The sequence below is a fragment of the Neofelis nebulosa genome, chromosome 5, assembly GCF_028018385.1.
Source record: "Neofelis nebulosa isolate mNeoNeb1 chromosome 5, mNeoNeb1.pri, whole genome shotgun sequence".
Classification (NCBI taxonomy): Eukaryota; Metazoa; Chordata; class Mammalia; order Carnivora; family Felidae; genus Neofelis; species Neofelis nebulosa.
This window is the reverse complement of record NC_080786.1, coordinates 93,045,713-93,151,804: the sequence shown is the minus strand read 5'-3', so window position 1 is coordinate 93,151,804 and position 106,092 is coordinate 93,045,713. Positions and strand designations below refer to the sequence as shown.

At 41.9% G+C, this 106,092-nt stretch overlaps 1 protein-coding gene and 1 long non-coding RNA gene across 5 annotated transcripts; one reads left to right on the top strand and one right to left on the bottom strand.

The window, feature by feature from the left end:
• Nucleotides 1-11,844: 11,844 nt before the first annotated feature.
• Nucleotides 11,845-88,631, bottom strand: FSTL1 (follistatin like 1). 4 transcript variants are annotated; one of them, XR_009262151.1, is made up of 14 exons: nt 88,499-88,631; nt 88,281-88,337; nt 54,192-54,296; nt 51,808-51,937; nt 50,931-50,963; nt 49,482-49,612; nt 44,796-44,914; nt 43,333-43,445; nt 42,885-42,995; nt 40,427-40,503; nt 29,626-29,780; nt 23,932-29,114; nt 13,265-13,499; nt 11,845-12,108 (listed from the first exon to the last, which is right to left on the bottom strand). XR_009262151.1 is itself a non-coding variant. In XM_058731268.1 (11 exons), exons 1-11 carry the CDS (start codon nt 88,499-88,501, stop codon nt 37,248-37,250), a joined length of 924 nt encoding a protein of 307 aa, XP_058587251.1. In that variant the 5' UTR covers nt 88,502-88,631; the 3' UTR covers nt 34,606-37,247. The 4 variants fall into 4 exon arrangements, 1 of the variants encoding a protein (XP_058587251.1); XR_009262150.1 differs by having other exon boundaries at nt 23,932-28,047; XR_009262152.1 differs by having other exon boundaries at nt 29,684-29,780.
• Nucleotides 88,632-88,837: 206 nt separating this feature from the next.
• Nucleotides 88,838-90,306, top strand: LOC131512489 (uncharacterized). The gene is made up of 2 exons (XR_009262153.1): nt 88,838-89,167; nt 90,145-90,306. It is a non-coding gene; the product is annotated as an uncharacterized LOC131512489 (long non-coding RNA).
• The last annotated feature ends 15,786 nt before the right edge of the window (nt 90,307-106,092 follow it).

Sequence of the window (106,092 nt, the reverse complement as noted above, 5' to 3'; positions counted from 1 at the left end):
CTAAAGTGCTTACCATAGTAACTAGTTCAAGGTAAATATTCCATGAGTAGTGGCAATTATTAATACTATTAGCATTAATAGTAATAGTATTTATTGTTACAACCATTACTTTCTCACACTTATTTTATCATGATCGAGGTAAAGAGAAAGTTGAGAACAATCTTTACTCGTGATGGCATAATTTACTGCATAAACTGTGGTTTTCTGCCAGGGCCATGCCATGTTTTAGGGATTAAAATTGAGAGGTTGGTCTAAACTCTCCTCATCCCTGAGTTTTGACTCCCAAAATTTATGCTTATTGTCCTGTCCCCTAGTTATATCAAGACATCATGCCTTGTAAACTGATTTCTACCTTCATTGCAGCTACCTCTGGATTCAGATAGGCGTTCTGAAGCACTGCTTTCATTATTTCAATCCATCCCTCTCCCTCCTCCTCTGACCCCATGTCTCCTCTTTAGTTACCAGATGAAGGTCATTTGCTTAGCCTGGCATGCAAGGTTTCGAATTATCTCCATTGCTGAATCCCTCTCAGTTAGGCTTATCTACTTTGGCCTGGGATGGTTTAAAGTTCTGCCAAATTCCTACCAACTGTAGTCCAAATCTCAAAAAGCCAGTTAAAGGCAGCATTGAAGGCAGAGGGAGATCCATCGTGAAGAGACAATGGCCTCTATATTTACAGGGGCCCAGAGTGAGTCTGCAGCCAGTTTGGTCATTTAGGGTCTACAGTTCAGTTATTATTAGCAGTTTATTTCTTTTCCTTAGTATATTCTCACTGTAGAATTGATAGATTAAGAGGTTTTCCTGAATATCTTTCCCCAAACCAGTCTTCTTTATTGAAATTTTTTGAAGATTCAAATAACGACGTGACATTTTTTTGGATCTGGAAGTCTTTGGCTAAGCATTTATTAGAGCTATAAAAGCATCCTGATGACTATTCCCATTGAAATCACTCCATTTAGGGGGTTTTCTCTTACTTAGTGAGATATTTACCTTGGCAACTGTTTTGGGAATCTAGGTGGCTATATATCTTTTTAATTTTATGCACTTGCTTAGCCTATGTTTCATAATTGGGTTGTTTTACCTTTTCATGGATAGCTAGCCATAGCAACAACTATAAACAAGTTAAAATACTTCTAGTCCCCAATTTATTCATTCTCAAATACTCATGGAGCACCTTTTTTGTGTAAAAAAGTGAACGATACATTGGAAATGTATAGAGATAACTAAAAATAATGGCTAACATTTATTGGTTGTTTTCAAGTGCCAGGCACTGTCCTAGGGACTTTGTAGTCACTATTTTATTTAATCCCCATACTCATTCTATAAGGTAGATATTATTATCCCTATTTACAAACAAGAAAACTGAGATGTGGTAAAATTAAGTAACTTGCCAACTCACACAGTTATGATGGGGCTGGATAAACAAATAGTGGAATATGACTCCAAAGTTTATGATTTTATCCAAATACAATCACTGCCTTCAAGATACTTATAGTAACAGAGATTAAACATGAACCTATAATAAAACAAATAATTCAGTTTAAAAATGGGCAAAGGATCCGATAGACATTTCTTCAAAGAAGATATACAAATAACTAATAAATATATGAAAAGATGCTCAATATCATTAACAAAAGCAAATCAAAACTACAAAGAGATACTATTCATACCCACGAGGATGGCTAAAACCAAAAAATAATGAGTGTTGGTGAGGATGTAGAGAAATTGGAACCCTCCTACCCTGCTGGTGGAGATCTAATATGGTACAGTTACTTTGGAAACCAGTCTGGTAGTTAGTTCCTCAAAAGTTAAAAAAAAAAAAAAAAAAAAAGAATTACCATATACAACCCAGCAATTCCACTCTTAGGTATAGATCCAAGAGAACTAAAAACATGTTCACATAAAAATTTGTACACAACTGGTCATAGCAGAATTATTCATCAGAGCTAAAAAGTGGAAACAACTCAAAGTTCTATCAACTGATAAATTGACAAATAAAATGTGGTTATCCATACAATGGAATTTTATTTGGCAATACAAATAAATGAAGTACTGATACATGTTACAACATGGATAAATTTTGAAAACATGAGAACACATAAGTGAAAGAAACCAGTCACAAAAGACCTTATAACAGGTTATCCCATTTACATGAAATGTCCAAAATAGGCAAATCTATAGAAACAGAAAATAGATTAGTGGTTGTCAGGGACTGAGGATGGAAGGAATGAGGAGTGGCTGCTTGGCACAGAGTTTCTTTTTGGGGTGATGAAAATGTTCTAAAATTGAGTAAGACGATGGTTGCACAACTTGTGAATGTACTAAAAACCATTAAATTATATATACTTTAAAGTAAATGAATTGTATGGTGAATGGACTTTATCTCAATAAAACTATTATAAACCTAAAGTTACTAAAATAGGAAGGATCAGTTGGTAGCTGACATACAGAAGCATAACCAAATACTGTGAAAATTCAGAGTAAAGACACCTTTCCAGGCTGCTGTAATTAAGAAAGCTTTCATTGGATGATGGCATTTTGGTAGAGATGGGATGAGGCATATGGAATTGGATGAAAGGGAAAGAAGAAGGTATTTCTTGAGAAAGAATGATGAAAACAAGAAGCGAATTACAGCCTATGTCTGGGAAATGGTGGAGAGTCTGGTTTGGCTGATGTGCTTTGTGCTGATGGTTACAACAGCCAAGTATTGCCACACTTTGGAGAATAATGGGAGAAGATATTTAAAATTGTGACTTTGCCCCACAAATCTAAGATGTGCTGTTATGATACAGTATAAAGGAAGAATAAAACTTGAAATGATTAATTGGTCTAGATCATGGTGGGAGAGGTATGAATACCAGGTGAGGAGACCATCTCTGATTCTTTTCTTTCTGGAAGCTCTATATCCCATTTCCTTACTGGCTCACGGAAAGACTTCCAGGCTTGGGGCAGTCTGTGGGAAGTAGCACCTGCAGAAAGAACCTTATATCTGAGTACAAAGTATTCTTCATGGTTTCTCAGTACTGTGGTAGCATCAGGGTGTTCTCCCACTGCATCGCAGTGGAAGTCAAGTGTATGTCAAGCCTCAATCCCTGTAGCATGAGTTAGAGAAGGGATATGAACTGATCACAATTATTTCACTCCATTATGTTCCATTTCACAGTTATTTTATTGAGCATAATATGTAAATAAAAGTCTATGCTAGGTGTTATAAGAACTTAAACAAACAAAAAAAGACATCACTCAACAGTTCATGTTAATGGATGTAGTTGTAAGTTTATTTTGAAACTTCATAAGTGTTTCCTTCACTCAGCCACTAAAAGTGATTGGAAGAACTGAGAGGTACTGGAGATTCAAAGCAAGAAACTAAGTGCTTCATTCATAGTCAGGTGGGGTGATAGATCTAGGGCGAAGCTGCTTCCGGCACCCATCCCCAGCAGGCGGCCTCCTGCTCCTGTCTTTACCTTCTTGGCCTTGTTCTAACAAGTCTGCTTACAACGAAGTGTTCCTTCAAACTCTGGATTATAGTCTATCTGGGCTGTGTAATGGGTGTAAGGACTAGGGCAACCCAGTTCAGACCCAGACCCAGGAATTCATGTGCTATGGGAGAAAGGCACCCTAATAAAGAGCTGACCCTATAGAACTTGGGATTAATGGGAAAGGCTTTGAACAGGGGACCCAAATCATACTTACCCCTAAGAGAAAAGGGATACCTCCTGAACCTTCTCTCTCTGTACCACATTATGTGTGTAAGTTCTGTCTGTCCATTTCCTTATTTTTTGAGTTATAATGTATTTGTCATAATGTAAATATAAAATATCACTATAGAAAACTCAGAAATATATAATGTAAACAACTAAAGTCACACATAGTCTCACCACCCAGAAGTAACCACTGCTAACATTCTGGCATATTTCCTTCCTTTTCTATATGCACATATTTTTTTTCCACAAGGTTGAAATCATGCATATGTGTAAACATTGATTTGTATTTTTATTTTTCATTAAAAATTGTACAATGAGCACTTTCTGTGCCATTTAATTATTTTTCAAAAATATGATTAAAAAATAGCCCAGTATGATTCCCCGATATTGGACATTATGGTATTCTTTTGGTTTTACTCTTCAACCATAATGCCTTCCAAACACTTCCTTTTTTAGCCAACAAATGAAGCTATTAGAAATATTAAGTCTCATGGAGTTCTTTACTGAGCTTTTGCTGCAACAGCTTGGTAATAACAGTATCACCGAGCCTTCTCGCTGGGGACTGCCACACAACTGTCCCTTCAAAGACATGCTACCTCCTCACTTTTCTTCTCACCTGGTTGATAAGAGGCACCAGCTGCCACACAGGTAAGCTCTTTCAATAAAGAGACTGTTTAGAGGGGCGCCTGGGTGGCTCAGTTGGTTGAGCTTCCGACTCCGGCTCAGGTCATGATCTCACGGTCTGTGAGTTCACGCCCCGTGTTGGGCTCTGTGCTGACAGCTCAGAGCTTGGAGCCTGCTTCAGATTCTGTGTCTCCCTCTCTGACCCTCCCCCGTTCATGCTCTGCCTCTCTCTGTCTCAGAAATAAATAAACATTAAAAAAATTTAAAAAAAAAGAGACTGTTTAGAGAAATTGCTGGCTGTGATGGTGAACTGGAGAGCCAAATGAAAGGTAATGTGACTGAAACATTTAGGTATCCACCTCAACTGTATCTGGTCCCCTTACACTTAGTGTCTGCATAGAGCTTGCTCATAGACTTCTCATAGTTTTTCTATAAATGTGAGGTGAAAATGGTACAAGCCCTATAGGCAATACCTGGGTACATTGCTGGAGTTGTCTGTTTTGGTTTAGTTAATACTCATCTTTAGTAGTGTATAAATTTTTTTTCCCTTTTTTTCTCTTTCCTGTTATATAGTAAAACTTTGTAACACTGCATCCGATTTAATTTTGTTAACTTGTTAAAAAGACTTATGGATGCCTACAACATATGGAACACCATGATGGACATACGGAAGACAAAGAGGACTTAGGCTTGCCCCTAGGGAGCTTATAGTCCAGTGGAGGTGATAAGATATGCATACAAATAACTATAAAACAAAGTAGACCAGGTTGTAAGAATATTTTTAGTGATGTAGAAATGCTCACAAAACAATGCCATGAGAAAATTAAACTGGGCACTAAACTCTATATGCAAACTGAGTTCTCCTTAAAAAGTACACACATAAGGGGCGCCTGGGTGGCGCAGTCGGTTAAGCGTCCGACTTCAGCCAGGTCACGATCTCGCGGTCCGTGAGTTCGAGCCCCGCGTCAGGCTCTGGGCTGATGGCTCGGAGCCTGGAGCCTGTTTCGGATTCTGTGTCTCCCTCTCTCTCTGCCCCTTCCCCGTTCATGCTTTGTCTCTCTCTGTCCCAAAAATAAATAAAAAACGTTGAAAAAAAATTTTTAAAGAAATAGATAATGAAATTTTATCCAGTTGAAAAGGCATATTGCATTCTTACAACTTTTTTTTCTCTATGACATTTGACTACAGTCTCTCTTTCTCTCGTTTCTACACACCCCACACACACCTCTCTTTTGCCTATAGCTCTAGTAGCCGCTAGCTGGCATATTGCCTTTTAAATTTTATATTATTTGAGATATATCTTTCAAATTCTTTATTACACTTACCACAGGGAGATATTTTCTGAGTCAATAGTTATTGTCATTCACTAATCATATTCCTAGTTAGAATATACAAGCTTGGCAAAGAATCTTTCCACTTGTCCCACTGACCATAGAAATGTTTTACTTGGTTATTGGCTGGCAGAGTCTGCTCTTTTATGCTCTTGTTCTTCTGTAGGCCTCTGTATCTGTAAATAGTCAACCCATAGAGTGCGTACTCTTCAGGGTCTAATAGACCTCTAGGAAAGAGACTTCTTGTAATATTCCACAGGTCACCTGTGCTGCTTCATCAGCAATGAGCTTCCTGTTCTGTTGCCAAATGCCCTGGGTGATGGGACTTCCCACAGCGTGTGGTGAAGTTGTAGAGGTTTGTCAGGACAGAATTTAGGTGACATGTATAGGCTTCAGCTAACTTGAAAGGTGAGTCTTGATTCTGGATGGCCTTGGGTGAATTATTTACTCTCTGTATGCTTTAGTTTCCTCACTTGTAAAATGGACACAATATCAGGGTACTTGGGTGGCTCAGTCAGTTAAGCTTCTGACTTAGGCTCAGGTCATGGTCTCACGGTCCGTGAGTTCAAGCCCCACATCGGGCTCTGTGCTGACGGCTCAGAGCCTGGAGCCTGCTTCGGATTCTGTGTCTCCCTCTCTCTCTGCCCTTCCGCCACACACACCCTGTCTTTCTCTCTCTCAAAAATAAATAAACATTAAAAAGAATTTTTTTTTTAACGTTTATTTATTTTTGAGACAGAGAGAGAGAGCATGACCAGGGGAGGGTCAGAGAAAGAGGGAGACACAGAATCTGAAACAGGCTCCAGGCTCTGAGCTGTCAGCACAGCTGACAGCTGTCGTGGCTCCGTGGGTCCGTGGCTCGAACCCACGGACCGCGAGATCATGACCTGAGCCAAAGTCGGACGCTTAACCGACTGAGCCACCCAGGCGCCCCTAAAAAGAATTTTTTAATGGAAACAATATTTACTTCGTAGGCTTATTTTTAAGATTAAGATTGTCGGGGCGCCTGGGTGACTCGGTCGGTTAAGCGTCCGACTTCGGCTCAGGTCATGATCTCACGGTCCATGGGTTCGAGCCCCGCGTCGGGCTCTATGCTGACAGCTCAGAGCCTGGAGCCTGTTTCAGATTCTGTGTCTCCCTCTCTCTGTGACCCTCCCCCGTTCATGCTCTGTCTCTCTCTGTCTCAAAAATAAATGTTAAAAAAAAATTAAAAAGAAAAAAGATTAAGATTGTCATTCATAGGCATTTGATATATAGTTGCTATTCGTATGGTGTATCATAGCCTGGAGGATTGTGGCAGATTTTTTTTCTCCTGAATAGATTACAGGAAGAAGAGGAAGCAAGAAAATATGCTGAGAAGATATCATAACCTTACCTTTCTTTCCTTCTCTGAAATAGTAAGGAACAAAAGAACATGTAAAGAAATAATTGTTATACAATGTTATCTAATGCAATGACAAAAGTATATTCAAAATACAAAAGGGGAAATGTTGAACTGGACTGGAATCTGGGAGGGCTTTGAGAAGAAGTGCTTCTAGGGCAGAGTTTTGAATGATAAGTGAGTAGAGGGGGGCAGGTGAGGGTGGTGGTGAGGGGGGACATGCCAGGTGAGGAGGGTCTGGACAGCACCATAACTTTGGCATGGTACTCCTGGTAGACCTTGGAGTGTGGGGAAGTCTTGAGAGATGAGACCAGAGAGAGAGAGAGTGGATCCAGACAATAAGATTGACTTCACCTGTATGTGTAAGGGCTTCTCAAAGGGACTGAGCATGCCCTGAGCCCGCCTTTCTCCTACCTGTTTCAGAGGTGTCCCAGGCTTGTTAATTCCATAAAGTGCAGCCCTGGCTAGACAGTACTATCTCTTGGTTATTTTTCTCTGTTTGGGAAGCATTGCTTCATAACTTCCCAGACATGCCTGCATATCTACTGTTATACCTCCTCTACTGCTAACTCTCTCCCAGCCACATCCAGAAGCTCAGCAGCAGTTGTTTTGGAAGCTGTCACTGACCCTCAACTATCATCCAGGACTGACTTTGATCCAAATGTATTCAAATGTGACTCATCTAGAGAGACAGATTTGCACATTATAGAAATAGAGTTCCAGGTTCATATAGCAAATCCAACAAATAGGTACTGGGTCAGCCTGAGTGAACTTAATTCAATGGGCATCCCACACAGAATGCTGAGGTGTTGGAAACCTGTCTGCTCAAAGTACATGTAGTGGGGGTGCAGCCTGGAGCGGGTATTTATGAGGCCTTCTTCAGACCCAGGAGGTGTGGCTAGACTATGCTGGCCCACACTCTTTCTTGGCTGAGACAAAATTTCTGCCTTTCTTTTTGTTCCTTACAGAATGTCTTGCTTTTTGGTGATCGTGAACATATTGCTGCTCGTTCATGATGCAGGTGAGTCACTTTTCAAAAAACCTTTGTGGGTATTTCTGAAACAGCGTTGGGAACAGTGAGGAAAATAGTGATTTGGAGATTTGAGGAAAAACAAGCAAATAATTTAATCTCCCTGAACCTCAGTCTTTTCATTTGTTGGATGGGAATAACAATGTTGTATTTGTTTCACAGGTAATGTTGAAGAACAGATGGGAAAATCTAACAGACACATATTGTAAAGCATTGTTTACTTTTTAAATGAGAACCCCTACACCCACCCCCAATTTGGCTTGTCCATTCGAGTCTATATTAGATAATTAAACTTATTCACACCTATGCTTTGAACTTCTCTAACTTAAACAAAAATATCTAGACATTCTTCCCCACTTCAAATAACTCTGACAAGTGTTGATTTCGGGTATAGTATCACAGAATATTTGAGACCAGACCTGTCCTGAAAAATCTGGATAGGTGGTCAGTGCAGGGTTTTTATAATTCTTTTTTCTCAATTCTTCAAAAATGTTGGGATGAACAGTATACATATGTTGAAAATGTTAATGTAACTCAACTAACCAAAAGTATATATGCAAAAAGACTTTATAGAAACACACGTGTCCAAAACCTCCAATATAATTACTGCACAAAATGATCAGACATTTTTATAGTTGTCAGACACAGGCCATCTCTCAGGGACCTCCAGCCGTTTTGCCAGTCTCAAAGATGGCAGCAGCTTGAAGGCATCCTTAGGTTCCAGAGATCCACTCAGGAGTTAGTGTAAGGCCTGGTTCATCCAGATTGCATTTACTACCTCTTTTCTTTTGATGCTTGGTTACTGTGTGTGTGTGTATGTGTGTGTGTGTGTGTGTGTGTAGGGAGGCAGTCCACTCACAGTCAAGAATAACCCAACCAGATAAAGGAAAGAATATGTATATAGGTGAGAAAGAAAAAGGTGTGTTAGTTCTAATAATATAGCAATATTGATAGCCTCATACTGTGTGCTAGGTATATAGTAAGTGCTTCAGACATAGTATCTTTCTACAGCTTTCAAAGTGTTTTCTCACATTATTAGCTGTTTGCTGAGCTTTTGCTCAGTTTCTTAAGCCTTGGGAAGCTAAAGACACAATGCGCTAGAAATATAGCACAGATTGAAATAGACAAAAGAGTTATTCAGATTCAAGTAGGATCATCTGTAGACATATCAGACACATCACCAATTACCTCATCAGTAGATTGTGTTTTTGTCATTCTTTGGCTAGAGGCTTTGGATTCCTGAGTCTGAGACCTTTTCCCTTGGGACCAGAAGGGGTACAACGGTAGCAAGACTTCCTGGGTGTAACCTGAGAAGCTAGAATTAAGGCCCTCTCATGAGTAAGCTATATATTTTTATAAGAAATTAGGAAGAAGGGCAGCTTACTAAGGCATCCACCCATCTGGTCCACTCTTTCTGTCTCTCTGAAAAATGACTGAGCCATGCCATATAAAAACAGCCCTAAGATCCCGAGGTATTTTGTAACAAGCCCAGGGCAGTTATTTTTATCATAATTATACATTAGAAAACTATAAGCCAGAGAGAATAAGTGACTTGCCCATTGCCAAATGACTAGTAAGGGGGGCTTAGAACTAGAACTTAGATTTACACCTCTTCAGATTAGGATTTTTCTTATAACCACAATCCACTGCTTCTTGATTGTGACCACATTAGACAAATAACAATTTGAAGAAGAAAACATTTCAGTTTTTATATGTGTATCTATCCTTCTAAAGGTTATACAGATTATTTCTCCTTGCCTCCTTCTTTCCATCCTCATCTGTCTTCCTTTATATTCATTCATTTATTTAATTAGTTGTTGATTCATTCATCAGTTTTAAGATGAGTGTTTACTGGTAGACGGAAGAACACAGTTCAGATGGAGGTCTGTGGAGCCAGACTACCTGGGTTTGAGTCATAGTTCTACTACTTACTAGCTATGTGTCCCTGAGCAACTTCACCTCACTTGTGCCTTGGTTTCCTCGGTAGTAAATTGGGGATAATAACAGTAACTACCTCCACGTTAGTGTACAGATTAAATGAATTAAATTTATGAAAATCTATTAGAATATGTCTAACACAATATAAACACTTGATACATGTCACCAGATGCATTAATCAGAACTCTCCAGAGAAACAGAACAAACAAAATCTATATAAACAGATCATGTGATAATGGAGGTAAGAAGTCCCAAGAACTGTAGTGGGCAAGCTGGAAACCCAGCAAAGTGATTGCCAAGTCTGAAGGCTTAAGACCCAAAAAGAGCCTTTTTTTTTTCGGTTTGAAGTCTCAGCTCAAACAGTCAAACAGAAGTTCCCTGTTACTCAAGACAGGGTCAGCCTTTTTGTTCTATTCAGGCCTTCAACTGATTGGAGGAGGGCCACCCACATTATAGAGGGCAGTCAGCTTAGTTTACCAACTCAAATGTTGATATCATCCAAAACACCTTCCAAGACGTGCCAAAAATAATGTTTGACCAAATACCTAGGCACCCTGTGACCCAGTCAAGTTGACACATAAAATCACACTGGATAGTTTTTGACTGCATCAAGTCCTGTGCTAGGCACTGGTGAAACAGGATGGTTAAGATATGGTCTCTGTACTCTGTGGACAGTTTATGCCCAACCCCACCAATAGCCACATGATTGCCACTGATGAATGAGCAGATTGCAACTATTGTTTAGCTGGAATGTACCCTACTGGATATCTCTCTGGCTGCTCTTTGCTGGGCTGATGGCTCAGAAGCTTCCTTGCCTATGAACATTTAAAATTTGGATTTCCCCTTGGTGTTTCACCTATGTTTTTCTTCTTTCTTTTTTTAAGTTTATTTCTTCATTTTGATAGAGTGAACGGAGGAGGGGCAGAGAGAGAGGGACAGAGAGAATTCCAAGCAGGCTTCACACTGTCAGCACAGAGCCCAATGTGGGGCTCAATCTCATAAGCGGTGAGATCATGACCTGAGCCAAAACTGAGTCGGATGCTCAACCGACTAAGTCACCCAGGTGACCCTATGTTTCCCTTCTATTTAGTCTCACTTTATTATATCACACTGACTGGTTCTTCCTCCTTTCTGATGCCTGTTACCTACACAGTATCCCTAGGAGAAAAAAAGATTGCCTTCTTAGTAGAGTCCCTACTTTCATAATGCTTAAGTTTCATTATTCTGTCTTACTCAAATTGGGAGCTTAGTTTTATAGGCTCAAAAGTGTGGTAACTGTGACCTGAAACTTTCTTTTTAAACTCTGAAATGTCTTGTTTCTTTCTGCATTGCTACCAGTATCTTACTTTGTGACCCCAAGCAACTCTGCTTCCCGAGTTTCAATTTTGTCTTTCAGCCAAAATAATTGACAGAAGAATTCTGACTTGGAAGCCCAATTTATAAAGTAAATTAGAGAGGGATTGTTTTGATTGAGTTGGTAAAAGAAAGGAAGTCTCACTGATTTGATCTTCTCTTGGCTGTCAGTGACAACTTCTGGGATGGGCTCTGGAAAAAATGGTTTCAAAGATTGAATCAGATGATCTCTAAGCCTTCTTCCAGCTCTAACAGATCAGGAACCAATTCCATGTCATGATTCAATGAATAGTACAGAGTGCATGGCTGTATTCTTCCCAGCCCTCAGCTCCTTCTGTTGTTAATTCTGCCCAGACCAGTAGGTATTTGTGACAAGTAGAATAGACTGACTTACTAAAAATCTGTTTCTGCCTTTCTAATTTGCCTTCCTACCTTGCTGAGACTAGAGAGTAAAACAAACAAACAAACAAACAAACAAAAAACTACATTTCTAAGATTGCTTTACAGTTTGGGTTCTGGGAATGACATAAACTCTGCTAATCAGATACATTTGCTCACAGATTGAATCACTAATTGATTTGAATGGGGAGAGAGGTGATATTGCACGAGGCATCCTTTCTTTTGCCTGTGTGAATCTAGCAGGTGTGGTTTGGCTCTGGAGTCAGTGATGACTTCCTGATTTACCAGCTTCCTGATATGGCAGAGGCAGCAGTTCTGGCAGACCAGCTCTGAAGTGTTGTTCTGAGCCTAGCATAATGTGAGGAAGGACAGAACACACACACTGCAGGTCTTACCTTCTATGCCCTACTTTGGGCTTATTCCTCCAACCTTCCAGTAATTCTGTAAACATCTAATTGTCTATACTAAATTCCTTTCTGCTTGAAAAAGCTAGAATTATTCATTTTATATGTTATTAAACCCGACCTGATGCAGCATTCACTAGCCTTTATAAATACTTTACTAACTTCATTTCTTCTTTGACATTCTCAGTGTCTATAGAAGAGTTACGGGTCCACCCGTTCACTGACTTTCCTCTCTCCTGCCACTTCTCCTTTGTGGAGGGCACAGAAAATATTGAGTTTTCTTGGGAAAGAGAAGACATCAAAGGGGGAATATGAAGTAGAGGATGATAAAGAATATTACCACTTTCTCAGGTATTATGATTTTTTTTGAAGTTTTCTCAAAGTTGGTCTATAAGTTTCACAATAACACAGAGCAACTAGAGGATCAAAACTTCTTGTATGAGGGAAGAGTCTCTGTGGATTGGGCTGAAATTTCTGCGGGGACCCTATCACTTTTACTAAGATATGTGTATTTCATGGATAAGCTACAAGTGCTCAGCCATCACACCAAATGGAAGAGGTGAAAGTACAATTAAGCTAATAGTAGAAGGTAAGGGCGTTTATTGAATGAACTTGGTATTAAGTTCTATCTCTGTTTATAGGGATAAATTGTAAGCTTCCTCTTCTGGTGTTGTCAGTTTTCCTCTTCTACTCAAATTTTTATAGGCTCCTCTCATACCCATCATGTAATTCATCTTAGCTGAAAATACTGCTCTGAACCAAAATTGCTGTATCTGCACCTGTCTATATTACCCATTCTTTTCAAACAAGCAAACAAAATATATATACAAAACCAAAAACCACAGACATTATCCCAGACTCACCAAACAAATTGTAACACTGAAAGCCCAAAATGTTATATAATATAATTCTCCTACATGAAAACCCTGACCTATGTCCTGTGGTTTAGTGAGACCAGTCCTGCACTGGGTATTAGGAGGCCTAAGTTCTAATTCTGGATGACTCTGGATAACTTGTTTAGCTTTTCTAGGCTTCATTTTCTCACTGTTAAAATATGGGATTGGACCAGTTGATCTTTGTAATGCCCCAGGGATGCTCACCCTTCTCAGGATTATAGGAGAGTGGTCTTCTTCTCACCAGAGATCTCCTGTGGGTGGAGGGAGGCACAGTAGAATCCCTCCAGGGCAAGTGCTGGTAGAGATAAGAAGGTGGTGGTGAAAATCATTTGTTATCTTCTGTGACTCCAGCAGGGTGTCTGAGGTCAGCAGAGGGTCTGCAATGAACCCCTGGAGAGGGGAAGATTCCAAAAGTAAATACAGCAGTGGTAGGTGAGACCTGCAGGGTAGGAGCATATATATAGCGTGATTTTCTCTCAATGCCTACATCAAAAGTTTAACCACAGTGAATCTTAAGATATGTTACCTCCATAAGGCTTAATGTAAACACTAAGGGCAAGATTTCTGCTAGCTTGAGCTTCCTGACGCCAAAATAAAAAAGAAACTAATTGTTTTGTTATTTTTTCCAGCCAGACTTTGAAATGCCCCAGGTGCAGTTTGATAGGATTGATGATGAGGACGTGACAATGTGCATCTCTAAGGGCTGGTACCTCATGCCCAACGTGACCTGGCTTGACCCAGCAGAGAGGGACCTGAGCAATCACAGTACCATAGGTCCCGGAGGAGCAGATGAATGGCTTCTACAGGGTGTTCCCTGTCCTGAAATACACTGTCAAGTTAAATGAGAAATATGTCTGCTGCGTAACAGAGACAGATGTGAAAAACCAGCCCTTCAGAATCATCCACAAGTACCCAAGTGAGTGAGTGAAAGCAGGGTGTATTTCATCACAAAAAAAGGAAGCATGATTATGATTATTATTAACAATTATTTCTGGATGATGGGATTATAGACATATAAAAATACATATTTTTTCTTCTTTGTACCTGTCTTATGCAACATTCTATAATGAACATATATTATGTTTTTACTCCAAAAAAACTATACTTTAAAAAATATTTTTAAGCATCTTTATGAAATATAATTTACATGCCATAAAATTTACCCATTTGAAATGCACAATTCATTGTTTTAGTATATTCAGAGAAATGTTCATCCATCACCATTATCTAATTTTAGAACATTTTCATACCCTAAAAAGAAACCCCATATCCATTACCAGCCACTCTCCATTCCTACCACCATGTCCCTTAGTCCTAGGCAAACACTAATCTACTTTCTGATTGTGCAGTTTTGCCTATTTGGACCTTTCATATAAATGGAATCATACGATATGTGGTAACTGGTATCTTTCACTTAGCATAAGGTTTTCAGGGTTCATCATTTTGTAGCATGTACTGGCACTTCATTTATTTTTATTGCTGAATAGTATTCCATTGTATGGATATACCATATTTTATTTATCCATTAATCAGTTAATGGAAATTTGTGTTGTTTCCATCTATTGGCTACAATGAATGATGCTGCTATGAACATTGGTGTGCAAATTTTTGTGCTAATATATGTTTTAATTTATCTTGGTATATACCTAGGAGTGGAAGTGCTGGATCACTTGGTGGCTATTTTTAACCTTTTGAGGAATTTCCAGGCTGCTTTCCAAAGTGGGTGCACCATATTACACTCCCACCAGCAGGCTATGAAGGTTCTGATTTCTCAATATCCTTGTCAGCACTCATTATTATCTGTTTTTAAAATTTTAGTCATTCTAGTGAATATGATAGTATCTCATTGTCATTTTGATTTGCATTTCCCTGATGGCTAATGATGTTGAGGATCTTTCCATGTGCTTATTGGTGATTTGTATATCTTATTTTTTTTAATTTTTAATTAAAAAAAATTTAACATTTATTCATTTTTTTTTTTGAGAAACAGAAAGAGACAGTGTGAGCAGGGGAAGAATAGAGAAAGAGGGAGACACAGAATCCAAAGCAGGATCCAGGCTCTGAGCTGTCAGCACAGAGCCCAACATGGGGCTCGAACCCACAGACCATCAGATTATGACCTGAGCCGAAGTCGGGAGCTCAACCAACTGAACCACCCAGGCGCCCCTTGTATATCTTCTTTGAAGAAATATCCATTCAAGTCCTTTGCCCATTAAAAAATGAGTTATTTTCCATTATTATGAGTTATTTCAATAACTCAAAAGTGAATTAGTTTTTAATTATTAAGTTGTAAAACTATATATTTTGGATACCAGTCCCTTATCCAATGTATATTTGCAAATACTTCCTCCCCTTCTGTGGTTCTCTTTTTACTTCTTGATGATGTCTTTTGTAGCAGTAAGGTTTCTAATTTTTATGAAGTACAATTTATCTATTTTTTTTTTAGAGAGAGCAAGCAGAGGAGAAGGGTAGAATATGAGAGAGAGAGAGAGAGAGAGAGAGAGAGAGAGAACTCTAAGCAGGTTCCATGCTCAGCACAGAGCCCAGTGTGGGGCTTTATCTCACAACTCTGAGATCATGACCTGAGCTTAAATCAGGAGTCAGATGCTCAACTTACTGAGCCCCCCCAGGCACCCCAATCTATCTATTTTTTTTTGTCACTTGTGCTTTTGGTGTCATATTTAAGAAGTAATTGCCTATTCCAAGATCACAAAAATTTACTCCTATGTTTTCTTCTAAGGATCTTATGATTTTTTTTTAAGTTTATTTATTTTGAGAGAGAGACAGCAAGCATGCGTGTGCGAGCAGTGGAGGGGCAGAGAGAGAGAGAAGGGGAGAGAGATCCCAAGCAGGCTTGGTGCTGCCACTACAGAGCCCAGCGTGGGGCTCAATCCCATGAACTGCAAGATCATGACTTGAGCTGAAATCAGGAGTCTGATGCTCAACTGATAAGCCACCCAGGCACCCTAAAGGTCTTATGATTTTTTAACTCTTACATTCAGGTATATGATCTATTTTAAGTTAATTTTTGTGTATGATATGAGATAGGGGTCCAACATCACTTTTTATGTTGAGATATTCAGTCTTCCCGGGACCACTTCTTGAAAAGGCTATTCTTTCTCCATTGAATTGCCTTGACTTCCTTGTCAAAAATCACATGTCCATAAATATAGGGTGTATTTCTGGTCTCTCAATTCTGTTCCATTGAACTATGTATCTGTCCATATCCTAGAGCCACATAGGATGAAAAGCTTGGTATAGCTTTTTAGTGAGTTTTAACACAGGAAAGTGTCAGTCTCCAACTTCTTTTTCAAGATTGTTTTGGCTATCCTTGTTTTGACATTTCCATATGAACTTTAGGACTATTTCTTAATTTCTGCAAAAAAAAGGGCATCTGGGATTTTGACAGGGAATGTGTTGAATCTATATATCAGTTTTTGGAGTACTGCCATCTAACAATATTGTCTTCTAATCTATGAACATGAATGTCTTTCCATTTATTTAGGTCTTCCTTAATTTCTTTCAATGATGTTTTATAGTTTTCAATTTATAAATTCCATACTTATTTTGTTAAATTTAGTCATAAGTATTTTATTCTTTTTGATGCTTTGCAAATGCAGTTGTTTTCCTAATTTTTTTTTTGGAATGTTCTTTACTAATAAAAAAATACAGTTGGGGGCACGTAGGTGGCTCAGTCGGTTAGCGTCTGACTTCAGATCAGGCCATGATCTCACGGTTCACAAGTTCAAGCCCCGTGTTGGGCTCTGTGCTGACAGCTCAGAGCCTGGAGCCTGTTTCAGATTCTGCATCTCCTTCTCGCTCTCTGCCCCTTCCCCACTTGTGCTCTGTCTCTCTCTCTTTCTCTCTCTCTCAAAAATAAATAAAAACATTAAAAAATACAGTTGATTTTTGCATATTGATTTTGATTCTTGCAACCTTGTTAAATTCATTTACTAATTGTAATAGTATTTTCTGTGGATTCCTTAGTATTTTCTGTGTACAAATCATGTTATCTGTGAATATAATTTTTATTTTTTCCTTTCCAATCTTGATTACTTATATTTCATTTTCTTATTTAAGTGGCCTGACTAGAACCTCCAGTGCAATGCTAAACAGAAGTGAGAGTAAACATTCTTATTTTGTTCCTGATCTCAATGACAAAGCATTCATTCTTTAATTATTAAGTATGGCGGTAGATGTGGACTTAGTGTAGAGGGAATTTATCAGATTGAGAATCTTGTCTTCTATTACCAGTTTATTAAGTGTTTTTATCATGAATGAATTTATGATTTTGCCAAATGCTTTTCTTGTATGTATTCAGATGATCATGTTATCTTTGTCCTTTATTCTGTTGATACAGTATATTACACTGATTTTTGTATATTGAACTAACCTTGTATTCCTGGAATATATCACATTTGACCATAGTACATAATCCTTTTAATGTGTTATTGGGTTGTGTTTGTAGGTATTTTGCTGAAAATTTTTGCATCCATATTTATAAGAGATATTGATCTATAGTTTTCTTGTGATGTCTTTGTCTGGTTTTGGTTATCAGGATAATACTGGCCACAGGGAATAAGTTGAAATGTATTCCCTTTTCTTCTGTGTTGAGAAGGAAAGGGAACTTTTCTCTCTGTGGAGAGTTGGAGAAAGATTGGTGTTAATTCTTTAATTCTTCAGCTTTTAGGTTTCTTTATTTTCTCTTTTGCTTTCCTGTTCTCTGTTCATTTATTTCGCTCTGGTCTTTATTATTTCCTTCCTTCTGTTGGCTTTGGGTTAATTTGGTTTTCTTTTCCTAGTAACTTAAGGTTGATCTAGGATCTTTCATCTTTTTTTTTTTTTAATCAATATAAAAACAGGGAGGGGGACAAAACAAAATTGACTTTAAGGTAAAAAGCATTTTAGAAATCAGAATGGTCACTACATAATAATAAAACTTCAATTCAGCAGGAACATATAACAATGTTAAACTCTTAGGTATATGTTATAGCTTCAAAATATATGAATACAAAATTGAGATATATTTAAGAAAAATGTGTATGTTCAAAAACTTTAACATACTTTTTTCTGTAATTGATAGATCAGGCAAACTAAGAACAACAAGGATATAGATTTGAACACAAATAACAAGTCTAATCTAAAGGACATATTATAGAACACTGCATCCAACTACTTGCTGAACACACAGGGCTATTTACAAAAATTGACCATGGATTAAGCTATAGAACAAATCTAATAAATTTCAAAGACTCTCTATAGACCACCTCAGCAAGTAACAAGTAATAAATACAACTTTTTCAAAAATAACAAAATAAAAATCTATCCATTATAAATTTAAAAATACATTTTAAAAAGTTCATAACCAGAAGGAAATCATAATGGAAATCAGATTATTATATAATATTTCAGAAAAACTACATATCAAAACTTGAGGGATACAGCTAAAGCATTTTTAGAAGGAAACATAGGTTTAAATACTTACAGTAGAAAAAAGATTCAAAATTAATGAGTAAAACATAATACAAAATTAGAAAATATTTATTTACAATTTTTTAATTTGTATCCAAATTTGTTAGCATATAGTTCTATAAGGATTTCAGGAGTAGATTCCAGTGATTCATCCCCTATGTATAACACCTAGTGCCCATCCCAACAAGTTTCCTCCCTAATGCCCCATACCCATTTAACCCATCCCCCCACCCACAACCCCTCCAGCAACCCTCAGTTTGTTCTCTGTAGTAAGAGTCTCTTATGTTTTGTCCCCCTCTTTGTTTTTATATTATTTTTGCTCCCCTTTCCTTATGTTCATCTGTTTTGTATCTTAAATTCCTGATATGAGTGAAGTCTTACAATATTTGTCTTTCTCTGACTAATTTCGCTTAGCATAATACCCTAGTTCCATCCATGTAGCTGCAAATAGCAAGATTTCATTCTTTTTGATTGCTGAGTAATACTCTATTGTGTATATATACCACATCTTCTTTATCCATTCATCTGTTGATGGACATTTGGGCTCTTTCCATACTTTGGCTATTGTTGATGGCGCTGCTAAAAACATTGGGGTGCATGTGCCCCTTTGGAACAGCACACCTCTATCCCTTGGTAAATACCTAGTAGTGCAACTGCTGGGTTGTAGGGTAGTTCTATTTTTAATTTTTTGAGGAACCTCCATACTGTTTTCCAGAGTGGCTGCACCAGTTTGCATTCCCAGCAACAGTGCAAAAGAGATCCTCTTTCTCTGCATCCTTGCCAACATCTGTTGTTGCCTGTGTTGTTAATGTTAGCTATTCTGAGAGGTGTGAGGTGGTATCTCATTGTGGTTTTGATTTGTATTTCCCTGATGATAAGTGATGTTGAGAATTTTTTCATGTGCCTATTGGCCATCTGGATGTCTTCTTTGGAGAAGTTCTATTCATGTCTTTTGCCCATTTCTTCATGTCTTTTGCCCATTTCTTCAGTGGATTTGTTTTTTGGGTGTTGAGTTTGATAAGTTCTTTATAGATTTTGGATACTACCCCTTTATCTGATATGTCATGTGCAAATATCTTCTCCCATTCTGTTGGTTGGCTTTTAGTTTTGTTGATTGTTTCTTTCACTATGCAGAAACTTTTTATTTTGATGAGACCCCAATAGTTCATTTTTGCTTTTGTTTCCCTTGCCTCCAGAGATGTGTTGAGTAAGAAGTTGCTGCGGCTGAGGTCAAAGAGGTTTTTGCCTGCTTTTTCCTCTAGGATTTTGATGGCTTCCTGTCTTATGTTTAGGTCTTTCATCCCTCTTGAGTTTATTTTTGTGTCTGGCATAAGAAAGTGTCCCAGGTTCATTTTTCTGCATGGTGCTGTCCAGTTTTCCCAGCACTGTCTTTTTCCATTGGATAGTTTTTCCTGCTTTGTCAAAGATTAGTGGATTTGTGGGTCCATTTCTGGGTTCTCTATTCTGTTCCATTGATCTGAGTGTGTGTTTTTGTGCCAGAAAATATTTAGAATTGAGAAAGATCTTTCTTCTTTTTTTAATATGCGCATTTAGAGTAGTAAATGCACTGATTTAGCTGCATCTCAGATATTTTGGTATGTTATGCTTTCATTTTCATTCATCTCAGAGTATTTTCTAATTTCCCTTGAGATGTCTTCTTTGACCTTGGTTATTTAGGATTGTGTTGTTTAATTTCCACATTCTTTTTATTTCCTAAATTTCATTGTTATTGAGTTCTAATTTCATCATATTTTAATAAGCTTTGAAATATGAAGTGTGAGTTCTCCAACTTTGTTCTTTCTTTTTTCTTTCTTTCTTTCTTTCTTTTCTTTTTTTTTTTTTTTTTTTACCCATTTTCTGACTTACCTCTCCTCTGGAAATCACCAGTTTGTTCTCCATATTTTTGTCTCTTTTTTTCCTTTGTTTGTTTGTAACTTTGTTCTTTGTTTTCAAAATTGTTTTGGCTATTCTGTACCCCTTGGATTTCCATATGAATGTTATGATCAGCTTGTCAACTTCTGATCAAAAGCAAGGTGGGATTTTGATAGGGATAGCTATGAATCTGTAGGTCAATTTGGATAGCATTGCCATATTAAGATTTTGACCCATGAACATTGATACCTTTTCATTTGTTTAAAGATATGATTTTTTTTTTTTAATGTAAAAGGGGCACCTGAGTGGCTCAGTCAGTTAAGTACCCAACTTTTGGTTTTGGCATAGGTCATGATCCCATCATTTTTGGGTTCGAGCCCTGCATCAGGTTCTGTGCTGACAGCATGGAGCCTGCTTGGGATTCTTTCTCTTTCCTTCTCTCTCTGTCCCTTCCCTGCCCGCTCACTCTCTTTCTCAAAACATAAACAAAAATTAAAAAAATAAAAAATGTAAAATAAATTGTAGAGGCCCTGAGGTTAAATGAATTTGGAGGGAAAAAAGACCAGTACATGACACACTAGAGAAATGAAGCCCACTTTAGAATAATTTTGCTGCTGTTTTCTTGTTGAAGGGTGTAATGGCTCAAACCCTACTGCAAGGAAGAAAGAGAAGGGGGAAAATGAGGACGAGAAAGAGAGGAAAGAAGGGGAAGACAAGAGAGAGGGACAGAGGCATGGAGGTAGAGCGTGCAATATGTATTGGCAGGTTACATAAAGACAGAAAATGTTTATCCCATTTAGTGTCTGGCAGATCATCTTTTCATGACCTTACCAAGAAATGTTCAGTGGAGCAATTGTCCAGCAACCAGAGCAGAAAAGACTGAGAATTGATAATTGTATCTTTTTCGTGACACTACTTATGAGAATTAAAAGATTTAATAAAGTTAAAATTTCCTAGCATAGTTCCTGGACATAGTACACTAACAATAAATGTTAGGTGGTATTGTCATTAAATATGTTCTTGTTTTTATTTTTATTACTTCAACATCTTAAGAATGTTTGTTTTTAAGAGGGTAGGCTCTAGAGTCATAAAATCACTAATAATGGGCAAAATTTAAAATAAAAATCATAAAAATCTGCTTAAATAAGCTGAAAGGCATAATTGTCTAAGCATAAAAAGACAAAAACAAGAAAATAAAACTCCCGCCAAAAAGCATATGCTTATTTTATTTTACATATGTACTGATTATGGAAAATTCAGGCAATAATGCAAGAAGAAAGAATAATTTTTTCCTTCCTGTGAGTTTATAATAATAAATGTATATTTTCCTAACCAAAGAAAAAATATAATGTGGAGGAACTGGACAGACTTCAGAGAAGAAGAACAGATTCTTATAGTAATTTTTTTTTTCTTCAACGTTTTTTATTTATTTTTGGGACAGAGAGAGACAGAGCATGAACGGGGGAGGGGCAGAGAGAGAGAGGGAGACACAGAATCGGAAACAGGCTCCAGGCTCCGAGCCATCAGCCCAGAGCCTGACGCGGGGCTCGAACTCACGGACCGCAAGATCGTGACCTGGCTGAAGTCGGACGCTTAACCGACTGCGCCACCCAGGCGCCCCCAGATTCTTATAGTAAAAGATCAGATAATTAGAACCTTATCCTAAGAAGAAAAGATTAGGAGATTACTTTATTTTGGCCTTAACTATTTAAAGCACCTTTATAAAAATAGATACTGATTTGTTGTTCATGAGATTTGTGAAGAAGATAATAAAATAGGATAGTCATAAATTAAAACCTCAAGATTTTAAAATATCCCTTAAAATTTTTTCAAAACTGGAGTAGGTTATGACCTAGCAATTACACTACTAGATATTTACCGAAAGGATACAAAAACGCTGATTTGAAGGGACACATGCACCCCAATGTTTACCAGCGTTATCAACAATAGCCAAATTATGGAAAGAGCCTAAATGTCCATCAACTGATGAATGGATAAAGAAGATGTGGCATGCATATATACATATACATATATATATATATATATATATATATATATATATACATATATACATAGATGGAACTAGAGTATATTATGCTAAGTGAAATAAGTCAGTTCACCAAAGACAAATACATGATTTCACTCATATGTGGAATTTAAGAAATAATACAGATGAACTTAAGAGAAGAGAAGGAAAAAATGAAATAAGATAAAAACAGAGAGGGAGGTAAATCTTTAGAAACTCTTAAATATAGAGAATGAACTGAGGATTGCTGGAGGGGAGGTGGTTGGGGGGATGGGCTAAATGGGTGATGAGCATTAAAGAGGGCACTTGTTGGGATAAGCACTGGGTGTTTTATGTAAGTGATGAGTCACTAAATTCTACTCCTAAAACCAGCACTACACTATATGCTAGCTAACTTGAATTTAAACTAAAAAACAAAACAAAACAAAACAAAAAACTGGAGTAGGTTAATAGAAAAAAGGTGTTGAATCTCTAGCCAGGTGTGTGTGTGTGTGTGTGTGTGTGTGTGTGTCTGTGTGTGTTCTATGGGTACGATAAAAATAATAGTAAATACTTAAATAGAACTCTTACTTGGCTTCTGTTGCTGTTCTAGGGCTTTATGTATAGGTACTTATTTAATCATTGTGGGAATCAGATGAGAAAAATAATATCCACATATAAGTATGTTTATCAGATTTAGTAAATAAAAACAGAGAGTGCTCAGTTAAATTTGAATTTCAGATAAACAACAAACATTACCACATATGTATGCCAAAAAATTATTTGTTATTTATGTAAAATTCTAATTTAATGGAGTGTCCTATATTTTATTTGGAAAACCTCTATCTAATAGATGGGGAAACTAAAGCTCAGAGACAATTGGGAGGGAGCAAACTTCACTGGAAGAACAGAAAGAAGAAGCTAAAGAACAATTACTCTTTCATGCTTTCTGTGCTTATCTGTAGAGGAGAGGGGGCTGGAACCATGTTCTTTGGAGGCCTCTTTTTCTTCTATTTTTCTGTGTTTTTGGTAAGCCAGTTAGGGTCATTCATCTATTAATTCAACAAACATTGGAAGAATGTTTAGTTGGTGCCAGATGTTGGCACTGCACCATGAAAGATAACCAAGATTGAAGTAGTTCCTGTCCTCATGCAGTGGACAGGTTAGTGGGGAAGACACTGATTAAATGAGGGAACTCTGCAGGGTGAGGGGAGTTATGATGGAGAGAAATCGGGTCCAGCAGGAGCATGCAGAGGGCCGCCTCACTTGGTTTAGGAGGATAGCATTGGGTAGGGTGGTTGTTCTCAAGCCGCACTCTCAGATGAGCAACATTGGCACCACCTGGGAGCTTGTTGGAAATGAAGATTTTCAGGCCCCACCCAAGACCTACTAAATCAAGAATTCTGGGGGTAGGCCTAACAATTTGTGTTTTAACAAGGCCTTCAGGTGATTCTGACCCACTCTCAAGTTCAAGAACCACTGATGTAGGGCATCAGCCCTCAGGGGTAATGAAGACACTCACAGCATCTCTGGCTTATCCCTCCCCATGAGATGGGGTGCCATCTCCTCAAAGTCATGGGCAGCAGGTGAGGAAAGCAGAGCTCCTGGCTCCTTGGCCCGTTCCGGTAAAACAAGGATAATTAGACAGACTCAGAGATTTATTTTGCGTTGTCCATTCCTTTAAAGGAAAGAAAAATGGAGGTTACTTATTCCTCAGATTATTCTCACATATTCAGAAGCCTTTCTCACATATTCAGAAGTAGTTAGAGGTCTCTGACCATTACCATGGGGGCCACAGACTCTTTTCTGAGACACTACAAAAAGTTATTAATAAGTTGACTTCAAGGAAATTCCTGTTTCATGTCCTCTGAAATGCTCCAAAAGGTCAACACCTAAAAATGCCTGGTGTCCTGGAAGTGCCTAGAGTCCCCTATATTTTACTTTTCTTCCTTTCTAACTCTGTGCGTGGACTTATTTATATAAAGCCCTTTGAGATCGGGCATCTGCCTATTTTTCCACCCTCATAACTCACTGTTTTTCAACACATGGCTATTGCCGTTACTTTCAGCTAACTGACTTCTCATGGTTCTAGACTGTGCTTATTTTTTCATTCTGCCAAACCACCACAGAGGCCCTGCCTATGCTTAGGTTGCCTTTCTTTTTTGGGACTGCTTCATGGACTCCTAATCATCCTGAAGGATTTGGCTCAGACGTTAAGCCTTTCCTAAATCTCCTACTCTCATTTCTATTTGTTCAATATTTCATTCATTCATCAAATATTTGTTGGGCTACAACTCTGTGCCAGATACTCTTTTAGGCATTGGGTATACAGAAATAAACAAAAAGAATTCCTTCTGTCTTGGAACTTACATGCTAGCAGTTGGGTAAAATAGGCAGTAAATAAACAGATCATTAAAATATGTAGTATGTCACTGTATGGGTCCATTTATGTGAAATACAAAAACAAGCAAAATTATGCTGTCAGAAGTTAGAGTCGTGCTTACCCTTAGAGTGTGAAGAGGGCACAGTGGCTAGGAGGGAGCATGAGGAAAATCTGCAGGTGCTGGTAATATTCTGTTTCTTGGTCTGGGTGCTAGTTACATGATTGCATTCAGTTTGTGAAAATTAATTGAGCTGAACACTTACATGTACTTTTCTGTGTGTATATTATATTTCAATGTAAACTAAATGTTTATAGGTAGTGTATCAAATGGTCAAGAGTTGTATAGAGAAAAATAAAGCAGGGAAGGCAGATTGGAAAAAGAGTGGAGGGGGAGGGAAGGAAGGTTGTGATTTTAAATAGGTTGTCCAGAGAAAAACCTTACTGAGAAACTAAATTTTAAGAAGAATTTGTAGGAGGTGAGGATGCCAGGCCCTGGGATGGACAAGGGCTGGTGGATTTGAGTAACAGCAAGGAGACCACTGGTTGGAATGAAGAGAATATGAGGAGAGTGTAAGAGATGGTATCAGAAAGATAACAAGAGACTGGAATGCATTGTGCTTTATAGGCCATTGTAAGGGTTTTGGCTTTTGCTCATACTCTGAGAAAAGATGGGAAACTATTAGAAGGTTTTCAACAGAGGAGTAAAATTACCTCACTTATATTTTAAAAGTATCTTTCTGGTGACTTTTGAGAAAAGAGCCAAGAGAGATGAGGATGAGAGCAGGGTGGCCAGTTGGGAGGTTGTAATAATAATCCAGGTAAGAAAAGATGATGACTTGTCCAAGATGGTAGTAGTGGAAATGGTGAGAGGAGAGTGGGTTATGGAGGCAGAGCAGATAGGATTTACTGACAGATTAGATGACGGGTGTGCAGAAAAGAGAGAGTGGAGTCACCTGAGAGAGTGGAGTCACCATTTATTCTGATCCAAAAGTCTGAAATTTGGTTTGGATGTGTTAAGTCAGAGAGGCCCATTTCAGACATTTGAGGGGCCATGTTGAATTGATGGTTGGATCTGAAATTGGAGTTGAGAAGTCCAGGCTTGAAACATGCAACTGAGAGTTGTCAGTCTATAGATGGTATTTCAAATTGTAAGACTAAGTGTGCTTACAAGGGAGCAGTCATAGATGGAAAAGATTAGAGGTCCAGGAACGGAACCCTGGGACCCTCCAACATTTATAGGTCAGAGAGATTAAGAGAAACCAGCAAAGGGAAATGAGAAGGAAAGGACAGTAAAGTAGAGTGGAAAAGAGGAATGTGTTGTGACCTGGAAGCCAAACGAAGGAAATGTTTCAGGGAGGAAGGAGTGATCACTTGTGCCAAAAGCTGCACACAAGTCAATAAGAGGAGGACTGAGATGAGATCATTTGAGAGAAAGAACACAGGCAGTTTTGGGGGACTAAGAATAGATCACTGGAGAGGTAACACAGAAGACAGTTTGTTTCAAAGGGGAGCAGCAGAGAAATGTATGTTAGCTGAGAAAGTTAGGGTTTCACTTTTCTTTTTCTTTGTTTAGATGAGAGGAATAACAGCTTGTTTGTATGTTGATAATGAACAAGTGGAGAGGGTAAAGTTGAAGTAGAATGGGGGAAGAATTGCTGAGTAATGTCTCTTGGTAGGCAAAAGGATGGGGTCCAATGCACAGGTAGAAGGGTTTGCCTAGGTAAGATTATGCAAAAGATTATGCATAAGTCAGAGTATGTAGGCACTGATGACAAAAGTGAATAGTGTGGTTTGGGGAGCTTGTAGAAATTCTCTTCTGCTTGCTTCTAATTTTCTTAGTGAAATAGGAGGTTTATCAGCTGAATGTGAGGCTGGGTATGATGGTATTGGAGGTTTGAGGAGAAAGGATGAAACGGTCATCTAGGAGAGGAGAGGAGAATAACTAAATAAACATGACAGTCTTCCTGGGTAGCACAGAAGGCATATTTGAGGTTTATGGTTGTAAATCTAAAGTGAGAATACTTAGTATGGTTGTGTGTTTTTCTCCAGCCACATTCAATTGCTTGTGTATAGGCACAGAATGGGAGGAGGGTAGGGTTAGCCAGATGTTGGGGTTTGGCCATACAGGTGTGACAAAGGAAGACAGATATGTGCTAGAAAGTGATGATGTAACCACCCATGGGATCTAAGCTGTGTTAGAAAGGGTAAGGGATGTAAAGCAGGGGAAAGGACAGTGAGGAAGCAGTAGGATCATTGGTATCCAGGTCCTAATGGCAGCCAAAGAGTTCTTAGAGTCAGGTACTAGAGATAGTGAGCTGGAGGGGTAGAAGGTAGTGGTTGGAGAGTTTCATTGCTTGGAATTGAGATAATGGAGTGGTTGTGGTTAATGCTAATGACAAAATCTAAGTTCTAACCATGGAGCGGGTGACTAAGGGAAAATGGGAAACAAGATCCTTAAAGGAAAGAAGGTCCAGGTCCAAAGAAGGTCAATGGGTGGATCATACACCAAGAATTATGACAGAAGTAACGTTGAATGGCTTGGCAGGACCAGCACCTAAAATCAAGGAATGGTGGTGGGGAGCAATAGAAGAATGTAACATGGAAGGTAGTGAATGGAAAAGTCTAATGGGATGAGATTTTAAGCTCGAAGTGTGCAGAGAGGAGGGAGAGAGAATTATCTGGAAGCCATAATGAGAAGTAAGGAATTCACTTATGTCAAATGTATGGAGGATGTTAGAAAGAAAACTTGAAAGGGCTATAGGGGAAGAAGTGTCCTCAGAGGAAAGTCAAATTTCAGTTAGAGCAAGAAGGTAAGGGAAATGTTAACAGAAGTTGAGAATAGAAGGGGTTTGCTGATGATTGATAGCAGGTTCCAGAGGGCACAGTAGAAGGGTTTCAGAATTTGGGAATGGGTTGTAAATAGGATCCAAAAAGGAAGGGTAAGAGCCATAGGGAGATCAGAGTCCACGGGATTAAGGATATACTGGGGGTCTTGTGCTTCTTGTCATGTTAAGCTTGAAAAGGGAAAAAGACACGGTGAGATTAGATATGGTTATCTCAAGACAGACCATAATGGCAAAGCTGTGAATGTTGTTGAGGGGAAAGAGGGTGAGGGTTTTGTCAGGAGCACACAGAATTTTCAGGTCCTCTCTTTACTCTCTGATGAAGGAGTGGAAGCCAGGATGGAGCAGACTTATCTGGATCATGTGGAACTCTGGGACTCCCTTTTGATTCTTGTGGGTGACAGCATGGAAGCTGGAGAAAGAAAAGCAAGACAGCCACATACAGTAGCTCAGGTTGTGCATATTACAAGTCAAGGGTGTTTCATTTACATACACTCTAATGTAACCACCCTGGAAAAACACACTCTCCACAACACCTGAAATATATTATATTCGTAAACTTTTAACATTGCTGAGATTCATTATTATTCATCTTGTCACAAGGCTGTGTGAATCCCTTATAAAGAGAAACCACATTGCCCTATCTCTCTTTTCTGGCCTCTGAAACATAGTAGACTTTTGGAATAGGCGTCGTTAGCTCTTAATTCCTGAGTCTTATCATCATGGCTCCAGAGGTGCAAAATAACTTGGAACCTTGATATGGAAATGCATGACCTCTCTATTCCTTTTCTCAGGTCACACCAGGAGCACCCTCCTCCTTTCTCCCTCTGTGGACTCACAAGCTAATAAACAGACTCTGCAGTTGTTCCTTGGCCTGGGATTACTTCCTTTCAGAGAATACTGAAATGTGGTGGGATTTGCTGACTGGTGACATCAATTCCTCTTGCATGTGTCTCAGCCCTACAAACCTAATAGACGCAGTAGTGCAATTTCAAGGCCATGGACCTGTTTGGCTTCTGTTTCCCTTCTGTCTCTGAAAGTTGGTAGGAAATATCCATTCACTTCCTTTTTCTCTTTTTGCTTCTCTAATTGTTCCCTCAACAATATTGTTGAATTGATGAGTGAGTAAATCAGAATTTTGCCTCACAGATGGAGAACTGCTAGTGCCGAGTGAGGGTTATTTGAGTGTTACTGCTCTTAGGGAACAGAGAACAGAGATGATTCATTTTTCTCAACTGTTCTTTCCTGTGGGACTTTCAGAGATGCATTGTAGCTGATTGCAGGGTTTGCCTCTGGTACAGAACCCTAGCCTACCATGTTTTCATTCTTTTTTTACAGGGATAAAGTATCCCCACATGTATGTCTACTATTAAGAGATTTGAATAACATCTACGCAAAGAGCAAACTGTCTTGCCTTTAGCCAGTGGAGCTCCTGTTTTTCTCCTGTGGATGATATTCGTTTTTGTTCTCAGCACTTATCTGTCATAAACCAAGAAAAAGTAATGAGGTAATAAGTCCAGTGTGTTGGATGCTGCCTGAAACTATAGAGCTCCCCTATCTTGTGTCTCTCAGGCCTGCATGTTTAAGTCTTATTTCTTCATCTTTAATTCTGTTTCATTTATAAGATTTACTTTCATTTGACCTTATGCCTCTCTCATGTTAAATGCTCTGAGTAGAATTTAACAACCTTAACTGCAAAATAAAAGATGATTGAAAGCCTGATGTACTATCTACATTGTGTATGTTTCATTGATGTGGTGCTTCAGTGATGATTTGTTGGAGAGTCAGGGCAGATCAGGTTTCCTCTAAGCCACTTTTTTGCTCTTGGTATTGAGATTACATGGGCACTTTGCCAACACAAAAGGAGACCTAAGGGACATCTTCCTAAAACTGATTATAGATGGGATCATTATATTTCTAAAAGCCTTCTCTGGGCATTATTGGACAAAGGCTACAGAAATCTTGGAAAGTCAAAGAAAGTGAGACTAACTCTTAAACTCTTCTGATTTGTCCAGTTGATTTCAGTCTTTATTATTCCTAAACGTCACCTTCCAAATCTCTCCTTTCAATGCTCTTTGTGCAGATTCTCCTCCTTTGTTCCCTTTGGAAATGGTGGGGGTTGGAGGATGACATCTGTCCTGGGCCCTGTAGGAATCAAGATTAGGTTATGGGAGAGACAAGGAAAAGTCATGTAAGACAAAAGCCAACACAGAAAATTGTCAAAGAACCAGAGATGTTAATTGGTTGACAACCTGAATTTTTTGAATCAGTGGATTCGGGTGATGAAATAATTTCTGTGGAGATAAGATGTATATCTGCTTCTGAAACCTCCATGTAGAATGTCACAGGAAGAAGGCACACCAGGGAGATTGATAGCTGCATTCTGAAGGTAAGTTTTCACCAGGACAGAACTTTGAGATGTGTGCTAGAAGTTGTGGGGGACCCACAATGGCTGGCATGATTCTTGGATGTATCCTCTATGGGGAGACCAAGTTGGACCAGGGATCATATTTCAGGGAAATTTAGAGGCCTGGCCTGAACTGTACTCACATATCTACTTAAAATAAAAAAGTGAAAGGATTTACATAGCTATTAGAACTAAATGAAGGAACTTATGAATTACTTATATGTGCTCAGCAACTACATAATGGAGAACATTAATTAGGAATTAGTGATTCACATTGATGTGATGATTTTTAAAATAAAGGGAAACACATTATGTATGATTTCTGTGATACAATTTAAATTATAAATTAAAATCTTGAAGGTTAAAAAAAATAAAATAAAATAAAGGGAAACATTGCAGCAAGATAGAATGAGTATGAGAGGGACCCACCCAGTGAATCCTGACTCTATTCCTCACTAGTTGTATGGTCTTAGACAAGTTCCCGAAATTTTATGAACTGTATGTTCCTTATCTATAAAATATCTTTTTCATAGGCTCATTGTGAGACTTATAAGAAAATATAATAGGTTAAAATAATTGATAATAATAAATGATACTTGACACATAGGACTCTTTTTGTGCCACAGACTATTCAAAAAAATTTGTGTACATTAGCTCACTGAATCCTCAAAAAAAGAAAAGAAAAATGATGAGTTAAGTACTGTTATTATGCCTCTTTAAAGAGGAACCAGACACAGAAGGTTAAATAACTTCCAGGAGTATAAAGGGCAGGGTCAGGCAGAGCCAGGATTTAAACCTAGGAAGCCTGGTTGTTAAACCAGAACAACATTCACAAGAATGTTGTTACGATACAGGTCAATTAGAAAGAAGTTGAAACATGAGACTAGGGATGACTGGCATTTACAAAACACAAAGAATATGTGAGAATATAAATGTGACTGGCTACCAGCTTTACTGTGGAGTCTGGTGGAACAATTTTGGATCATTTTGTTTTGAGCTGTCCCTGCTCCTTGGAAAATGACAAATTCTGCTAACTTTGTATAATTTAAAACTAGGCTAGGAATTAGAAGGATAAAGTCCCTTTTCTTTCAAAGGCAAAAATTTCCTTTCAAACATGTTTCATCCTTTTGACAATTTTATACAAGTTTCCCAGTTAAATATTGCATTCTTATCCGTTAACAATCTTGTCTCTTATTTTCCTGGCAATACATTCTTTTTATAGGCCCTCATTTTATCCAGTTTCTGGGTGTTTCATATCTGACCACAGTAGGTCAGATAAGACCTCTGTATTCCAGTGGTAACATCAGGGTGCATTTCCTGTTTTCTCCCACGTTCATTTAGCCTGTTTTCCAGCAAGTTGTATTACTCCATTCCATACGTGCTCTAAGTTTTGACCTCTCTATAGAATCCACAGTATCATTTCCCATGTGAATTCTCTACGTGCTGTGTATATGAATCTCATATATGAACTCAACCCATTATACCTTTTTTCTGTGTGCACTTTTTGTTAATGATGCCATGAGGAAGCAGGAGAAATATACAAGCCCAGAGTTTTTCCAAAGAGTTTTCTTTCTTTATGATGGACCTTCTCAACTCAACATTTTTTTTCTTTTTTTCCTCACTTGATACATTTTCCATAGCCATCTTGTCTACACAAAGGAATACTATCTCTACACTGTGTATTCCCAGATCTGTACCTCCAGAGCTGAGAGCTCTTCCAGAAACTCTTCCAGAAATCTATCCAACTGCTCACAAGGTATCTCCATTTGGATGTCTTAAAGTAACTCATATTCAATTTGTGGAAAATGTAATTCATTTTTTCCTCCCTTCCTTCTTTCCTTCCTTCCTTCCTTCCTTCCTTCCTTCCTTCCTTCCTTCCTTCCTTCCTTCCTTCCTTCCTTCCTTCATTACTCCCTCCCGCCATCCCTCCCTTCCTTCCTCCCCGAGCCAAGCAGTATCTTCTGTTCTCTTACCAATCACAGGAAATGGCATGACTATCTACCAAGTTATCCAAGCTGGAAGCTTGGAGTCATTCTGGACTGTTACCTCCTCCTTAACTCCCATAGACAGTCAATAGCCAACTCCTGTCCCTGCTACCTCCTAAACCTTCCGTGAATCCTCACTGCCATTATCTTAATTCAGATCACCATATTTCTCACCTCATTCCTGAAATCACCTCCTAACCGAGCTTCTACTGCTAGGTCTAGCCACCGTCATAACAGACAAAGGGCTAATAACAATATATGAAGAACCATTACAAACCAATTAGAAAAAGACTAAGAACCAATAGAAAAAGAAAGAAAAGGGCAAGAACCAATAATTTATAGAAAGATGCTCAATCTCACAAAGGGAGTAATAAAATAAATTTGAAATAAAGAAAAATGAATTACCATTTTTTCTCTATCAGAGGCCCAAAAGTTTAAGGACACAGTGCTTGCAAAAATGTAGGAAATAGACGCTAAGTTGTATATTTTTGGTGTGAATGTAAATAGGTATAATTTCTTTGAAGGACAATCAGTAATTATAAGCAACTTTGTCAATATACACCCTCTAAGAGGATGGATTTAAAAAACATTTTTTTAATGTTTATTTATTTTTGAGCAAGAGAGAGCACGTGCCAGCAGCGGATGGGGAGAGAGAGGGAGACACAGAATTCGGGTTAGGGTCTGAGCGGTCAGCACAGAACCCAATGCGGGGCTCAAACCCACAAACTGAACCTTGAGATCATGACCTGAGCCAAAGTTGGACACTTCACTAACCAAGCCACCCAGGTGCCCCAAAAGGATGGATTTTTTAGTTGCATTTTGACAGTTTTTTTTACCATGTTTTTTTACCATATTACTTTTCAATAATAAATGTGTTAAATAATTTTTAAAAATGAACTCAGTTACCTCCTGTTGACAGCAAGACTGTCTCATTAGGGCAGCAGCATGATGCCTCCTGTGGTCCAGCATGGAATAGCCTTCTCCAGCAGTGGTCCTGATTTCCTCTTCACATCACACATCCATGCTACACTTACTCCAGGGTTCTGATGGCATCTGCTTGGAGCTATCCACCCATTCATTCTTTTTCCTTCCTCCCTCCTCCCCCTTATTTCAGAGATAATTCAAGAGGACTGATGAGAATTTGACACAGGGACTCTAAAACTAAAGCTAATCAAAGTAATTTGTATTAATTTGCACAATTCATAATAATACATTTGATTATAGGAACCATACCATCTGAATTAAGCTTCTTTCAGGCTATTTTTAATTCATTTTCACTTCTTAACACATAAATATTGTAAAAGCAGTGTTCCCAGAGCATGGAAGATTGGGGGAGGCTAGCCAGAATTTAAAAGTGACTGTGGACAAGGTACTCTTCAAATTTGGTTTAAAATTCCTTCTGAGAATAAAGATTTGAAGAATCAAACTGATTAATGAGACCAGTAGTCTATTGCAATAACATAACCAGAGTTTGCCTTTTAATATTTGATTAACATTTGAGTAATACCCCAAATCCAATCAAGGGATTTGGCTGTAATTTTAGAGAAGCAAGACTTCTCCACAGAAGATTAAAATTAAGAAAGTGTAAACCTCAACCAACTGGAATGAGCACTTTTGGAAGACATAATTATTGGGGGTGTGGAGTGCATGGTATCTGTAAGACTCAGGTAGGGAGGCAGAAAGCAAGTAATGGTCATGTGTCTCCAAGGTGGAGCAGAATAGGTTTTAACCAGCCAACATTCACTTCACTTGGAAATGTTTGTCCTTATGGGGTATGTATCAGGTGAAAGCCATTAAGGCTGTCCAGTTAGACCTTGGCACCCTGTGCCACATCTCCAGGTTGACTTGGCTTCTCATGCAGGTTCACCTGCAGCCAGCCTTACCTGGTTTCATTCCAGTCTCATAGGACCTTCAGGGGCTTTAGGAGCCATTTAGTTTAACCTCTGCCCAATATAAGAATGTTATCTGGGAGCATCTGGGTGGCTCAGTCGGTTGAGTGTCTGACTTCGGCTCAGGTCATGATCTTGGGGTTCGTGACTTCAAGCCCCACATTGGGCTCTATGCTAACAGCTCAGAGCCTGGAGCCTGTTTTGGATTCTGTATCTCCCCCTCTCTCTCCCCTTCCCCATTCATGCTGTCTCTCTCTCTCAAAAATAAACATTAAAAAAAAAAAAAAAGGGAATGCTCTCTGACTTCTCATCATTTCCTACTCCAGACCCACCGTCCAGGATCCTTTTATTTTTTAATATTAAATTTTTAATGTTTATTTTTGAGAGAGACAGAATTGGAGCTCCAATGTGGGGCTTGAACCCACGAACCTGGATTCATGACCTGAATCCAAAGTTGGATGCTCAACTGACTGAGCCACCCAGGTGCCTCCAGGATCCTTTTAAATAAACTTGTTCTGTCAGTCCCTAAGTAAATTTGCCCTCCCAGCTGCAGTCCCACGGTTTTATTAGGAGAAACTCTTCAGACCTCTTTTAAGGCTCCTGAAAGCCAAATCGACTTTTATGAGGTAAATGGTTAATGTTCTCACAACTTTATTTAGTCTTAATTCAGGGGAAGGAAAACAACACAATTACTATTTTAATTTCTTTATTTATCAATAGTATCCAAAAAAAAAAAAAAAAAAGGGAAGAAAAAAAGAATCAGGAGTTACAAAAACAAGTTAAATGCAATATGGAAGCCTACTAAATACAAATACATTTCACAAACACATAGGCAACAGAAACCTGTTCAAATTGCTGCTTGACATTTGATTAAAAACTTAAGTGTAAAGGAAAGACATTCAGACTTGTTCACATGGGCTTATTAGCAGGTGGAGAAGCCCTGCTTTCCCAAAACAGTGATGGAGTCCAGAGTCATGGCATGTGAGAAGGTTTCCATGAACACTGAATCTTAACAGACACTGCAATATATTAATAAAATCATATACACATTGAGAAAGCCCAAGGAAGCTTGCAGTCTAAGCTCTGTGCTTGTAGAGAGCTGGAGGAACTGAACCCGATTTAATCCTATTTGCTCCATACAAAGCTCCATGCAAGACTCCCCAAACTAGGCTATTTAGCAGCTTTCCATGAATGGTCATCAGATCGTGTGATTCTGTGGTGCAGACAATAGCGTCCATATTTACAGGAGGAATGCAGATTTGCTCTTGGGAATTCCGTGGTGCAGGGTAGGGTAATCTTAAATGGCAGCCACTGTCCTAAATGTAACTGGTGAGGAGACACTCTGGATTCTAGCTTTAAACAAACTGGCATGCCTGCCCTCTGTCTCAATGTCCAAGAGCTGGCAAAACTTGATCAAGGTGTGCTGTGGGAGCTCTCCAAGACAACTGGACAGGGAGGTGCATTTCAGAGTGCACAAGTAGGGCTCAAAGAGAGCTTTCAAATGGGATGTATCTAAAAGGTCAGAAATCTAAACAAAACAGAATGCTCTCCTTTCAAAGGAGAACAAGGAAACTTGTTTAGAGGCAATTCCACATTCAGCACAACGTTCTCAGTATTGCCCATGCAATGCAATCTATATAATTCCCCATCTGCTTTCTGAAGATGAGCGCTTTTGTCAAGTTTTTAATCTTCGTTATTCCAAATGCATCTTATACATGGTAAATAGTGGGGTTAATCATCACAGAGTCCATAACACAGGAACAATGGTCTTTTCCCCAATCACAGTTTTAAGACTCAATTTCCATTCCCTCCCTCCTCTTAAAAGGTGAAACCACCTTTTGTCCTCATCTTGAAAGGGAAAGCTATTTCTGTTTCCAAGAAGGTTAAAGATGGAATGCAAAAGTTTCAACAAAGTGGAGTAGTTCTCCTTCCCATTCTCTTCCTGGGCAGACATTACCGGAGAGGGTACTACATCACCGCACAACCAGTGCAGCCGTGCAGACTGAGGTCAGATTTGGTCATCTGGATTTTGGCCACCTGACTCTTTTGTTGTAACAGTAAGGTTTCATTTATCCTAAGGAGAAGGAAAGTCATAGGAACCTGTATCCTTCTGGACCAATGATCAGAACCAGAGAATTTGTAATTTATCAAATTGAGATTAATGCATTCCTACTTGCTCACTGAGGAGACTGAGGCCCAGAAATAGGAAGAGATAGGGCTAAATCACTCTCCTAGTGGTGAACCAACAAACATATTGACATCTAAGCACAGATATCTAAGCCTTGCTTGGCTGCACTTGTCTCCATTCTTTGGAATACTGATTTGCATGAACTTATAATAAATGGAAACAAATTAGCTTTTTAGATCTTAAAAGCTTTGTATGGAGATGCTTTGTATTCCCTGGCTTCTGTTTGAGGCACCTGCTGGCAGACTGCTGATCCACTGGAAGCCAGGGGACACAACTCTGGGCTGCATCTAGTATGTGGCAGGGTGGGAGGAGTCTTGGTTATAGTGGTCCCTGCACCAGAAAAGAACCCCAAACTCTCCCTCCTTTGAAATGGCAGGACTACTGAAAAATAATTACAAAAGCTCAGTTTCTAGTCAAGAAAATAAAATATTAAAACGCAACAATAATATAATGATAATAATTGAAGAATGAAGTCAACTTGCCAAAAAAAGTTTTACAGAAAAATAGCACCTTTGGTAAAAAGTATCTTAAAAATTTGGTTAGGTCTCTAAGGGGCTCAAAGTTATACAAGTATCTGCATCATTTGTGTGCACCCTCCCAGAAACTCCAAGCCTAAGGACAACTGGGTAACGAGAAGGGTGGCTGTGTATCTAGAGGCAGTGGTTGGGACCATGAGAAGCACGGATGCTGGACGTCTATTATGCTGATGGCGACAGGAAGGGCTGGACGCAGAATGTGTTCCTCTCCACTGGGCTTCTGCCAGACCCCTCCTCTGGGGCAGCCTGCAAAGTTCTCTCTGGCATCATTCGCACTCCCTGCAGGACGTTTATAGCCGTGGCCAACCGTGGTTCAGATCTGTTCCTCTCCCAACCCTGATGCAGTTTCCTTACTTGTCTCCAGCCCCTGAGCACCACTTATAGTTTCTCTCAAAGCACTCCTAGAAATGAAGGCTATGGCCCTTCCCCTCCTCGCCAGCCACCCCCATTTCCTTTACTGCAAAACAAATAGACAAAATAAAACTCGTTGCTATACAAGCAAATACTGGTGAATCGGCAATTGTAGCAGACACTTGGATATACTGAACTCAGCGCTGAAGTGAAAGAAGGTGCCAGGCTCTGGACGCCCTTCCCAGATGCCTCCTCTTTAGATCTCTTTGGTGCTCACTTTTTTGGTCTTTTCAGCTGTTTCCTTTGAGATGCAGGAGAAAATAAGCATTGTGAATTAAAAAAAAAAAAAAAAGAATCATTGGTATCTATCTAGTCCTCAAGACTTTATATAGCATTGACAGATTCATGCTTGTGCTAAATTTTCATTCTGTTTACTTGTCTGTCTCCTCTGTGGATGAGAAGAAACTGAGGGCAAAGATCAGGTCTTATTTTTGACATGGTCACATAGGGGCTGTCACTGCATTAGTAGCTGAGCCCACTTGAACGCCTGTGACACAACAGGTCAAACATGATTATCCTCATTTTAAAAATGAAGAAAAGGATACTAGATGCAAGTGCTACAAGATATTCTGGATCCCAGTCCAGAGAGGTGTTAAGAACAAAGGTTCTAGAGGCAGACTATCTGAACTTGAGTCACGGACATGCTATTTTCTGGGGGACTTTGGCCATGTTATAAAAACTTCTGTGCCTCAATGTCCTCAACTACAAAGTGAGGGTAATAAAGTGCCACCTCTTACAACAGTGTCACATTTCTCCAAAGAAGCCTTTCTTACTTACGGCCAGTAAACACATGAGAAAATGTTCAACGTCATTAGTCATTAGGGAAATACAAGTCAAAACTACAATGAGATGCCACTTCACACCCAGTACAATGGCTAAAATAAAACATAATGGACAAGGACAAATGTGGTGAGTTTGTGAAAAAAGAGCAACACTGCTGGCAAGGATGTGAAATGGTACAGCCACTTTGCAAAACAGTCTGGCAGCCCTCAAAAGATTAATCACAGAGTTACCATAGGATCCAGCAAGTGCACTCTTAGGTATATACCCAAGAGACCTGAAAACATAAGTCCACACAAAGACTGGAACAAGAATGTTCCTAGCAGCATCATTCATCATAGCAAAAAAGGGGAAACAACCTAAATATCAGCTGACGACTGGATACACAAAATGTGGTATATCCATACAATGGAATGTTATGTAGCCATAAAAAGGAATGAAGTGCCAACCTATGCTATAACAAGGATAGACTTGAAAACATAATGCTAGATGAAAGCAGTCAAACAGAAAATGCCAAATACTGTATGATTCCATTTGTGTATGTCCAGAATAGGCAAATCGAAATAGAGTTAGAAAGTAGATGAGTGGCCGCCAGGGGCTGGGAGAAGACAGAATGGGGAATGACTTCTAATGGGCCTAGGGTGTCTTTGTGGGATAATGAAAATGTTCTGGAATTAGGTAGTAGTGATGGTTGATGATCTTGTGAATATATAAAAACCACTGGATTGTATATTTAAAAGGGTGAATTTTATGGTATATAAATTAGATCTCAATAAAAAAACTAATTAGGAAATAAAAAACAACAGTGCCTGGCATCTAGCAGACACGGTTGGTTCTCCATCCATAGCCCCTTGCCTTTAGCAGTTCAGTACACGGGTACGGCTTCTTACTGCCAGCACCTGCACCTCTCTGCCTGAGGCTTTCTCTGGCTGTTGGAGCTTGCTTTGCCCACACATGTTGGCAGGTCAGAAATGCCAGGGAATTCATGTCGCTGGTGGCAGCCCTTGCCAATGGCTGATGAGAGTTTGTGTAGGAACGTGCCTTCTCCCTTCCCCCTCAGGAATGGGAACTCTGTTCCCAGAGATCCACAATAGGACTAAGCTCCACACGCCCACAGTGGTAACATGCCTTGGTAGACGCTCTTTATTGCTTCCTTCCCTTCCTGGGCTGGCTTCCCAGCTCCCTGTCTAGTGTCTCCTAGGATTGCTTCCCAAATAAACTATTTGTATTCAAGTCCTTGCCTTAGCGTCTTCTTTCTGAGGGAACTCACATAAAACAGACATGTAAAAATGTTAGCTATTATAATCCACTCCTCACTGTCTACTCTGATCATTTCCCCACCCCAGAGGAAAGGAATTCCTATTAAGTTTTTTTTTTCTTCTTTTATGTGGTTGCACTCATCTGGAGACTCAAGACTGATGAAATATGGAAAAACAAAAGGCTGGGAGCTTCTGCTTAAAAAACTGACATGAGGGGGGTGCCTGGGTGGCTCAGTCAGTTAAGCATCCGACTTCAACTCAGGTCATGATCTTGTGGCTTGTGGGTTCGAGCCCCACACTGGGCTCTGTGCTAACAGCTCAGAGCCTGGAGCCTGCTCTGGATTCTGTGTCTCTGCCCCTCCTCTACTCACGCTCTCTGCCTCTCTCTCAAAAGAAATAAATTAAAAAACAAAACAAAACTGACATGAGGTTTCTATATTATGAGTGACAATAATGACAAAATGCATATAAAAACCATCAGTAAATATGAGCAATTTTATTTTTGAGCATTATTAATATTAATAATTATTTTGAAATCAAGTATTTCATCTCAATAGTTTAGCAGCTCTTGTGACTGTTAGATTCTCTCAAAACTTAAGTCAGAGAGAAGGCTTGTATAACAGACCCAGTGTAGAGACAGGTGATCTGAGGCACAATGTCCTTTGTTAACTACATGGTAAATCAGGGGCAAGACAGGCCCAAGAGTCCAGCACATCCATGTTTTCTCTCCAGGCCTTTACCATCTATGTCAGTGAATCGCTATTCTGCCAAAAGCCTTTTCCCCAAGAAGATCTTCAACTTGATGATACAGAACCTGAACAGAATTCTTATTTATTATCTTCTCAAGTCTCCAGGAAACAGAACCCCTAAGTTCTCTCGGTTTTGAAAATCCCAGGCTGTTTTCTAACCAGCTTGGCATTTAACTGAAATATCTTTTATTGTGGTCCACATTCACTTATTTCCTGCTTGTTGCCCTCAAGGAGCTCACAGTCTTCAGGTCCGGGCACTGGTCATGACAGGAAGCAGCAACACTTCCATAGACCATGCTCATTTGCAAACCACTTCCAACATATTTGCAAATCACCACCTGGCTAATTCTTGCTTATAAAGCAATTTACCAAGTTGTAACCTACATCTGTTGGGACCTGCTGGACCACACAGGACTCCATTAGGGAACTGTCTGTATCATGGTTTGATAGCATAGGTTTATCATTCAGGACCTATTGTATGGAACAGAGTGGCTCCTTGGACATCTGGAGCATTAGGCGATATCTGAATGGCAGAAGGGCTTAGTGGCAGCAGGAATACCTGAGCCAGCATGGAGTCTGCAACTCACCTGGTGCTTCTGGAGCTCCTGGACATATCTGGTCATCTCCTCCTCTGTCTGGGCCTGGGCCCCCTTCTGATTCTTTCCTGGAAGAAGAACCAAAGCTCAGGGCAGTGCTCACTGATAGAAGCCAGTTAGGGATCCTACCAATATCTCCCTTTTAGGCTCTCAATTTCATCTCCCATTTAACCTATGGAAGGAGAGGTGAACCGCCTGCATATCTCTGAATATGAAGTGTCCCAGTTCAACTGACACCTCCAAAGTAACACACTGTGAACCAAGCAATCTCTTCCACCCCCCCACCCCGGCCTCTGTTCCTAGTGTCTCCGACTGCTCCAGCACGTATATCCATGCCAGGCACTGGCCCTGCTGTAAAATCTATGGGGAATATCTGGGTCTTGACTCAGGACGTTCCTCTGGGCTAGGGATTCTCAACCATTCACATGGAGAACTTTTCAAAATACACGTGTTTAAATTCCACTTTTAGACTCTGATTTAATTATTGTTGGGCACCAGGATTTTGTAAAGTTTCTAGGTGATTGCAATGTGCGGGCAGGGTTGATAGCCACTATATTTAGCAGTATTTCCCAAACTTACATGGTGATTAAAAAAAAACCCCATAGAATATATCTTAAAAGTGGAGGTTCCCAAGCTGCTCTTTTATGGGTTTGATTCAGTAGGTTTGGGATAGACTCTGTACATTTACCAAGTATAGTGTTTGCCGTCAGGAAACACTGCTCCACCATGCCTTCCTGAGTTTGGCATTAATCACAGCAGTTTCCCTCAGCTGTGGCTCTACCTGGCTTTATATCTTGATGTCACTTTTTCTTTGCCCCATTGAGATTTCTGATCTAAGACCAGACTAACGTTCAGGTACTGACTCTGGAGTGCTGCCTCTACAATGTCCTCTCAGCAACATGGCCCACACACCAAGACATGCTCACCTTGGGGCACCACCATCTGTGGTGCTCTTTATACCCACAGTGCTCTAAACCTGGCCATCCAGAGAGGGAGGACGAGCTGTCCAGTGTGGCTGTGGAAGTGGGCATTGTCCCATGGAGGTGATCATTTGGGTTTTGTCTGATGCAGGTGATGGGGCTTATTATCCAGGTGATCAGGCTTATTCCATAAGGCGGATGTTTAACAACTGCCTATCTTAGAAATGGATGGCTACCTTTACAAAGCCAGGCCAGGAGCAGTTAGATGTGGGGAGCTACTGCAGGGGGTTTGGGGAAGATGAATGTAAGATGCTTCCTGATGGAGGCAGGCTGGGGTAGTATTTTGAAATGTTCTCTCTTGGCTTCAGTAGCTGCTGTGTACTTGGTCTGGATACCCTTAGTTTTGACTTCCAGAAATTTCTAGGATTTCTGTCTCTAAACAGCTTCTTCCTACTCTTCCATTTGTCTCTGGAATTGTGTTGGCTTCCTGCCTTCCCACTTTGAGAAGAGACTTGGTCCTGGGCAGTAAAAGACTAGGGATCCCCTGGTACAATTGAGTTCCATTTGTACTGTTGCTGCTGCCTAGGCTTCTTATCTAGAAAAACATCTTCTGGGTCCTTGACCTCTGTCTCCCAATTTCCTGACCTTCTTACCTGACCTTCCTGAACATGATCCTAAGACCATCCCGTTCTTTCTTGTCTCAGTTTCTTTAAGGTATAATTTTAAGTTCACCCCATCTGGTGGTTCCAGATTGGGGCTTGGTTCCTACTGACTTTTCTTCTCAAACCCAATGTGACTCTCTATTCTAGACCTGATCTCACCCTTTTCTGTCTTTCCTCTACTCCGAATTACGCCTGTTTTTCCCCTATAACCTGGCTTTGATTCAAGAGTTTCTTTTGATCTTTGGCATCATTCCAACATGCCATTTGGTTTCTGCACTGGTCCCCCAAACTCTCTGACACCTCTATCTCTCTAATCCACCCTAACCATGTCTCAACTTTCTTTTTTTAGGCGTTATCCCATTCTGTTAATTCAAAGAGGGTCTATGAACATTTTTCCTTTCTCTGCTGGATATAGGTGGCAAGCAGGAGTCATTTTGTTTTCCAACCACCTAAGTCTTTTACATATAAGATTTCCCAAGCTGTCACAAGGATCAAGTGGGTTAATATGTAGAGTGCTTAGTGGAGTGCCTGGCACATAGTTCTCACTAAGTATTTGCTTTCATTATTATTATGATGATTCCAATCTCACATCAACATTTGATCTTGCCCTGCGTCTTAAACCTCTCTTATGCCAAGCCTCTGGAGTGATTTTCAAACGTAATGCATCTGGCCTAAGTGCTTTGTCCCAGTGCTGCCCACTGGGTGCTCCAACATTATAGGTTGTAGTCTGTCACTTGCTCCCCAGTTTCCTTGCTCCTGGCCACTGCCCTCTTCTCCATCATCCCCACCCTGACTTCTCTCATGGTGAAGTTCACAAAGGAAGCCCTCTCCCTGCCGTCCCTTCTTTCTGCCTGGGGCACAGCTCACCATCACAGGTCATGGCTGTGCAGACCCAGTTTCCACAGGCACAGACACAACGGTTACAGTCCACCTCGGTCTCTGCTCCATCTGCATATGTCTCATCCTCCAGGGCACACTCTGTTGGGACCAGAAATAAGGGGCAACAGTTTAGGGTGACAGTGGAACAGGACATCTTGGCCATCGTCTGTGCACCTTACCCTTTTCCCAGACAAGACCTGCTTCTGCTTAACCTTCAGAGGCACCATATCTGAGTAAATGATGCGATTGATCCAAAGATTGTTGGATCCTAACCTCAGCATAGAGTTGATGGGCTGGGGCCCAGTCTGGAATTGTGAAAGGGAATTTTCTTAGCAAGCTCTGGAAAGTTCCATCAATTCTATCTTGCCCCTCCCCCCGCCTCCTGCCAAATGCCCTCATTCCCTTCAACTCCACATATTTCTTAGGTTAAGCATACTCCTCTCTGGAGGATTGAAGGTCGGGTTGAGGCACTTGAGGAACTCTTGGAAGCTGAGTTTCCAGTCAGCATTTTCGTCAGACAGTTCAATGAGAGCATCAACACAGAGTCCTCTGAAACAAAACACAGGAGAAATGTGTCAGTAAGACCCTGAATTCACTCCCGCAGAAAGGACCTAAGCATTGGGATCACATACATGTGGGGCCTCCAGAGGAGGCCAAGGAGACAACTGCTAACTGAGGAACTTTCTACACGCCTTCCCACAACTATCATCCAACCTGACTCCTGTGAGCATCCAGACTTTACTTGGTTATACTTGATGTCAGATCATTTACATTGTTCAAATGTTCTTCCAAGAAGACTAAAGTTTCCTGAATGGTTGTGTTCACTTTGATTGGCATATGTTTTCACTACCTGTGCACCTTCTGTGAGCAATTCCCTTTCCCCATGGTACTGGTCAAGTCAACCAAACTAGGAAAATCAAAACAGAAGGGAGACAAATAGATGATAGGAATGGAATATGGGATCTGAAAGACTATGGAGTTCAAGCAGGCATTATCACTATCACTATCTAGAAAGAGAAATGTTTAGAAAAGTTTTATGGAATCCTAGTTCCCTCACTCTCCCCTTGGCTTGGATGTGAGCCTTGGTTCAATCAGTTATTACCCAAATGGCCTTGAGCTAGTTCTTCAACTTTTCTGAGCCTGTTTTCTCATCTGTAAAATGAGGACAGGGAGCCCTCCTTAACTGGAATGTTATGAAGATCAAACATTGATCTTTAAAATAAAATATTATTTAATTTCAAGTTATCAAAATATGAAGGATTTTCAGATACTATATTCTAAGGCCATGGCATATTGCTAAGGGAGAATCATTCTAGAATCTGGGCTTCATGCTTTATATTTCTTCTGAACAAAAGAGGTGCTATTCCTATTTTTAATTCTTGCTGATGTACTGGAGCAGAAGTTTCTTAGGGGTTAATTGTTATTAATATTTGCTCTGGAATAATATCAGAAAAGGACAGGGACATGCTTACATTTGTGACAGTTAGGGTTCTCTATATGAAATGACACCAATTATCTTAAAAGTCAGAACTAAAGCTATTTTAGACTTATAGTTGAATAATACGGTGATATAATTCCTTCCAAAAATTAACCATTAAAACATTATCATGACACTCAGAAACACATTTGCTCTGATGTGACCTTGATAATTTACTTTAAAATTACATTCTTCTATTCCTTGTAAGTTCTGGCAAAACAACAACTATTTGATCAGATACCAGTGGTGCTCAATATATTAGTTCATAATGTTCACAAAATAGACCAGGACAGAATTCCTGTTTTGCTTTTTACTTCTCACTGGCACTGATGGCCCCTCTGCAGGTAGGAAGGGGTTCAAATCCCCTTTCCTATCCAGCCTTCCCCTCATGGGCCCCTCCCTGACCCCTCAACTGCACTCACCTAAGCAGCTTGTTGTTCTCCTGGTCGGCATAGGTAGTGATGTTGATGGCAGTTTCATTCTGCTCCACAAATTTCAGTAACTCACTGGAGTCTAAGCGAGAGTCACCATTATCAACGTTCTGGAAAGGGGATAAAGAGCACTTTCAGGAACATTTTGTAATGTGTCTCCCTCTCAGCTTGACCCATCTTTGGCTCTTGACCCATTCCAACCCTGCCTTGGCCTCACACCTAATGCAAAAAAGGCTTGAAGACTTGGGGCCCCCAGAGAAGGTACCAGCACCCCAAGATGAGAGACTGAAAGTGTGTGGGCAGAGGCCACTGGGGGCCTTTCAAACCCACACCCTGCTCAGAAGGCAGTGGGAACACAGACCTGTGTTACCCAGGCACCTGGGGTGCTGGAGAACCTCCTGCAGCCTCATCCCTGACACCGTCCCACAGACATTCTCCTCTTTAACATCTGGGTTCAAGCCAGCCACCATACCCTGTTCTCAAACCTTGATGAACATTATGAATCAGATTCTGTGGCAGAGCCCAGGATGTCTATTTCTTTCTTTTTTTTTTTTTTAAGCTTATTTATTTATTTTGAGAGACAGGGAGAGAGTGTGCGCACATGCACACATGAGCGGGGAAGGGGCAGAGAGGCAGGGAGAGAATCCCAAGCAGGCTCTATGCTGTCAACACAGAGCCCAACTTGGGGCTTGATCTCATGAACCATGAGATCATGACCTGAGACAAAATCAAGAATCGGATGCTTAACTGACTGAGCCACGCAGGTGCCCCTGGATATGTATTTCTAACAAGCTACTTGGGAACAACAATGCAGGCAACCCTCAGAGCTCACTCTGGGAGTCACATGACCACTTCTTGCTGCTTATTTCCCTGGCTTGCTGTCATGCTTCACATTCACACTGGTGCCCCTAACCAAGCACAGCAGTGAGAAGTCGCAAGCAAAGGCCCCGAGTTGATAACCTGCAGGCAGAGGTGGTACAAAGCCTTCCACCCCTCTGCTCTGGGCCCCACCACAGACATGTGTAGGGGTCCTTGGCTTACCGAGCACAGGCTGTCCTCATGACCTACCTGACATCCCACGAGCACAAGGTGAGGGTATAGTGAGCTCAGGCATTATCCCCTCCTTGGCAAGGTGCTAAACCCAGACCATAGCCATTTGGGACCATTCAAAATGCCCAGGCCCTAGCTGCTGGAAGAGGGTGTCGATTTCAAGTTTCCATCAAATTCTAAGTTGGATGTTGCTGCCCTCCTAGATAGTTCCAATGGAGGAAAAATGTTTTTAGGAAAAATTCTTTCCATAGGCTGCCTCAGACTGCTGCCCTGGGAAATTATCAGCATTTCCATGTTACGTTGAAGGTGGCTCACCAGATGATATAAGGGATTCTGAAGAAAAGTCTGTCCAGGCTTCCCGGTAGAAGGGACTCTCCTTCCATGCCTGTCATGTGTCACATGTACTCTGCTATAAGGTTGTAAATCTTTCCATGATATACATAATGACAGGCATGTACAAAACAACTATGTCAGCCCTTGCTTAGTACCTTTTTATCATTCTTGACAAATTTTCTAGGAACAGGTCTCAGATGTTCCCCCTGAGGAAACTGCCTTTCACCTTGTGAAGTCTTGATTAATTAATGGAGAGAAATGAAATAAGCTTGGGCAGGAGTCATTCTTAGCAGTACAGGACTTTCTGGAATACAAACGTTGCAAGTGCTGGACAGACAGAAGCAGCCCTCACACACCCCAACACCATCACAGCTTGTTGAGAGTGAGAGTCTGAAGAGGAGCCATGCAGCCATGGCTGCAGACCCAGTGCCAGGCAGTGCCTGGGGGCACCAGGAACCTGGTGGCTACAGCCCAGCCAGCTCCCAAAAGGCAGTGCTGAGTGCACACAGTTCACTCAGGCCACGATCCAGGCCTGAAGCTGAGGGGAGGGCCAGTCTGTGTGCATGCTTATCTCACAAGGGCCCAGCCAGGTCTCCCCAGGCCAGCGCTGTATGTGGAATCCATAGGAAAAGAGGTCTGGTACCCACCCCAGAAACAGCCTGGACTGCCTGGGTGGGGGGGCATACTTAGGGGGTTTTGATCTTGGACAACGAACCAACCTAATTCACTCAGCCTCTATTCAGCTAACCACTTACAAAAGGCATAGTACCTCTGTATGCCTGCAATTCCCAGCTCTGTATGTGATGTAGCACCCTTTTCTTCTATGTAACTGTAGGGTTGTAGAAAGGCGGGAAGATGTGTGATACGAAACCCATGCTTGGGGCTTACTGCAAGTTTGGAGACTGTTCAGAGGATGAGCTAGGCCAGACACTCACTCACACACAGCATCTGTGGTGATATGGGGAACATGATACCAGAGTCAAGGAGATAAGAAGTCTGGCTCCAATTTCTGGCTCTGGCCACCAGGAGTCCACCACCGAGAGGGGGTGTGTGTATGACATGGCCATGAAAGGCTCTCTCCACCTGCCTGCCCTCTTCATTCTGCTACACTTTCACTTAAGAAATCATTAATGAATTACTAGGTGAAGTGAGAGTCTGGTTTTCATCTTATCCAAATTCTGATTAGATTTTCTTTTCAACTAATTTTGACGTAAGGAATGCCGGCTGGGTTAGAGGGCAGTTCACTGGTTCAGAAACAGTTTCTGTGAGATATCAGATCTCTCACCAAGAGACAGCTGTTTGCCTAGAGGGAAGGAATCTCTCTTTGACGACTGCACCACACAGGACTCCAATAATCATCAAAAAATAGTAAAATCCCTGTTTTCTTCGAAGACACTCCCAGAGTGTCTGGGAGAAGCGAGCGTTGTGTCAGTCATGATGAAGCTTTATTGGTCGGGAGTGAGAATGCCCTACAGGAAAGCCACTTTCTCAAGGGGTCTCACATAGGGGCCTGTTAGAGAAGTTACTGCCAGGACAGGTGGACAGGTGTCAAGGGGGGTGTGGGGCCCAAGCACTTGAGAATCAAATTAATAGCAGGTGTCACTGATGCCTGAGGCAGGGTGCCACCAAGAGGCCACTAAGAATGATTACAAGGTCCCAAGAGGCCCCTTGGAACCAGTGGCCTCCTGGGCCTTCATGGCCATGGCAAAGTCACTGTATACAATGACCTGGCAGGTGCTGCTCACTCAGCTTCTGAAAAATCAATTTCTTCAAGTTTCTTTCTGCTCCTGTGTGACTCTCCTGGCTCAGTACTATAATGCTTTTCTGTGTAGATGAGGAACCACCCTTGCCCCAAGGGCCCTGTAATGTTGCGGGGTTGACATAGAGGATAGACTGAGAAGGGCTGTGCTTTCTTGTCCACATGAACAAGAGCCAAGGGAGCTTGTTTCTTCAAACACTTGGAACCCAGAGAGACATACCTTCTGCCACAGGAGAGAGAGCTCTCTAAAGACAGGAACACAAGCAAAGTCTGAAATGACCAAACATTCAGTATTTCTCTATCTGTAGGGTCCATTAATGTCAGTGAGAAAGAGGAATCCACAGACTAGGCTGGTGTTGACACAGAGCTGCCAAGAAATCCTTCATGTGCCTGGGGTTGCTCCTGAATGCAGGCAGGTTAGGGCTTGAGATGGCAGGCCCTGGAGGCACCTGGGAACATGTACATCTGCAGATGAGCATCTGAGGGCATCCACCCAGAGATGCGTGTCTGTAAGTAAAGGGAGCTTTTTGCTTATGTGGGAATGTGGGTATCTGAATGTGTGTCTGTGAGTAGCTGTGTCTCTGTCTGGGGTGTGCATCTCTCTATGTGGGATGTGTGTGTGCATGCTTCTGCTTGTGGTATTTTTATCTCTGGGTATGATGTATGTATGTGTGTATCTGTGTTCTTGTCAATCAGCTGGAAGAGCACCCTTCACTGCTTCTTCCAACAACTGTCTCAAGCTCTCTGAGAAATATCCATGCCATGGGAGCTCCACTCATTGCTAAATACTATTTCCAATCTTTTTCAAAGCAGAATCTCTCCTATCTCCAATTGGAACAACCTGTCTCTTAAACTAAATAATGGGACAAGCAATATCTAGGTTAATGAAAAATCCTGGAACCATGAAATGCCAGTCCACTGACTCTTCCTAGATGATGAAGCACTCTACAGGCCAGGGACAGTCAAGTTAATGATTTAGAGAAATGTCAGACCAGGTGGGAAAGATGCTGAAGTGGCTTAGGTATAGGTGAGATCAAAAGGTATACTGTATCAACAGCCAGCTCTATAAGGTAAAGGGTAGGGGGATACATACAGGGTAGGGGGATAGAACCTGGCCACATACATGTACATTAGATCCCAAGGGCTCTACTGCTGGAATCCCACTGATCAAGCAGGCCAGAAAGCAACTGTCACAGCTTCATGGAACAATGGGGAGATGTGATCTGGTGATGGGAGAGGAAGTATCTCTTTGGGGCTGAAGAGTCTTTTTATTTTTATTTTATTTTATTTTATTTTATTTTATTTTATTTTATTTTATTATTTATTTTTGAGACAGAGAGAGTGCGAGCAGGGGAGGGGCAGAGAGAGAGGGAGAATCTCAAGCAGGCTCTGCTTTGTCAGCGCAGAGCCGAGGCTCAAACTCATAAAACCACAAGGTCATGACCTGAGCTGAAATCAAGAGTCAGATGCTTAACCAACTGAGCCACCCAGGTGCCCCTGGAGCTGAAGAGTCTTTGACCCCAATTCTGGATTACCTTAAAGTACTTGTCTAGGATTTCACTGTAGTTGCTGCCTTTAGAGAACCAGCCATCTGGAATGATCTCTGCTTCCAGCCACTGGATGATGCGACGCCGGAGCTCATCCCGGTTGGACTGATAGCAAACGACTGCAGGAAAAGGGAGTGAGGTCAGCTGAGCAGTGAGACCCCAATGTCACCCAGCATCCACTGCATGGGAGGTTCAGTGCCTGGGGCTCTGCATGTGACATCTCATTGAATTTTTACAGTACTCCAGGGACACGAGATTATCACACACATTTTACAGGAGTCAACCCAGGGTACACAATTAGAAAGTATGTAAGCAAGGATTCAAGCTTATGTTTCTAAAAAAATTATAAGAATTGAGAATATTGAAACAGAGAAACTATGTTGCTTAGGTGAGAAAAACGCAGAGCGGAAAAATAAAGGACTATTTTCATTAACTAAGGAAGCTGAGGGGGAAAAAAAATCAATCAATCAATAAATAGCTCTCTTGGCTCAAAGATGAGCTGAAATAATAAGTGAATGAAGGAGCACATGACAATTTTTTATGCCACAAGATTTTAAATTCTCCATAGCTTTTTCCTTTTACCAACCGGGTCTATCAAATCTTCTCCCACTTAAAATTTTACACTGTCTGCATTATCCTTTGTTCTAAACCACAGAACACAAGGTCAAGAAAGGGCCACGCTGAAACCCTGCTCTGGACAGCTGTTCTAAGACACATGGCAATAACAGGTGGGACTGAGAGTTGGGTAGATGAGGTAAAAGAGAAAGGAAAGCCTTGACAAAAGGAAATTTCTGGAAGACAACACATGTTGGGATGTGAAAAGGGCCCTGAGCCAGAGGAATGTAAATCTGGGCAATTTTCCCCACTCTGCCACTTCTAAGCTGTGTAATTCAGGAAACTCACTTAACCTCTCTGAGCATCAATTTCCTCACCTATGAGGTCATTACAATAAGGTCTACCTCACAAGATTATTGCAAAGATCTGAAGAAAAGTATATGCTAAATCTTCTGTAACTGTAACAATGAAATTTTAATTTTTATTCATAGAAAATCATGGAAAAAGTCCTACTTGCATTTCCAATGATCCCCTTTCAAACAAGATGTGCCTTCTGATTCTGTTAGTCCTGTGACAACAGCATGTCTTACAGATCATTGAAAGAAAGACTCAGTGGCTTTCCTGTCCTTTTAATGCAATCACTACTTAGCAAAAATGGACAACACAGCCAACATTCCAACCTAACCAGCTGCTTCAAATGTCAAGCACAAAAAAATGCAGTTCTGCAGCTTTTCTGAGCTGTGTTGAGGAATGACCAGTTCTGGCTCACAAGTTCTAACACACAGATCTTATGGGCTTCAGCAGGGAATGTGAAACACAAAATTCCTTCATGAAAAGAATTTCCTCCCTAAAATGCACACTGTAGGAAAAATAGACACTCACCTGGGCTGGCAGATGGACTTACAGATTTCTTCTCTGCAAGACAAAAGGAGAAAATGCATAATGCAGAATGAAGACAAAAGAACATGTCTGTGTTTTGCTAGGTTTAAAATCATCCCACACTACAGGGGCCACTTGCAACATTTTCATCATTTGGTCCTGGGTTCCTGTCTCCTTTCCTTCTTCCAGGGCCTATGAATGGGGATCTTTTCTTCCCTGCTTTGTTTCACATTTTTAGGCCACTGAGTTGCCCTGTAGTCTCAAACCTCCTCCTATTAGGTTTGCGGGGTAGGGTTGCGTTGCTGGGACTTGGAGAATTCATATGGAATTATTATAGAGAGGGAAATGGAGTGGAGACCCACACACAGGAAACAGCTTGTTTCTCCAGGGCAGTTCAAGGCTGAGAGGGGCTGAGTAGGGCTGCTGTTTGGTAAGGAACTGGTGTCTAATTAGCAAGGAGGTTGAGACCCCCTCCAATCTTATCTGAATGGCAGTGGTTTGAGTGCAAAATAGAGGAAATATATATAGCAGGGCTGAGAGGTGCCCAAATTTAAAAAGTGAAATTCACCTACTTTTTAAAAAGGTATAGAATTCATGTAAACACTTCCTTATTATTATTGACTATTGACATGGTCCCCTATCTACTGCAGAAAGTACTGGAACCCCCCTTGGGATTCTGACGCAGGAAACCCTGGGCAGAGGCCTGGGCTATCCAGTGCAAACCCAGTAGGTTCATGGGTGCCAAGAGGCTGCCTCTCTAAGTAGCTGGGTGGTCTCTGTGGCATCGGGTACTGTGGTCAAGTGGAGAGGACTCTGGGCAACCAGGCCACACTGCTCTGTCCTCTGGCTCCTCTGGCTGGAGTTGGGAGGCACTTCTTACCTTTGCAGTGTCCGTCATAATCAACCTGGATTTTGGATCCAGTGAGGCAGGCGTCTCGATGTAACTCACAGTGGTTGAGGTAGGTCTTGCCATTGCTGCCGCACACAGGCCTCTTGTGAGGTTTGCATTGCTGAAACAGACCCGAGGAGGAGGTCTGTGCAGTCGGGGCACCAGCACACACATGCATCCACACGTGCATCCTGTGGGGAGCCTCCCTACTAGGGTCTAGGGTCTTTGTAGCCCTGCATGGCCCCGTGTTGATCCTGGCTTCGGGTCATCTCTTCTATTCAGTGAAGAAATAGACTGTCCTGACCCTATCAAGTTAGCACGGAGGGCATTTTATTGGAAGTCAGAAATTTGGATTCTCTGTCACTTTGGAGAAAGTCACTCAATGTCTCTGGACGCTCTAAGATCCCTTAAAATGCCAACATTCTATGACACAAAAGAGCCAGAGCTGAGAGTGGGGAATGTGCAAATCAAAAGGCAGGCAAACACACACACACACACACACACACACACACACACACACACACACACACACATGAATTCTTCAGTTCTTCTGGGGTTTAACTAGAAAGATCTTTGCTTTCTTGCTTTGTATAGTATTTCAGAGCCATTTTGTTTTTCTCCCGATCTCACAATGCCTCTTATGAGGCTGGGGTGGGGATGCCTGGGTCTTTGTGAAGCACCACAGAGAATCATTATGGACAAGGAAATGGAGTAAAGTTCACCTGGCAACCCAGTTTTACTTTGGCTATTTAAAGGGCCATGGTCACAGGCAAGTTCAGTGTCTTTAGTTTTTTTTGTGGTTTTTGAAAGGGGGGAAGGAGGAAGCCAGTTCAGCTCAGCCCTAATAAAGGCACGGAATCAAGAAAGAGTAGATGTAGTGAGAAGAAACACAGAACACTGGAGCTAGAAGGTAGCCCCACCTCTCCAACTTTAGAGGAGAATACCAAAGCCCAGGAAGACAAACATCATTTAACTAGTATTTATTACTGAGTTCTTACTAAGTATCCTACATGCTGGACAAACATGGTCCCTTGCCTTCACAGCATCCAGTGGCAACTAATTTGCTCAAAATCACAGAAATACATGTGGACAAAGCAAGACTAGATACTAGGTCTCCTAACTCTAAGTACAGGCTCGTGCTACCACACAGTGGCCAGGCACTCCTCTAGTGAGGTCCACCTAGGGTTCCCAATGGATCTGTTTTTCAGGTGTCTGAGCTGGGGAGACTTCCTTTCCGGGACAATGAATCAGGATTCTTCACCTGGGGTCTAAAGCGGGTGTATTTATTTGCAGAAAGACAGATATATTCCTAGGCTTGTGTTGGCATGGTAGAAAGGAGAAGGAAGGACACATATCCAGGGTATTTATGTTTGCCTGAAGAGGGAGAACTTGTCAGAATCCTGGTTACAAAAGAAGTATTTCTCGAAAGCTCACACTGCTTTTTAAACTTCATTAAAAAAAAACAACCCACAACCTTGTAAAGTCTTCATTTCATCTAGTATTTTTCTAAAAACTTGCATATCCTTTGACTTGGCAAGCCCTAGTGGGAATCAATCTTCTAGAAATAAAGGCAGCAGTACATAAGGATATTTTCACAAGGATGTTATTTTTTGCAGTGGTAAATGATCTATGAAACAACCTAAATGTCCATCTATGGGAAAATTATTACATGAATATGATTTTATTACAAAATATTTATTATGACTCCATTTTTGTATAAAATAGGGGGCAACCCTGTATGTGTATAGTAGCACAGAAAAAAAAAGTGGAGAAACTTATACCAAACCACTAACACTGGTCATCTCAGACTAATTGGATTTGAGGGTTATGGGGAAGATTATTAATTTTATGTTTATACAAATACCTGTATTATTTGACATCTATAAAGCAATTGTTAAATTTGTAACTTAAAAATCTTATAAAACTAAACATTTTTTAAAAAAAGAAAAAATATTCCTGCATTTACAGATTGTTTTTAATGTCTGGGATGAAAATCCCTTGTCTTTCATATAGACAAGGTAGGCTTTTTTTTTTTTTTTAAATTTTTTTTTTAACGTTTTATTTATTTTTGAGACAGAGAGAGACAGAGCATGAACAGGGGAGGGGCAGAGAGAGAGGGAGACACAGAATCCGAAGCAGGCTCCAGGCTCTGAGCTGTCAGCCCAGAGCCCGATGCGGGGCTCGAACCCACGGACCACAAGATCGTGACCTGAGCCGAAGTCAGACGCTCAACTGACTGAGCCACCCAGGCGCCCCAAGGTAGGCTTTTATAAAGATGATGACATGGTTGGCACTGCTCTGCTGACTAGCAGCTCCAGCAAGGTAGCTATATTGGCCTTGGCTATTGTCCTCTGGCTCCTGGCCTCAGAACTTACCTCAATGCAGAGGCAGGTGGGCTCTCCCTTCTCTGTGACTGCACATTCCCGGCCAGCTCCACAAAACACATTGGCACAGATCTTGGATTTGCTTCTTAGTTCTTCCTAAAACACAAAATCATAATGGAAACCAGGTCACTGAGATGAGGGCTTCATGGCATAAGCCACTGGTGGCGATTATCTTTCAGTCTCAGGTCTTGGTCTGGAGTTGCAGCTCATGGTTACTGAAGAGTTCTGAAATTGCTAGAAACTGTCCCCAACAGCCAGCACCAGACTTGCTGGCACTGCTCTAGCTCAGGCCCAGCTACCTCTGAGTCCCTCAGATTGTTTCTTAAAGAGCAAGAGACTCTTTCTTATGTGTTTCCTTTCTTTTAAAAATGGTCATCGAACAGTCCTTAAATGTCAACACTACAGTATATAGCTATACAGGCACAGACTCTGTCCTCAAGAAGCTCCATGACTCTCTGAGGAAACTCACAAATCAAGAGACATTTAGAAGCAACAGAGAAGTGCAGCAACAGGAACACCAGCAGCCAGAGAAGGAAAGGAGGGCAAGACCCAAATGAGACTTTCTGAAGATAGGCTGCCTTGACTAATTCCTAAAGAATGAGAAGAGTAAGCCAGGGAGAAATAGAAACATGGAGAGAAATATGGATATCTGAAGGACCAAAATCTCACTGAGTAGTGAATGATATTAAAGGTAATATCATTTCAAAAGGCAAAAGGATAACTAAAGCGTCAGAAACATGCCTTTGCTATTATTCAGTATGGTCTTGTTCAGACCCTGTCCACATCTGCCTCTGGCTTCAAGACCAAGAGGGCCAAACCATTGGAGAGCCAGTAGAATTATCCTCAAACCACTTAAGGTCAGTCATTCCTGTTCAGCAGAACCTACAGGCAGGGAATGGTCCGTCTATGCCACTGAAAAGGAGAGCGTATGTAGACACTAATCTGTCACTGACACATTCCTTCCCTCACGTTAATTAGCGGCTAAAAGGCAGCCCCACCTCATTTGTCACACAGGCCAGCAGCAGTGGTGGTTGAACAAAGGAGAATGTGATTCTTCCAGCCTCTGTCTGACTGCTGAGCAGGCAGTCACGAAAGGCCTCCGGGCTCCCACCCACTGGGGTAGCACTAGCTGTGACAAAACCAACAAAAATGACAAGAGCTGTGGTGGGGTCAGTAAAGGCTGAGATGGAACCTCAGATCCCACCCCTCAGACCATGTCTACTATGTCATGCAGAAAACTCACACACACAAAGCTTGTAATACTAAAATTCTTGTAGTCCGTAAATGTTTCATATCTAAGAATAGGTCAAAGAAAACAAAAACCAAAGTAGATGCTGAAAGCTGAGGACTGCACCCAATACAGCTAGTCTGCTGCCACCTGGAGGCTGCTTTGCAAACTCCAGGGTATTATTTTCTCTCCTGAGCCATCTTGCCTGTCATGCAGGGATCCCATTGGTGGAGAAACTCTTGCCATGCTCACATTTCATTGGTTCATATGCTGTTGCTAAACCCATTCTTTTTTGGGGGTGTTGCTAAGGAAAATTCAATAAAGCTGGCAGGCAGGGGGGGAAAAAAAAAAAAGAGGAAGTAATCCCCAAAAGGCTGGGATGACTGGATAGCTGTTGTTTCCTAAACTGGGCGTGGAGATAAAATCAAGCATATATTCTCTGATCAGGGCGCTCATAACTGTGCCTGGGAAGGGAAAGCAGCTCTAAAAAGGAAGAGGAAAATGCTATTGCTGACCAGTGTAACAAAATCTCAGATAAGACTACCTTGTCCTCTCCCCCTCGTGAAACAACACTCGAACCAAGAGATACAACAAACACATTCCTAAAAAGGCATGCTCAGACATACATCTACACTCAAACAACACACCAGTATACAGCTCCACCAGCAGACCTTTACCACTTAGCTATATGTCTGTACATAGCCCCTTTAATTCTTTGAACCTCAGTTTCCTCATCTGTAAAATAGGGGTAAATACCAGCCCTGCCTCGTGAAGATGAAATAGTATATTTGTAAGGGCATCATAAACTGAAAAGCAAGCAGAGAGCTTCCTGCACAGTAGCCCGTGGCAGGTAGAGAGTTCCTTTTATCTTATGTTGTTGTTTTTAGTGAGTATTAAAGAGTAAAGCTTTGACTTCCAGGTTGAATTCAAACCAAGTCAATAGTTCTCAAAAATCACTTGAAGAAACACTCTTATTTAAAACGTAAAATCTAATATTTGAATAGTACAATTAAAATTTGCAAAATGTTTCACACTTATGATTTCATCTTACTGTACGAACAACATTGCAAGGAAATGTATATTATTAACCTCATTTTATAGATGAGGAAACTGAAGATCAGGAAGGTCAAGTAACTTGCCCAAAGGTCCTAATGCTAAAAATGAGAGGAGCCAGGATTCCAACCTGGATCTAGACAACAGGTGATTAAGTTCCCATTTATAAATACCTGGCATTCTAAGTGATTTTGATTCTATGTTATCTTATGTAAGCCCTATGATAATACCACAAGTTAGACATCATAACTCTCCCCATTTTACCAATGATGGAACTTAAGTCTTTGAGGTTAAATAACTGGAAAATGATAGTGCTAGGATTCTACCCAACCAAAGGGAAAGCAGCCCCTTTATATTTGATTTACTTTCATATCCAGAAAATTTAAGGTTTAAAGAGATTAGGACAGGAAGGTGATTTACATAATTAGCAAATATGAGAAAGTGCTTAAGAGTAGCTAGAGAGCTGGATTTGAGCTCCCACATCCCGCCTCTGCTCCTTATTTACCATGGCCGTGGGCAACGTACTTTCTTTAAACCTCAGTTTCCTCACGTGTGAAATGGGAACACTAATCCCTGCGAGGGGTGTGTGAGCATTAAAGGAGATGAACTGCCTGCTGTACAGCTGAAAGCTGCCATTGTCACTGATTCTCAATTTCCTCATGGAGCGCCCGATACCACCTTGGTGGTCAGGTCCCCACCCAGCCTCTGTTACCCAGAAACGATACTACTGAGAGCACAAGGACTGAGTGAATGGAAAAAACCCAGATTCCTTCCCGTTTGAGACCAAAGAGAAAGGGGCAGTGCCAGTCACACAAGCATTCATCTTTGCAGGTGGCACATCTGTCAATAGGTGGCAATCTCTCTCTTTGTCTTGGAGAACTCAAAGCCGCAATGCAGAGATGCAGCCTTGGCTCCTGCAGTTCTACCCTCCCAGCCCAGGAGATGTGGAGCAGGAGGTGGGACAGCGGGGTGAGGCAAGCACCCCACAGGCACAGGCAGCGGTACAGAAAACCAAATTTTTGCCGACTTGGGAAAGAGTGTCCTACCCAAAGCTCCCAATCCTCCCCAGTTCTTACCATTCACAGGTGTGCTATAATGCAGAAAAAAACAATGAAAATTTTCTACCTAGAGGTGGCCTCTGTGTGGCATTGAAAGCCCTTATCCAAGCCCTTTCTCGGGGAATGGGAGGTCAGGAGCAACCCTGGGGCTCCCAGAAAGTTCCTGAGCATGGTAGATGGTCTTACCCCTCTGCTGAGTGGAGAACATCTTGCGAGAACATGCACATGGCATAAACACGCTCATGGAACAGGGCAATCAATGGCTGTCTGGTGGGCAGGGGTGTGGTGAGTAAGGCAGAAAAGAGGCAGGGCAGCAGGTGACATGGTGAAGGTGGTGCTTTGGAATATTAATTTGTGTCTGGTCCCTTCCAACTCAGATATTTTAACTAAAGTGCAGGGCAGCCTGGATGGAGGCTGGAGGCAAGGGAACCCGCCAGGTGAAAGACAGTGAACTAGTGGGGGTGACAAGGACCTAGGGTCCAATGCTAATATTAATTAGAGCACCTACAACTGAGTGAGGCTCTTCACAGAGATCTCTGTCCTCACAACATCAGTACAAGTTTCCATAGTTTTACTCCTATCTAACAGATTCAGAAAAGCTCGGTGACATACAGAGGCCACATGATGAGGGAGAGACTGAGTCAGGACTGGAAGACAGGTCAGCCTGAATCAGAAGCCTCGATATTCCCTCGCAGGGAGGGAACAGTCAAGGGAATAAGGTATGGGCAGAGGGGACAGCTACAAGGGCTAGCATAGATAGAGGCTGCACAGCACAATGCAGTTCTTTTAAGAATGAGGTCCCAAGCCTGTATTAGAATTTCATCTATGTATAGACAACCAACCACACTGTCATATGGATATGCTCTAGGAGTGTGAGGTCACAGTGTATGAATCTCTAAGTCTGAGTGTACTTATGAAAATGTGATTGACTGAATGGGGCCAGGGGGCATGTTCTGAGGGTGTGAACACTGACATGTTGATAAAAGTCAACTGTATACTTGCTTCCAATGGAGAAACATTGGGTTTCTACCTTTGACTTTCTGCATCATCTTCCTGACCTGCTGCTGTGCTATTTTCATTATGCGTCGCCATTATGCTTTGTCCATAATGCAAACTCCCCTTGGTAAAAGACGGCCTGGGAACATTGCTAACTTTTACTGGGGAAAAACTTCCTCCCTGAGCAACTGTCAGTCATTGCATGGTAATAATGATACTTGATACTTGCACAGCAAGTTTGATTCATCTGTAATTTTTACTATCATTTTTGATTCTCAAAACTCTTTAGGATAGCCAGGCAGGGGTTAGCTCTTAAGACACTGCCAGACTTAACATCCAACGATGAAGAAGAAACTGAGGCTCAGGGCTACATGTGACTGGTCCAAGACCTCACAGTTGCAGAGCTGGGTCCTGGCCTAGGTGTCCAGGCCCTAATTCCAGCCCTCTTTCCACAAACCACTTTGCCTCATTACAAATCAAAGCTAGAAAAGATATTGTCATGGATCCAAGGTCTAAAAAAATCAATTAGTTTTGCAATTTAAAAAGATCCTTTGCAAACAAAGAGCAAAGCAAGTTATTTGCAAAACCACCAGTAGAGGTGATGGTGTGCCTGAGTCTCTGGGCCGACTAGCATTAAGGCTGAACATAAACTACACTTTGAATGTTTAAAGAAAAAAAGTCTTCTAAAGTAAAAATCATTTTCTGGAAGAACACTGTGCTTTGGCAAGGGAGGAAGCTTGTAAGCAAACCATAAAACTGTCAGCTTAATATATCATTATTTCACTAAAGTGAACTGGGTCAGCTGTGTACCCCCAAATCCTTTTCTTCCTTCCCAACTTTCTTTAAAAAAAACAACAAAAACAAAACAGTCCTACTTATGCCAAGGTGGAATTTTGGCTCCACTTGCCACTATTTTGTGACAGAGCGGCTTTGTTGACGTGAGAAAGGCTCTCCTTGCTTTGCCAGAATTAGTCATGGAAACTTCACAGGAACACCAGGGCCCCTCAGATACGCTGAGCACCATGGAGCTTGGGACAAAGGAATTCACAGAACTGGGGAGAGCAGGAGGCCTGGGTGGGGCACAGGGTGGGACGTTGGCTGCTCCTAGCCGGTGTTCTGGAATGGAACCCAGTAGTACAGGCTGGAGAGCTTGAGAAAGCCAAACCTCTTCAGGACCTTGAAATCTAGCTGGAGCACCACGTGACCCTGTTCAAGTCTCTCTAATTCTTTTTCTCTGAAAAGGAACATGTTGCTGCATCCCACATATTCTAAGGAAAGAGCTGAAAGGAGTAGCAATTTCTAGCAGCTGTTCTGATGCACGTGGCCGAGGCCTCTGCATCTGCAGGAACGGTGTGCCTTGTGTATTTGTGCTCACAACCAGGCCCTCACCTCAAGGTTAATGCAACACGGCCAGATCCAGGTTCTGAGGAGCCTGGTAAGCTCAAACAATTTGAGACAGCCCCCATGAGAAAAAGAACACACGATTATGACTGTAAAATTGGGCACAGGGCCTTGGGAAGGGGCCTTGAGTGTAATGTCTGAAACTAAAGCTTGATTAGCTCATGGTAAATCTGACTCTCCATCAACCCTACTATGTTCTTCATAAACAAGAAGGCTTTGGGGCTTTTAGCCTACTGGAGCCCTCTTTAATATTTTATACATGTATAGCTTATCTCAAGTGAACTCCAAGTGTCTGCACATTTTGGCTTCTGACACACTCACCACGGTGCCCTGCCTGAGAAAATCCACAGTAAATGTTTTTTACATTAAATTTTACTGGTGATTTGCTCAAGTTAGTGTCAATGTCGGTGGCCAGGATGTCAGGATGTCTGGGGGAAGGAGTGGCTGGTCTTTATGACATCAAAATAAGGGATGCATCTCCCCAAGAGTATTAGCTTTAAGATAAAAAAAATCTATTATGGACCTGTCATTTAAGAATTACCTAATTCTGGGGCACTTGGGTGGCTCAGTCAGTTGTCTGATTTCAGCTCAGGTCATGGTCTCACAGTTGGTGAGTTTGAGCCCCACATGGGGCTCACTGGTGTCAACACAGAGCCTGCTTTAGATCCTCTGTCTCCCCCTCTCTCTGCCCCTCCCCCATTCTCTCTCTGTCTCTCAAAAATAAATATTAAAAAAAAAATTACCTAATTCTCCCTTGTATTAATTCCTATGTTTAGCTTCTATCACAGCTTATGGGATAACATGTTCCTGACATTTTCTTCTCATTATGTGATAATGTATTTTGTGTCTGGAAATTACTACTTTCAAATTTCAAATGGGACAAGGCTGTTTACCTTAACCACTGTCTTTATTATCTTACAGATGCTGTCACACTCTCTACGTGTTTGCCTTGTCAAAGGGAAGGATCTAGACTGCCATCTTCCTAGGGGAGCCCTGTCACTTTCCCAGCTGCATATTCACTATCTCTGGAATGCCACCCACTCCTATACATAGACCTTTCTTGAGGCAGCCCAGCCCCAGCATGGCAAACAAGGTGATGGTTTCTACATAAGGGTGAGTTAAGTCTGCTATAATGGCCTTGTCTAGTCATAGTAGAATAGCAGCATTTAATAAACATGAGTTAGAAATATGTTAAGCTTCTTCACACAGGACTGAGAAAAATCTCACATGGGTCTACCAGATCTGAGGATTCATCCCCGATGGCAGTGAGGAGCCTCTGACTCCAGCACCCCAGGAAGGCACTTCTGGTCTCATGCATTCAGAGCATGGGCCACAATGATGCGCTGGAGTGTCCCAGGGGAGCGCCATGCTGTCTCTCCAAATTAGGCACACCCAGGGACACCACTCTGACGGACAGGGTATACCAGGCTCCCCAGCATCTGTCTACAGTTCTGAGTGATCCCTGGGAGCTCCCAAGATATCCTGTCTTTTTGTAAGGCCCCTAGTTCTACAATTGAACACTTCAGTGTCTTTAGAATTCCTTGGTGAGACCTTTCAGGCCAAACCACTTTTTGCCCTGAATTAGTCTGATAGGTTTGATCATGGTATTCATTTTCCATCCTCCAACCATCTGCCTTTAAGATTTGTCCACTTTATTTTTTTTTAGTTTTAACATTTATTTATTTTTGAGAGATGGAAGTATGAGCAGGGGAGGGGCAGAGAGAGAGAGAGGGAGACACAGAATCCGAAGCAGGCTCCAGGCTCTGAGCTGTCAGCACGGAGCACAACATGGGGCTCCAACCCATGAATGTTGAGTTAAGCATGGATGCTTAACTGACTGAGCCACCCAGGTTCCCCTATTTATTTATTTTAAAAAAGTTGTTTTAATGTTATTTTTGAGAGGGAGAGAGACGGAGAGAGCACGTGTGCATGTGTGCACATGCACGGGGGAGGGGCAGAGACCTGGGGGTGGGGGCGGGGACAGAGAATCTGAAGCAGACTCTGCACTGTCAGCACAGAGGCCGATGTGGGACTCCAATTCACAAACTGTGAGATCACAACCTGAGCGGAAATCACAGTTGGACACTTAACCAACTGAGCCACCCAGGCGCCCCAAGACTTGACCACTTTAAAGGATAATGTAGGTGGTAGGATAGTCCTTCAGTCTGCTTCAGTAAAGGCCAGGGCAAGTAACTAAAATCTATTAGAAAGCCTATTTGATAAATGCCTGTGAAAACACAAGAAGGATAACAGCCTGTGACCAGGGTGATGCAAGCTCCATGTAATAAACCCTGAAGGAGGACAGGACATGGCCTCTACCTTCACAGGAGTTTCTAACCTCATCAGGGCGATGAAACTCAGAAATGCAGATCAGCACAGCCCTGAGTAAAGGAGGTTGAATCTAGGAGATGGAGCTTCATGGATGAGAGGGGGACTCAAGTGAGCCCTAAAAAGTAGTAGGATCTGGATAGGAAAACTGTAGGTTTTTGAGCAGGAGGGTCTTAAGACCAGTTCAGCAGTGGTACATGGGGAGAAGTGGGTGAGGAAGAATTTGGGGGCACAAGGAAACAAGGTAGCAAGTGCCGGGGATGATGAAAGTCTCGTGTATGGTGGTGGCATAGATACAGAGAAAGGAGGGAATTCAGGAGAAAGTCCTAAAGAACAGTGAGGTCTGGCCACATACCAGATAAGAGAGAGGAAGGTGAGAAACCAGGGAACCAAGATCATTGGCTTTGAGGGTCTGGAAGTTTGCTAGTGTGTCTGCCAGAGATGGAGACCAGGCAGGGGCTGAGCGGGGAAGGGGTCAGTGATGATGAGTCAGTTATGGACTTTAAGTCTAAGGCAACAGTAAAACATCCCACTGACAGTTGAAAATAAAGGATTAGAGAAGCACATCTGGTCATGATCCATGTAGGAGTTAGAAACAGGGCCAAGAGAACACATGAGCTCAGGAAGAAAGGGTGGAAATGGAGGGCTGAGGGTGGCCAAGAAGCAGGAAGAACAGGTTGCTAGCAGCCCACATGGGGGCGGGGGGGGTCTCTGCAAGCCAGAGAAGGTGCCTTCCCCTCTGGGCAGATGCGACCCCAGACCAGGCTACAGGGCTCAGTAATCAGTGCAGGTTGGACTTCAGCCCCCTTCACCTCCGCATGCAGTGAGCAGCCTGCACAACTGTTACGAGGGCTCTGAGGGCAAAGCAGCCAAGAAAGCAAAGCAAGCACATTCAGAAAACTGGAAGCAAAATCAGGACGTCTAGAGAGCCGGATGGTGATGAAACAGGTGATGAATGCCATTGTCTGAGAAATGATTTGGCAAATGTTGGAATGAGACAGCAAAAAACACAACACAACACAACCTTTAAACCTCTGTGGAAACCTGAACCAGAGGCCAGACCAGACAGAGGCAGTGAGGTCCTATGTAACGAGAACTGATACAGGAACCTGGAGAGAGTCCCTGGACACATGTCTCTCTGCTTCCAACACTGTGTGACTTAGGGCAAGATACCCGAGAAAGGGGCCTCAGTTTCCCCCTCTATAAAAGGAAAGAATTGTAGATGATGCCCATGTCCCTTAAACTGTTAAGATTCTCTTAACTAGAAATCACAGAAATTTGCCATTTCAGATGTTCCTGAGTATCAAACTTTAATCTCTCAAGGAAGTTAACCTAGACACCCAAACTAGAGACTGGTTATGGATAGTCTCCTGAGAGTGTTTCAGGGTCTTTGTTTGGTCTGAGTGGAGGAATTAAAGTTGACCAATTAAAGTTGGTCTGAGCGGAGGAATTAAAGAATTTTTGTAAGCAATGCCTTTTCATTCTCTCCTGGGTCATGACAGAGGAAATCAGAGGAGTAGTAATGGGACCCCAATTGAGTGGCCTGATTTCACTCTTGGTTAACTGCTTGGAACCCTCTTCTCCCTTTGAATGCCATTAAATGACATTTTTATTCTATCTGTGTTTGCCTTGCAAGAAGAAAAGGGAGAGAATGGCTAAAGGAAATTCACATGAGATTCACAATTCTTCATTCCTGCCAAGAACCTGTCACTAAAGTATGTCTGGGACTGCCAGAGCTCACATTTACTCAGCATCCATGCTCTAATTATTTCCACATGTAGTTCAAGGCAAATGGTTGATTAAAAGTTAAAAAAAAAAAAAAAAAAACACCCCCACACCTAAATCCCAATACCCTCCACTAAGAGGGGAGACAGCTCCAGGGCAGCTATGGGAGAACTCCGAGAGAACTGGTTTTGGAAGTGTCCCCTGCAGTGCTAACCACATCTGGATCAACATCCCTGCACATCCCCAAGCATTCCCGACGCTCCATCCCAAGCCAACTCTCCACCTCCCCAAGGTTCCCCAAGCACTGAACCAAACAGGATTCACATTCTTTGAACTTCTGAGTGGAATGTAGGATTTATTCCTGCTTTGGTAGAAAGCAAAAGAGGTATGGATATAGGCTAAGAGCTACAAGTTCTCCTCTCCATCCCTTTTTCCCTGGGCTCTACTGAATTTAGGTAGACTCTGGGTAGTTCCCGATACCACAAACTAGAGAAGGAATCCAGTGTGCAGAGAACGTGGGTTCCTTCCCCAAGCCGGAGAACAGTCCCCACATCTGCAGCTCCTTTCCATTATCCCAGTCTGCATGTAGCTCCCCCTAAAACTGACAGTTAACCCCCTATTCCCCAAGGTGGTCCACATAACCTGGCATTGATTCAGATGGCTACTGAGATCTACTTGGCCGCATTTAATGCTGCCACATTAACTTTGGCAGTGACTCAGTCTTCTTCCTGTCTCCTGGGTGATTTCATTGTTTATGTGGGCTCAAGATCCTTGACCTCCTCACCTCCAGTAACCCTCACTTCTAAAGTCCTCTGGCTACAGGAAGCTTTAGGAGGTTATCTGTGAGTACAGCAGGTAGCAGCGGCAGGCCAAACTGAAGGGTACAGGGCACCTGAGGTCCTACATTTTGAAATGAAAACTCATTACCCTTTGAAAATGTCAGCACCATGAGGGATTATCAGATGCTTCTTTAACCTTCAAATGGGCAGAGAATGTCCCACAAGACCAGCTAAAGAAATAATGTCACCATCTGGGAAGGCTGATTGATTGTCTGAATTACACAAATTCTTCCTGTCCTTCAAAGCTCAGCTCAAGTTCCACAACTCCATCCTCGGTGACCTTTCCCTCTTGACTGGTATGAATTGCTCCATCCATCTCTGAACTCATTTTGATCACTTTTTAGAAAATTTAATTGATTATGCAGAGTTCGGCTTCCCAGCTAAACCCTTAGAGGACAAGGCTTGGTCCTGGCATAGTGCCCTGTGCCACTCAAGCGACCTTTGTTGAAAGTATCAAAGGGTGACTGAGACACACAACCCTAAGGCCCTACGGCAGGGTCACAAAGCCCCCTGGGCCAATTCCTCTCCTGGGGCTGCCCCCTTTTAGGATCAGGTTTTTTGGGGAAATAGCCTAAAGACACCACCCTTCTTCACCTGGCAATAAATATTCAGCCTGGAATTCCCTAATGAGAGATTATCTTAGACCCACAGAAAGACACTGGGGCGTGTGTGTGTGTGTGCGCACGCACACGTGTGATGGTGAGGTGGACAAGAGAGCAATGGGGGACTGAAATGGCTTTCAGTCATTTCCTTTGTTCACAATTAATGTATAATCCAGCAGATATGCTGAAGGAATGACAACGTGCTTGGGGGAGAATAATGGAAGAGGAGGCAATGTGGCAATGCAGGGTACCTCGTGGGAAGGCAAAATTGTGTGGGACTTCAGAGTGTAGGGTGGGGGTCATCACCGAGCAGCCTCACACCTTGATGACCTACACAAGGGAGAAGTAGAGACAAAAATAAGCAAGGATGACAGGCCAAGAGAAATTGTGAAAATAGGCCTAATTGTGAAATTAGGCAAGGCAGCTGTTTTATGCTCACTCTCCTCAGGAACCCTATTCCTACATTGTCGTATGAAGTAGAAGGGAGGTAGAAGGTACATGGTCAGTCTCCCTAAACATGAGAAAGAATAAATTGCCTTATTCTACCCCTCCCCCGTGTGCCAGCATATTCTGGAGGTTTCCAACCACTCCCTTCTGGCTCATCTACGAGGCTGACCTTACAGCAGGCTGGAATACACTGAAATGTGAGTTGGAAGGGCTAGGCTATTGCTGTGCCCAACTGTTTTAGTTCCCAGGGTGCTGGGCATCTTAAAAGGAACTGTGATGTCCAACCAAGAGCTGAGACCATTTGACAGACGGAGGGGGCAAGAGGGAAGATAGCAGGGAGGTTAGGGTTGACGGGAACAAAATGGAGCAGAGAGACCCAGAGACCCAGCAGAGCATAACAGTGAGAGTCTACTTTAAAAACACAGACAGGGGCGCCTGGGTGGCTCAGTCGGTTAAGCGTCCGACTTCAGCCAGGTCACGATCTCGCGGTCGGTGAGTTCGAGCCCTGCGTTGGGCTCTGGGCTGATGGCTCAGAGCCTGGAGCCTGCTTCCGATTCTGTGTCTCCCTCTCTCTCTGCCCCTCCCCCGTTCATGTTCTGTCTCTCTCTGTCTCAAAAATAAATAAACGTTAAAAAAAATTTTTTTAAAAAAACAAACAAAAAATAAATAAATAAAAACACAGACAAAGTCCTGGGACTCTGGGGGCAGTGTGGCTGCAAAGCAGCTGTCAAGTTTCCAGCATCCCAGCAATTATTCTCCAGCCTGTGGAATGCATAAGGGGTTAAAACCCAGCAAGAAACTCCATGCTAAATGAAGTCACCATATGTGTGGCTTGGTATGGTTCTAGGAGAAGCAGACAGATGTAATTAGAAGTTCTTAAGACACTGTTGCCATGGCAACTGTCGGCCAGGAGAACCTGGAGTCCGAGGAATACAGTCTTCCAAGGAAATGCCAGAGGCAGGTGGTGTTCATCATCCTCAGGATCCACGGGCAGGGTCTGTTTCTCCCCCTTGCCCAATCCTACACTCTTGAGGACCCTCCCCATCCAATTCCTCTTTACCCCCACTTCCTACACCCCAGATACACACCCAGAGCCATTCCAAATGCAGATGAAGCGCTCCCTTCAGATGGCATCTGAAGGAAGGAATTAAGGAGAAGTCAATTCTTGGGAGGATGTGTGCAGGTGATAATGTTCTCTGGGCAGTCTCTGGTCCCAGGAGCTTTCTAGATCTTAGTGTGGGGATCAGCAGGGGAAGCTGCAAGCTTACTTTACATATCACTAAGGAGTCTAGTTCCTGCATGAGGCGGATGCTGGGTGGGTACCACAGGACAAGTAGGGGTATGTGAGCTTGAGCAGAAGAATGTCTGCTCTTAGTAGGGCAACCAAACATTTTATCAGCCAAATTGGAATATTTTTGAAAGCAAAATGGGACCTTTAAAATAGACATACTTGGACAATAGGCATAAACTGTGACATCTGGTCACCTTAATTAACAGGCTACCTAAGGGGAAAAATTACTAGTTTTATTTACAGAGTGAAAATTCTAACCTGGTGTCTATGAGCCCCCAGAAGCCCAGCTACAGATTTGGGGACTTGATTTTCCTAGGACATAACCTAGGAAAGATGAGAAACTCAAAGAAAGTACTACTTTGGGCATGTGCTTCCCCCTTGCAACCTTAATCTCCCTTGATTCAACTGCCATATGAGGATGTCCGTGGGGTTCTGCTCCGCAAAGCTGGAGAACCTGGGCAAACAGGACCACTTTCCTTCAAAATCTTGGTCATTACAAATCCTTCCAACTGCTTCTCTAAAGAGAAAAACATTCATTTCACGCAGTATTGCCAAAGAGATATGATTCTCTATGGATTTATGGCAATAGTGTAGTCAATAGACTGGGATCATTCCACAGCAGAGAGACCTCATAAATCTCTGCCTGAAGAGGGGAGGTTTCCAGGTGTGCATTCTTACACATTCCTTAACAACTGAATCAAAAACAGTGGCTCAGGATTCTGTGGTCACAAAACCCAGAGAAGGTTTAAACTCTCCCAGGGAACCAGCAGAAATGACTGTATTTTAGGCAGAATATAACCAGCCCAGAAATTATGAGAATGTGGTTCAGCGACAGCTCAGTTACAAAACTGTGGAATGTTTAGAGGGTAAGGCCCACCCAGGGTGCATCCCCTAGTAGTTCCTCAGGGACTTTGGGAATCACAGCTATTTTATAAAGGTTCCTGGCAGTTACAGGACAAACGTGACTAGTAATGGTCCTCTTCTATCAACCTTGGCTCAAGGCTGGGAGCCACTGGGGCTATCTTGTCTTACTTGCCTGACCTAAATGCAGACAGGTCCTAGACAGTAGGGTGCAAATCTCTGAGCTTAATGTGGAGCTTCCCCAAGATTTCTGGGAGGCAATAAGGGGCTCCTTACTACCTGTAATCATCAATGAACAGCACTGCTCTCTGCTGGGTACGTGTGCCGGGAAGTTTTGACATCCACTGCAGGTCCCCTGGATTTTAAGAGTCCAGTTTAGAGGAATATTAACCTTTCTGGAACAAATTAAGAACTACATGAAATCAGTGCTTTTGAAAAAAAGCAACACTGCAAACACAAGTTAATCTGTACTTCCTTAGCACTGTCCAAAGTAGAATTGGACAAAACCTATTTCCAAGCAAGTAACTGAACGACAAAATACCAAACATCAGGTTGGATGCTGGGGTCTCAAGGAAGAAAGCCACATGTCCTTAAGAAAGTCACATGATAGCACAGCCCATATCCCTAAGCTGCTGACAGTTTAGATGAGGAGATGGGGCGCAAATACACGGAATTTTAATAACAACACAATCTAATAAGTAACAACTCCAGGCATTGGTGGAACTACATGTGATATACAATTAAGTGACAAGTCTCTAAAGCAGCAGTGTCCAACAGAAATGTAATACCAGTCTCACAGAAGATTTGCAAATTTCGAGCAAAATTTTAGAAAGTCAGAAGAAACAATTATTTTAATAATTTGTTTTACTTAAGCCCATATAGCCAAAATATTACCATTTCAGCATGTAACCAATTAGTGAGACGTTTTACATGCTTTATTTCATATGCAGTTCGATACCTGGCATGCATTTTATACTTATAGCACATCTTAATGGGACTAGCCACACTGCAAGAGCTCAACATCCACTTGTGGCTGGTGGCTTTTCCTACTGAACAACCCAGCTCTAATAAGTTCCGAGTGCTGACATATTACTGAGGACTGAATTGAGGAGAGTTTAGGTAGAAAGAGTAAGACTCTCTTTAACGAGGAATGTCTTGTAAGTGGTGTATATAGTTGAAGTCAATGGATATCTGCATACCTGGGTAAGACAGCATGCTGGGCTACATCTGGGACCAGGACAGTAAGGTAGTGAATAGCCAGTCCTTTGAAAATGGGCAGGCATCGTGGCTACTTAAGCTTAACTGACTCTGCTTTTAATGCCTATGGATGAGTCACTCGACCCTTCTAGCCTCTTTTATAAAATAAAGTATGTGCCACCTCCTTTTGTACTTTGTATGGCTTTGTATTTTGAAACTTCTCTTAATACTTACTTCTTTTTTCTTTTCTTCCTCTTCTTCTTTTTTTTTTTTTTTTTTTGCATAAGAGACCATGGATAAATTTGGCAATGTAGTGGATGTTTCTCAAAACCTTTTTTTTTTTTTTTTTTTTTTTTTTTAGTTTTTTGGCTCAACTGCTACATGTTCTTGCTGTCAATTTTCAATAATATTACACTTACACACACACACACACACACACACACACACACACACACATTTTAGTGCTTTGAGATTAAAGTCAACGAAAATATGCACATTCTATTCTTCTTGAGACATTCCTGCCTTGCATTTTTTCCCTGGAGCAGGGAAGTCACAGCTTGGGGGAAGGAGCTGTAAAACCTACTTGTGCTGGCCAATCAGGCTGTATCTGAAGCAGGGGGCCCACCAATGAGAGACTGCCAGGTATTCGACTCCACTGTAGCAAAGCTCCCTATTTTTGCAAAGATTAAAATCCTGCTAGACTTTCAAACTGTACCCACAATGTACAAAGACCTCCTTTTCTGTTCAATTTGTGTTCCCCCAAGGACTACATTAGAAACTCTACACAAAAACCTTAGTAGGTTAGTTGCTACAGATTATCATTTGCAATAAAAACACTAAGTATTATGTAGCAGTTTAGTTCTCAAAGCTCTGTTCTTCATTTTTAACGGATTAAACACGAGAGAAATGCCACATATTTAACTGCTTTTGGTTACCCTGACTGCACTGAAAAGTGGCCAACATACTCTGGAAGTCAAGAAACTGGTCTACAGTCAAGAGCAAGGGATTAGAGAATAAGGTGCAGGTAAGTAGGAGTGTCTACTCCCTAAGACCCGACCTACTGCTGATCACTGTGCCCTTGGTGGAGCCTTCCCCAGGATAAAAGATCCTCTGAGATCTAATGTGCAAATCCAATGACACTGTTTTGCCCATTCAAATGAACAGGGCACAGTTGCCATTCAAATGAACAGGAGACAGAGCAAGAGCAGAAAGGATCCCAAAAAATAAAGGTCTCAGCATAGGTCTCAGCAAATGTTGAGGTCAGGAAACAAAGTGACCAGAGGCTTTGGGGCAAAGAACCACCGACAACAGAATTTAATTTAATGCTTTACTTTATATTCCTTGGGATATTAGTTTACTCTGGGAACGATGCCCAGTTAAATCAGAATTGCTGATCATGGAGGGAAAGAATAAAAACACTTACTATTCAGTAAGCCTCTGCTTATATTCCAACTTCACCTGGAGCTGAGAGAATCAGAATCCAGGTGTCAGACTAAGCAAGCCCAGCATTACTACCATGTCCAGCGTTAAGCAAAGTGTTGATGGGCAGATGCTATCAACCATCTTCCCAGCTGCACAAATACTTACAGAATCTGACACGGAGATCAAAAATTACAGGCAGGATATCATGCATCTCCTCATATTACATAGGAGATATTTGGATTCATTAATTAACCCATTTGACCAGTGGATCAATTCAACAAATATTTACTGAGCACCTGGTATCTGCTAAGTTCAGTTCTAGGTGCTTGGGATTCATTGGTAAATGAGATGGAGAAGGACTGTATCTTGAAGAAGTACATATTCTAGAGAGAGGAGAGTGAAAAGAAACACAATGAACAAGGTCGTTTCAGATTGTGATGATTATTTAGAACATAGGATATGTTTGACAGACATCTAGGAAAGGGGGCACCCCTTAGACTGAGTGAGGGAACGCTCTCTTGAGCTGAGACCTAAGAATGAAAGGAGCAGTTCAGATAGCAGGAAAAAAAGTGCAAAGGTTGTGAAGCAGGGCAAAATTTGTTATGTTCCTGGAACAGAAAAAGCCCAGTGTAGCTGCAACATAGGGTCTAGCAGGGAAAGCAGTGAGAGATTAGCTGGGAAAAGCAGGCAAAGCATGGTGCATGTATGACCTTGTATGCACTGATAACAACTTTGTATTTTATTCTTAATGAAATGGGGAACACTGGAGGGTTTTTACACAGTGATCAGATACGTGTTTCACAAAGATTGCCATATAAATTTTTTTTTTTAACATTTATTTATTTTTGAGACAGAGAGAGACAGAGCATGAACAGGGGAGGGTCAGAGAGAGGGAGACACAGAATCTGAAATAGGCTCCAGGCTCTGAGCCGTCAGCACAGAGCCTGACGCGGGGCTCGAACCCACGGACAGTGAGATCGTGACCTGAGCCGAAGTCGGACACTTAGCCGACTGAGCCACCCAGGTGCCCCAAAGATTGCCATATAAAGAAGTAGATGGAGAGAGGCGTCAAGGAAAAAGGGGTGAGCAGCTAAGAGGCTACTGCAATAGTCCGGGCACAAAATGATGGTGGCCTGGAGTAGGATGGTGGCAATGGAGACTGATAACAGTCAAAGAAGAGGTTATATATTCTGACAGTAGAGCCAGCAGGACTTGCTGATGGGCTGAGAATGGATAGGAAAAGTGAAAACTCCAGAAGAAGACTCCTGGGTACTTTGAGTTGATAATCAAAAAATACCCCAGCCAGATTTAGATAGATATGGACATGGCCATACCAGCATCCAGTATGGAGTCACTCCCAGAAGGATCTTCCCTTGGACTGGCCCTGGGGTCCAGATAGGTCCCATGCCTTCCCCATGCCTTCTCAGTGAAATCGCATTAGTTAGGAAGTGGGTTCAACAACTCACTAAGACCTGGAGTCAGGTGTAAATGGACTCTGCTTATGAAAATCTGTTCAGAACTGACCCATGTTTCCAAACTGTTCCATGGAACACAGCACTGAAATACTAATGGAATATTGGAAATGGTGTTCAATGGCAAAATGCCTGGGAAACACTGCTTATGATAATTTCCTCCTAGAAAAGAAAATGAATAATGCACATGAACATTGTGAGGTTCTAAAAAATCCTGCAACTAAAGAACCACTTAACCTAGCACATATATTAGCATCACTCAATACAGTTTGAGAAACATGGGTCTAGAATCTGTATGTCTCTCCCTGCAGTTTTCCTGTGCCTTAGAATTCAAGCAAAAACATCAAGAATAACAGCTACTATTTACTGAGCACTTACCTTGTGTAAGGTACTTTATATCATTATCACTCTTGCTATATACTCTATATACAGGTGCCGTTTTAATTTATAGCTTTTACATTATCATTTGTTCTTGTGAGTTTTGCCTACAGACCATATGTTCACTTCACAAAAGCAGACATATCTTCTCTGATTGTATAGATCAGCAGTGTTCATTCATAGTATTTCCTCATGTAGCACATAAGATAAAGACCAGAAATTCTCCACTTTATCGCCTCATACTCATTTACTTACCCCACTACAAGTAACAGTGAGAATTTCTTACCCTCATCACTGCCTCTCTCCTCTTCCTTCAGGCCTCCTCATCACTAGTTTCCTTCTTCCTATTTATTCCACTTATTTCTAAAACAAGAATTATTTGGGGGCAGTTCACATGCTTTGAACACTCTTGGGCTTAGAATTCCCTACTTTCTGTCTCCCTTTCAAAGAAAATATCATGATATTCAGAATATGGCTATTGTCACATCTAAACCTAGGGATTGGTAATCTAGAGCTCGTTATTCTGAGCTGTCTGGACACACACACACACACACACACACACACACACACACACACACACAGGCTCATTTCACCAACCTCATCAGAGAGAAGATTTTCTCCTGGAGAAACAATAGATCACTGGGAATGAGGAGGTCTTTACATTCCAGGCTACTGGAACATGAGTCATTACGGCTCTTAAATGACAATGTGATTTATTTTACACTGGGCAAAATAATCGTAGCATTACGTAGAAAAATAACCCAATCACCAAATGAAATACAGCCACTGTGGAGGATCGCAGCTCGCTCTCTAACCCACCAGCAATTCAATGATGCAACTTAAGCAAGAAATGAAGAGCCTTCTATTTGATCAAATATGTAAAGAAAATTAGAGAGAAATGACGTAAGCTGTAAAATGACCAACACAGTGGGCTTAACAATCTTCAAGCACTGGTTGTTCTTAGAGGATTTATTATCTTCATAGTTTTCTTAGTTTTGTCTAAGCAAACAGAGAGCCTAAATAGGGCAAGTGACAAACACAAAAAAACAACTTTTATAGTTTCTTATCCTCCAGGTTGTATTGCACATGGTTTTTTCTTTGATTTTTTTTTACTGAAGTATAATTCACATACTAGTAGTTTTAGGTGTACATCATAGTGATTTGGTATTTTTTTATATATTACAAAATAATCCCCATAATGTCTAGTTACCTATACATGTTCTTTTGCAGAAAACAAAGAAAAACACAGACTGTTGTCCAGTTATATCTCTCAGAGATAAAGCTATTAACTTAGTAATTGTCCTTTAAACAATATGGCCCCCAAGTAGTTTAGGAAATTTATTAAGAAATAAATCTAGGGACACCTGGGTGGATCAGTTAAGCATATGACTCTTGATTTCAGCTCAGGTCATGATCTCATGGTTTGTGAAATGCAGCCCCGCACATGGGGCTCTGTGCTGATGGGGTGAAACCTGCTTACGTTCTCTCTCCTCTCTGCCCCCCACCCCTGCTCATGCTCTCTCTTTCTCTCTCAAAAGATATAAACATTAAAAAAAAAAAAAGGATTGCTGTTCATTCTTGAAAGAAAGAAAGAAAGAAAGAAAGAGAAAGAAAGAAAGAAAGAAAGAAAGAAAGAAAGAAAGAAAGAAAGAAAGAAAGAAAGAAAGAAAGACTGCAGTGAATACTGAATACTGAATATACCCAATGTTCAGCAAAGAAGACTTCAATGTCTGGCCTCTTTACTCAAAATACTTCCCAACCCCATTCTCCCTTCTAGTCCCATCCCCCCAAGAAAGGAAATTGAGAAACCTCTAATGAACTCACACCTGAAGTAGGTGTCCTTGTCCTGGAGTTTTCTTTGATCATTAGCCAGCCCTTAGTGCCATGCAGAAAATTACTCTTCTGTTGAACATGATGCAGACACCAATTAATGCATGGAGTGGAAAGCTTTACCCTAAAAATAAATAGCTAAACCAGGAAGTCTGCTTCTCTGCATGTGGCTGTTGGCAAGGCCAAGGCCACACAGGATAAGAAAGAAAATAGAAAATGCCAAGGATAGAAGACTAGAGGAGGGGTGGGGGACAAAGCACAAATGGACTCACTCCTGAAAGATTCTTAAAAGTCTAAGGGAAAAGAAGTCAGCTGAATTCTCCTGCTTCTGACATAGACCTCAGCCTGACCCCAATTAATTAATTACGATGCCAAAAGCATCGTAATTTTGGCATACAGAGAAGACCCAAGGATAAGGATGTCCCTGGAGGAGTGAAACTAAGAATACCGAGCATTTGTGACACCTGCCTGCATCCCAAAGCAGGTTTTTGTGAGCTGAGGCGGGCTACCCCAGAAACCCCACCTGGGTCCTCCTTATAGGGACCTTGTCCATAAAGGGAACTCAAGTATGTCTGAGTCTGTGCCCAGTTTAATAGCTTTTAGCTGCTCTAACAGAAACTCTACACATCATCAATTTCTTACTGAAGTTTAGATGAGCCAAGTATCCTAGTGAGAGTCACCAGAAATTTTTCTGTCTTTGTGTTCTTTATTTTATTTTTCTCTGTTGCAAATATGCCACAAACTTGGGTCCTTCCCCAGCACTGAAAATAGTTAGCCTAGCACTAACAGAAGACAGCAGGACATGCTAGCTATGGGATTTGAAAGGAAAAACATATCTCTTAGTTTTGGAATAAGGTAGGAAATGAATGAATGAACAAATGAATAAATGAATAACATGCACTGATAAAGTTAACACTCATTAAGAAGCTTCACAACCACAAAAATAAGCCCTCCTTATCACTATTTTCTATATGCCTTGGCTCAGAAAGGAATCAAAACAGTATAACACAGATCAAATACTGAACTAAATTAAAGGAAACAGTCACATTAAGGGAAGTTTAATAACATACATGCTTCTCTTCATTAGTTCCAATAGAAATTTGGGGTTTTTTGTGAGGGAAGTGTATTTGAGCTAAAGGTAGACAGTCATACTCTCCAAGTAGTGAAATCTAACTCAAGTAATGTCAATTAAGTAGCAAAATGTATGTGTGTGTCTGTGTATACAGGCTATTCTGGGGCACAGACAATTTTAATTCAATTCTGACACTTGTGTACAAGTAGATTTATGTGGAAAACCACAGGCAACATTGGGTGGCCCCATGCAGGACTGACAGTGGGTACAATGTAGCATACTGGGCTTCACTAGTGGTATTTAGGAATTGGAGTTCAGTTAAGATACTAAGCATTTAAGTGGAACTAAAACATCTGTGTTGGCCTCTGTTTCCTTACTGAGTTCACCCTTGCAAGTCACTTGATTTAACTGCTGAGGTCAAGGCCGAAGAGCAGTGCCCTCAGCTATAACAGCCCCAAACTGATTTGGAGAAAGGCATGGGGGCCAGGGCAGCAACTTCATCAATACCTGTTCAGGAAACCCAAGATTCTGGTCATGGGCCAGGTAGCACTGGTGACCCAGAAAGCAGTATTAGGGTCCACACAGCATTTTCAGACAGTTATTTTTATAAGCCATTTCAATACTACATCATCATCATCATCATCATCATCATTTTAATTTTAGAGACAGAGAATACACACAAGTGGGAGAGGGGCAGAGGGAGAGAGAGAGAATCTTAAGCAGGCTCCACACTCACTGTGGCAGAGCCTGACGTGGGGCTCGATCCCATGGTTGTGAGATCCTGACCTGAGCAGAAATCAAGAGTCAGATGCCTAAACCAACTGGGCCACCCAGGCACCCCTGCATCGTTATTTTTAATTTATATTTAATTTCTATTTTAACTTATATTTACAAAGGTCAGAAGAAAGTTTTGTCTTTGTTTTTTTAATCAGTTCAATAAAAGCTCAAGTTGCACACTTTAGAATTCTGGGTTGTCTTCCTTTTATAAAAAATTCTTCGCTCAACCCCAAAGAGACCCGGCATCCTTCATTTCTTGCCCAGTGTTGTTGAGCAGCTGGTTTCTGAAGTGGAAAATCAAGTGGTTCCTTTCTATAGAGTAAACAGCATTTGGGATTCCTGGGCATGCAGACTGCTTGGGTGCCACATGCTGTACTATTTATATTGCACTCCATATAGGCAGGAGACAGTAAGACACACAAAATGCCAACTGCTTTTAGTCACTCTTTTCCCACTCCTGGGCCAGCTTCTCTTTTCAAACCGCTCCTCCTCGGGATCATCAATTAAGACAAGAGCTAATCAAATATCCTAACTCCATTAAGAGAATTTTGACAATCCAACCTAACATGTCTGCCTCCTTTCCTATGGATAGGATTTCTGGGCTGGGTTCCAGAGCTCACCTGCTCTAACCCCCGTATTTTCAAGATGAGGCGGCCGGTGACTTGCCCAAGTTCATACTACCAACGGAAGGCAAGAGGCTCAAAACCTGGGTGCCACTGTCTGTCGTGGGTTGTTCACTCCAGCCCATGTCTGGCCAAGAAGCGGAGGCTTGTTTGAAGCCAGCTCACATCAGGGATCTCTGTAAGCTCAGACACAGCTTCAGCCAGCACTGCTGGTACTTCCTCAACTGCGAACCTCTCCAGACAGCTGAAACCTGATGGTCTCATAAATTCACTCACTTGCTTCTTAGGTGTGCGGCTCATGCCAGTCTCCCCGAGACAGTTTGAGGCCGACCAAGAAAACTGGGGAAGTGAGTGAGGAAAGGCAACCCAAGCGAGAGCTGCAGAACCGTGCAGATTGTGCTAAAAAGGCATAGTGCCAAGCAGACACTGTCTAGACTTTAACCGGCCCCTCCAGAGGGGGGTGCGGGAGGAGGGGGAGTGAGGCCAGAAAGCCTGCTTGCTTTTTGTTCAGCTAATGCAAACACATGACACCGCCTCTGACAGGCTCCAGGCTGGGAGTTCGCTCAGTCTAATAAGACATTTCTTCCTCAGGGCTGGAATTCAGCTGTGGGCTGAGGGAGGTTGTGCTAATCCAGCAATCAGGGAGAAGCTAGGAATGCTTTTCCTAATTCCTGGGGAATCACAGTTCCCAAACTAGATGGAGTTGGGCAACAGCCCAACGTAGCACATTTGTGGGTGCAAAAGAACAGGTTTTTTACATTTCTATTTGTATTAGCTAAATCCATGAGGAAAACCCACAAAAATACAGAACTGGCTTTTGATGGAGGCCTATTATGAAAAGTTTAGAAGACTCTGAATGATATCAATGTATAAAAGTACAGACGAAGAAATGGCCACCGTCCAGATAAGCATCACATATCTGAGAGAAAATGTTGGGTTTGGGGAACTCTGTGTCTCAGTTGGAAAGAAGGCGCCCGTCGTCTGGGTGGACAGACAAGCTCCATGCCAGGGCTCATTGAGTGCAGGATGCAGTCAGCCCCAGTGGTCCCCTTGGCCAGCTGCACTGGTACAGTAGACAGTCTGAACAACCATACACAACAACTCAGCTGGAGTTTTTTTAGAGCTGTCTTTCAATCTGGTCTTACTCAATGTGGAACATCTGAATGCATCCGAAGATGTGAATGCATCCGAAGGACAAAAAAACTGCCTTCAAACATCCCCTGAGTCACTGAACACAAAGCTGCAAGTGCTGTAATGTCAGAGAAGCAGCTGAACCTGAACCAAGTTGAGATCAGATGCCTGTCTATGTGGCCAAAATGACTAGGCCTGGTCATTTTTTGGGGGGGGTTGTTTTCAAAGTCACTTTCAGAAATAAGACACAATGGGCCTGGAACACACAGCCTTTGCTTTGAGAGCTGAAGTCTGGGTTTGTACCCTGGCTTTACTCTTTACTAGGTGGCTGATTTTGAGTAACCAACTGTATCCTCTCAGCTTGGGTTTCTTCATTGCTAAAATGAAGATTGTAGTAACTTCTCAGGTTGTGAGAATTAAATACGAGAAGGCTCTTGTCTTCTCCTCCTGCTGTTGTCTGGCTACTACTCATTTTTCCCAGTGCTGGTGTGGGTTCTCAGGCCTGTCCTGGCACTTACCACACTGGATCACTCTGAGCCTCTGCTCCTGTCTCCCTCCCTCACTGGACTGCAGGCCCCTTAGGAACAGGGTCTATGTCTTAGTCACCAGCACTAACTTAGTGCCTGACAGAGAACAGGTTTGTGATAGTTCTTACTTTCATTTCTTGAGTTAACTTTGTGAAATTTTACTTGATCCTAAATGGGTGAAGCAAAATACTGTGTGAAAACTTTGGGGAGCTTTTTCTCCACATAGATGTGAACCTGGTGGTCCGGAGGTGGGGGGGGGGGGGGGGCGGTTGGCAGATCCTAATGTGGCACCAACACTCCAGGATGACCTCTCTTCAATGGTGGAGGAGGAAGCTGAGAGAGACAAGAAGGGAGAAGGGAAAGACACAGAGGAGAGCAAGGGGCAGCACGGGGAGCAACAAAGACCTGGCTCTGGGGCCTGGGATCAGTGGCCATGTGAGGGTGCAGTCAGGGCTGGCCACCAGACACAGCAGTACCCAGCGGAGGACTCAAGGTTTGTGTGCCAAACACCCAGAGCGTTGCCTTGGTTCCCAGAGGGACAAATCCCAGCCTGCTCCAGGCATACTTCCCTACCCTGTCTTTGAGAGTATTTATTTTTCAAACAGTGAAAGCAAAGGGTTCTACTCCTTTGCGTGATCATATGTTCCAAATCCCAAATTTAGAATTTATGGCCCAGTAACAGGCATGCTATGGGGACGACAGCAAGAATAGACAAAAATGACCATCCCCCCCATAAAAACCCAAGATATCCGGTGGCCACCTCCGTATCTAAGAAGGAGAGACAGAGGGGAGAGAAAAACTGAATGTGGAAAAATTCCAAGAGCTAGCTAGCTAGCTAGCTATTTATTTAAATGTTTATTTATTTTTGAGAGAGAGAGAGGGAGCAGAGGAGGGGCAGAGAGAGAGGAAGACACAGAATCTGAAGCAGGCTCCAGCCTCTGAGCTGTCAGCATAGAGCCCAATGCAGGGCTCAACCCCATGAACTGTGAGATCATGACCTGAGCTGGTCAGAGGCTTAACCAACTGAACCACTCAGGCGCTCCTCCAAGAACTTTATACCCTCTTTTCTTTGCTTTTTCTCCCTTTTTCTCCCTTTTTGGTTCTCTCCCTCATTTACTGTCTTTAGGGAGAACTTATGCTAGTTTGCACAGCCCACTGCCTGTGCAATGGGAGGGGCTCAACGAGGACCTAATTCTCTTTCTGCAGGAATGATAGGGTTCTGACTTCATAGAACTGACAGTATCTAGAAGTTTGAAAGCAAGATTGGCTCAGTAGAAGCAAGAGTTCTGATATGAATTCTGGGCGTCAAAGCCTCCACTGAAATAAATATCCATAGCCTAGTTGTCTTTTTTTTTGAGAAAGAGGGAGAACAGAGAGGAAGAGAAAAAAAGAATCCCAAGCAGTCTGGACATTCAGCGTGGAATCCTACATGAGGCTTGATCTCAAGAAAATGAGATCATGACCTGAGCTGAAATCAAGAGTCAGACATTCAACTGACTGAGCCATCCAGGTGTCATTTAAAAAGGTGATCCTTAATCTCTGGAGAGTAAAAGAGGCAAGGAGAGTTCTGTAAGCCACGGACGTGCATGTGCACACCTACACCCACACCCCATGGGTTTTGGAGCTCTTCCAATAAATAGATACCACTAGGATGATAATAATAGCTAACACTGTACTCTTATGTGCTGAGCCACTCTTCTAACTGCTTTACATGTAATAACTCATTCAATTCTCACAAGTAACCTATGGAGTAAATACCCTGTAGTATGCCCTTTTTATAGATAAGGATACAGGCCCAGAGAGGTTAAGCAAGTTTCTCAAGATCACAGGGCTAGTAATGGTAGTGCTAGGATTTAAATTTGGGTAATCTAGCTCCAAGGTCTTAGCACTTAACCATTATGCTATACCTCCTCTCAAGGATAAACATAGTAACAGCCTGAGCCAGCACACAGGTTGAACAAATACACACAATGCCTAGTAGATGTTAGTATGTAAGTTGAGAATTCTCTTGTTGAAGTCATTACAGAGTCAAAAACATTCTTTCTCAGTGCCTACTAGGGGCTGCTAAGAGGCACTTTATTGTGTTTCATGTTGACTATGTTTCATGAGTAGAGGAAACCTTTTCCAGTTTCCATTGGTTAGAAAGACAGAGAGATGGCCATTATTCCCATTTTACAGATGAGGAAAATAAGCTCAGGGAGGTTAAGTTACTTGCACAAAGCCTCAAAGCTAGACAAGGGCAGAATTCAAACCCGGCCCATTACCCAAAGCCCTTGCTCTTAACTGAAGCTGCAAGTCAGAGACAGTAGGTGGCTTAAAAAAGGTAACATCATCAAGAAAGGGGTGGAGCAAGACTTTGAAGTCAAGGACTCTCATTATTTTATAACATCTTTCTTAATAATGAGAAGGTGCTTGTAACAGGGTCTGTGTAAAACATAAAACTTGGAAACACCCAGATATGGCAAACAAGAGAAGAGAATGAAGGAACTCAGTGGAAGGGTTGAGTGACCTGAATATGGGAAACAAGAGAAAAGCATCAGCACTCCGTGAACAGACACAATTTCCACACAAAAAGCTGCCACCTTCTGGATAGGTTGGTTGAGTGGTCAAGGTAGACAGGCTGAAAATGGGACCAGCAACTCAAGTGGAGTCTCTCAAGTTCTGACAAGGCATCCATCCCTATGCCGCATTTCAGGGTTTTCTGAACCAGCAGCAAGAGGTGAGGAAGGGAGTGAAAATTTCTGTGAGAGCCATAAATCTGGGCCCTAAATTTGGCCAGGTCCTTTTGAGCTGCACAGGAGCTATGGTGGTAGTGACTCCTTCAGAACAGGGACCTCCATGGTATTGCCTTTTAGTTCCACACTATTCTCAATAGCAGCATATGTGCAAAGGGATTGGGATAATGTCTGGAACTTCAGTAGATCAATAATTTATACTCATTGACTATCACCGAAGGGCAGAATGAAAGACTGTGCAGAAAAGACAAATTTTGCCTCAGACACAAAAATTTTAAGTCTTGAATGACATAAAAAGTAAAGACAAAGAGCCACTTTCCTTCTATCAATTCAAGCCAATATCCCATGACACACATATGTATAAATGAGCCTGCAACATGTCATGGTTTTTGCCATGTGTCACACGACTTGTTTTGGCAACAGTTTAGCTGGTCAAAAATAGTGTCCAGGATTATTCAGGGAACATTTGAAGGGTGATAAATTTCAGACTTAATCCTGGGAATAGCTTATTGGTGATGGCTTCCAAATGAGCACATAAAAAGTCTGTTAAAGATTTCATTGAAATCCTCAAACCACAGCAGAAAATGCAGATTTATAGGATATATTTTGTACTCCAACTACCCAAAGAGCTTTCTATTAGCAAGTTACTGCCAGATGGCTGCTAATGCAGGAACTGTTATCTATGACAGCAGCAGCTCTTAGAGAGCCTTAGCAAGAACAACTGTTTACTCCATCAGAACAGCCAAGAAAATTCTCATTATCATATTCTTGTTGATGGCCAACATTAGAGGGTTTGGCTCACTCTAAGGTGTTGGAATTTGTCTAAAGAAGTTAAAAGCTTGGGCCAGGAATAAAGTGCTGTGTGTGTGTGTGTGTGTGTGTGTGTGTGTGTGTGTGTGTGATTTCATTTATTCGCTACCCTAGTCATACCACCTATTACCCCATGTTGTCTTTGTTTCACATAGTCCTGAACTCTGCCTTTTAATCACCTTAATTTTGTTTAAAGATATACCAGTGTTTGTCAGATTGGATAGACTTTTCCAGAAGTAGTGGCAAATATCTTTTATCTCACATGCAGACTAATTGCTAGTGGCTACCCAGAACATTGCTGAGGATTTTCAAACCTCCTCCAGACTCAGAAGGACAGAATCCTATGATTGATTAGCAATGTCTGTCATGGGGAAAGGAGGGGGTAGTGGTGATGTGTTTGCCATGCTTGTCCCATTACTGCATGCCGTTTATCTCGTAGTGTTACCTCATACTTATTTTTATTGCCTACAGTGTTTAGTAGGCTCACCACATACATTTGTTGATTGATTTTGATAGTTTCTCTGAAAGAAGGGATGCAGGGCTGATTTATCTTTAGGTGGTGGAATTATGGTTGATTTTATTGTTTGCTCTCATCTTTTCCATATTCTCTAAGCTTTTTATGAGCATATTATCTTTTCATATTTTATCAGAAAATAGCTCAACATGTTTATTTAAATAAAAGAGCATATATTAGGACGGTAAATTCCTCCTGAAAAAAGGAAAGGGATCACAAGAATCCTCAAGATGGATTTTAAGATTTTGTTACACTTCTCTGTACACAGTTGTGAGAATAAGGCATAGAGTGGAGGGCGTTCTGCCTTTTAAATTAAATCACAATCATTTGCCAGAGCTTTAAAAATTTCTGTAAACATAACTTTTAGTGGCACATATTGTTGTTAACTCTTAACTCTTCCCCTACTGTTGGATATGTAGTAAATTTTAAGTATTAGCCATCATAAATAATGTAATAGACATCTTATGTAGTCCCTTTGAAAGTAATAATGGCCAGGGCAAAGTGATCAAAAAGAACTATTTGAGTTTCTTTCCTTGATTTAGTTTCTCAGTGTAGATTATATTGAGCCCTGGAATATCCATCTACAAAATAGTCAAGTCAGCTCCCCTAAAGCTGATCCAAAGTCTGCTAAAATGGATTAATGTTAAAAAAGACTGTATTTAACTGTGTTTGCTATATGTCCTTATAGTTAACAAGAAAATCAATTTTCTGCTATAAACACTGCTAACTATAAGCTAAAATGCTTAAAATAATATCCAAATTGCAATCATCATATGGAGAGGGTTAATTTACTTTTTCATTACTTATTAAAGGTGTATTGTTGAAACATAAGTTAAAAGCTTGCCAAATGTTACTGGGCCAGACATGAAGAGAGTACACTAATTAAATGATGATCCCTGAGTGATAAAATGTAACTCTGATCGTATCTACTCCTCACTTTTTTCATTGTAACTGCTTCCACACACCAGGAGTTCACAGCCTCCTCTCTGCACCAACTTCCTCAGCCTTGATTGGGTCCTGGCTATATGGGTATATCCAGATGTAAGAGTTCATCAAACTCTACGTTAAAGATTTGTGCATTGTGCTAATGTAAAAATACTTTAAAAATCAAGGGAAGCCCTATGCTAATATAAAAAAGCAATAATTATAATTGTACAGATACTTGTTCATCATATAGTTATAATAATATTACAACTGCCACAGTTTAAGGCATCTGGCCCATCATTATACTGTAATGAGGGCAGAGACCATGTCTTGCACTTTATGCATGACTCGGCCCTGTGTGTAGGGCATGCTCGGCCTGTGGGGATACTGCCTGATGGGCCCTGTGAAGAGAAGACCCATGCTGTCGATGACTCAACCCTAGAGAACCGCCCCCTGCCCCCACGCCAAAGTTACAGGCACCAGGAGATGGCACCTTACAGAAAATTATGCATTTGACCTATAGGACATTAAAAACCTGGCTTTACAAAATGAATCCATCTAAGTGTAAGGTATTTTTCAACCCTACAATATCTGGTGTCATTATGTTAATTCTATTTGTGGCTGCTAGAAATTCTGTCTCGATGTCCGGTTACTTGAAGAGTAGGAAAACAAATACTGACATTTTCAATTCATGATATGCGACCACTGGTATTTACAGTCCATCCTTTACTTTCTCTATTCTCCTAGAAACACATCATTCTAACTCACTGACTTTGAAGACTTTATTTTCTTCTCTGGGACATTACATCCACTGCAGCCCATGCCTCCTGATCTCCACCTCACAGTTCCTCCCCAGTTAGCTCCTCTGAGCCTGGGAAGGGACTCGCGCTTTCCATCACCCAATCCAGGGACCTCTATGGGAAATGAATATGTCCTCCTTCTAAAGACATTTTCGGTGGCCAGGGGCTCAGTTTGCAGGGTGCTTGCCCATCTGTTTTGACTATTCAAGCAGAGTCCCTGCTATGTTTTAACAGTCTAATTTCCAATAGTGGTCTTTAGAATCACAGCAAGTAGTTTATTTGCCAATGAATAAGGAAACAAGATATTATTTTAGTGCTTAATGTGCAAGATGGATATTAAAATCGTAGTTCTGCTGCAGCTCCAAGAAGCAGTCAGAGGATGTGGGCCAGACTGTAGGCCTCCCTAAATCCACCATTAGGATAATTCTGAAGGATACAGAGGAGATCCCACATCAGCCAATAAAACCCCTGGTGGTTGATTAACTTGCATTTTGATAATAGGGTGTAAATGAGAAATCTGGCATCAGAGGGACAAAGACCTAATAATCTTCTCATCCATCTGTGTAATTGTTATTATTTTTACTATTATCTTAAGTGATATATTCGCAGTTCATGGGTCAAGTTTTTCCCTACTGAAATGAGCATTCTGATCTGTGAATGAGTCCCCCGTACATGTGACTTATCATGATGAATTTATAGACCTGGAATGCTGGCAATCAGAGTGCAAGCAGAGATAACCACCATAAACACACAGAGTGGAAGTGTGCTTAGGTGCTCACTAAGGCGGTCTTTCAGGAGCAGGCAGTTGGGCCACAGGACTCCCTCCAGCCTGCCATGTTAGACTCAGATCCACTTATTCAGAGTCAAGGGCACATGCCCTAATGCCTGGATTGTCAAACTTTCCCAGTCTCCATCAACACCTCTCTGAACTGTTAGAATTCTCAGTGGGAGGGGGATGGGTGAGGAGGAATGAATGAGCCCACACAGCCCCCTCTCAACAGAATCTAAAAAAGGGGTAGCTGTGTAATTGTCAGTTGAAGCACTCCCTCAAGCTGCTTTGACCCATCCCCCCCATTCCTCATCCATACAGATGTTAATGTATAGTCTTCAACAGACTTGTGCCACACTCCCCACCATCCCCTCAAACAGAAATAAAAAGAAGCGCAGAAGTGAGCTCATGTGGATGGGGCAGAATTTTGTGGGAGGCTGCTAAAAGGAATAAGGGTATTAAGACAAGAAGAAAGTAAGAATGAGAGGAAGCAATAAAAAAAAAAAAAAGTGGTGCCAAGTAAGAAACCATGGAAGACATTCAAAATATAACACTTTCCTTAATGAGATTTGTTAATAGTTTCTTGAATCTAGCCAAACAGGATTTATAGACTGGCATTAATAATGATGACAACCACCTTTTCCCAAATCTGGGACACCTCTAGTTCTGGAGGTCTACTACTGCAAAGGCTTGGCTTTTTGTAATATCAATATGATTTGTAAGGTAATCACATTAAAAAAAAATATATGTTGAGTTCAATAATTATACTTGTATTAAACCAAAAAGCACCAAGAAACTAAGTTTATTTTCTAAATGTCATTTTTTAAAAATTCAACAATATTTGTACAATGTTAGCCCTAAAGTCTACTAAAGTGGATTCGTGTCAACAAAGGCTGTAAATATCATTAATTTGGTATATGTTTGCTATATGTTGTTATAGCTAGCAAGGAAAAAAATTCTATTGCAAGCAGAATTACACAGTAAAATGCTTAAAATAATAAATAAATTGCTAGGGTTATTTTACCTTTTTATTAATAATTAATGGTATATTATTATTAAACACAGGTTAAAAACTTGCCATGTGTTACTCAGGCCAGACATCAAGAGATTGGATTGATTAAAAAATAATCCTTAAGAGTCTGGAGCCAAGAAATAAATGCAAACTGGATCATACTTACTCCTCACTGCTCAGGTACCGAGTTCACAGCCTGCTTTCTGCACCAACTCCCAGTTTTCATGCCTCAGCACTTCTTGATTTTAGCTGGGAATTTGGTGGGAGTACTCTTTGCTCTTCCACCTCAAGCAGGAAATTGCTGCTGGGGGAGCTTCCTATGAGAGCAAAGCTTTGCCTTGCAATGTTCCTGAGGGGGAGGGGTGTAGCACAGGCTGCCTAGAATAGATCCTGGACCTTGTGCCACACAGCATTCAGCCTTCAGTCTTGTGGTCTGGGAACCAACAGCCTCATCATACCTCACATCTGCATTCCAGTTCACTAAATGATTTCACACACTAACTGGCAATTCTAAGCCTGGCCATAAAACCAACCAGGGATTCACTTCATCCATCATTGGGCTGCAGCTGCCTTTTGAGGGCCACAGCAGGGATGGAAGGGTGTTCCTAACTAGGGTTAAATCAGCCAGTGAAGACAGATCCTCCCTCAAATTCAAACCCTGGAAGACAAAATGCAGGAGAAGCAGATCTGGTGTTCAAGATGGGCCCCCAAACATTGAGGGAACTGGATTTAGATCCTTCTTCAGAAATAACTAGCCATGTGACCTTGAGTAGGTTACCTAATCTCCTAAACCTGATTCCTCCTCTATAAAATAGGGTTAACAACGCTGACCTTATTAAGGTTGGGGAAGATTTAAAAGAAATGATGCATGTAGCCCAATGTGTGCTGTGTAAGAGGGACACCAAACATGAACTCCTTTTGTGGGTAGAGGTTAAGAACCTGGGGTATGATGCCAGACTATCTGGGTTCAAATCCCTATCCCTACCATCTAACAACTTAGGGCACTGGATAAATTATGTAACCTCTGACTCAGTTTTCCCATCATTAAAATGGGGTTTTATTATAACACAAAGTAGATATCCAGTAAACAGGAGCTATTTTTGTTTGTTTGTTATTTCATTGTGAGTAAAAACAGCTTGGGTTTCCAGTGCAACCTATAGAAAATTAAGTGAGAGTTTAATGTATGTGTATTTTTTTTTTTTTTTAATCATGAAGACCTTGCATACTTTTATGATTTTTTTTCTGGGCAGACTCAAGTTATGATGCTAAGGGTGGGGCTAAACTGTAATATGAAGAAAAAAATTCAAAGAGGGAGAATAACCACCCACCAGGGAGCTATTTCTTTTGTAATGTACATTCCATTTCTTCTCCCTCATGCTTTTTAATTCCTTCCACATTTCCTGCCATAATTATCAAATGTTTGGTTTCTGACCTCACTGTTTGAGAGACTAGAGCCCAGGGAATTTGGAATTGTTTATTTTCTGTCCATAAACCTTTGAGTTAATGGAGGGGCTTGTGAGTGAAGGGTTTGTTGGTTTGTTTGTAGTGTCTCAGGAAGGTCACTGGAGTTGAAAGGAAAACATTACCAAAAAAGTGCTGAAATACTTTGACTGGAAACGCGGAGCCCCCAAAGAGCAGAGCAATGGATCTCTTACACTTGCGCAACGCTGGATTAAGGGAAAATTGAGACTTTTAAAGGCCGTTATATAGCCCTGATATGAACACAAAATCCGAGAGGACTTTACAAAGAAAGAAAAAAAAAATGCTGGTAATCATGAACTTACTTTATAAAAAAGATTTTTAAAAAAAGGGCTCTCCGCCCTAAAAGAAGAATCTCTGGAGACTCCCCCCGCCCCTTTCCCCAAGGAGTCAGCCTTGGAAGCAAAAAGCCCCCAACTATTCTCAATTTCCTTTTAAGTGAAGGAAAGAACTCAAAGGCGCCTTTTTGAACTCGGCTGCTGCTCTTGTCGCCGCCTCCGTCCCAATCCACCCAGCTCGTCCTCTCTCCCCCCTCCCCACTCTCCCTCCATATTAGCCGCGGTGGGGCTCCCGCTTACGGCCCAAACTACTTTTCCTGATTTGGAGGTTTAAGTTTCGTTAAGTAGCATTTCTGCTCGGAGCGCCCCCCTCACCCCACGCATGGAAACTCCCAGTCCCACCCCGGGAGAACATCCCCAAGACGCACTCCCCGCCCGCCAGGCGCGCACACCCAAGTGGCCCCGGATCCCGAGTTCGGACCTCCTCGGCCGCTCACCTACCTCGGCGTGGACCCAGGCGACCGCCACCAGCGCGAGCGCGAGCCAGCGTGTCCACATCTGAGGAAGAGAGAAGAGCGAGGCTGAAGGCGCCGGGCCCCGCGCCCACCCCGGAAACTTCTCCGGGTCCCGCAGAGTCGCCCCCTCCGCCCGTCCACCCTCGGGCGCCCAGAGGGGTCGGGCCACCGCGCCCCGCGCCGCGCCGCGCGCCCAGCTCTCACCATGGTCTGGTCCCGGTCTCCGGAGGGCGCGGGGCAGGGCGGCTGCAGCGAGCTCTAAGGGAAGGTGGGAGCTCCGCCGATCGGCAGCCTCGGAGGAAATCCGACCTGCGCTCGCCGCCCCTTAAGACCCCTCCTTCCCCGACTGCCTGCCCCCCAGCTCCTCCCCATTCTCCTCCCCTTCTGCAGCAGCTGCCCCCGTGGCTCGCGGCTCCCGGCTCCGCTCCGTCCTCCCCGCCCCTCGCTCTGGGGAGCCCGCGTGCGTCCCGGCGCCACCCGAACCCCTCTCCCTCTGGCCCCCAGGACGTGGGGGCAGAGGCAGAGAGGGGGCGTCCGGGGGGAAGCTGTAACAAAGGCGGAGAGGGGTGGGGGGCCGAAACCCCACCCCCGGGAGGGGCTGTAGGCTTGCGGCAGCTCTGGCGGGCCGTGGGCGCGGGCTGCGGCGGTGGCCAGGTGGGCGGTGCTGCGGAGGGCTCACGGCCGGTTCCAGGGCGGGAACCTGGCGGAAAAGGCGCCCTGCGGCCTGGGGAGCCGGAGCCGCCCCCTCTCCCCCCGCCCCACGACTGATCGAGAGAGAGCCAGAGGTGCGGAGGGACCCTTACGGGCCCGGGGACCAGGGACTCGCGGCAGGCAGAGAGAGTGCGAGGAAGTGGGCGCAGGGCCCAGAACACGGTCAGCCTGGGGAAGGCTGCTTTGGGTTCAACTGTGGATTTCCTGGGGGAGAGGTGGCAGCCGCCCTGCTCTGCTAAAAAGATCCTTAATCCAGCGTTTGCCAGCAGCGTCATCCCGTCCTCCCCTCTGGTCCAGGAGTGGTGTCCCCCTCCTCTTTTCCGCCCCCCTCCCCTTGCTCCCACACCTGTGCCCTTGTTCCCAGCCCTGTCATCCCAAGTCCCCTCCCTGTTCATACTTCCCATCTCCACCAACTTCTTCCGAAGGGCCTTCAAATGTACACTGCCTCCTTGAAGGTGTTGACTCCCCAAACTCCTAGCTGCGGCCCCTTTCCTACCTTGTGTCTGGTGTCCCTGGTGCTGAGAAGCAAATCCACTTGACGCCTCAGCTTTAACGTGCCGAAGGCTGAGCCCCACTTCCTATCAGTAACCAGGCCTGCTCATCAATCTGTTTCAGAGCAGCGCCATCCAAACGTTTCCCCTCTTCCCAGACCCCGGTTTCCTCCGAGGTCTGGCAGTTTTCCCTTTGAGATCTCACGTGCATCTCTTTACTGCCACTCACATTGCCACTTCCCTAGGCCAGACCTCCTCTTCCCTCTCTGGGGAAATCTGGAAACCACCTCTGGTTGCTTTCCAGCTCCAGGCTCTCCTCCCCTAGTCTCCACTGCAATGCATTGCCATATTTTCACTACCTGATTTAAACTCTGTCCTCCTTAGGCTCTTCCCCTCCTCAGAAACTCTCAGCGCTCTTCACCCACATCGCATCCAAGCTCTCTCCCTTCCATGTAGGTCTTCCATTAGTGGGACCAACCTATTTATGTAACCTTACTTCAACTACTTCTTATACTCCCTTTGCTGGAATCAGGCCAGTATTCTCATTGTCCTCTGAACTTTTCATATTCTTTCTTCTACCATGGCTTGTTGAGAGCCTACTGTTGTGGTTTTAGGGGGTTTCAGACAACACCCATATTCCCCATACAGGTTCACAATCCATTGAGGTAGCCACTGGAGTCCGACTGAAGGGAGGAAAATATCAACTTTGTCCTGGGCAGGCACTAGAATGGTGGCCATGCCTTTAGATCTGCCAGGACAATGGACCTGCATGTACTTCACCCCAGAATTAAATAAAATATGTTAAACGGCTCTCTTAGTACCTGGCAGTCATAAGCAGAATTGGACAATTTGCTTGTGTAACCTTGGGAAGCCAGACCTGTCCCCCACACCCCCTCAATGATTGATAGAGGGCCAATCTATCAATGCAGAGAGTCCCCTCTTGTGAAAAACTGCTTTTGTAAAATTGACTGCAGTTTTACAGTTTCTGGAAAAGCAGAAAACACATGATTTCTAGGACAGGCCAGCTCCCCCAACTTGAGGGGTCACGGCGACACATATATCATTCCTCTTTGAAGCTCACCAGATAACTCATTCCTGCTTCCTTGGTATGGAAATAGGAGATGTAGGGAATAGATGTCTCCCCACCCTCTGTCCTGGTCTCTGTGCTAGGATTGAAGGGAACTGCAGCGTAAAAGGTTTTGGCCCTCTAATAACTCACAATACTTTTTATCCTTGCACAGGCACTGCATCCCCTCAGAATCTGGCATGATCTCCTTTCCTCTCCTTCTCCTTGTGTCTTTTCAAAGTCAAAGTCTGTCTCTCTCTCCCCAGGACCCAAGTGAAGTTTCTTTGCTTCTTTAGCACCATTTCGTACAATAATTTGGCATAGGGGAGAGCATATGAGGTTTGAGGTCTAACAACCCTGGCTTTCTATGCGGTGACTACCACTTACTAGCTGTGTGACCTCAAATTACTTAAGCTCTTGGAATCTAGCAATCGAGGTTTCTTTCTCTGACAGATAGCAACGCAAATGCCGTGTGTTATAGAAAGTGCCTGGCAGGTAGTAGACCTCTATGGATGGTAGCCATTATTATTTCATTGATCTGCTTTGTATCTGAGCTGCGGTTGGTACTGTATACTAGGTACTACTGAGCCATTCAACATGTCTCATTTAATTATCACAACAAACTGAAAGGTATTTTTTATTGCTTCCATTTTCCAAATAAGGAAACTGAAGCACAGAAACATTTGTTTATTTTTCCAAGGTTAAAAGTTGGTTATATAGCCTTACAACTTGGCATTTCATTGCATACTGTTATACGATGTTTAACACTTGTTCGTGTAGTTATTGTTCTTGATTCTCCAGCTAGATTTTAAGATGCTTAGGGCATAACCAGGTTTTTTTTTTTTTTTTTTTCATATCTTTAACCTCTCCACGTTTGGGGCACAATCGATGGATTTGATTGTATCAAAATTACAAATTCCTGTTCAATCAACAGCACTATAGAAAAAATGAAAGATTAGAAAGAGATACTCAGTATCTAAAACTGACATGGAACTCATAACTGAAATGTACATATACATTACATATTCATATACATACACATATACAAATACATATACATATACATATACATATACATATACATATACATATACATATACATTCACATACATACACACTCGTGCAAATCAGTAAGGAAAAGATTGGAAACTCAGTTTGAAATGGGCAGAGGTTATGAACAGGCAGTTCCCAAACCAGGAATCTCAAATAGCCAACAAGTAGAAAAAAGATGCTCAAAATCACTGGTATTATTTAAACTGCACAACAGGGGCGCCTGGGTGGCGCAGTCGGTTAAGTGTCTGACTTCAGCCAGGTCACAATCTCGCGGTCCGTGAGTTCGAGCCCCGCGTCAGGCTCTGGGCTGATGGCTCGGAGCCTGGAGCCTGTTTCCGATTCTGTGTCTCCCTCTCTCTCTGCCCCTCCCCCGTTCATGCTCTGTCTCTCTCTGTCCCAAAAATAAATAAAAAATGTTGAAAAAAAAATTTTTAAACTGCACAACAATCCTATGAAATCAATATTATTTTATTACCTCATTTCACAGGTAAGGAAATTGAGACAAAGGCGGTTTAAGTAATTCGTCTAAGTTATACATTAAGTGATAGATGTTACTTTACAATCATCACAGAGGCAAAAATTAGAAAGTTGAACAATGCTAAATGTTAGCATGTGGGTAGTGCAGTCTTTCTGGTGTATTGTTGTGATTAAGAGCATGGGTTTCGAAGCCACATTGTCTTGGTTCAAATGTACATTGGTAGTAAATCTTGGCTTTACTACTTACTGTGTAACCCCGGGCAAGTTATGTACTCTCTCTGCATCTCAGTTTCCCCATTTGTTAAATGGGGATAATAATGGTACTGATTCCATAGGGTGATTGTACAGATTAAATGTGTTAATATGTGTAAATTACTTATAATTGTGCCTCATACCTAAGTGTATAAGTATTGTGTGCTACTAAGGGAGTAATTCAATAGAAGGTCCTTGCAGGTACTGATGATAATTCTGTGCTACAATACATGATTAATGTAACTCTCTACAATAAACAAACAAACAAACAAAAACCAAAATAGTAACAACAAAACAAACTGTATGAAGAAGTTGACAATTATATCAGTGAGGAATTCTTTTGGTTGCCGGTAATAGAGAAGCTAACTTAAATAAAAGACTTATGCAACTAAATGGAATTTATTGGCCATATAGCTGAGAGATCCAGGGGGTAGGTTAAGCTTCAGGAAGGATTTCATCCAGGAGCTCAAATAAGGTCATTAAGGATCCAATATCTTGCCATTTCTCTCTTTTACCTTAAAACAATCTTATTCCATCCCTGGGTTTCACAGAGTGGCTCCTTGGAGTTCCTGTCTATGCTCTGAGGGTGGTAAACTGGCTATAGAGCTGGCCCCTTGGATCTCACCATCTGGATGAAGGAGAAAGCCTCTTTTGGGAGCTGCTACAAAAGTCCTAGAATTCATGCTTTTTAAAGTGTAGTTCAGTTTCTTGATATCCTCATGCTGATCACTATGACTGGGGGGCTGGGCTGGGCTGATAGGCTTAAGCCAACGAGGACTGACCCAAAAGAAAATCAGGCTAATGTCAGGAAAAGAAGCAATTGAATGCTGGAACTAGCCAAATAGTATCCACCGCAGCAACAAATCACCAACCCACATTATGAAACCAGTACTCTCCTAAGTGGGGTGTAGGGTCCCCAGAGGGCATGAGAAAAGAATACTAGAACTTCTATTTTTACTTATTTCTAATCCAAAAATAGAAATTGACTTGCAAACAAATAGATAGACTCTGGCACCCATATTTAATCCATATGTCAGACAGTCATGAGTTATACTCCATTGCCAAGTGCCATGAGGAGAGTGGGCGTTCTCCTACATAAAGGGACTGACAGCAGCTAGTTCCTTTTAACATATTGTAATACACTGCAGTGTGCCCACTTAAATGGATTTACATATTATACTATTCAGTTTTAATTAAACTAGATTAGAAACATTTTGGCTTTGCAACCATAAATTGAGGATAAAGATTTTTCCTATTAATAAGAAAAGGGCAGAGCTGACATGTTTGCTACATATGAGAAGAGCTGTCTTCCACATAAACAAGGTAAAAACAATAACCTGATCAAATCTGACAATCAGTCAGTCAACAAACTCAGAAGTAAAAATAAGGCTATTTGAAATATGGATTCACATTCATTATTACTGGTAATAACTTCATAGTAAGTATGCTTTGAGATATCTGTTAAAAATACTTAGGAGATGCCTGGTGGCTCATTAAGCATCTGACTTCAGCTCAGATCATGGTCTCATGGTTCATGAGTTCGAGCCCCATGTCAAGTTCTGTGCTGACAGCCTGGAGCCTGCTTTGGATTCTGTGTCTCCCTCTCTCTCTGCCCCTCCCCTGTTCACACTCTGTCTCTCTCTTTCTCTCAAAAATAAATAAATATTAAAAAAAAATTTTTTTAAAAACTTAAGATTGACAAGAACTTCAGAAACTATCCAGAATATAAGACAAATATCTACCTTTTTGTTTCTGGTGATATCTGAAGATATGCAATACTCAATTCAGTCCTTTAGAAAATTTCCCTCTATTTTTCACAAATAAGTAAATAAACCCCTGGAACTCTTTGTCAGAAGATTTTTGAACAGACTGGAAATCTTGGTTGAAATTTTTAATTTATTTATGTATTTCTTTTTTTAATGTACATTTATTTATTTTGAGGGAGAGAGAACGTGGGCACTCATGAGCGTGGTGGGAGGGCAGAGAGAGGGAGAGAAAGGATCCCAAGGAGGCTCCTGAGAGAGGTGGAGCCGGATGCGGATCTTCATCCCACTAACCATGAGATCACGACCTGAACGAAAACTGAGTTGGACACTTCACAGACTGAGCTACCCAGGCACCCCTGTTGAAGTTGTTAAATTGTGCATATATAAGAGTTTTTATGGGGGCGCCTGGGTGGCTCAGTTGGTTAAGCCTCCGACTTCAGCTCAGGTCACGATCTCGCGGTCCCTGAGTTTGAGCCCCGCGTCGGGCTCTGGGCTGATGGACCAGAGCCTGGAGCCTGCTTCCGGTTCTGTGTCTCCCTCTCTCTCTGCCCCTCCCCCGTTCATGCTCTGTCTCTCTCTGTCTCAAAAATAAGTAAACGTTAAAAAAAAAATTTTTTTTAAAAGTTTTTATGGATGCGCATCTTTACTGTTTTAGACAACAAATTCACCTAATGATAAAACATTTCTGAATATCCAATTTCAGAATATTTTCTCCATAGCACAAGTTTATTTTTAAAAACTATTACTAGGGTCCTGGGTGGCTCAGTCAGTTCAGCATCAGACTCTTGATTTCAGCTCAGGTCATGATCTCATGGCTCATGAGATTGAGACCCATGTGGGGCTCTGTGCTGACAGTGCAGAGCCTGCTTGGGATTCTCATTCTCCTTCTCTCTGTCCCTTCCCTGCTGTTCTCTCTCTCTCTGATCCTCTCTCTCTCTCTGTCTCTCTCTTTCTCTCAAAATAAATAAATAGACAAAACAAAAGCAATTACATTCTCACTCATTATTAGCATCACAAAATTTCCTTGAAGTGGTAGATTGTGTATGGATTAAAAAAATCGAATAGCTAGCATTCTGCTTATCACACAAAAAGACAACAAATTTGGAAGTGCTGTTTTATGTCAAATATTTGTTTTCAAGTTCAACATTTACCGTGTCTGTTCCAAGATAGTCTGTGAGCCTCAGTGTGGTCTAAAATATTTTTTTCATATCCCATATCCCATATCATTTCACTTCCCATATCACTTCTAAGTATTACATATAATCTGCTATATGTTATAAACATATAACATATAAATACAATTTATAAAATTAACCACATCAGGATCTTCCTGTAGCATGCTTTACAGGTCTGGTCCAGGGGTGTGTTGCAGTAGCTCAGTTGTGAATGGTGCAGCAAAGGATTTCATGTGTGAGCATAGCAGTGAAACTTTACCTGAATGCTTCTTTTTTTTTTTTTTTTTTTTTCAACATTTTTTTATTTTTTATTTTTGGGACAGAGAGAGACAGAGCATGAACGGGGGAGGGGCAGAGAGAGAGGGAGACACAGAATCGGAAACAGGCTCCAGGCTCCGAGCCATCAGCCCAGAGCCTGACGCGGGGCTCGAACTCACGGAGCGCGAGATCGTGACCTGGCTGAAGTCGGACGCTCAACCGACTGCGCCACCCAGGCGCCCCCTTACCTGAATGCTTCTGTGCATTCAAAGAAGCCATTCCTCTGCACCTTCACTCACACAGTTCTTGCAGAAAATACTTTCACTCAAGAAGACATTTATTCTTTAGAATGTATCTTTTCTAGTAGCGCTTTCTTTAGTTGCTCACAACAAATCAGTTCTTGGTTTCTTTCATTATTGAAGCAGAATGTAGCCAATATGAGATGATGAGAAACATTTTAAACATCTATATTTTCATTCTCTCTTTGGCAAATCTGCATGAAGTAATTTGCTGGAATACTTGTTTTTCCTGTTGATCTTTACATATATATGGATTTATTTATTGGATTTTTTGCTAATTCCAATGGTGTACACTGACCAAAGAGTGCATTTGTCTCACACTGTTTTCTACGGACTATTTTTTTTTTAACTTGAGAGAGAGAGAGAGATCATGAGTGGGGAGGGGGCAGAGAAGGAGAGAGAATCCTAAGCAGACTCCACATACTGATCATGGAGCCTGAAATGGGACTTGATCCCACAACCTTGGGATCATGACCTGAGCCGAAATCAATAGTCAGATGCTCAATGGATGGAGCCACCCGAGTGCCCCTCCATGTACCATTTCTACTATTCCTGATTAGAACGAGAAGATAATTGTTTCCCCTAAAGGCATGTCTTTTGCCATTAAGTCAGAAACTTACAAGAAAGTCTTACAAATTTAATATTAAATTTTGACAACATTTCTATATATATTTGGAGTGTATTGGTATGCTAGGACTGCTACAACCAAATACCACAGACTGCTTGGCTACCAACAGCAATTTATTTTCAGGCAGTTCTGGAGGCTGGAAGTCCAAGATCAAGGTGCTGGCAAGGTTGGCTTCTAGATAAATCCCTCTCCTTGGCTTGCAGATGACTACCTCCTCACTGTGTCCTCACATGGCCTTTTCTCTGTGTGCATCTGTCTCTGGTACCTCTTCCTCTTCTCATAGGGACACCAGTCCTATGGGATTAGGACTAACGTCTGACCTCATTTAACCTTAATTACTTCCTTAAAGGCCCTGTTTCCAAATACAGCCATATTGGGGGTTAGGGCTTCAACATACAACTTTTGAGGAAACACAATTCAATCTATTAGAGAGTGTTAACTTTGTCACATCTGACAGTTATTTGTTTATTTATTTATTTATGTATTTATTTATTTCATGGGGGAGGGGCAGAGAGAGGTGGAGAGAATCTTAAGCAGGCTCCAAGCAGAGCCCAATGTGGGGCTTGATCTCACGACCCTGAAATCATGACCTGAGCTGAAATCAAGAGTCAGATGCTCAACCAACTGAGCCACACAGGTGCCCTACCTCTGACAGACATGAAATCAAATATCAAAATAAACTTGACTTAGACCTTCAGTTAGATCTGTCTCTAATTTGCTTAATGTTAAGCAAATATTTCTAAATGAAATGAAAACATCAGTCTCACTAAATATTTTTTCCAGTGAGAGCAAAAGGGTTTTTGAACATTAATAAGCAAAATGAACTGTTCTTTCAATGTTGATTATTTTATCTTGAACTCATTTTGTTATTTTATATTTTATGTATGTTTTTTTGTTATTGTGGAGTTATATGACCATAAATTTGCGTATCATTGCTACAGAAAACCAAATCTCACACTTAGGCCAAAAGAACAATTCTAGAATTGAGTCCAATATTTATTATTTTTAGTCACATTCATTGTGACACTAATCAAATTCACTGTGACATTTTGTTTACTTATTGGGAACAACTGTGACAAGATGCTTTTATCGGCAACTTAGGGAAATAAAGTATTCATTAAATATTTATGTGTTTATTGACATATGCAGAGCAATGAGTAATTTAAATGCGTGTCTATTCCACCCTGTCTACAGGTGCTAGATCTGCACAATCTCCTTCAAGTTAATTTCTGAAAACTCCATAATGGATGCTATAAAATTTCATATTTTATTCACAAAACCATGATGTATGATAATCAGTCTACTTGTCATGATCTTGGTAGGCCTATTAATTTGGCTAAACACGAAAATTTTATATAATGAAATCGTCATGATATTCAGCACACATCTATTCTTTTTGCAGCCAGCACGTTTTCACTCCACGTCAGGTACCCATACAGTGTCTCTGTAGAGTACCACTTCTCTTCCCCTCTTACCTTCCCACTTACCTTCCACCTGAGAGGTAAAGCAATGATGGAGAATAAACCAGTCAGTGCATTTCTTTCCCTTGATCACAATTTAGGAGTAGGTATCTGACAGAAGTTACACCAAATCTCATACTTAGTCCCAAAAGAAACTTCTAGAATTGAGTACAGTAGTTATTATTGGAATTCAGATTTATTGTGACACTAATCAAATTCATGCGATGTTTTGTTTAATCATTGAGAACACCTGTAACAAGATGTTTTCATTAGCAACTTGGGGAAATAAAGTGTTTATTAAGTATTTATGTGTTTATTGACATATGGGCCAATGAGATCCAATTCCAAGATTTTTGTTCTACTAACTCTCTCTTCCACTGGCCCAAGGATAAGGCAATGTGAGTCTGAAGCTGCAGGAGGCTACCTCCTGGAGCCTGAGATACTGCCAACCCGAAAGTGGCAGAACCTTAGAGATGGGGCCCAATAATATCATCGGGGCCTCCAATTGAGCCAAACCTGATTAGTCCCAGACTTTTTTTTTAATGTTTTTTTTTTTTTTTTTTTTTTTGAGAGAGAGAGAGTGAATGAGAGAGAAGAGCAGGGGAGGGGCAGAGAGAGAGGGAGAGAGAGAATCCCAAGCAGGCTCTGCATTCTCAGTGCAGAACCGGACATGGGCTCCATCCCACGAACCATGAGATCACAACCTGAGCTGAAATCAACAGTTGGACACTTACCTAACTGACTGAACTACCCAGGCACCCTTAATCCCAAACTTTTGGCTTTATTGTCTGCTTGCTTTGGCTCAAGCCTCTTAAGCTAGGTTTTTGTGTTTTTGTTGTTTGTTTGTTTTTGGTCACAGTTGAAAACAATCCCTGGCAGCAATGGGCTGTCTCCTCCATTCCCAGTCTGCTGCAGACATGGGCGTGTAGGTTATTTAAGACATCTTTAATGCAATTACTAAACTCAATTCATACGAGCCGAAGCCAAGAGGAAACTTATTGGCTGGTGAGGATACATGGGGTTACAGGAAGTGGTGTTGGAACTAAGGTCTCAGGGACTTGGATGGGATTTATGGCAGGAAAAAAAATGCTCCTCCATCCTCAACAAGATATTCACTTCCTAATCTCTGGAACCTGCAAATGTTACCTTACATGGAAAAAGAGAGAGAAAGAGAGAGAGAGAGAGAGAGAGAGAGAGAGAGAGAGAGAGAGAGAGAGATTTACATGGCACACCTTATAAGGATCTTGAAAGGAGGAGCTTATCCTAGATTGTCCAAGTGGGCCCTAAATGCAATTCCATGCATCCTTATAGGAGGTTAGGAGACACACACTCAGAAGGCAGCATGAAGACTGAGGCAGAGATTGCAATGGTGCAGCTACAAGCCAAGGAACACCAGAGAATGCTGGCAGCCACCAGAAGCAGGAAGAGGCAAGGAACAGATTCTCCCTGAGTCTGCAGAGGGAGCGCTGTCCTGCTGACACCTGAATTTGAGTTTTCTGGACTCCAGAACTGGGAGAGAATACATTTCTGTTGTTGTAAGCCACTGAGGTTGTGGTAATATTTTACAGCAGCCCCAGGAAATGAATACAGGACTCAATACTGTAAGTTCTCTCTCTCTGTCTCATTAGACTCTCAGCTTATTCTGCAGTTTTAGTCTCTCCATATGGCTGAGGAGATGGCTAGTGCGAGTCCCAAAATTGCATCCTCTCAGCTTGGGAACCTTGGCAAGAAGAGAGCATTTATTTTCCCAAGGTCCATACACCCAACCCAGAGAAGGATTCTGATCGGTCCTGTTTGTGTCATGTGCCCTCTCCCTCTGGGACAAAGGACATTGACAAGGTGGAGGTCCTGGGGTTGGCTGTATTTGAGTCATGAAACCATCCCTATAGCAGGCAGCACACTCCGATTGGTAACTTCACAAACCACATAGTATGGGGGAGGTTTTTCAAAGAAGGGGAACCAGGAAGACTAAAACAACAAATACCTACTGCAAGGCCAGATCCCTGGGGTCTTTCCCAGCCTGGGACACCATGAGGACATGTAGGGCTGTGGGCAGAAAAACAGACTTGTCCCTGAGATGTGGGGCATTGGATATTCCCTCCACTAATCCAGATATAGAAGTAAACAACTGCCTTTGGAATTTATGTGGAGAATGGGAAAGCAACGTGTTTGATCAGAATGATGGGCCCTCCCCCATAGGTTCCAGTCAGAGTGCAACCAGTCTAGGCTGGACAAGAGGGTGGCCTCACTGGCACTATGAAGCACCGTGAAGTTAATTGGCAGCATCAGGTTATGGAATGGTTGGGGCTCTCTGGAGAAGATCCCTGGGGATAGGGTTTTTCATGGCCAGAGCCCAAGGCTGAAGAGAGTCATTCCTCATTCTCTGGCCATTTCATGTCCCTCTCTTTCTTCATGTTAGTCTCCTCCTCCTCCAATTCCCTCCCTCTCTCTTCTTTCTCTCTTCTACTTCATCTCCCACTCTTGAGAGAAGGAACAGGATGCTTATGCACTAGCCATGGGCTTTGTAGAAAGCAGTTTATGCTTTTTAATTTTTTTTTAATGCTTTGGAAAAGAAACTGCCTTCCCCTGACTAGTTTTGGTGGAACACTCTATTATCAGCATAATCACTGACATTTATCATAAAACCTCACTACTGAGATTCTCCCAGGGCCTGGGCTACTCCCCAGGAGTAAATTGAGCACTTTTAAGCAATGGCTGGGCTTCTTTCAGACCCTAGGTATTATTTTTAATGTACCAGCAAAAGCTAAAAATGGAAGTGAATAAATGCAGCTGTTTAAAAGAAGTGATCTGCACCTGAAGGTCATTCAGTAGAATAATTTGGCTCATTAAGAATGTGGGAACATGGCAGAAAATACTTACTTTTACTGGTTTTTCATAGTAAATAGAAATGCTGCCATTAACCTGCTGAATACCACTCAGATTGAGCCTACCAGAGATGTTACTTCGACACCCCCTCCAGCTGGGTCTGCCCCCTCAATGCCTCCTCTCTGCCTTCATTAAATTTTTAGTCACTTATGGCTATGTCCAAAGAAAGCTGACTCTTTCAACTTACTGACTTAAATAGCTGTGATGGATGTATGGGGAAAAAGGATGCAATATCTCTGCAGAGAAGAGACTATGTTTTTTATGCACCAGCCATGGGCTTTTTTATGTGAGGAAATGGTTCTACTCCAAAATGAATGACAATCTCTGGACCTGATTGACTGTGTGTTGGGGATCCCCTAGACCACTCTCAGATTTCATGATTCACTAGAAGAACTCATAGGACTGAACATACACGTGTGTTCATGGCTATCATTTGTTACAGGGAAAGAATACAAAGCAACAGCAGTAAAAAGTAAAGAACATGTGGGGAAGAGACCAGAGGAAACCAGGTACAAGTTTACAAGTTTCCAAGAGTCCACTCTAGTCATCCAGTGGATTCACACAGAATGCACTTAATTCCTCCAGTTGGTCCTTAGGACAATATGTATGGCATGTTTTCTACCAGGAAAGCTCATTAGAGACTCAGTGCCTACTGTTTTTATTGGGGCAGTCATGGAGGCACTCTCTGCTTAGTACATACTAGAAGTCCAGACTCTTAGAAGGAAAGCAAGTGTTCAGGATAGCCCAACTCTTTGAACCACTCTCGTTATTTCTGGGGATGATGAGGTTCCTCCTGAAATCCAAGTGTTTTGAAGCCAGCTGTGGACCAACCTTGTGGTCAAGGATTTCTGAGGATAGAAGTCTCAGACTTGCTATGGTAACTCTTTAATCTCCACAATTTACCAGTGGCCATAGCATTTTCTGCATTACGGAAAACATGACATTATAAAACAGAACATATTGGGGCACCTGGGTGGCTTGGTCGGTTGAGCGTCCGACTTCGGCTCAGGTCATGATCTCACGGTCCGTGAGTTTGAGCCCCGCGTCGGGCTCTGTGCTGACAGCTCAGAGCCTGGAGCCTGTTTCAGATTCTCTGTCTCCCTCTCTCTCTACCCCTCCCCTGTTCATGCTCTCTCTCTGTCTCAAAAATAAATAAACGTTAAAAAAATTAAAAAAAAATAAAACAGAACGTATTAATAAAAATTAGGAGATATACCATGTAGACTCAAATATCTTTAATGCCCCCAGCTTTCTTTCAAATGGTACTTATGTGCCATGTGTTTACCCTACTATCCTGACCATAAATAATGGAATAAGGGATTTCTCTTTGAGTCAAAAGGAAGAGGTATAGTCAGACATAACAGAGACCAAGATCACAGAGTCTGACCAGTAACGGGAACTACACAGTAGAGGGTGACAAAATGATCAAAGCCACCGTTCTTAGAATAATAGATGCTAGATGGACAAAGGAAAAGTGGGTGACTAATGTTCAGACTGAGTGAGAACAATGTCGAGTAACTGTTCCAGGTCTCTCTGAAACCTGGTGTGCTCCTCAGTCTTGGAGGTCTATGGTCAAGATGGATGATGGTACACATTCTATTGTATCCTTGCAATGAACACATTTCCTTCATTAATAGGAGTGTGTCTTTTCCTAGCAGTCTGGATGAGCCTAACTAACACAAGGGTAAATATTCCCTTTATACAGGGATTTGGCAACTGAAATGACAATAGTTGTACTACAGGCATCCAAGGAAACTTGGAAGGGTAGATTTTAGGTCAATAACAGGAAGTAGTACCTTACATTGCAAAAAGGAAGTTTCAGAACACACCTCACTCCCTCAAAAATAGAAAACATAAGTAAGCTTAAGAAACACTTCAAAAACTATCTGCATGGTTGAGTCACAAGGAGTTATCGGAAAAGATTCAATATGTTGGGACTATTTCCTCTCCTATGAGATGGATGTCAAGAAAGAGAGTGATAATTTCTTATGACATAACTCTCATGTCCTTGGCACATACAATGCCAGGCAGGATGAACCCAGGGTGGTCTGGAGCAAGTTTTCCTCTTGACAAGACTGCCAGTAGGGGCTGTGAAGTTGAGAATAGACCCTGAAAATCTGAGCTCTGGGAGGCCCAAACCAGACTTGAAAGGTGGGCTGAAGCATCATCATGGATTCAGTGGGAGGCAATATTCAACCCCAGCTTCCAAATCAGGCTCCGAGGTGGGAGTATAGTATATTTATCAGGTTGTCTGTAGATTAAAATTTTTTTTTTCCAACGTTTTTTATTTATTTTTGGGACAGAGAGAGACAGAGCATGAACGGGGGAGGGGCAGAGAGAGAGGGAGACACGGAATCGGAAACAGGCTCCAGGCTCTGAGCTGTCAGCACAGAGCCTGACGCGGGGCTCGAACTCACAGGCCGCGAGATCGTGACCTGGCTGAAGTCGGGCGCTTAACCGACTGCGCCACCCAGGCGCCCCAGATTAAAATTTTTTAATGTTTATTTTTGAGAGAGAGAGAGAGAGATGGGGGGGCAGGGGCAGAGAAAAGAGGGAGACACAGAATCCAAAGCAGGTTCCAGGCTCTGAGCTGTTAGCACAGAGCCCAACGTGGGGCTCGAACTCATGATCTGTGAGATCGTGACCTGAGCCAAAGTCGGACACCCAACTGACTGAATCACCCAGGCGTCCTGGTTGTCTATAAACTAAATATATCCTGAGTCAACATTTTGGGACTCTGCAAGGATGAGGATAATCAGAAGTGTATTCCATGGACAAGGCTTAGTCTAGGATGTTCTTGTGGCTGCCCCTAACACAGAGTTAGGGTGGGAGAACACACCATCTGCCATCTGGCTAAACACTTCAGAGATTTCCATTCACATGTCCTTGGCTGAGGCAGGACTGTGATTAGAAAGGATGGTTTCATTCCAACACCATCACCTTCTTAAGGAAAGGATAACCTCTCTTTATCTGGCATGTGACTTTTAGTTGTACTTGAAGTATTTGGGGCTGTTCAGAGATAGTGCTAAGTGGCACAAGAATACTTACCCTGGAATGATTGCTCCCTAGTGATCTTCCTAGAGTAAAAGTGATAAGGGTTGTCTCTCCAGAACTAACAAAGAAAGACTTTCTATATTGCTCTTTTAGAAACATGAAATTTACAATTTAATAATTTATAATATGGCATGATTTTATGCCCTGAATCTTTTTTGGGTTTTAGCTTTTGATATCTAAGGGCTAAGCTTTTGGATCTCAAAATGCTTTTTTCCTGAAAAGCCTGTTGTGAAACACAAAAGCTGAAAACTGACTTTGTTATTTGCATTTTATTGAAACAAGCCTACCCTGAGGCAATGACAACTTCAGGTCTAGGTCAAATGGAGTCTGGTTAAAGGACATAACAAAGTGTGGAGAGTGGATAAGAGGAGAACGTATCAGGTTATATTACCTATTCTATATGCCAATGTGGTATTCATGAATTGGAGGACTTAAGTAGATCCCAGAGTTTCCTTTGCCAATGTCAAGGTTCTCCTCTATGGAAAGGTAAAAGACTTCCCCTTGCTGAGATTCTACTATATGGTAACGTGTCATCTTCCCCGAAATTTGGGTTGGATGGGGCAGCCTCAACAATCTAAACACCACTGGAGACAGGAGGCAGCAAGCAAAACCTCTAGGTTACCAAAACAGATTTCACATAAACCACACATCAAAGAGTTCATTCATAGGCAAGCCCGCAAGCCCTCAAAGCAAGCCTATTTGCTTTTATTTACATATTCAAACCCTCTGTTATCCAGTTTATAGGCTGGGCTGGAGTTAGTACTTGACAGAAGGATCTGGTTGTATATTGCAAACAGGAGGAAAGACTGCAGTTGCGTGAGAGCAACAGAGGAGTCAGAATACAACAAAAATCAGGCACAAACATTTCAAACGTCAATGCCGTCTGGGGACTTTAGTGTAAAGATAACGTGTCTTAAATTTCTCATTTCTTCCTGTAACCAGTACTGTAAATGATAAGTGTCATAGCGCTCAGCGAGCATTCAGAGGAATCTGATCCAAGTATGAAATATGGGATTCATAGTTTAATCAAGTGACTTAATAATAATAGTGTGACATGATTTTATGCCTTTTGGGGTCATTAACTTTACAAAATGAAAAGTCAGGCTTTGTGATCCCAAAACTCCTTTTTTTTTTTTTTTTTTTTTTTTGCAAAGACTGTTATGAGCTGAATTGTATCCCCCCTCCCCAAACTCATATGTTAGAGCCCTAATCTCAGAATGTAGTTGTATTTAGGGATAGAGTCTGTGAAGAGGTGATTAAGTTAAAATGAGGCTATTAAGGTGGGCTCTAGTCCAATCTGACTGATGTTCCTTTAAGAGGAGATTAGGACATATAGGGAAACCCAGGGGTGTGCACACATCCAGAGAAGGCCACGGAGACACAGTGAGAAGAGAGCCATTGGGGAGCCAAAGAGAAAGGCCTCAGAAGAAACCCAACCTGCTAGTGCTTTGACCTTGGATTTCCAGCCTCCAGAAGCATGAGAATGTAATTTTCTGGGGTTTAAGCCACCCAATCTGTGGTATTCTGTTATGGTGGCCCTAGAAAAGTAGTACAAAGACTATTTTGAAATCCAAATGCCGAAAGTCATCTTCTGTGTTATCTTCATTATACTGAAAAAAAAGCCCACCTGAGGCTTTATAATTTAGTCACAGAGTAGTCCAGCAGATTTTCCAAGGTCCGCAGGAAGACACAGATTTGACCCCAGTGCTCTTCTCTCTGGGCAGGCAGGTTGGGATAGCAGAAAAAACATAAGCCTTCTGGTAAATCTAGGCTCTTCCACCTAGAAGATGGGCTGCAGTTTAAAACTGTCACTTTTCTGAGCCTCAGTTTGCTTATCTATAAAACAGATGAGCTGTGAAAATTACATGAGGTTACATTCAGGCTGCATATATAAAATACCCAGCATGGGCCTGGCATGTAATAGGCAGAAAGCAAACAAATATAGTTCTATTACTATTTCTGCTCACTTTATCATGACCTTATCATGACCTTGGTATTCTCTGCTGGAAAAGAGCAGGGGGAAGCATGTTATTTTTAAAATAGATTTTTAGCCCTATGTGCTAACATTCAAATGTCTGGGTGGTTGAAAAGATGAGCATTAGGTGTTCAGAGTGCTGGATTATCCACAACTGTTCTCCAAAGACTGTCAAGAGTCAAGATTTTGGTGTAAATATTTTGTGTCCTCTGAACTGTTTTTAATTCCTATTTTTTCAGTGCTCCAC

Coding starts and splice junctions, on each gene's coding strand:
- FSTL1 (XM_058731268.1), bottom strand. Junction 50,964..51,807: donor TTATGACGGACACTGCAAAG/GTAAGAAGTGCC, acceptor TTTGTCTTGCAG/AGAAGAAATCTGTAAGTCCA. Junction 43,446..44,795: donor GAGAACAACAAGCTGCTTAG/GTGAGTGCAGTT, acceptor GTTTTGTTTCAG/AGGACTCTGTGTTGATGCTC.